Below are 144179 nucleotides of genomic sequence, written 5' to 3' on the forward strand. Positions count from 1 at the left end.
TTATAATAACAATCTGCTTAATATTCAGGTCACAACATGTAAATGGAGTATTGTTGGCACTTTTTGGAGGTTTTTTGGAGGGCTTTATGGCCGGAATAGTGTACTCCCGTCAGCTGAATTGTTAGCCACCTTGTACTTGCCGTATTTTATGACTTTGAATGCATTAAAGAAAGAAAACGTGTTCTTGTCTTACGTAAGGATTGTGAATGATAGGCAACATTTTTAAAAAAGTGCACTTCCCCTTTAAGTAAAATGGCAGCATTTGTTTGTAAAGCAGCTTGTCAAGTATAACACAACAAAGGCAGAAATGATATGGCAAGCCATGTTACCTGTCAATAAAAAGAATTATTTTATCCTCATCCTTCATTTCCTCCACGGCTTCTTTCAGAAGCCTCACTTTCTGACCTCCGCCGGGGGCGGACAAATAGTCGCCACCTTTCCATTTCTGCCCGCGACCAAGGACCTGCAAACACACAGCACAAAGCCTATACTGTGTATACTCTTTTACTATTTGATATTGCACTGGTACTGTATGTGACTACTGTACTTTTACTTGTACTGATACTTCTACCATAACTCCTGGGACTTTTTGTGCAACTTATTGTCTTTTAATTAATGTACATCAGAGCTATTCAAATGTTTTTATTTAGTGTATTAGATTCAGCAACTAGTGTTTGGATCCCACTGTACGCGATATCTGAAGTAAGGCTGAAACGACGCGTCGACGTAGTCGACGTCATCGGTTACGTAAATATGTCGACGTCGTTTTTATGCTTCGACGCGTCGCATATTTACGTCACACTGCCGTCATGGCGGAGCGCAAAGCAGATGATGCGAGCGGTGCGAGCGAGGGAAAAAAAGCACGCCAAAAGTCGTCAAAAGTGTGGGAGTATTTCAATAAACAAATGTATATAATTCGGCATTATTTCGGCCAGTCGGTTTATAAAATCAGGACCGATCAGTTTACGTTCGCGCGCAGGTATAACGCGGCGCGCTCCTGTCTCATCTGCTGGTGCGCGAGCCCGGTAATTAGACCGCTGTGTCAAATCAAGGAGTACAAAAGACGCCAGCGCAGAGTGGAAAAAGGTTTAGTTCATTACAGATAACCCAGAGTTGTGCCAAAAGTATGTAAGATTTAATATTTCTCTTCGTGGGTGTGGCGCACCTGTTGCGCTGGTGAGATGGGAGGGGGGGTTGTGTGCATGTAGCGTGCTTAGTCTGGAGGCTAAATACACACAGTGTGTTATGTAACTGTTGTTTAGTGTTGATATTCTTTGCTTAGTTTGATAAATGTTGGAGCAGTTTGCTTCATCAGGAGGGTGAAGTCGCTCAATTTAAAGTGTTGGATTTAACTGTGTTGGTGAGGGCGTAGAAAAAGGGGCATTTTTCTACCAGTAGACAGCGTTTAAGATTGAGTGTTTCACTGCTAAATTAATAATATATTTATATTGAATATGGATTTTAAATATGTATCTAAATAGGTGGTTAATTGGTTAGGTATTTATGTATTTGCATATTGGGTTTTCTGTTGCATTTATCTATTGTGTTTCTGGTGTTAAATGTATTTTATATGTATCTTGGTGCATTTATGTTGAGACAATTTATTTAAAATCTGTTTTAACTTAAAGGGAAAAGATGTGTCCATTTTCTTGCACTTGTTTAATGGTTAAGAGTTTGATAGCTAATTAATAGTTGTAAATTATGGGATTGATAATTGATTGATTTTTTACAGCATGTTAATCTTGTGGTGTTTTGTCCTTAAAGGTTTTTCACCTACTAAAGAAGCTAAAGGCTACTAAAGGCTACTAAAGGCTACTAAAGACAGCTAATGACAGCTAAAGAAACTAAAGTCTATTAACACTGCTAAAGACTGCTAAAAAGACTAAAGAAGAAAAAAGAAGCTGTTTCTTGGTTGGAAAAACTGTTGCAAACTAAAGGAAAATAAAAGGAAAAAGTAACTACGGTCTGGTCTTTTGAGTGAAATCCAGAAGCCACATTCAGCATTGATACATCCCTTCAAGTGTGGGATAAGCACAGCGAAAAAAGCAAAACACTTGACAGTTGTTGTATGCACACTGTGTCATAGCAGCACAACGGCTATGAAGGAACATTTGAAAAGAAAACACCCGACAGCGTTCTTGCCATCACCATCAACTAGTCAATCGTCCGCGTGAGTATACATTGTCATCATTACACAAAATCATGAATGTGTCATTTGTATCTGCGTTGTAAATTCATAAACTAAAACACTGTTTCGCTCTGAGAGGCGCGTTTGGCATGCCTGTTCAGTGTTTACAAAGACGCGCTCCTCTTTAACGCTAACGTTAATTAGTTGTGCAAATACCTTTTACAACATTAACAGTTACATATACTATGTACAAACCAACAATTAACTTTCACTTTAATCATACTATCATTGTTGTGTTATTAAGCAAAATAAGCAATACTTTTACTTTTGTTGAAATGTTTACACTGTTACAGAATATTTCGTTTTGCACTTTTTTGTATTGGATGTTTATCTTTATTTTTGCACATTTTAAAGCAAAATAAGCAATACTTTTACTTTAGAAATGCTTATACTATTGTAGAATATTAAGATTTGCACTGGATGTTTACTTTTATATTTGCACATTAAAAAGCAAATAAGCTACTTTTAATTTTGTTAAATGTTAAAAGTTTTAAATGTTTACATTGTTACAGAATATTTTGTCATGTTGTTGTCAATGTTGACTGAGTGGCCATACTTTTTTTTTTGTATATAAAAGTCATGCCTTTTGAAAAAACTGGCCAACATTTATTTATTCATCTTCATTTTAAATAAAAAAAATAATCGGTAAAAGGAAAAATAATCTATAGATTAATCGAAAAAAATAAACTATAGATTAACCGATTAATCGAAAAAATAATCTATAGATTAATCGATAGAAAAATAATCGTTAGCTGCAGCCTTAATCTGAAGAGCATGGAAAAAAGCATTTCACTGTGGTGTACTCTGCATGTGACCAATAAAACCCTTGAACCTTGAGGAGGTTTAACCCTGGGGCCGTATTTCAAAAGAAACATGTAAACAAATCTCTGTCAACATGCACTTATTTGTCTGGGGGGGCCCGGAAGCATATTTTCTTTACACAGGCATGTTTTCACACATCAGCCAAACAATATGATATAAAAAGAAGAAGAATACAGAAGGTGTTTGCTTCCCTACCTTGACTGTGTAATTAAAATGTTTCGCAGATCTCAAGAAACGCCTGAAGCCATCAGTTTCCTTGGTTGCAACTGTCACAACCAAAAGCTTGTCTGGAAGGAGAGGAATTTGTCAGCACATTTCAAATTGATTTACCGGTACACACTTTTATTGAATAGGCTTATTAGAATTAATATCAGGATTTATTATATATCACAAAACCTGCTTACGACCTTCTAAATATATTTTGTAGACATGAAATAACACCCATTACTAAGTCCCCTTTACGCTCCTTTAACCCAATAAAGTATGAAGGAAGGCAAGATTGTTTTATAAAAAATCTTTGCAATGCTTGCACGGATTGAGGTCATTTTTTGGGACTTATGCAGATCTCAAATACACAAAAAAAAGGTACCAATAGGTAATACAGGTTTTGCATAATAGGTCCCCTTTAAATGTGTTATTTTGCACCTAAAACACTTTCTTCCCCCATGGTTTCGTTTTAGCACAAAAACATGCAAGTTGAAAAGTATAAAAATTGTTTCACATTTTAAAAGAGTTGAAAAGAATGTAATTGGGCGGCTCAAGATATGAAAACAAATCTGCTTCAGCTCACAATTTAGCCAAGGGTGGCCCTGGCTAATAGAATAATAACAACAAAGGGTGCGCAAAAAATCGATTACCATCTGAATCTTGATTCAAAATGGGTTCATCATTTTCAAAAATCTATTTTTTTTTTGAAGAAGGATATTAGGTCATCATTATGCAACCAGAAGGAACTGTTCTAACCTGTAACCTGTCTTGAAAACCTTTTATTATAATTGGTATACCAAACAATACATTGTCTTGAATCAAGAATCGTGTTGAATCCAATCGTCTCCCCGGGAATCGGATTGAATGGTTAGGGTGCCCAAAGATCCACACCCCTCGTAATAACACAACAACACATGTAATTAGCCTTAATAACATGTTTAAAACATATACAGATATCCAAGTACATTCTTTTATTTGTTGCGGTATTTGGCTCTCCATGAATAAAATGTTTGGACACGCCTGATCTACATTCTAGAACAGCCATTCTCAAACTGTGGTATGCGCACCACTGGTGGTACTCGGGCTCTATCTAGTGGTACGCCGAAGATTTAATTCATTATTTAAGTATAGTGTAGTTGTTTTTTTACATTCAAACACAGTGTTACTGTTCAAACGGTGTGTAATGTTACAGTGGCCGCAAATATTAAAGATAGTACCTGCCTTGTTTTTAATGAATGCTTAGGCCTACTGCGCCACTGTGTTGTAATGTGGGTCATTATGGTGGTACTTAATGAATACTTAGGTCTACTACACTACTGTATTTAATGTTGTCATTATGGTGGTACTTAATGAATACTTAGGTCTACTACAATACTGTATTTAATGTTGTCATTATGGTGGTACTTAATGAATACTTAGGTCTACTACACTAATGTATTTAATGTCATTATGGTGGTACTTAATGAATACTTAGGTCTACTACACTACTGTATTTAATGTCATTATGGTGGTACTTAATGAATACTTAGGTCTACTATGCTACTGTGTTGTAATATGGGTCATTATGGTGGTACTTAATGAATACTTAGGTCTACTACACTACTGTATTTAATGTCATTATGGTGGTACTTAATGAATACTTAGGTCTACTACACTACTGTATTTAATGTTGTCATTATGGTGGTACTTAATGAATACTTAGGTCTACTACACTACTGTATTTAATGTTGTCATTATGGTGGTATTCAATGAATACTTAGGTCTACTACACTACTGTATTTTAATGTCAATATAATGGTACTTAATGAATACTTAGGTCTACTACACTACTGTATTTAATTTTGTCATTATGGTGGTACTTAATGAATACTTAGGTCTACTACACTACTGTATTTAATGTTGTCATTATGGTGGTACTTAATGAATACTTAGGTCTACTACACTACTGTATTTAATGTTGTCATTATGGTGGTACTTAATGAATACTTAGGTCTACTACACTACTGTATTTAATGTTGTCATTATGGTGGTACTTAATGAATACTTAGGTCTACTACACTACTGTATTTAATGTTGTCATTATGGTGGTACTTAATGAATACTTAGGTCTACTACACTACTGTATTTAATGTTGTCATTATGGTGGTACTTAATGAATACTTAGGTCTACTACACTACTGTATTTAATGTCATTATGGTGGTACTTAATGAATACTTAGGTCTACTACACTACTGTATTTAATATCATTATGGTGGTACTTGGAGAGCCAAGTGTTGGTACTAGGTGGGGAAAAAATAGTTCTAGAACATTCTGCAGCCTCAATGGAAGCCACACATAGGGACGACACAATATATGTCCCTGGCTGTAAATGTCCGTGGTAACTCAACAAACACTTTACTATTCAACATTAGAACCCTAAGGGAGAGAAAGTGTGGAGGAAACAAAGAGGAGTTTTAGTTTTGCTGTCCACGTCACCTAACTTGTTTCTTTCACGTGGGGGCAACAAATGTTTATTCGCTCATTTCCTCTCAACTCTTTGGTACAAACACAGCAACGCAAGATGAACAAAAACAAAACCATCTCGAGGAAGGAGCTAAAAGTTTGCTACATGTTTTCTGTAAAGTATAAAATGTCTTATCGCGCCTGTTTGGTGAACTTCTCTGTCATTAGCTTAAATGTGTGACGCCATAACTAGCTAACTAACTAACTAACTAACTAACTCACCTTACCTTCTTTCAGGTGCTGCTCGTCACAGTAGCTCGGTGAAAGGAGTGTGCAGAGAAGGAGGACGGGGAGTAACAGCAGGCAAAGTTTCATCTCGGCAACTTTTTTTATAATATCCGTTAAATAATGGATGGAGTGTGGAATCCTGATACTTTTCCCGCTGACTGGACTGTGCATGGAAAGCCCGAGTTCCCTTGAACGCGACTCTCTCTCTCTCTCTCTCTCTCTCTCTCTCTCTCTCTCTCTCTCTCTCTCTCTCTCTCTCTCTCTCTCTCTCTCTCTCTCTCTCTCTCTCTCTCTCTCTCTCTCTCTCTCTCTCTCTCTCTCTCTCTCTCTCTCTCTCTCTCCACCCTCTCTCAATTGCTTTTCAATATTTGCGAACAAACAGAAAGTGCAAACAACAATCCTTAGATTGAAAATCCGCGTCACGGACGACGGTAGAGATTCCACGCACACGTCAGACGAACAAGCAGTGATTTACACTGCGTGGGTAAATCTCGGGTGTTGAAAAAGATCCACAGCTGTTCTGTGAACGTGAGATCCTCCACGCAGTGGCGGTGGATGGATCGAGGCAAATGTCGACAGCACCGATACCAACGGGCGTATCAGTATCGAATTGTTATAAGCAGGCCCGGCCCTAACCAATCTGGCGCCCTAGGCAAGATTTTAGGTGGCGCCCCCCCACATCGGCAGTGAAGTGTATATACTCACAAGAAACCGAATAGCTTTGTCTTTGACCTTTTTTTTTTACTTACAACCAGAGGTGGGTAGTAACGCGCTACATTTACTCCGTTACATCTACTTGAGTAACTTTTGGGATAAATTGTACTTCTAAGAGTAGTTTTAATGCAACATACTTTTACTTTTACTTAAGTATATTTATAGAGAAGGAACGCTACTTTTACTCCGCTACTTTTATCTACATTCAGCTCGCTACTCGCTACTAATTTTTATCGATCTGTTAATGCACACTTTGTTTGTTTTGGTCTGTCAGACAGACCTTCATAGTGCCTGCGTTTCAACAAATACAGTCACTGGTGACGTTCACTCCGTTCCACCAATCAGATGCAGTCACTGGTGACGTTGGACCAATCAAACAGAGCCAGGCGGTCACATGACCTGACTTAAACAAGTGTGAAAAACTTATTGGGGTGTTACCATTTAGTGGTCAATTGTACGGAATATGTACTGTACTGTGCAATCTAATCATAAAAGTTCCAATCAATCAATCAAAAGTGTGAAGGAAAAAATATACTTTTTTTATTTCAACCGTACATCCCGTCAAAAGCCTCAAGACTGACCGCACATGAGGACGTTCCTGTCTTCACAATAAAAGTGCCGCTCCATCGCGCCTGCGCTTTCAAAACAAGAGTCTCCGAAAGCCAGCGCAAACAAGCTAGCAAGCTACGGAGTTTGACGCCAATATATTTCTTGTAAAGTGTATAAAAACGAATATGGAAGCTGGACAAATAAGATGCCAAAAACCAACCACTTTCATGTGGTATTAGACAGAAAGGAGGAACTTTTCTTCTCCTCCATTTGAAAACGTGGACGTTATCATCACTACTGTCTGATTACAATCAATGCAAGTCATCAGAATCAGGTAATACACCAACTTATATTCTAGTCTGCATGAAAGAAAGGAATCTATATGTTAAACATGCATGTATATTCATTAAAACACCTTTAACATGTAAACAAAAACAGCAAAATAAATACATATAAATTATATACTGTATATATCAATGTATATGTATGTATATATATATATATATATATATATATATATGTGTGTGTGTGTGTGTATGTTACTCATCAGTTACTCAGTACTTAAGTAGTTTTTTCACAACATACTTTTTACTTTTACTCAAGTAAATATTTGGGTGACTACTCCTTACTTTTACTTGAGTAATAAATCTCTAAAGTAACAGTACTCTTACTTGAGTACAATTTCTGGCTACTCTACCCACCTCTGCTTACAACTATACCTAATACCTGTATATAAAGGGGTGGAAAAGTGACTATTACCTGCAGGGCAAACATTAGCTAACCAGAAGGCAATAACAATGTAAACAAAAAACACCTGCTTAAAAGATCTAATACAAATGTCCCTGAGGAATGTAAGGTGGGAGTACTGTAATTACCTAACGTTACATTATTATTTTCCATAACAATTTAGCCCCCTCCACAATATTAACCCGACGTTAAAACAGTGATTAGCAATTGCCGAATCATGTAACATTAGCTTAATGCTAAAAAGCCAGGTTACTATCACATTCTGTAACAGACAAATAATTTCATGTAGGCTAACGTTACCTACCTGCTACCTCTTGTCTTTTTCTCGTTTCTCCTCCTCTTCTTTTCTCTTTTTTCTTCCCTGGGCACCTGACAGTTTTGGCCGTTTTGACATCTTGTGTTGATTTTTTGATGTGGTGACGTCCAAAAAGAGTCATGATACGGGAAGGGAGGGGGCGCACCGTGCTGGGGGAGGAGAGGGGGTGGGGGCGTAATGTTGTAACAAATAATATTTCTATTAAATAGGCTTTACTTTGCATTTTAATTAACGTGGGATTATTTTTTGTATTTAGAAATAATAGTACCAACTTTTTTTCTTTTTCTTTTTTTTTTCTCCAACATTTGTGGCACTGGCGTGGCGCCCCCTGATGGACGGCGCCCTTAGCATTTGCCTATACGGCCTATGCCACGGGCCGGCCCTGCACGCACACGTCAGACGAACAAGCAGTGATTTACACTGCGTGGGTAAATCTCGGGTGTTAAAAAAGACCCACAGCTGTTCTGTGAACGTGAGATCCTCCACGCAGTGGCGGTGGATGGATCGAGGCAAATGTCGACAGCACCGATACCAACGGGCGTATCAGTATCGAATTGTTATAAGTATAGTGTTGGTTTTGAAAATGAAAAATATCAAAAATGTCCCCCGTTTGCTTTCATTTTGCAGTGTGCGGCCCTCAGTGTTTCAGCCCTGCTTTATTTGTTGTGTTGGATAGCACAGTGTTTTTCTCACTTTTTTGGAGCCAAGGCACATTTTTTGCGTTGAAAAAATGCGGAGGCACACCACCAGAAGAAAACATTCAAAAACGAAACTCAGTCAACAGTAAAAAGTCGTTGTCGCAATTGTTGGATATGACCAGTGTTGGGTTAGTTACTGAAAACCAGTAACTAGTTAAAGTTACTAGTTACTTTATTTCAAAAGTAACTCAGTTACTAACTCAGTTACTTACACCAAAAAGTAATGCGTTACTGTGAAAAGTAACTATTTAGTTACTTCTTTTTTTCTTCTTTTTTTTTTAAAGCTCCCATTAATGCCCTTTTAGCCTTCATTTCAGTACTCTTATTGCACTGGAGAATAATACAATCTGTTGATCAACTTGACATGCATTTTTATTTTCCTTTTAACATAATTAATGAAAAAGTGCAACATAAAAAGGCATTCCTCCTTTCTTTAAACTTGGACCAATGACCATTAATAAAAAACAAGTTTAAGTGCAACATAAGAAGGCACATCATCTTCCTTGAAACATAGGTAGTGAAATAAAGGCTGACATCTGGAGTGATGCTGCTGTCTTCCACACTTGGAGCCATGGATTGTACAATCCTTGTTTTCAGTGGCAGGATCATTGACACAGATGGTGAAGTTTCAGTGCTCAGTGGAGATGTAACACTTTTGAGGGGTTTAAGCACCTGGAGGACCTCATCTGCCACTCTCACATCATCATCAGACAGGGTGACATTTGTCTTCAGGGTGTTGTGGGTCAATGCAGAGTATATAGCTGCCTGCTGCTCCAACATATCATAAGTGGAGTTCCACCTCGTTGGGACATCATGTATGAGTAGGCAGCTTTAGCATTTCTTGCTTTGTCTTAAGCACATGAGCAGCTGTTGTGCTTGGGTGGAAGTAGGAAACCTCCTTTCTGATCCTCCCAAAGAGGCGCTCCATCCTATTGACTGAGATGTGATGCCAAATTCACTACATGTGCAAAGCACCTATCTGTGGTCCCAGTCCTGCCTCATTCTCTGTCATTATTTGATTTTTGGCATTATCACGTGTGACTGGGATATATTTATCTTCCAGTCCTCCACTGCTTGTGTCAGTACCTGCGCAAGGTGACTCTCGTAGAGGGGGCGTGTCTTCTCATCTCCCAGTCTGCTGTGATGAAGTGAGCGCTTATAGTTCCCCTGGACGTCCACCCGTCTGTCATGAGCGCAACAGATGATGCTCGGGATAGTTTTTTCTTCTCCTGCTCATAAAGATCTGGCACAATCTTATTGCTGAAGTGGGTGCGCGACGGGATGTCGTAACGTGGCTCAAGCACGTTCAGCGTGTGTTTAAAACCCTCGTTTTGCACAACCGAGTCTGCACCTATAAACACACCGATTCAATGGCGGGGGCGTTCAAGCTCCTCCGTTACTCCGCTCGCCATGACCACGCTGCGTGTGGACTGAACGTGACAACAACTTTTTTTGTTTTGTTTCATATATCAAACCGCGGATCACGTGTGTTCCTCCCCTCCCCACACCCACACCCAGACACACACATAGACCGCGCCTCTTTTCTTCTCTCCGGCTTGTGACAGAGGAAGATTCAGAAGAACGACACCGCAGCGCTTCTGTTTCTAGCCGATACTACATCAAAAGTAACGTAAAATAACGCAGTAATGCATCATGTAGTAACGGTAACTAAATTACTGAATAAAAAAAAAATAACGCGTTAGATTACTAGTTACCGCCGAAACTAACGGCGTTACTTTGTAACGCGTTAGTCCCAACACTGGATATGACTTTAAAGCACGCATCAATATAGCTCTTGTCTCAAAGTAGGTGTACTGTCACCACCTGTCACATCACACCCTGACTTATTTTGGACTTTTTTGCTGTTTTCCTGTGTGTAGTGTTTTACTCCTATTTTGGTGGTTTTTTCTCTTTTTTTTGGTATTTCCCTGTAGCAGTTTCAAGTCTTCCTTTGAGCGATATTTCCCGCATCTGCTTTGTTTTAGCAATCAAGAATATTTCAGTTGTTTTTATCCTTCTTTGTGGGGACATTGTTGATTGTCATGTCATGTTCGGATGTACTTAGTCTTTGCTCCACAGTAAGTCTTTCTGTTTTTGTTTACTTTGTAGCCAGTTCAGTTTTAGTTTAGTTCTGCATAGCCTTCCCTAAGCTTCAATGCCTTTTCTTAGGGGCACTCACCTTTTGTTTATTTTTGGTTTAAGCATTTGACACCTTTTTTACCTGCACACTGCCTCCCGCTGTTCCCGACATCTACAAAGCAATTAGCTACCGGCTGCCACCTACTGATATGGAAGAGTATTACACGGTTACTACTGATATTGAAGAGTATAATATTGTTACTCTGCCCAGCTCTCGACAGCACCGACACTCAACAACAACACATCATTTGCAGACTATAATTACTGCTTTGCAAAAAATATTTTGAACCCAAATAGGTGAAATGAGATCATCTCCCACGACATCTCACTAGTGTGCTGCGGCACAGTGGTTGAAAAACACTGGGATAGCATACACCCAATAATTCATAGCTGAGCATGTCAAATAAAAGGCGTGTCGTTTTTCCTTCTTGAAAATAAAAGAGTTTGAGTCCATTCTTGAGATACCGGAGCTCTAGCAGACGCTCAAAAAGCCTGACAAGGAGCTGCTGAGTGGAGACATCAATCATCACCAAAGGATGTTTGTCTTCCTGATGGGGCGGAAAAATATTGAATGTCAGTGGAAAGCTATTTAATCTATTTCACATACAACAGTGGATTGAAAAAAAACACCATAGTAAAATAATGAAAACTTACATAAGTATATCTGAAGTTGATCAAGAGACTTGAAAGTGGGGTAACAGACTTCATTTTAACACGTTTATGAGTGAGGCCCTTTTGTAACGTTTTTTAAATGTAATTTCTCAAAAACTAAAAATCAATGGTGTTATGAATTATTGACCTATTTAAATCTCCAACTACTTATCAAATAATCCATTTAGAATTTTTTTGGGCGGGGAAATAATGCAAATGTGTTTTTGTTTTGACAAAAGGGCATTAAATATACTTTATATAGACAGACTGGAAATTAGTTGAGATTTAAGCATTTAATAATCCATCCATCCATCCATCCATTTTCTACCGCTTGTCCCTTTTTTGGGGTCGCGGAGAGTGCTGGAGCCTATCTCAGCTGCATTCGAGCGGAAGGCGGTGTACACCCTGGACAAGTCGCCACCTCATCGCAGGGCCAACACAGATAAACAGACAACATTCAGACACTAGGGACCATTTAGTGTGGCCAATCAACCTATCCCCAGGTGCATGTCTTTGGAGGTGGGAGGAGCCTATCCACAGGTGCATGTCTTTGGAGGTGGGAGGGGCCTATCCCCAGGTGCATGTCTTTGGAGGTGGGAGGAAGCCGGAGTAGAACCCACGCAGTCACGGGGAGAACATGCAAACTCCACACAGAAAGATCCCGAGCCCGGGATTGAACCCAGGACTACCCAGGACCTTCGTATTGTGAGGCACATACACTAACCCCTCTTCCACCGTGCTGCCGCATTTAATAATTACATGAAGAAAATCATATTTGACTAATTTTTAACATTTTAAAGACTGGGACCCTTCTGGGTCACCGGGACCAAACTTGATGGGAGCCTGAAGGTAAAAAAGAATATATCAAGATGGCCTCCGCATGCTTTCATTTTCCAGTGTGTGGCCCTCAGTGGAAAACTGCTTTTTATTTTGATTTTTTGATTTTCAAAACCTATATCTATAATATTCAACATTTACATACAATCAAATAAATAATAACAATCAAAACAAGTAGCAGCCTAAACTGACAGTTGACAGGTAGAAAACAAAGATGCTAAACCGACAGTTGACAGGTAGAAAACAAAGATGCTAAACTGACAGTTGACAGGTAGAAAACAAAGATGCTAAACTGACAGTTGACAGGTAGAAAACAAAGATGCTAAACTGACAGTTGACAGGTAGAAAACAAAGATGCTAAACTGACAGTTGACAGGTAGAAAACAAAGATGCTAAACTGACAGTTGACAGGTAGAAAACAAAGATGCTAAACCGACAGTTGACAGGCAGAAAACAAAGATGCTAAACTGACAGTTGACAGGTAGAAAACAAAGATGCTAAACTGACAGTTGACAGGTAGAAAACAAAGATGCTAAACCGACAGTTGACAGGCAGAAAACAAAGATGCTAAACCGACAGTTGACAGGCAGAAAACAAAGATGCTAAACTGACAGTTGACAGGTAGAAAACAAAGATGCTAAACTGACAGTTGACAGGTAGAAAACAAAGATGCTAAACTGACAGTTGACAGGTAGAAAACAAAGATGCTAAACCGACAGTTGACAGGTAGAAAACAAAGATGCTAAACTGACAGTTGACAGGTAGAAAACAAAGATGCTAAACCGACAGTTGACAGGTAGAAAACAAAGATGCTAAACTGACAGTTGACAGGTAGAAAACAAAGATGCTAAACCGACAGTTGACAGGTAGAAAACAAAGATGCTAAACTGACAGTTGACAGGTAGAAAACAAAGATGCTAAACTGACAGTTGACAGGTAGAAAACAAAGATGCTAAACTGACAGTTGACAGGTAGAAAACAAAGATGCTGAACTGACAGTTGACGGGTAGAAAACAAAGATGGTGTTCAGCGTTTTCCTGCTCAAATGAGCGGACTGTTGAAAATAGGAATCGGGGGATTACTTTTCACAAGTAAGATTTAACATTAGTGTACTATTGGTTGTATTTTGTGAAAAGAATATTAGCACAAAGTTGAGAAGGAGCAAAGATCTTCAATAGTACTGAAATGGTAGCCGCCAGCAAACAAGAGTATGACCATAATAGAATTGCTTGTCATTGAAATTAATTACATTTAAAAATGTCATACTTGAATAACATAATGTTGAAATAAATGATGAAGATAAAGATTGTAAAAGCCAACAGGGGTCAAAGTTAGGAGCACAGTCCAGATTGTGTAGGGGGGTAATATATGTTAGCTAACTAGACAATCAGATGGACAGTGGCTATACATCCATCCATCCATCTTCTTCCGCTTATCCGAGGTCGGGTCGCGGGGGCAGCAGCCTAAGCAGGGAAGCCCAGACTTCCCTCTCCCCAGCCACTTCGTCCAGCTCCTCCCGGGGGATCCCGAGGTGTTCCCAGGCCAGCCGGGAGAGATAGTCTTCCCAACAGTATTATACAAGTCTAAATTTAGTCTAGCTTTCCAACCCAATTTTGTGTAGCCAATCTTTGTGAAATGTGTGGGACAAAATATGTGATAAACCATTGTATATAAAAATCAGACAGAATAAACTCTCTGCTACTGCAGCAACAGAGATACAGTCTATAACAGTGGTTCTTAACCTGGGTTCGATGGAACACTAGGGGTTCGGTGAGTCGGCCTCAGGGGTTTGGCGGAGCCTCCACCACGGCGGTCAAGACACAACCGACTCATCGTGTAAATAAAAACTTCTCCCTATCGGCGTATTATGGATACCCCCAAACAATGTTCCCTCTAATTTTCCATCTGATTTGCAGGTGTGTTATTTGTTGTACCATACCATACCATACCAACTTTATTTATAAAGCCCTTTAAAAACAAGCACAGTTGAAAAACAAAGGGCTGTACACCACAAAGAAATAGAGGCAAAGGACAGACTAAAAAATAACATTTAAAACAGAAATAAAAATACACAATTAAAAAGCAAATATAAATTACCCTAAGAACAGTTTGTTAGATAAAAACAGTTTAAAAGTTAAAAACAGTTCAAAAAGTTAAAAGCTAAAAACAGTTCAAAGTCTCATGCTGGGTTAAAAGCCAGTGAATAAAAATGGGTTTTAAGAAGGGTCTTGAAAATAGCCAAAGAAGGGCCTGTCTCACATGGAGAGTTGTGAGTTCATGCACTGTGTTTGTGTTGTTCTTTGAACAAGGTGATGTTCATGCACAGTTCATTTTGTGCACCAGTAAAAAAAACCATATAACTTTGTCTTGAAATTGAAAAAAAAAACAATTTTATTTTTCACTAAAAAAGGGTTTGGTGAATGCGCATATGAAACTGGTGGGGTTCGGCACCTCCAACAAGGTTAAGAACCACTGGTATATAAGATATATAGATATCTAATGTATTCATACATTGTTTATGTAGCATGTATATACAGTGGGGCAAAAAAGTATTTAGTCAGCCACCAATTGTGCAAGTTCTCCCACTAAAAATGACAGAGGTCTGTAATTTTCATCATAGGTACACTTCAACTGTGAGAGTCAGAATGTGAAAAAAAATTCCAGAAATTCACATTGTAGGATTTTTAAAGAATTTATTTGTAAATTATGGTGGAAAATAAGTTTTTGGTCAATAACAAAAATTCAACTCAATACTTTGTAATATAACCTTTGTTGGCAATAACAGAGGTCAAACGATTACTATAGGTCTTTACCAGGTTTGCACACACAGTAGCTGGTATTTTGGCCCATTCCTCCATGCAGATCTCGAGAGCAGTGATGTTTTGGGGCTGTCGCCTCCACAGATTTTCTATGGGGTTGAGGTCTGGAGACTGGCTAGGCCACTCCAGGACTTTCAAATGCTTCTTACGGAGCCACTCCTTCGTTGCCCGGGCGGTGTGTTTGGGATCATTGTCATGCTGGAAGACCCAGCCACGTTTCATCTTCAAAGCTCTCACTGATGGAAGGAGGTTTTGGCTCAAAATCTCACGATACATGGCCCCATTCCTTCTTTCCTTAACACGGATCAGTCGGCCTGTCCCCTTAGCAGAAAAACAGCCCCAAAGCATGTTTCCACCCCCATGCTTCACAGTAGGTATGGTGTTCTTGGGATGCAACTCAGTATTCTTCTTCCTCCAAACACGACGAGTTGAGTTTATACCAAAAAGTTCTATTTTGGTTTCATCTGACCACATGACATTCTCCCAATCCTCTGCTGTATCATCCATGTGCTCTCTGGCAAACTTCAGACGGGCCTGGACATGCACTGGCTTAAGCAGGGGGACACGTCTGGCACTGCAGGATTTGATTCCCTGTCGGCGTAGTGTGTTACTGATGGTAACCTTTGTTACTTTGGTCCCAGCTCTCTGCAGGTCATTCACCAGGTCCCCCCGTGTGGTTCTGGGATTTTTGCTCACCGTTCTCATGATCATTTTAACCCCACGGGATGAGATATTGCGTGGAGCCCCAGATCGAGGGAGATTATCAGTGGTCTTGTATGTCTTCCATTTTCTGATAATTGCTCCCACAGATGATTTTTTCACACCAAGCTGCTTGCCTATTGTAGATTCCCTCTTCACAGTCTGGTGCAGGTCTACAATTATTTTCCTGGTGTCCTTCGACAGCTCTTTGGTCTTGGCCATAGTGGAGTTTGAAGTCTGACTGTTTGAGGCTGTGGACAGGTGTCTTTTATACAGATAAAGAGTTCAAACAGGTGCCATTAATACAGGTAACGAGTGGAGGACAGAAGAGCTTCTTAAAGAAGAAGTTACAGGTCTGTGAGAGCCAGAGATCTTCCTTGTTTGAAGTGACCAAATACTTATTTTCCACCATAATTTACAAATAAATTCTTTAAAAATCCTACAATGTGAATTCCTGAATTTTTTTTCACATTCTGTCTCTCACAGTTGAAGTGTACCTATGTTGAAAATTACAGGCCTCTGTCATCATTTTAAGTGGGAGAACTTGCACAATTGGTGGCTGACTAAATACTTTTTTGCCCCACTGTATAACCTAATCATATTGTTTCTTCAATTTAAAAAAAGATGACCCTTCTCTGGGATTATATTCCCAGTTTTGATCTGGGACGTCTGGTCACTTTAGCATATAAGAATATTCTATTACTGTTAAGCAAACTATGAATAATCAAACATGTGTCCTTTATCATAGCTGCACGTATGACAAAAAAGCGCGTGAAAATCAGTGGTATTCAGTGAGGTAAAATGAATTAAATGCGCTGACAGTTCATTGCTCCTGCCAAATGAATTGCACTGAGTGGAGCGGATCACCACTCCAAGATGGCGGCCCCGCGTCTCGTCAGCGCCAGTAGGCAGTAGCGCTCCATGCTGCGTACCCTTACAACATGCCGATGACGTTCACCTACGATAATTACGACCTTGCGGCTAACTTTACGACGCCTGGCTTTGCGACAGTTGCAAAAAGCGGAAGTGTCAGCGGCGACTAGCAGCAGTTGGTGAAGAATGATCAATGTGACGCGTGAGTGTTTAAAAGGACACAAAAAAAGCCTGTCATGTGACACAGCTGTGACTTTGTGGTGAAGATGGCAGCATGGACATAACGCAGCTTCCACTACGTCGCTAGCTTAGCCAATGTAGCATGTCGCTAGCTTAGCCACTTTAGCAAACATGCTAGCAGTCGGTGACTTTCTAGAACTGCTTCTATTTGTGACTTTCAAGTTGTATTTCCAACAATGACTTTCTAGAACTGCTTCTATTGGTGACTTTCAAGTTGTATTTCCAACAATGACTTTCTAGAACTGCTTCTATTTCTGACTTTCAAGTTGTATTTCCAACAATGACTTTCTAGAACTGCTTCCATTTGTGACTTTCAAGTTGTATTTCCAACAATGACTTTCTAGAACTGCTTCTATTTGTGACTTTCAAGTTGTATTTCCAACAATGACTTTCTATAACTGCATCTATTTGTGACTTTGAAGTGGTATGTCAACAATGTGGCTCCAGCAGCGACTGAAGGGTCTCCCCGGCTTGCTCTCGAGCAGCTGGGCTAGAAGAATGATCCTGGGACTGCTCATCTTCCTCATCTTCTACTGGTACCTGGGTGCCGAGCGCAAGTGGCGCTTCTTTAGCGGCTCGGCCATGCCGGGCGGGGCGGCGGGACTGTGTCTGGAGGCGGAGATCCACAGGTGGAAGTCCCTTGTGGAACGTGGGGAGGGTTTGTACAGCACATCCCAGGAACAAGTGGACACACCCTTTGTCACGGGCAACGGCCATATTCTTATTGACACTGACGCCAACAGACTGTGGGTGGCGTCCTCCTCACAGCCCGGGTCAGCCCCGGTCCACCAGGCGGATTATTCCCCCATCGCGAGCGTTCATCTGGAGGGAAAGCAGACTGAAGCACGGGCGACCATGATGTGGTTCCGGAAAGGATCCGTGCTATCGGTCCGCTGTGCCGCACGGGCGGCGGTGCAGTCCTCCCGGGGCTGCGTCACCATCAGAGAGGAGTTTATCGCCCACAGGAGCCGACACAACGTCTATCTTCAGAGAGTCCACATCAACAACCCCACTGACAAGCCGGCCACCTTCGAGGTGTCCTCCAAAACCACAGACTTTGACAGAAAGTTCTCCACCAGCGTGGACAAAGTGGAGAACAAGGAGATCGTCCTGGCGTCGGGGAGAGTGTCCCTGGAGAAGAACCGCATGGTGCTGGTGGTGGTGGTCACCAAGAAGCTGAGCGGCAGGATCCAGGTCTTTCCCAACTCCGAGTACACAGACAACATCGTGTCTGTGGTGAGGACTTCGCAGCCCATCGAGCCTTCGAAGCTGGACGAGACCTTTGTGAGCCTGAGGGATGAAGCCAAAAAAGAGCTCGTAGAGCTGCTGAAGGCAAATGTGGACGACCTGGTCATAGACCACCAACAGGCCTGGATGGACCTCTTCATTTCCGGTGAGTTACCGTCTCAAAACTGCACTTAATCATGTTAGTAACTCCAGCAAGGCTGTCCATAAATTCAACCATTTTCATATTTTTCACTTTCAAAAGCAATATACTTTTTTTTAACCCTTTAAAAACATTTTAACATTTGTTACAAATGTTAAAAATACAAACCCGTTTCCAAAAGAGTTGGGAAATTGTGTTAGATGTAAATATAAACGGAATACAATGATTTGCAAATCATTTTCAACCCATATTCAGTTGAATATGCTACAAAGACAACATATTTAAAGTTCAAACTGATAAACTTTTTTTGTGTGCAAATAATCATTAACTTTAGAATTTGATGCCAGCAACACGTGACAAAGAAGTTGGGAAAGGTGGCAATAAATACTGATAAAGTTGAGGAATGCTCATCAAACACTTATTTGGAACATCCCACAGGTGTGCAGGCTAATTGGGAACAGGTGGGTGCCATGATTGGGTATAAAAACAGCTTCCCCAAAAATGCTCAGTCTTTCACAAGAAAGGATGGGGCGAGGTACACCCCTTTGTCCACAACTGCGTGAGCAAATAGTCAAACAGTTTAAGAACAACGTTTCTCAAAGTGCAATTGCAAGAAATTTAGAGATTTCAACATCTACGCTCCATAATATCATCAAAAGGTTCAGAGAATGTGGAGAAATCACTCCACGTAAGCGGCATGGCCGGAAACCAACATTGAATGACCGTGACCTTCCATCCCTCAGACGGCACTGTATCAAAAACCCACATCAATCTCTAAAGGATATCACCACATGGGCTCAGGAACACTTCAGAAAACCACTGTCACTAAATACAGTTGGTCGCTACATCTGTAAGTGCAAGTTAAAGCTCTACTATGCAAAGCCAAAGCCATTTATCAACAACGCCCAGAAACGTCGCCGGCTTCTCTGGGCCCGAGATCATCTAAGATGGACTCATGCAAAGTGGAAAAGTGTTCTGTGGTCTGACGAGTCCACATTTCAAATTGTTTTTGGAAATATTCGACATCGTGTCATCCGGACCAAAGGGGAAGCGAACCATCCAGACTGTTATCGACGCAAAGTTCAAAAGCCAACATCTGTGATGGTATGGGGGTGTATTAGTGCCCAAGGCATGGGTAACTTACACATCTGTGAAGGCACCATTAATGCTGAAAGGTACATACAGGTTTTGGAACAACATATGCTGCCATCTAAGCGCTGTCTTTTTCATGGACGCCCCTGCTTATTTCAGCAAGACAATGCCAAGCCACATTCAGCACGTGTTACAACAGCGTGGCTTCGTAAAAAAAGAGTGTGGGTACTTTCCTGGCCCGCCTGCAGTCCAGACCTGTCTCCCCTCGAAAATGTGTGGCGCATTATGAAGCGTAAAATACGACAGCGGAGACCCCGGACTGTTGAACGACTGAAGCTCTACATAAAACAAGAATGGGAAAGAATTCCACTTTCAAAGCTTCAACAATTAGTTTCCTCAGTTCCCAATCGTTTATTGAGTGTTGTAAAAAGAAAAGGTGATGTAACACAGTGGTGAACATGCCCTTTCCCAACTACTTTGGCACGTGTTAATTATTATTTGCAAAAAAAAAAAAAGTTTATGAGTTTGAACATCAAATATGTTGTCTTTGTAGCATATTCAACTGAATATGGGTTGAAAATGATTTGCAAATCATTGCATTCTGTTTATATTTACATCTAACACAATTTCCCAACTCATATGGAAACGGGGTTTGTATGATTCATTTTGCACATTTTTTATTCAACACATAAATCTCTAGATCAGGGGTGTCAAAGTCATTTTAGGGGACGGCGTGGCGAAGTTGGGAGAGGGAGGGTTACTGGTTCAATCCCCACCTTGTACCATCCTTGTCACGTCCGTTGTGTCCTTGAGCAAGACACTTTACCCTTGCTCCTGATGGCCATGGTTAGCGCCTTGCATGGCAGCTCCCTCCATCAGTGTGTGAATGTAGAAATAGTGTCAAAGTGCTTTGAGTTCCTTAAAAAAGGCAGAAAAGCGCTATACAAGTATAACCCATTTACCATTTTATTTACCATTTAGCTCGGGGGCCACATGGAGTAAGTACCATTTATTTGTCTTGCACATTTCACAGACAAAAAAAGTGTTTCACAACACAGTTGAAATATCAGAAATGACATCTAATATAATATACAATATAAAAACACAGTGTGAATAAACAATATCAGTAACTTAAATATAAAGACAACTTCAGATAGTTTTCTTTGTTTAAAAACAGAATAGCACATTCTGACAATGTACAAATAATTTTTTTTCAAATGTTGCGGTTTATAATATTCTATCTTCATTTGTTGTCATTTATACTTTCTGAATAAATAATGTGATCATGTTCATCGGTCAAGTAGGTGGAATTAAGTCTTGACAGAGTTTTAAAATGCTCCCATTGGTGTTAACTTGTAATCTATCAGAAAATGAAATGAATAATAATATCAACATTTAACTCTTATTGTAATTGACTAATATTCCTAACATATGGTTTGTTCTGTACATCATCTGCAACTAAACTCATTTCATTCAACACACGTGAAGTCAGGAGGGGATCAATCTTATTTAGACCTAGAAATGTCACATTGCCAACATGTTTGACAATCAAGGCAAGAAGGTAACAATCCTCATGTTGTATATAATCACTAATAAGCACCGAGTGTCCAAACAGGAAGTGTTGCTACATAGCTCCACCCCCTCTGAAGTCATGCACACTAGGGCAGGGGATACAAAGAATGGCTCTTGCGACATCCAGTGGTCACATTTAGAACAGCAGCTTCTTTCATTCAAACATTTCAGCTCCTTTCTATACTTAGCAAACTCATCTGGTGAGTTCTTACTTGGACACCACAACTTCAGCTACACACTTTTCAACTTTTTATAGCTTTTCTCTTGTCAGCTAGCAATTAACACTCTACTTTGCAGCTATAATTATGTATATAATTAGCGTGCTCCTTGTCAGCTAGAGATTGGCGTGCTACTTGCCAGCTGGCGTCTTAGATGCCAGCTAGCGATTAACAGTCTAGTTGTCAGCTAGTGATTAACAGTCTAGTTGTCAGCTAGCGATTAACACTCTAGTTGTCAGCTTGCGATTAACACTCTAGTTGTCAGCTAGCGATTAACAGTCTAGTTGTCAGCTTGCGATTAACAGTCTAGTTGTCAGCTAGCGATTAACACTCTAGTTGTCAGCTAGCGATTAACAGTCTAGTTGTCAGCTAGTGATTAACAGTCTAGTTGTCAGCTAGTGATTAACAATCTAGTTTTCAGCTAGTGATTAACACTCTAGTTGTCAGCTAGCGATTAACAGTCTAGTTGTCAGCTAGTGATTAACAGTCTAGTTTTCAGCTAGTGATTAACAGTCTAGTTGTCAGCTAGCGATTAACAGTCTAGTTGTCAGCTAGCGATTAACAGTCTAGTTGTCAGCTAGTGATTAACAGTCTAGTTTTCAGCTAGTGATTAACACTCTAGTTGTCAGCTAGCGATTAACAGTCTAGTTGTCAGCTAGCGATTAACAGTCTAGTTGTCAGCTAGCGATTAACAGTCTAGTTGTCAGCTAGTGATTAACAGTCTAGTTGTCAGCTAGTGATTAACAGTCTAGTTGTCAGCTAGCGATTAACACTCTAGTTGTCAGTTAGCGATTAACAGTCTAGTTGTCAGCTAGCGATTAACACTCTAGTTGTCAGCTAGCGATTAAAACTCTAGTTGTCAGCCAGCGACTGTCTAGTTGTCAGCTAGCGACTAACAGTCTAGTTGTCAGCTAGCGACTAACAGTCTAGTTGTCAGCTAGTGATTAACAGTCTAGTTGTCAGTTAGTGATTAACAGTCTAGTTGTCAGCTAGCGATTAACAGTCTAGTTGTCAGCTAGTGATTAACAATCTAGTTGTCAGTTAGCGATTAACAGTCTAGTTGTCAGCTAGCGATTAACAGTCTAGTTGTCAGCTAGTGATTAACAATCTAGTTGTCAGTTAGCGATTAACAGTCTAGTTGTCAGCTAGCGATTAACAGTCTAGTTGTCAGCTAGCGACTAACAGTCTAGTTGTCAGCTAGTGATTAACAGTCTAGTTGTCAGTTAGTGATTAACAGTCTAGTTATCAGCCAGTGATTAACAGTCTAGTTGTCAGCTAGTGATTAACAGTCTAGTTGTCAGCTAGCAATTAACACTCTACTTTTCAGCTATAATTATGTATATAATTAGCGTGCTACTTGTCAGCTAGTGATTGGCGTGCTACTTGCCAGCTGGCGTCTTAGATGCCAGCTAGCGATTAACAGTCTAGTTGTCAGCTAGTGATTAACAGTCTAGTTGTCAGCTAGCGATTAACAGTCTAGTTGTCAGCTAGCGATTAACAGTCTAGTTGTCAGCTAGGGATTAACACTCTAGTTGTCAGCTAGCGATTAACAGTCTAGTTGTCAGCTAGTGATTAACAGTCTAGTTGTCAGCTAGCGATTAACACTCTAGTTGTCAGCTAGTGATTAAAACTCTAGTTGTCAGCTAGCGATTAACAGTCTTGTTGTCAGCTAGCGACTAACAGTCTTGTTGTCAGCTAGCGATTAACAGTCTAGTTGTCAGCTAGCGATTAACACTCTAGTTGTCAGCTAGCGATTAAAACTCTAGTTGTCAGCTAGCGATTAACAGTCTTGTTGTCAGCTAGCGACTAACAGTCTTGTTGTCAGCTAGTGATTAACAGTCTAGTTGTCAGCTAGTGATTAACAGTCTAGTTGTCAGCTAGCGATTAACAGTCTAGTTGTCAGCTAGCGATTAACACTCTAGTTGTCAGCTAGCAATTAACAGTCTAGTTGTCAGCTAGCGATTAACAGTCTAGTTGTCAGCTAGCGACTAACAGTCTTGTTGTCAGCTAGTGATTAACAGTCTAGTTATCAGCCAGCGATTAACAGTCTAGTTGTCAGCTAGCGATTAACAGTCTAGTTGTCAGCTAGTGATTAACAGTCTAGTTGTCAGCTAGTGATTAACAGTCTAGTTGTCAGCTATGGATTAACAGTCTAGTTGTCAGCTATGCATTAACAGTCTAGTTGTCAGCTAGGGATTAACACTCTAGTTGTCAGCTAGCGATTAACAGTCTAGTTGTCAGCTAGCGATTAACACTCTAGTTGTCAGCTAGCGATTAACAGTCTAGTTGTCAGCTAGTGATTAACAGTCTAGTTGTCAGCTAGCGATTAACAGTCTAGTTGTCAGTTAGTGATTAACAATCTAGTTGTCAGTTAGCGATTAACAGTCTAGTTGTCAGCTAGCGATTAACACTCTAGTTGTCAGCTAGCGATTAAAACTCTAGTTGTCAGCTAGCGATTAACAGTCTAGTTGTCAGCTAGCGACTAACAGTCTAGTTGTCAGCTAGCGACTAACAGTCTAGTTGTCAGCTAGTGATTAACAGTCTAGTTGTCAGCTAGTGATTAACAGTCTAGTTGTCAGTTAGTGATTAACAGTCTAGTTATCAGCCAGCGATTAACAGTCTAGTTTTCAGCTAGTGATTAACAATCTAGTTGTCAGCTAGTGATTAACAATCTAGTTGTCAGCTAGCGATTAACAGTCTAGTTGTCAGCTAGCGATTAACACTCTAGTTGTCAGCTAGCGATTAACAGTCTAGTTGTCAGCTAGTGATTAACAGTCTAGTTGTCAGTTAGTGATTAACAGTCTAGTTATCAGCCAGAGATTAACAGTCTAGTTGTCAGCTAGCGATTAACAGTCTAGTTGTCAGCCAGTGATTAACAGTCTAGTTGTCAGCTAGCGATTAACAGTCTAGTTGTCAGCCAGTGATTAACAGTCTAGTTGTCAGCTAGTGACTAACAGTGTCAGCTAGTGACTAACAGTCTAGTTGTCAGCTAGTGACTAACAGTGTAGTTGTCAGCTAGTGACTAACAGTGTAGTTGTCAGCTAGTGACTAACAGTGTCAGCTAGTGACTAACAGTCTAGTTGTCAGCTAGTGACTAACAGTCTAGTTGTCAGCTAGTGACTAACAGTGTCAGCTAGTGACTAACAGTCTAGTTGTCAGCTAGTGACTAACAGTGTCAGCTAGTGACTAACAGTCTAGTTGTCAGCTAGTGACTAACAGTCTAGTTGTCAGCTAGCGACAGCTAGTAATTCACACTGTAGTTGTCTGCTAGCAAATAGTGTGTTAGTTATAAACTAGGGATTAACACTGTCGTTGTCAGCTAATGATTAACACTCTCGTTTAGAGATGTCCAATAATGGCTTTTTTACCGATATCCGATATTCCGATATTGTCCAACTCTTAATTACCGATACCGATATCAAGCGATATCGATATATACAGTGGTGGAATGAACACATTATTATGCCTCATTTAGTTGTGATGCCCCGCTGAATGCATGAAACAATGTAACAAGGTTTTCCAAAATAAATCAACTCAAGTTATGGGAAAAAAATGGCAACATGGCACTGCCATATTTATTATTCAAGTCACAAAGTGCATTATGTTTTTTTTAACATGCCTCAAAACAATAACAGTGCAATACTTTTTCATAACATGGTCACTACTGCCTAGTTTCTCTTGTTATACTCTTATTTTACTGTTATATTTTTATACTCATTGTTGCTTTTTATTTTTATTCTTATTGTAATTTTTTTCTATTCTGTTTCCATTTATACCCCCATTATTTACTTTTTACTTTTTAAATTCGATCTCAATTCTGTATACTGCTGCTGGAATTTTAATTTTCCTGAGGGAACTCTCCTGAAGGAATCAATAAAGTACTATCTATCTATCTATCTATCTATCCAAACAGCAGCTTGGAATTTGGGACATGCTCTCCCTGAGAGAGACTATGAGGAGGTTGAGGTGGGGGTGTCGGGGTTAGCGGGGGCTTTATATTGTAGCGTCCCGGAAGAGTTAGTACTACAAGGGATTCTGGGTGTTTGTTCTGTTGTGTTTATGTTGTGTTACGGTGCGGAAGTTCTCCCGAAATGTGTTTGTCATTCTTAGTGTGGGTTCACAGTGTGGCGCATATTTGTAACAGTGTTAAACTTGTTTATACGGCCACCCTCAGTGTGACCTGTATGTCTTGCATCAATTCGTAATGAGTAAAGCCGGTAGATATTATGTGACTGGGATGGCATGCACGTAAAGGAAGTGCCATTAAGGTTTATTGTCTCTCTGTACTTCTCCCTTCGTCCGTGTACACAGCGGCCTTTTAAAAACGTCATACATTTTACTTTTAAAAACCGATACCGATAATAACGAAACCGATACCGATAATTTTAAAGCATTTATCGGCCGATAATATCGGCAGCCCTACTCTCGTTGTCCGCTAGCAATTAACACCTGTAGTTGTCAGCTAGCAAATAGTGTGTTGGTTATCAGCTAGCGATTGACCACCCCCTGGTTATCAGTAGGGCTGAAACGACGCGTCGACATAGTCGACGTCATCGGTTACGTAAATACGTCGAGGATGTTTTTGTTCGTCGACGCGTCGCATATTTACGTCACACTACCGTCATGGCGGAGCGCAAAGCAGACGATGCGAGCGGTGCGAGCGAGGGGAAAAAAGCACGCCAAAAGTCGTCAAAAGTGTGGGAGTATTTCAATAAACGGCCTAAGAAGAAACGCTACTTTTACTCCGCTACTTTTACTCCGCTACTTTTATCTACATTCAGCTCGCTACTCGCTACTAATTTTTATCGATCTGTTAATGCACGCTTTGTTTGTTTTGGTCTGTCAGACAGACCTTCAAAGTGCCTGCCTTGCTGGTGACGTTTCACTTCGTTCCACCAATCAGATGCAGTCACTGGTGACGTTGGACCAATCAAACAGAGCCAGGGGTCACATGACCTGACTGGCTCCGAGCTAACTTCGGGTGTTACCATTTAGTGGTCAATTGTACGGAATATGTACTGTACTGTGCAATCTACTAATAAAAGTTCCAATCAATCAATCAAAAGTGTGAAGGAAAAAAGACCCTTTTTTATTTCAACTGTAAAGACTGACTGCACAGTTCCTGTCTTCACAATAAAAGTCCCGCTCCATCGCGCCTGTGCTTTCAAAATAAGAGTCTCCGAAAGCCAGCGCAAACAAGCTAGCAAGCTACGGAGTTTGCCGCCAATGTATTTCTTGTAAAGGGTATAAAAACGAATATGGAAGGTGGACAAATAAGATGCCAAAAACCAACCACTTTCATGTGGTATTAGACAGAAAGGAGGAACTTTTTTTCTCCTCCATTTGAAAACGTGGACGTTATCATCACTACTGTCTGATTACAATCAATGCAAGTCATCAGAATCAGGTAATACACCAACTTATATTCTTGTCTTCATGAAAGAAAGGAATCTATATGTTAAACATGCATGTATATTCATTAAAACACCTTTAACATGTAAACAAAAACGGCAAAATAAATAAATATAAATTATATACTGTATATATCAATGTATGTATATATATATATATATATATATATATATATATATATATATGTGTGTGTGTGTGTAGGTGTGTGTGTGTGTGTGTGTGTATATATATATACATATATATATATATATATATATATATATATATATATGATATGTGTGTGTATGTTACTCAGTACTTGAGTAGTTTTTTCACAACATACTTTTTACTTTTACTCAAGTAAATATTTGGGTGAATACTCCTTACTTTTACTTGAGTAATAAATCTCTAAAGTAACAGTACTCTTACTTGAGTACAATTTCTGGCTACTCTACCCACCTCTGCTAATAATGTTGTTGTATGCACACTGTGTTGAGCGGAAATGGCCTATCATAGCAGCACAACGGCAGCGTTCTTGCCATCACCATCAACTAGTCAATCGTCCGCGTGAGTATACGTTGTCATCATTACACAAAAACATGAATGTGTCATTTGTATCTGTGTTGTAAATTCATAAACTAAAGCACCATTTCGCTCTGAGACAACATTAACAATTACGTATACTATGTACAAACGAACAATTAACTTTCACTTTAATCATACTATCATTGTTGTGTTATTAAGCAAAATAAGCAAAAGTTTTACTTTTGTTGAAATGTTTCCACTGTTGTTACAGAATATTTCCGTTTTGCACTTTTTTGAATTGGATGTTTATCTTTATTTTTGCACATTTTAAAGCAAAATAAGCAATACTTTTACTTTTGAAATGCTTATACTATTGCAGAATATTAAGATTTGCACTGGATGTTTACTTTTATATTTGCACATTAAAAGCAAATAAGCTACTTTTAATTTTGTTAAATGTTTACATTGTTACAGAATATTTTGTCATGTTGTTGTCAATGTTGACTGAGTGGCCATACTTTTTTTTTTGTAAATAAAAGCCATGCCTTTTGAAAAAACTGGCCTACATTTATTTTTTCATCTTCATTTTAAATAAAAAAAATAATCGGTAAAAGGAAAAATAATCTATAGATTAATCGGAAAAAAATAATCTATAGATTAATCGAAAAAAATAATCTATAGATTAACCGATTAATCGAAAAAATAATCTATAGATTAATCGATAGAAAAATAATCGTTAGCTGCAGCCTTAGTTATCAGCTAGCGATTAGCGCTGTAGTTGTCAGGTCAGTGCAGTGAATGAGTTGATTCTTCTTCCCCCGTGCAGGCGTGGAGATGAGGAAGATCACAGACTCGCACACGCCGTCGAGCCGCACGGTGAACGCCACGCTCTACTACATGCTGTCGTCCTGGGCGGCTCCCTTGCTGGAGCGGCGGCTGGGCAGCGAGGAGCGCGGCGCCCTGGAGTCCAGCCTCAACTACGCCGACCACTGCTTCAGCGGCCACGCCACCATGCACGCCGAGAACCTGTGGCCCGAGCGGGTGAGCAGCGCCGCCCAGATCCTGCAGCTGGTCACGCTCTGGACCCTGACGCTGCAGAAGCGCGGCTGCAAGGCGCTGGTGGCGGCCGGCGCCCACGGGGCCATGCAGGGCATGGCGCTCAGCTTCGGGGGTCTGCAGTTCACGGAGAACCACCTGCAGTTCCAGGCGGACCCGGACGTGCTGCACAACAGCTACGCCCTGAGGGGGATCCGCTACAACCGGGACCTCATCAACCTGGCGGTCCTGCTGGACGGCGAGGGCAAGCCCTTCCTCCACGTGTCCGTCAAGCCGCAGGAGAAGCCCGTCAAGCTGTACGCCTGCGAGGCCGGCTGCCTCAACGAGCCCGTGGAGCTCACCTCGGAGGTCAAGGGTCACACCTTCCCCGTCATGGTCACGCAGCCCATCACCCCGCTGCTCTACATCTCCCCCGACCTGCGCCACCTGCAGGACCTGCGCCACACGCTGCACCTGAAGGCCATCCTGGCCCACGAGGAGCACATGGCCAACAGGTACCCGGGCCTGCCCTTCCTCTTCTGGTTCAGCGTGGCCTCGCTCATCACGCTCTTCCACCTCTTCCTCTTCAAGCTCATTTACAACGAGTACTGTGGCCCCGGTGCCAAGCCCCTCTTCCGCAGCAAGGTATGACGGACCTGGACGCATATTGCAAACTGATTTTTTTTAATTGTGTGTGTGTGTGTGTGTGTGTGCGTGTGTGTGTGTGTGGTGGCAGCAGCAGCACAGATCTCTCTCTTCCCATCACAACATGCCTTTCTCCTCTACTCAATACCAATCCTAACCTACAAGTTGCAATCAGTATTTCACAGCACTAACTCTTTAAATCAGGGGTGTCCAAACTATCTAGTGGTCAACGTGAGTAATTCAGCTCAATGACCTTTAATGATGCTCTGCACAGCATTAACTTATATGACCCAATGCAAACAACCTTCCCAAGTCAAAGTGCAAAAAAAATAAGAATAAGAGCAAAATGTCAGCAGACATGGTCACACATAACACAACCTGCTCGCTGAATGTGTGTGTATATGTATATACACGTATGTGTGTATATATATATATATATATATATATATATATATATATATATACACACACGTGTATATATACAAACCCCGTTTCCATATGAGTTGGGAAATTGTGTTAGATGTAAATATAAACGGAATACAATGATTTGCAAATCCTTTTCAAGCCATATTCAATTGAATATGCTACAAAGACAACATATTTGATGTTCCAACTCATAAACTTTATTTTTTTTTGCAAATAATAATGAACTTAGAATTTCATGGCTGCAACACGTGCCAAAGTAGTTGGGAAAGGGCATGTTCACCACTGTGTTACATGGCTTTTCCTTTTAACAACACTCAATAAACGTTTGGGAACTGAGGAGACACATTTTTGAAGTGGAATTCTTTCCCATTCTTGCTTGATGTACAGCTTAAGTTGTTCAACAGTCCGGGGGTCTCCGTTGTGCTATTTTAGGCTTCATAATGCGTCACACATTTTCAATGGGAGACAGGTCTGGACTACAGGCAGGCCAGTCTAGTACCCTCACTCTTTTACCATGAATGATGGCATCGTCTTGCTGAAATAAGCAGGGGCGTCCATGATAACAACATATGTTGCTCCAAAAGCTGTATGTACCTTTCAGCATTAATGGTGCCTTCACAGATGTGTAAGTTACCCATGTCTTGGGCACTAATACACCCCCATACCATCACACATGCTGCCTTTTACACTTTGCGCCTAGAACAATCCGGATGGTTCTTTTCCTCTTTGGTCCGGAGGACACGACGTCCATAGTTTCCAAAAACAATTTGAAATGTGGACTCGTCAGACCACAGAACACTTTTCCACTTTGTATCAGTCCATCTTAGATGAGCTCAGGCCCAGCGAAGCCGACGGCGTTTCTGGGTGTTGTTGATAAACGGTTTTCGCCTTGCATAGGAGAGTTTTAACTTGCACTTACAGATGTAGCGACCAACTGTAGTTACTGACAGTGGTTTTCTGAAGTGTTCCTGAGCCCATGTGGTGATATCCTTTACACACTGATGTCGCTTGTTGGTGCAGTACAGCCTGAGGGATGGAAGGTCACGGGCTTAGCTGCTTACGTGCAGTGATTTCTCCACATTCTCCGAACCCTTTGATGATATTACGGAGCGTAGATGGTGAAATCCCTAAATTCCTTGCAATAGCTGCTTGAGAAAGGTTTTTCTTAAACTGTTCAACAATTTGCTCACGCATTTGTTGACAAAGTGGTGACCCTCGCCCCATCCTTGTTTGTGAATGACTGAGCATTTCACGGAATCTACTTTTATACCCAATCATGGCACCCACCTGTTCCCAATTAGCCTGCACACCTGTGGGATGTTCCAAATAAGTGTTTGATGAGCATTCCTCAACTTTATCAGTATTTATTGCCACCTTTCACAACTTCTTTGTCACGTGTTGCTGCCATCAAATTCTAAAGTTAATGATTATTTGCAAAAAAAAAAATGTTAATCAGTTTGAACATCAAATATGTTGTCTTTGTAGCATATTCAACTGAATATGGCTTGAAAAGGATTTGCAAATCATTGTATTCTGTTTATATTTACATCTAACACAATTTCCCAACTCATATGGAAACGGGGTTTGTATATATATATACACATATATATATATTTTTGTGTGTGTGTGTATATATATATATGTATGTATGTATGTATGTGTATATACATCTATTTTATATATATATATACCTGAATGTATGTAATAACATTTTTGAGCCCACCCCCAAGGGACAAGTTTGGACACCCCTGCTCTAAGTGATGTTGACGTGAAAGGAAACAAAAAAAAGGTTAATGTTTCTGTAAAAGACATGTTTCATTTGACTCTTCTATGTTTCATTTGACTCTTCTATGTTTCATTTGACTCTTCTATGTTTCATTTGACTCTTCTATGTTTCATTTGACTCTTCTATGAGCAACAATTTGACTTGTTGACTTTGAAGCTGTGAGGCTGATGAACTCAAGTACATTCAACAACTGTCTTCACATTCTTAAAGGGGAACTTTTTTGGAGGAATTTTGCCTATCATTCACAATCATTATTTAAGACAAAAACAAATGTTTTTTTTAATGCATTCTAAATCATAAAATACGGCAAGTAGGAGGTGGCTAACCATGTAGCTAATGCAAGTACCATTCTGCCCATAAAGCCCTCTAAAGAAACACCAACAGTGCTTCATTTACATGTTGTGACCTGAATATTAATATATTGTTACTATTTGCGCCAACACCGAGGAACTACTTTTCGCGGCGTCGTGATCACAGAGCCCTTGACCTGCTGCATGGCCTCTGAGTTGGTGAAAGTTAATCCGAGATGATAAATCCTGCATCTCACCTGGATAGTAGAAGGTTGTGGACATAAACCGAGAAGTTGGTCAACTTTGACATCCAACTTAGACCCGGAGATGGCGAGAAAGGCACAAAAAGACGCTTGTTTGCGGCACCTTTTTTTTAACACTTTGTAAGAATTATGATTAATTCTTCATCTAAACAGGAAGATATAAACATCCCGTCAGTCTTTATCCCAGGGATAGCAGACATTGTACAGTAAGTGATTGTTGTATTATACTGCTACATGATGCTTAGTGTTTGACTAAAGCTGCATCTGTTTAGCACATAGCTTCTAAAACTTGTAGGTCATCCTCCTTATATTCAGGTTCAAAAACATAAGGTTCTGGATCATCATTAGTCCTAAAGTAGTCTTTGTTGTCTCTCATCAAGTCCACCATGATTAGCAGTCCGGTTGTTGAAGGTAAAAGTGAACGTCTGTGAAATGATTACATAGTCAGCAGTTCTTAACCTTTTGGACCTCAGGGCCCAACTTCTCCAACACACTCAAATATTGGCACTGAATTAGTAATCTTACTCTTTAATCATATTTATCTACCTGTAATTGACTAAATAAACCTTGTCAAAAGATATGAAAGCATGTGGTAATCACAAAGATCAATATCAAGGCTCAGGTCAGGCTGATTACAAAAATAAATAGGGATCAAATATAAAAAATAAATAGGGATAAAAAATAAATAGGGATAAAATATACTGCATACGAAGGGACTCGAAAGAACTGATGAGAAATATTCTTACATTTTATATATTTTTTTAATGTACATACAATTACACAGCGCTAAAATAAATATATCATCCATCCATTTTTCTACCGCTTGTCCCACTTTCTAACGTAATTACAAATAAATAACATGGTTCTTAAATAAACCGTTAATCAAATCAAAGTGCAAATGAAAAGACCGCGTCACTACTTTAGTCATCATTTTTTGCACTTAAGAAACTTCTGTTTGATTGATGTTGTCATTACTGCCACAAGTGGTGGAAACATGTATTACAAGGGAGTACATGTTGTTACTATGTATACTTACACCATAAAGGGCCACTCCGATGTTGTTTATTTACAACAAATAAAAAGGTGTGTTCCTATATCAGGATTGTGAATGAGAGGCAAAATTCTCCCTTCAGTGTCATTTGGGAACAAGAAGTGTGTTCCATACATTCATCTCCATTCTTCCTTTTCAGTGATGACTAATCAACTTCTACGTCTAATTGATGAATACTATTACCGCACAGTGAAGGTGTACATGCAGGTGTGTACTTCTACATGCAGGTGTGTACTTCTACATGCAGGTGTGTACTTCTACATTCAGGTGTGTACTTCTACATGCAGGTGTGTACTTCTACATGCAGGTGTGTATTTGTACATGCAGGTGTGTATTTGTACATGCAGGTGTGTATTTGTACATGCAGGTGTGTAGTTGATCGTGACACAAGCCGCTGAGCACTTTGCTGCACGTCTCTTGGTTGATTTCTTCCGTGTGTGTTGATGTTTTCTAATGATTCACTCCATTAAATGAACAAGAAATCACCTGCTTGTCCTCCTCTTTTTTGGGGGGGGGGGGGGACAGTGTTTAATTTAGGCATTCTTGTTTTAAGCAGAAACCCAAAACTTCCTGCTTTTCAAAACTGATAACATATTTTTTAAATGTATTTTTAACTGGAGTTTGTCTTCCTCTGCACGATGAACGCCATGTTTGTTTACAACAGTAGAAGACAAACAGCACACATTAAGGCCCTGCATTACAATAATACTTTACAATAAAATATTACAATAATACTTTACAATAATACTTTACAATAATACTTTACAATAATACTTTACAATAATACATTACAATAATACTTTACAATAATACTTTACAATAATACATTACAATAATACTTTACAATAATACATTACAATAATACATTCCAATAATACCTTACAATAATTGAAATCTATCACCCTGGGCTACAGGCAGGAGAAGGCAAGGCTGGTGATGGAGCTAAGGGACTCCTCCGACAGGGCGGTGGCGGATGCAAAGGCCAGAGTTGAGAGGAGGAGGTCCAGAAGGCGATGGGGAGACTGCAACATCAAGAAGTCGTGGGCATGGTCCAGACAGGCTGGATGGAGTGATCCACCCATCCTATGGTCCAAGGCAGGCAGGAAAGAGAGGAAGGACCTTGTTGTTGCTGAGGTCACCAGGATTGAGCAGGAGGAGCTCAGAGTAAGGTCTGTGGCACAGGTGGACAACTTGGGAGGGTGTCTCGAACCGAGCAATCAGCTGGGCAGATTTCTGGAAACTGCCACAGGCTCGGCTCAGTTTCCTCAGGGCAACATATGACACCCTCTCGAGCCCAAAAAACCCTCCACCAATGGCTTGGCACAGAGCAATCCTGCGACCTCTGCGGGACCATCGATGCCTCACTCCAGCACGTTCTGTCAGGCTGCAAAATGGCGCTGACACAGGGTCGGCTCAGATGGTGCTGGAGAAAAGTCGGCAGGAGGCAAACAACCAGAGTCCGGCAGAAAGCCAATGCAGGATCCACTTCCTAAGGCAGGGGGAACCCGCGACACATTCCAGCAAGAGAACACCCGCCAAGCTATTAACACCAGGGACGGTGTGGAAGATGGAAGTGGACCTGGGTAGGCAGCTCCAGTTCCCACAGGAGATATGCAGCACCACCTTAAGACCAGATGTGGTGCTGTGGTCTGCAGCTGTGAAGTCAGAAGTACTGATTGAGCTGACAGTGCCATGGGAGGAGGGACTGGAAGCTGCCTACGAGAGAAAGAAGACCTGGTCGCGGAGTGCAGAGAAAGTGGATGGAGGGTGAGACTGTATCCGGTGGAGGTGGGAGCCAGAGGCTTTGTGGGCAGATCAACACCACGCCTGCTCAAGGACCTGGGACTACGTGGAGCCACCCTGAGCAGATCCACCAAGGAGCTCTCAGAAGTAGCAGAGGAAGCTACTGGCCACTGGCTCTGGCTCTGGCTTGGGGAGCAACATCCAAGTAGGTTTTGCTGCAGGGGGTGTCAGGGAGACGTCCCTGTTCACTGCCCCGCCACCAGGAGATGTTCTGGGCTAAGGGGCGAAACATCAATGAGAGGTGGTCCCCAGCTGAAGACCCTGCAGCAAAACCTTTTCTGGTATGCGGTCCGGTTTAGGCCTGCCTCAGGGAAGAGGACGTCCCTGCCATGCACAGTCCACCACAGGCGCCGGTGGAGGTGCGACAGGCCTAACGCCCAGCAGCAAGACCACCTTGCTGTAATTAAAATTACAATAATACTTTACAATAATACATTACAATAATACTTTACAATAATACATTATTAGAATACATTACAAGAATACATTACAATAATACATTTCAATAATACTTTACAAGAATACATTACAAGAATACATTACAATCATTCAAATCATTAACGAGGTTGAGCATTCACAATTTTATGTCAAAAAAGTTAAAAAGAAAGACAATACAAATGGATGGGCTCATCTAAAACAACTTGTATTCCTCCAATAAGGATAATAATTCAAGGGCTTTATTTTCTTTTTTTTTTACCAATGTGAAAATTTGGGTTTCAGTTTAAGAATTATAGATTTTTATTTATCGAAAATGTATCTTAATAATTTCTAGGTTGCTATCCTTTATAAATATACCAAGTGTAATCTCTTCTATCGTAAATAGGAATATTGTTTATTTGTTTATTATAATGAGCTCGGGGAAAGTTTAGACCTGATCAGTCCACGCATGCGCGAAGGCTCCGTCACTTCCTGTCAAATTGGTTTACGGAAGTTCTACTTCTTCATGGCTTTCTTTTTGTAATCTTTATTTGAACAACAATGTTGTATAAAAGATTGCATACACAACAAACGTGGTTTAAGAATATAGTATGTACTCTAAAAGTACAGAAACGAACTCAGCCGCCTTTCATTTTATTATTTTTTATTTTTTTACCAGTTCCTTGGCATTAAACACATCATTCACTGCACTGACAAATGAAAAGTCTACACTTTGTTAGGCTGTAGATATTAAATGTAAGTTAAGAGCCCCGTTTATACAAAAAAATCAACATTTAAAAAAGTCAGTAGCGCCCCCGTGCGTCAGACATTGCAAATGACAGGAGTGAAAGTGGCGGTAAAACTCCTTGATCTTTTAAATCTAGTCATTCTTCATTTTTATATTCTTCTTTTACTTCGAGGAAAGCTATTCGCATGAATAAAACGTTAAAAGGTGTGACGTCACAGAAGCCCCGTCTCAATAAATTGTTAGAAAGGGAGTGACGTAGACTTCGCGCATGCGCGGACCGATCGGATAAACTCCCTTCGAGGAGCTTCTTTCTTTTTTGTCGGATACAATTAATGTTATTGAATTCATTGGTATGATGCCACAGTTACTGATATCAGCCCGATAATTATCGTCTTAATAATCTTTCGCTCTGATATGTTAAAGAGTTCATTAAAGATACCTGCCTGATTCACCCAGCTGCCCGACCCCTTTGCGCATGCGTCAAAGGCAGTCACCTCCGTTCACTGCTTTCCGGCAGTTTTTCCTAAATATAAATATTTTTTTGATATAACTGGTTGGTGAAGATACAATAATATTTAGACAGTGGCAGTTTTGTCTAACATCACCAAAGATAACGTACTGAATACTTACAGTATGTACATGTCATCTTTTAGTTTTAAAACATTTGTAAATGGAAAAAAACAAAAAACACATTGTCATTATGGGGTATTGTGTGGAGAATTTTGAGGACAAAAGTTTTTACTCCAAGGCTGTAACATAACGTGGAAAAAGTTTGCACTAAACTCACTACTGCTCTCTAGCGTCTTGCAACTGTAACTGCAGCCGTATGTCAAAGTTGCAAATATCACATCTTTTTTTAAATGTTGCAATAAAAATGTGATTTTATTATAAAAAACAATGAACTTTTATTAGCACATCGTATGGGTTCAGAGGTGAACAGTGAGAAGTGCAAATATTTCCTTTCATTTTACAATATTTTCCACTGTACTTCAGTGCCTCGAATTATTACACTTCACACACGTAGCAAAAAATATTCTGTTTATTAAAAGGTATACAAAAACTTGAGGAGTTGAGGTCACACATTGCATCATCAAGGACATAACTTCCGCAACAAAACATGATTGGCAGCAATATTAGCACTGGCTATACCTATAAATGTGTCATATGGGGAACTGAAACTGAAAGTTGATGATTGAAAATGTAATTCAGTGTTTGGTCATCCTTGATAGGACGTGATGGATCAACTTTTCTATGGTTGGCAAACACGAGTCATGTTGACAACGAGGAGACGTGGTGTGGCAGATCAACTTTTCTATGGTTGGCAAACACGAGTCATGTTGACAACGAGGAGACGTGGTGTGGCAGATCAACTTTTCTATGGTTGGCAAACACGAGTCATGTTGACAACGAGGAGACGTGGTGTGGCAGATCAACTTTTCTATGGTTGGCAAACACGAGTCATGTTGACAACGAGGAGACGTGGTGTGGCAGATCAACTTTTCTATGGTTGGCAAACACGAGTCATGTTGACAACGAGGAGACGTGGTGTGGCAGATCAACTTTTCTATGGTTGGCAAACACGAGTCATGTTGACAACGAGGAGACGTGGTGTGGCAGATCAACTTTTCTATGGTTGGCAAACACGAGTCATGTTGACAACGAGGAGACGTGGTGTGGCAGATCAACTTTTCTATGGTTGGCAAACACGAGTCATGTTGACAACGAGGAGACGTCGTGTGGCAGATCAACTTTTCTATGGTTGGCAAACACGAGTCATGTTGACAACGAGGAGACGTGGTGTGGCAGATCAACTTTTCTATGGTTGGCAAACACGAGTCATGTTGACAACGAGGAGACGTGGTGTGGCAGATCAACTTTTCTATGGTTGGCAAACACGAGTCATGTTGACAACGAGGAGACGTGGTGTGGCAGATCAACTTTTCTATGGTTGGCAAACACGAGTCATGTTGACAACGAGGAGACGTGGTGTGGCAGATCAACTTTTCTATGGTTGGCAAACACGAGTCATGTTGACAACGAGGAGACGTGGTGTGGCAGATCAACTTTTCTATGGTTGGCAAACACGAGTCATGTTGACAACGAGGAGACGTGGTGTGGCAGATCAACTTTTCTATGGTTGGCAAACACGAGTCATGTTGACAACGAGGAGACGTGGTGTGGCAGATCAACTTTTCTATGGTTGGCAAACACGAGTCATGTTGACAACGAGGAGACGTCGTGTGGCAGATCAACTTTTCTATGGTTGGCAAACACGAGTCATGTTGACAACGAGGAGACGTCGTGTGGCAGATCAACTTTTCTATGGTTGGCAAACACTTGAGGAGTTGAGGTCACACATTGCATCATCAAGGACATAACTTCCGCAACAAAACATGATTGGCAGCAATATTAGCACTGGCTATACCTATAAATGTGTCATATGGGGATCTGAAACTGAAAGTTGATGATTGAAAATGTAATTCAGTGTTTGGTCATCCTTGATAGGACGTGATGGATCAACTTTTCTATGGTTGGCAAACACGAGTCATGTTGACAACGAGGAGACGTGGTGTGGCAGATCAACTTTTCTATGGTTGGCAAACACGAGTCATGTTGACAACGAGGAGACGTGGTGTGGCAGATCAACTTTTCTATGGTTGGCAAACACGAGTCATGTTGACAACGAGGAGACGTGGTGTGGCAGATCAACTTTTCTATGGTTGGCAAACACGAGTCATGTTGACAACGAGGAGACGTGGTGTGGCAGATCAACTTTTCTATGGTTGGCAAACACGAGTCATGTTGACAACGAGGAGACGTGGTGTGGCAGATCAACTTTTCTATGGTTGGCAAACACGAGTCATGTTGACAACGAGGAGACGTGGTGTGGCAGATCAACTTTTCTATGGTTGGCAAACACGAGTCATGTTGACAACGAGGAGACGTCGTGTGGCAGATCAACTTTTCTATGGTTGGCAAACACGAGTCATGTTGACAACGAGGAGACGTGGTGTGGCAGATCAACTTTTCTATGGTTGGCAAACACGAGTCATGTTGACAACGAGGAGACGTGGTGTGGCAGATCAACTTTTCTATGGTTGGCAAACACGAGTCATGTTGACAACGAGGAGACGTGGTGTGGCAGATCAACTTTTCTATGGTTGGCAAACACGAGTCATGTTGACAACGAGGAGACGTGGTGTGGCAGATCAACTTTTCTATGGTTGGCAAACACGAGTCATGTTGACAACGAGGAGACGTGGTGTGGCAGATCAACTTTTCTATGGTTGGCAAACACGAGTCATGTTGACAACGAGGAGACGTGGTGTGGCAGATCAACTTTTCTATGGTTGGCAAACACGAGTCATGTTGACAACGAGGAGACGTCGTGTGGCAGATCAACTTTTCTATGGTTGGCAAACACGAGTCATGTTGACAACGAGGAGACGTAGTGTGGCAGATCAACTTTTCTATGGTTGGCAAACACGAGTCATGTTGACAACGAGGAGACGTCGTGTGGCAGATCAACTTTTCTATGGTTGGCAAACACGAGTCATGTTGACAACGAGGAGACGTGGTGTGGCAGATCAACTTTTCTATGGTTGGCAAACACGAGTCATGTTGACAACGAGGAGACGTTGTGTGGCAGATCAACTTTTCTATGGTTGGCAAACACGAGTCATGTTGACAACGAGGAGACGTGGTGTGGCAGATCAACTTTTCTATGGTTGGCAAACACGAGTCATGTTGACAACGAGGAGACGTCGTGCGGCAGATCAACTTTTCTATGGTTGGCAAACACGAGTCATGTTGACAACGAGGAGACGTCGTACGGCAGATCAACTTTTCTATGGTTGGCAAACACGAGTCATGTTGACAACGAGGAGACGTGGTGTGGCAGATCAACTTTTCTATGGTTGGCAAACACGAGTCATGTTGACAACGAGGAGACGTCGTGCGGCAGATCAACTTTTCTATGGTTGGCAAACACGAGTCATGTTGACAACGAGGAGATGTCGTACGGCAGATCAACTTTTCTATGGTTGGCAAACACGAGTCATGTTGACAACGAGGAGACGTGGTGTGGCAGATCAACTTTTCTATGGTTGGCAAACACGAGTCATGTTGACAACGAGGAGACGTGGTGTGGCAGATCAACTTTTCTATGGTTGGCAAACACGAGTCATGTTGACAGCGAGGAGACGTGGTGTGGCAGATCAACTTTTCTATGGTTGGCAAACACGAGTCATGTTGACAATGAGGAGACGTCGTGCGGCAGATCAACTTTTCTATGGTTGGCAAACACGAGTCATGTTGACAACGAGGAGACGTGGTGCGGCAGATCAACTTTTCTATGGTTGGCAAACACGAGTCATGTTGACAACGAGGAGACGTGGTGCGGCAGATCAACTTTTCTATGGTTGGCAAACACGAGTCATGTTGACAACGAGGAGACGTGGTGTGGCAGATCAACTTTTCTATGGTTGGCAAACACGAGTCATGTTGACAATGAGGAGACGTGGTGCGGCAGATCAACTTTTCTATGGTTGGCAAACACGAGTCATGCAGCAGATCCACTGCTATGGTTGACTTCATTGCAGTAAAAGTCATTGAAATATTTGATGTCGGTAAAAAGCTGGCCAAGGCTTGAAGTTGTTTAAAAAAATGTATATTTGAGGACAGTTTGGAGCAGCAGTGACATCATGTTAATCTTGTGTTGAATTGATCAGCCATTCATTAGGAGTGTGTCAAATATGGAAGATCTCCTCAATTGTGCAGCAGTTTAATAAGTTGGAAGGCCAGGAAGTCTGAAGTATTGTCAGCCATTAAATAAAAACATTTTTTCCTCTGGATGTTACAGAAAGTATGAGAATGTGTGAGCAGCTGCCTCCTCTTCTTTACTTACATAATAGGTCTACTACCGTACTATAAGCCACTACCTTTTGACCTACACTTTGAACTCTGCGGCTAATAAGACGGTGCCACTAATTTTACGGTGCCAGGAGAGAAGGACAAAAACTGGATTCCCTGTCCAAAAGCAGACCAGCACTGGCAGGGAGATAAAGGGAGCAGATTTGTCCAAATAAAGGAGAATTATTATCAATGAATGAAATAAATAGAAAAGAGTCATTAAATATGGAAGCAGACGTGCCAAATATGGGCATGGATGAAGGCGCTAGAAGTCTTTGAGCAAACTGATCTGAGCGGCGATCTTGAGCGCGGGTCCCAGTTTGATGTTCATGGCGCCCAGCAGGTGGTCCTCCTGCAGCAGCAGCAGCGCCTGCCCGTCGATCTCCTGACCACGGAACTCTTCTGCGATCTCCAGGCAACCTGCGTGGCCACAAGAGAGGGTTAAACACCCACCTGTGTCTTGGCCCCGCCCCCATGCACCTGGCAGCGAGCAGATAAAACTGTGGACGTGGTCCACGTTCCAGTGGGCGGGGTCGCTCGGTAGGAAGTGGGGGTCGGACTTCTGCACACAAGAAGACATCACTTATCACCCACAACTAATATATTTAATACATGTTATTGTTCTCAGTCCACTTCAATATTAAACTAATATATTTAATAAATATTGTTGTTCTCAGTCCACTTCAATATTGCAATGCAGAAGGAATATTACATTCTGGCCATATTTATATCATGTGTATATATGTAAATAATTAGCCATTTATACACTTTCTTATATATATATATATATATATATATATATATATATATATGGGCAGCACGGTGGTAGAAGGGTTAGTGCGTCTGCCTCACAATACGAAGGTCCTGAGTAGTCGTGAGTTCAATCCCGGCCTCGGGATCTTTCTGTGTGGAGTTTGCATGTTCTTCCCGTGACTGCGTGGGTTCTACTCCGGCTTCCTCCCACCTCCAAAGACATGCACCTGGGGATAGGTTGATTGGCAACACTAAATGGTCCCTAGTGTGTGAATGTTGTCTGTCTATCTGTGTTGGCCCTGCCATGAGGTGGCGACTTGTCCAGGGTGTACACTGCCTTCTGCCCGATTGTAGCTGAGATAGGCTCCAGCACCCCCCGCGACCCCGAAGGGATTAAGCGGTAGAAAATGGATGGATGGATATATATATAAAGAAGTGTAATAATGGTACTATATATAGTGTATATATATATATATATAAATAAAGTGTAATAATGGTACTATATATAGTGTATATATATATATACACATCTATATTTATGAATAACCATTTTTACACTTTTTTAAATTATTGATTTTATAAATATATATATATATATATATATATATATAAATATATATATATATATATATATATATATATATATATATATATGCATATATATGATATAAATAAAGAAGTGTAATAATGGTACTATGTATACTGTATACATATATATTAATTTATGAATAACTATTTTTACACTTTTTAAAATGATTATACATATATAAATAAAGGAGTGTAATAATGGTACTACATATACTGTATATATATATATATATATATATATATATATATATATATATATATATATAAATGTATGAATAACCATTTTTACATCTTTAAATTATTGATTATATATATATATATATATATATATATATATATATATATATATATATATATATATAAAGAAGTGTAATAATGGTAGTACATATACTGTGTATATATTAGAGATGCGCGGTTTGCGGGCACAACCGCGGAGTCCGCGGATTATCCGCGGATCGGGCGGATGAAATTAAAAAAAATTAGATTTTATCCGCGGGTCGGATCGGGTCGGGCGATTGAAATAAAAAAAAATTAGATTTTAAATAGATTCAGGCGGGTGGCAGTTAAACCAATTGGTAAATATATATACATAGTTAAATGTTGTTACCCACATACGAAAAACGAGCAGGCACCTGCAGCATATGCCACAACAGAAGAAGAAAAAAAAAAGAGATGGACACTTTTACGGAGCGGATAAGGGACGCCTCGCCGGGGTCCGGGACCGGGGCCCCTTCCCCCGAGAGGGCCCCACCGGGAGCCGTAGCTGAGGCGATCCGCGAGAAGGGCCCGACGCACGTCCAGGGTCACCACCGCGCCCACCGCACCGACACCCCGCCTCGTCCGCCTTCGCCGCAGCAGGTAAGCAGCTTACCTGCCCGCCACCCCCGTGGCCGGGGGCTCGTAACAGGGGTCACTCCGTGCGCTCCGCCCGCGCAGCTTACCTGCCCGCCACCCCTGTTGCCGGGGGCGCGTAACAGGGGTCACTCCGCGCGCAGTGCGCTCACGAAAGGGGTGGGGCTCACCCTGGTTGATATAGACAGCAGGACGGTGGCCATGGAAGTCGGAACCCGCTAAGGAGTGTGTAACAACCCACCTGCCGAATCAACTAGCCCTGAAAATGGATGGCGCTGGAGCGTCGGGCTCATACCCGGCCGTCGCCGGCAGCGAGACGCGCTTGGAGGTGCGCTCAGCGCGGCTCCCATATGATTGCGCACTGGTGTGCGTCTGGGTCGTGACAGCGTGGCACGCGAATGTCTGTTCTGCATTGGATCAGTCTCCTTTCTTTAACAGGCAAAAGCTTTATAACCTCACCATACCTGCCAACTTTTGAAATCAGAAAAACCTAGTAGCCAGGGTCCAAGGGCCGCAGGCCCCGGTAGGTCCAGGACAAAGTCCTGGTGGAGGGTTCAGGGCTTCGCCCCCCCGACGCAAAATGATTATTAGCATTCAGACAGGTTAAAATGTTGCTAAAACCATCACTTTTCTATCAGTCACAGTGACTTTTCAAAACAAAAATATTACAGCAAAAATCATATGGGTTGATTGACATGTTTATTCTGTTAGCTAACTTCAATAGTTTGAAATTATTTTGACAGTCAATGCCAGTTATCCTGTCAACCTTTCACAAGACTTCAATTTGTTCATTGAAAGTATAAACACTTTTTACAGTAAACAAATGGTAAAACAGTACTAAACAATTCCATTTAAAAAAAAAATTGGTGTCATTATTAACTTTCTGTCCAAGCTTGTATAATCTACTGCCTTGTTTAATTGTAAAAAATATTCTGTGCCTAAAATTCACATTTCTATCACAATTATCATACTGTAAACATGGTAAGCTAACTTCATTAAAATTAATAGTCCTGTCAATAGCATGGAATTACAATTCAAATGTAGTTTTTTTGTAAGCCTTTCAAAAGAATTCAAAATATGAAAAATGAATGAAAATGAATTGAAGCCATCAGACACTTGAAAAGTGGCACATCACATCTCTAATGTAATCATTTGAACTTTTCAACAGAAATAGCACTGCAAAAATATTAAGGACATACTTCTGTATTTTGGTAGTTATGCTGTCAACATTTAACAAGATTTCTTCAACTTGGACTTGAAAGCATAAATAGTATAAACACTTTTAACAGTATGTCGTGCTGTGAAATACAGCCGACAGGATTGCGCACCAAACACGAAGCAAGGCCATGGTGCAGGAGAACAAAGGACTTATTTCATTTAAGGTTTGTGATAAACCATCAAACTCATTCGTTAAAAGGACTCTATAGTAATATAAAGTGATTTTTTCTGGACATTATCATGCAAGAAAAGTTTATTTTTGGGACCGCGATCACCGCGTAATGATTTTTAAAGGTTGCATTACAAACATTTAACTGTCCCATGTGATCAGCCAGTGCGATTGGAAGTCCATGCTCAATTATTGCCTCCGTAAATAAAACTTCGGCATTTATCACATCCAAAGAATCTGTTTGGGCGACGAAAAACGTTGAAAGTTTTCCACTTGTATCGCTAGCAACGGCATTAGACTTGTGTTTTTTTGTCCCAACGTGGTCTTTTACATCGCTAATTCCTCCGTGTCCGATCGAAAAATCTTGTCTGCACAAGGTGCAATTCGCGTAGTTTTCACCCTTTTTTTTTTTAAATAAATGAAAAACCGTATTTTTTATCACTGCAACCGTAACCCGGAATAGGTTGATGAAAACCGTACGAATTACGGGAAAACCGGAGTAGTTGGCAGGTATGCCTCACTAATGCCTTGCATCGTCTATATTAGATATATAACAACGGGCGGGTGCGGGCGGATGGCGGGCGGGTGCAGTTCTGAACAAACGTTACATCGGGTGGATGGCGGATGGTTGACAACTTTCTGATGCGGTTGCGGATGAAATAATTGCCTATCCGCGCATCTCTAATATATATATATATATATATATATATTTATGAACAAGTATATATGATAGTATATATCTGTATCATGAATCAATTTAAGTGGACCCCGACTTAAACAAGTGTAAAAACTTATTGGGGTGTTACCATTTAGTGGTCAATTGTAGGGAATATGTACTGTACTGTGCAATCTACTAATAAAAGTCTCAATCAATCAATCAATCAATCAATCAATGAAAGCCTTAAAGCCAGCGTCTTCAAATGAGTCATACTGAAGAAACATTACCTGCTTTTGACACTCCACAATGGCCTTGTTGTGCTTTTCATCCAGTGGTCTTTGTTTCTTGCTGTCCTCCAGCGGAGACTTGTCATTTAGGAAGAGAGACATTCTTTTTGTGCATCCTACGTTGTATCTGGGACAGGAAAATAAAGACATTTTTATCTCATGAAATGACTTTTTGCAACGCTAACTTTCCAAAGTGTTAATATTGTTTATAGTATCTTAAGAATGTTGACAAATTAGATGCAAGCCCCCCCCCCCCCTGATGAAGTGCTGGCTGTCCAGAGTCAGGACCCGGGGTGGACCGCTTGCCTGTGTATCGGTTGGGAACATCTCTGCACTGCTGACTCGTCTCCACTCGGGATGGTTTCCTGCTGGCCCCACTATGGACTGGACTCTTACTATTATGTTAGATCCACTATGGACTGGACTCTCACACTATTATGTTAGATCCACTATGGACTGGACTCTCACTATTATGTTAGATCCACTATGGACTGGACTCTCACACTATTATGTTAGATCCACTATGGACTGGACTCTCACACTATTATGTTAGATCCACTATGGACTGGACTCTCACACTATTATGTTAGATCCACTATGGACTGGACTCTCACTGTTATGTTAGATCCACTATGGACTGGACTCTCACTATTATGTTAGATCCACTATGGACTGGACTCTCACTATTATGTTAGATCCACTATGGACTGGACTCTCACACTATTATGTTAGATCCACTATGGACTGGACTCTCACACTATTATGTTAGATCCACTATGGACTGGACTCTCACTATTATGTTAGATCCACTATGGACTGGACTCTCACACTATTATGTTAGATCCACTATGGACTGGACTCTCACACTATTATGTTAGATCCACTATGGACTGGACTTTCACAATATTATTTTAGATCCACTATGGACTGGACTCTCACACTATTATGTTAGATCCACTATGGACTGGACTTCCACAATATTATGTCAGACCCACTCGACGTCCATTGCATCCGGTCTCCCCTAGAGGGGGGTGGTCACCCACATATGCAGTCCTCTCCAAGGTTTCTCATAGTCATTCACATCGACGTCCCACTGGGTTGTGAGTTTTTCCTTGCCCTTATGTGGGCTCTGTACCGAGGATGTTGTTGTGGCTTGAGACACTTGTGATTTAGGGCTATATAAATAAACATTGATTGATTGATGGATGAACTGTTAATATCTGCTTACTTTAACATGCTTCTGTCCACACTTCTCTTAAATGACCAAAACTATTTTGTTGTGGTGTCCTACTCTGTTCAGTGGTCCTTGAACGCACCTGCGTCTTGTATTCCTCTGAGGCTAGAAGGATCAGTCTGTTGTCAGAGCCATGGTGAATATCTTACATGCTCACACAGTTGTGTCTTTACAAACCTTTACATTGTCCTTTCTCAATGGGGAAAGACGCTAATGTCTCCTGTTTTCATGTTAGCTGAGCGATCAAAGTGCAGTTATCATGAATGTTGTTCATTGTTACATCTTTAATCAAATCTAATCTTAGCACAGAAGAATATTCCACTGCTGTTCCAAGAAGACGTTTGGGTTGGAGTTCATACCGTTTAGCACAGACTGTGGAACAGAACCTCTTGGACCTTCTGAAGACAAATGCAAAGTCCACCTTGCCACAGAGCTCACAGGTGAGCGCGGCCTCTTGCGGACACTTGGAGTCTGGGAAGAAAAAACACACAAAAATGCACCAGTTTTTCTTCTTCTTCTTCTTCAAACATCTGCAAAGGTTGTGGTTGTCTTGAAAAAGGCCACAAGTGGATGCGCCCCAAGGTTGAAGACCCTGGGAGCTGACTGGGACTAAGGCCAGAGTTCCAGGACTCACCGTTCATCCTTGGGTGTGAGGTGTGTTTCCTGAGGCAGTCCACTGAGAAGGTGGGATGTTCCACCTGCAGACGGAAAGAAAACGCTCCAATTGGAAACTGACACTATTCATAGATTTCACCAAAATAAAATAGACATTTATAAAAAAACATGAGTCGTACACACAAGAGTTGTACCTTCAAATGAAGCCTAGTGTATAGTTTATGCTGTGTTTTTGTCGCGCCCCAAAAAGTGTTAATGCTGTAAGTGTTGTACGTTGTTACACAGCAGCTGTTTGATTGTTAGTCGTAGTTCCCATCAACACATTTGGAGGTACACAAATTGCCATGTCAAATTGCGAGTGCTAATCAGCATGTCATTAGCAAAGCTAATGCATATTAGCATAAAGCTAACTTTTTGGGAAAACTGGAGCCTTACCGTATTTTCCGCACCATAAGCCGCCCTGGGTTATAAGCCGCGCCTTCAATGAACGGCATATTTCAAAACTTTGTCCACCTATAAGCCGCCCCGTGTTATAAGCCGCATCTAACTGCGCTAAAGGAATGTCAAAAAACAGTCAGATAGGTCAGTCAAACTTTAATAATATATTAAAAACCAGCGTTCTAACAACTCTGTTCACTCCCAAAATGTACGCAAATGTGCAATCACAAACATAGTAAAATTCAAAATAGTGCAGAGCAATAGCAACATAATGTTGCTCGAACGTTAATGTCACAACACACAAAATAAACATAACGCTCACTTTCTGAAGTTATTCTTCATTCATAAATCCCTCGAATTCTTCTCCTTCGGTGTCCGAATTAAAAAGTTGGGCGAATACGGGATCCAAAATGGCCGGCTCCGTCTCGTCGAAGTCATTGCCTTCCGGAAAGCTCGGACCACAGTTGTGACCGAAATATCCGCCCAGGCATTTACGATCCACTGGCAGATGTTGGCGTATGTCGTCCGGCGCTGTCTCCCTGTCTTAGTGAAGGTGTGTTCGCCTTCGGTCATCCATTGTTCCCACGCCGTTCGCAGTCGTGCTTTAAATGCCCTGTTGACACCAATATCCAGCGGTTGGAGTTCTTTGGTTAACCCACCCGGAATGACGGCGAGTGTTGTATTTGTGTGCTTCACTTGTTTTTTGACACCATCTGTGATGTGGGCGCGCATGGAGTCGTATATCAACATGGAACACACAAAGGAAATGAAACGTAATACCCGCGCGCTTCTTCTTCTTCTACGGGGGCGGGTGGTTGCTTACCGTAGAAGAAGAAGCGCTTCCTCTTCTACGGGGGCGGGTGCTTACCTTGGCAGTTGCATACCATAGAAGAAGAAGCGCTTCCTCTTCTACGGGGAAAAAAGATGGCGGCTGTTTACCGTAGTTGCGAGACCGAAACTTTATGAAAATAAATATTTATATTAATCCATATATAAGGCGCACCGGGTTATAAGCCGCACTGTCAGCTTTTGTGAAAAATTGTGGTTTTTAGGTGCGGCTTATAGTGCGGAAAATACGGTACTTTGAGAATTTTTTTTAGTCATTTTCTTTTTTGGCATGAAAACTCTGCAACATTGCCTAGAGGTCGTTTGGCTGAGTCTGCTCTCAGTGCTGCTGGAGTGATCGCCAATTGCCAAAGTACAAACCGGGCGTGACGTTACGCGCACGCCAGGTAGCGTAACAGGGAACCGCTGGGTTTACGTGAGTCAGCAGCGGGATTTGGTTGGTGCCAAAAGATGAGCGTGCTGGGCGGAAACTTCTCTCATCATTTATAAAGCAAATAATATCCTCATTACAGCTCAATATATTATCACCGTATACATGTCACACCATTTCTCTCATCATCCATCCATCCATTTTCTACCGCTTATTCCCTTCGGGGTCGCGGGGGGCGCTGGAGCCTATCTCAGCTACAATCGGGAGTAAGGCGGGGTACACCCTGGACAAGTCGCCACCTCATCACAGTTCTCTCATCATTTATAAAGCAAATAATATATATCCTCATTACAGCTCAATATATTATCACCATATCATACCTGCCAACTTTTGAAATCAGAAAAACCTAGTAGCCAGGGTCCAGGGGCTGCAGGCCCCGGTAGGTCCAGGACAAAGTCCTGGTGGGGGGTTCAGGCTTTGCCCCCCGACGCAAAATGATGGATTGCATTCAGACAGGTTAAAATGTTGCTAAAACCATCACTTTTCTATCAGTCACAGTGACTTTTCAAAACAAAAATATTACAGCAAAAATCATATGGGTTGATTGACATGTTTATTCTGTAAGCTAACTTCAATAGTTTGAAATTATTTTGACAGTTAATGCCAGTTATCCTGTCAACCTTTCACAAGACTTCAATTTGTTAATTGAAAGTATAAACACTTTTTACAGTAAACAAATGATAAAACAGTACTAAACAATTCCATTAAAAAAAAAAATTGGTGTCATTATTAACTTTCTGTCCAAGCTTGTATAATCTACTGCCTTGTTCAATTGTAAAACATATTCTGTGCCTAAAATTCACATTTCTATCACAATTATCATACTGTAAACATGGTAAGCCAACTTCATTAAAATTAATAGTCCTGTCAATAGCATGGAATTACAATTCAAATGTAGTTTTTTTGTAAGCCTTTCAAAAGAATTCAAAATATGAAAAATTCATGAAAATGAATTGAAGCCATCAGACACTTGAAAAGTGGCACATCACATCTCTAATGTAATCATTTGAACTTTTCAACAGAAATAGCACTGCAAAAATATTAAGGACATACTTCTGTATTTTGGTAGTTATGCTGTCAACATTTAACAAGATTTCTTCAACTTGGACTTGAAAGCATAAATAGTATAAACACTTTTAACAGTATGTCGTGCTGTGAAATACAGCCGACAGGATTGCGCACCAAACACGAAGCAAGGCCAAAGCGCATGCATGGTGCAGGAGAACAAAGGACTTCTTTCATTTAAGGTTTGTGATAAACCATCAAACTCATTCGTTAAAAGGACTCTATAGTAATATAAAGCAAATTTTGAACTTGAAAGCATAAATAGTATAAACACTTTTAACAGTATAACAGTACTAAACAATTCCAATAGATAACATTGGTGTCATTACCTTTTTGTGGCTAAAATCCAAATTTAGCAACGGCATTAGACTTGTGTTTTTTTGTCCCAACGTGGTCTTTTACATGGCTAATTCCTCCGTGTCCGATCGAAAAATCTTGTCTGCACAAGGTGCAATTCGCGTAGTTTTCACCCTTTTTGGAACGGATAATTATTCCCGGATAGGCTTTTGAATATTCTTCACGGAATGACTGCAGTTTTCTTTTCGGTTTAAGACTCGTTTGCGATTTTTCTCCGGCTGATTCCATGATCGTTCGCTCCTTTGGAAACAATGGCAACTGGTGCCTCGTGCTTGGCAGCGGTGCTATAAATAGCCTCGTGCATGGCATTGGGAATGGCTCGATAGGAAGTTACGGGAAGCAGTGTCGATTGTCATTGTTGTTACGCGATTTCGTGAATAAAACTTAAAAAATTTTTTTTTTTTTAATTAATGAAAAACCGTATTTTTTATCACTGCAACCGTAACCCGGAATAGGTTGATGAAAACCGTACTAATTACGGGAAAACCGGAGTAGTTGGCAGGTATGCCATATACATGTCACACCATTTCACCCAATCCTATTATAAGCTTATAAACCAGGGCTCTCCAAACTTTTTGACTAGGGGGGCCGCATTGGGCTTCAAAAATTTGTCCGAGGGCTGAAAGCAAAGTAATATATATATATATATCTCACATATATAAAACCTTTACATATACAGTATATGAGTGCATTATATCATAATGGATATATAATTATTGGATATTAAGTTGGCCTCCTACCTTGTGTTTACTTCCATGACAACCTCCTTAAGGCTTTTTAATCCATCAGAAATATCAAGCAGCTACAAACATGGATAAATGTGTGAGTGTGTTGCATTTTTCCCATCATGCCTTGTAATGGATTTTAAATTGGTGTAACTTAGATGTTTTTTTTTTATAATATCCACAAAGTTGAATGAGCAGGTGGTGTTATGTGTGACCATGTTTGTTACAGTTTGTGCTGCTTGATTATTTGTTTTTTTGCACCGTGACTAGGGGAGGTTGTTTGGATTGTATCTTTTAAGTCAATACTGTGCTGTGTTCTCTTAGGAGTATAAATAATAGTCGAGTCACCTTTGTCGGCTATGATGTCAATACACCGCTCTCGGCCATTTTGCTAACTGAACTTGTGCCGTCTAGCGAGTCAAATGGAAGACGTAGTTTGGACACACTTGTTATTATAAACTGTTTCTTTATTTGATCCAACTATGAAAATCCATCCATCCATCCATTTTCAACTGCTTATTCCCTTCGGGGTCGCTGGAGCCTATCTCAGCTACAATCGGGCGGAAGGCGGGGTACACCCTGGACAAGTCGCCACCTCATCGCAGGGCCAACACAGATAGACAGACAACATTCACACACTAGGGACAATTTAATATTGGATTTATTCAAAACAATCCTACTTTGCAGCAATTTGTATACCACAGTCATGTCATAAAGGAGGATGTATTTATAACATGGCGACTGTGTGTTGAGTTGGTGACGTGACGGAATACTCACCGGGAAAGGCTGGGCACCTTCCTGGATGACAAAGCCCTCTATGAAGTGTGTCAGGATGTGGGACTGGACTATGGCCTGGACTGCCTTGCTCCCTCCTCGCTGGTGGCTACTGTTTGTGTTGCCATTGCCAGGGGTCATGACTGCACCATCACCTGCCAGCACACACACAAATATACCAACTACATGTTGTAGGTACAGGTACTAGTATCTGTAGGTACAGGTACTACATGTTGTAGGTACTGTATGTGTGTACAGGTACTATTATCTACTACATGTTGTAAGTACTGATGTGATTTTAATGTACACGTTTGCTGTCCTTCTAAACCCATGGCCGGAGAGTTTTTGGACTTGATCGAAGGTTTTAATTGGGCTCAGCATGTTACTGGCCCACCGCATGTACACGGACACACTCTAGACCTTGTACTGTCTTATGGTTTTAATGTTGACAATGTCGTTGTTGGTGATGCTGTGTTTTCCGATCACTGTGCTGTTATGTTCAATTTAAGTTTGGACCCTGATGTAAAACCGCCTGCTAGAGATGCGCGGATAGGCAATTATTTCATCCGCAACCGCATCAGAAAGTCGTCAACCATCCGCCATCCACCCGATGTAACATTTGATCAGAACCGCACCCGCCCGCACCCGCCCGTTGTTATATATCTAATATAGACGATGCAAGGCATAAGTGAGGTTATAAAGCTTTTGCCTGTTAAAGAAAGGAGACTGATCCAATGCAGCACAGACATTCGCGTGCCACGCTGTCACGACCCAGACGCACACCAGTGCGCAATTATATGGGAGCCGCGCTGAGCGCACCTCCAAGCGCGTCTCGCTGCCGGCGACGGCCGGGTATGGGCCCGACGCTCCAGCGCCATCCATTTTCAGGGCTAGTTGATTCGGCAGGTGGGTTGTTACACACTCCTTAGCGGGTTCCGACTTCCATGGCCACCGTCCTGCTGTCTATATCAACCAGGGTGAGCCCCACCCCTTTCGTGAGCGCACTGCGCGCGGAGTGACCCCTGTTACGCGCCCCCGGCAACAGGGGTGGCGGGCAGGTAAGCTGCGCGGGCGGAGCGCGCGGAGTGACCCCTGTTACGAACCCCCGGCCACGGGGGTGGCGGGCAGGTAAGCTGCTTATCTGCTGCGCGTGACGCCGGCCGCGGCGAAGGCGGACGAGGCGGGGTGTCGGTGCGGTGGGCGCAGTGGTGACCCTGGACGTGCGTCGGGCCCTTCTCGCGGATCGCCTCAGCTACGGCTCCCGGTGGGGCCCTCTCGGGGGAAGGGGCCTCGGTCCCGGACCCCGGCGAGGCGTCGGGGGCCTTCTCCGCTCCGTAAAAGTGTCCATCTCTTTTTCTTTTTTTCTTCTGTTGTGGCATATGCTGCAGGTGCCTGCTCGTTTTTCGTATGTGGGTAACAACATTTAACTATGTATATATATTTCCCAATTGGTTTAACTGCCACCCGCCTGAATCTATTTAAAATCTAATTTTTTTAAATTTCAATCGCCCGACCCGACCCGACCCGACCCGCTGATAAAATCTAATTTTTTAAAATTTCATCCGCCCGATTCGCGGATAATCCGCGGACTCCGCAATTGTGCCCGCAAACCGCGCATCTCTAACGCACACCCTTACCTGGCATCTTTCTCTCCAACGTCCGCTCACTTGCCAACAAGATGGACGAGCTAGCGTTGCTGATGAGAAGAAACAAGGACTTTTCCTCATCTTGTGTTTTGTGCTTCACGGAGACATGGCTGAGCGCGAGTGTCCCGGACAGCACGGTTCAACTGGAGGGCTTTCAACTTCTCCGCGAGGACCGAGACGCGGGGCTCTCCGGCAAAAAAAGAGGCGGCGGAGTTTGCTTCTTCATCAACAACAGCTGGTGTACAGACGTGACGATGATATCCAAACACTGCTCTCCTTCTCTAATCCATTTTCATTCACTGTAAGCCCTTTTACTCACCGCGTGAGATCATTTCATTCATACTGGTGGCTGTTTACATCCCACCCGGCGCGGACGTGCGTGACTCTCAGCGCACGCTTGCAGGCCAGATCTTACATGTGGAACGTTCTTTTCCGGACTCTCTTGTTATCGTGCTTGGTGACTTTAACAAGGGAAATTTGAGCCATGAATTACCCAAGTATAGGCAGTTTATTAAATGCCCGACCAGAGAGGAGAACACTTTGGATCACTGCTACACTACAATAAGCAAGGCCTTTCATGCAGTCCGGCTCGCTGCTCTTGGACTATCAGATCACGTGATGGTGCACTTAATCCCTTCATACAGACAGAGACTGAAACTGGCTAAACCTGTTATGAGGACCATTAAGTGTTTCACTGCCGAGGCTGTGGAAGAGCTGCGTGTATGTTGGTGTCATGATCCGTGGTCCGGATCATGTTTGTTTAGTTATTTTCTGTTAGTTTTGGACTGCTTTAGTTCTTGGTTGTGCTCCTGAGAGTTTGTTTTGGTTGTCATGGTCACTCATTGTGTTCACCTGTCTCTGATTAGTGCTCGACCGCTCACCTGCTTCCCGAGCGCTAATCAGAGGCATTATTTAAGTTGCCTTTGCCAGTCACTCGTTCTGCCTTCGTTGTGTTTGCTCCATGCAATTGTCACGTGAGTTTTTGAGTTCCCTGTCTTTTGTCTATGCTAAGAAGTAGTACCTTAGCTTCCCGTGCGCTCGGCACGCATCCCTGTTGTTTTGTTCATTGGATGATTTATGAGAAATAAATCACTTCCTACCTTTACGCTGTCGTCCGGAGCCGTTTTTGCGTTGGAAGAACAACCCCGCAGCAAGCTGCGACCCCCACGTGACAGAACGAAGGCAGCAAACGTTCTTCCGCAGACGGGCCACGAGGAGATGGAGACGCGCTGGCGAAGACGAAAGCCAGTCAGAAAGGCTTCTTTTCGCAGTCATGACGCGCCTCTCCCCCAAACTCCTCCTCCGGACAGCAAGATTCCTCAATCAGACCAGTATTCCTCGCCGCCGAACTTTGGTAATCCAATTCATCACTTTGCCAAACAGTTCACTACATGGGCGGTCGAAAGAATGCACTCTTGCTCTGATGACGTCACTGAACCGGCGCTTGGCGATGACATCATTCCGCCGGCGTCATCAAAGGAAGTCACGGATCAGGATTTTTTTTTTTTTGCCTTCTGTCACCCGTTGTCAGCCACCTCTTACTGACTTTATTCCAAGAATAAAGTATTATCAGGACATTTTGTTGAAAGCTAGATTTAGTCAACCTCAGTCACCTCCGCCCCCAGTGACTCTGACTCCGCCTCTATGGACCATAGCCCCGCCCACGTCACAGACTTTGTCTTCCCTGTCTCCTCGTCACTCTCCTATTGGAAGGAGAGATGAACATTTTGGACAATTTAAAGGGGAGGATTCTACCCCCCTCCTGACCTCCCGCCACCCACCCGTAAAGACTGTTCCGGAGCGCGTCTGGTATCCACCAGTCCGTCGGCATGCCAAGTCGCATGCCAAGTCGCAAACCCCAGCTAGACCACCTCCGCCATGCTCATGGCTAACCTCAGCCCAGGTGGGCCTGCGGACGCCACCATCATCTCTGGTGGGCTTGCAGACGCCACCATCATCTCCGGTGGGCTTGCAGACGCCACCATCATCTCCGGTGGGCTTGCAGACGCCACCATCATCTCCGGTGGGCTTGCAGACGCCACCATCATCTCCGGTGGGCTTGCAGAGGCCACCATCATCTCCGATGGGCTTGCAGACGCCACCATCATCTCCGGTGGGCTTGCAGACGTCACCATCATCTCCGGTGGGCTTGCAGACGCCACCATCATCTCCGGTGGGCTTGCAGACGCCACCATCATCTCCGGTGGGCTTGCAGACGCCACCATCATCTCCGGTGGGCTTGCAGACGCCACCATCATCTCCGGTGGGCTTGCAGACGCCACCATCATCTCTGGTGGGCTTGCAGAGGCCACCATCATCTCCGATGGGTTTGCAGACGCCACCATCATCTCCGGTGGGCTTGCAGACGTCACCATCATCTCCGGTGGGCTTGCAGACGCCACCATCATCTCCGGTGGGCTTGCAGACGCCACCATCATCTCCGGTGGGCTTGCAGACGCCACCATCATCTCCGGTGGGCTTGCAGACGCCACCATCATCTCCGGTGGGCTTGCAGAGGCCACCATCATCTCCGGTGGGCTTGCAGATGCCACCATCATCTCCGGTGGGCTTGCAGACGCCACCATCATCTCCGGTGGGCTTGCAGACGCCACCAGCTCTAGTTCCTGCTCCTCGGCTAGCTCCAGTTCCTGTTCCTCGGCTAGCACCTGCTCCAGTTTGTTTAGGTTTTGATTTCCCCAGTTCCTGTTTTGAGCACCCCTAGGTTTGTGTTTTAGTTGCCATGACTGCAGATCAATCAATCAATCAATCAATCAATCAATGTTTATTTATATAGCCCTAAATCACAAGTGTCTCAAAGGGCTGCACAAGCCACAATGACTTCCTCGGTACAGAGTCCACATAAGGGCAAGGAAAAACTCACCCCAGTGGGACGTCCATGTGAATGACTATGAGAAACCTTGGAGAGAACCGCATATGTGGGTGACCCGCCCCTCTAGATTGTTTTCACCTGCCTCTGATTAGTGTTCGGGATGCTCACCTGCTCCTGGGCACTAATCAGAGAACTACTTATTCCCTGCTTTTCGCCACACTCAGTCTGGCTTTCTTATTTGCTTCCACGCAACAGTTAGGGCTACTAATTTGATTCCTGAGCTAAACTTCGTCTTTTTGTTTGCCTGTTTACATGCTAAGCTTTTCTTGTTGGCTATTCCGCTATCGGTACGCTGGTGCTCTTTTGTTTGTGTCCTGCATGATTTATGGACAATAAATCATTTCCTTACCTGCACTTTGCCTCCACGCATACACGGCAATTCTTGTAAAAAAAATGTCACTCATATCTTGCTTTTGAGTATATTACAATGGAATGAAAATCATTTTGATCAGTAGTTGGGAAGGAGCAGGACAAACCAGCAGTCAAATTGATCATTTTTAACCAACTATTGGGTCAAGGAGCGCTAAATTGCGCAACCCAATAGTTGGGTTTGGAATAACCCAACACTGGAGTGAGCATAACTCAGCTTTTGTATGAAATAAATTCAACCCAATAGTTGGGTTATGAATCAACCAACATTGAGTTAGCATAACTAAACTTTTGGGTTAAGTGATAGTTACCAACCAATAGTTTGGTTGGTAATAACCCAACATGAAGTTACCATAACTCAACTTTTTGGTTAAATGATTGGTTGACAAAATTAACCCAAAATATTGAGTTAATATAACTGAAATAAGGGGTTTGTTCTTTTCTGAACCAGCAGTTGGGTTGAAATTGGGTTATTTTTGAAGCCAGCATGTATTAGTGCAGTGTTTTTCAACCTTTTTTCAGCCAAGGCACATTTTTTGCGTTGAAAAAATGCGGAGGCACACCACCAGCAGAAATCATTCAAAAACGAAACTCAGTCGACAGTAAAAAGTTGTCGTCGCAATTGTTGGATATGACTTTAAAGCAGGGGTGCTCACACTTTTTCTGCAGGCGAGCTACTTTTCAATTGATCAAGTCGTGGGGATCTACCTCATTCATATATATCATTTATATTTACTTATTTATGAAATATATGTTTTTGTTAACAAGTTAAAGGTGTTTAATGATAATGCAAGCATGTTTAACACATATAGTTAATATTGTTAACAAGTTAAAGGTGTTTAATGATAATACAAGCATGTTTAACACATAGTTAATATTGTTAAAAAATTAAAGGTGTTTAATGATAATACAAGAATGTTTAATACATATAGTTAATATTGTTAACAAGTTAAAGGTGTTTAAAGATAATACAAGCATGTTTAACACATATAGTTAATATTGTTAATAAGTTAAAGGTGTTTAAAGATAATACAAGCATGTTTAACACATATAGTTATTATTGTTAACAAGTTAAAGGTGTTTAAAGATAATACAAGCATGTTTAACACATATAGTTAATATTGTTAATAGGTTAAAGGTGTTTAAAGATAATACAAGCATGTTTAACACATATAGTTAATATTGTTAATAAGTTAAAGGTGTTTAATGATAATACAAGCATGTTTAACACATATAGATTCCTTTCTTTCATGAAGACAAGAATATAAGTTGGTGTATTACCTGATTGTGATGACTTGCATTGATAGGAATCAGACAGTGGTGCTGATAAGGTTTGCATTTTCGAATGGAGGAGAAAAAAAGTCCTCCTTTCTGTCCAATACCACATGAAAGTGGTTGGTTTTTGGCATCTTATTTGTCCAGCTTCCGTACTCCTTTGTATACACTTTACAAGAAATACATTGTCGGCAAACTCCGTAGCTTGCTAGCCTGTGCACGCCAGCTTTCTGAGACTCTTATTTTGTTAGCGCAACTGTGCAACTGTGCAGTCGGTCTTTGGAGTTTTGACGACAGGTACGGCGCCAGAGTCTGTTGAAATAAAGTGTTTCTCGCCTTCCAGTCGGTAATTTTAATGAGCTGGCAGCAGCCGGCGTCATCTCAGAAGACCCTCGGGTGCCGTGAATGTCAATCAAGTGACGTCATAGTGAAGATTTATGATCGCTCATTTTTAGGACTATTTTTTTAATGCCTGGCTGGTGATCGACTGACACACCCTCCGAAATCGACCGGTAGCTCGCGATCGACGTAATGAGCACCCCTGCTTTAAAGCATAACAAGCATGCATCAATATAGCTCTTGTCTCAAAGTAGGTGTACTGTCACCACCAGTCACATCACACCCTGACTTATTTGGACTTTTTTGCTGTTTTCCTGTGTGTAGTGTTTTACTCCTATTTTGGTGGCTTTTTCTCTTTTTTTGGTATTTTCCTGTAGCAGTTTCATGTCTTCCTTTGAGCGATATTTCCCGCATCTGCTTTGTTTTAGCAATCAAGAATATTTCTGTTACGGCTCAGGCTCCTGCCAACGCCGCTCATCCGTCTGTGCGCACCTCGGGACACGCCCACGGGTGCGCACATCCAGGGACGCGCCGCGCGCGTCCCCGCCCTGCAGCAGCCACCAGCTGCAATCACTCACCGGCAATCTACACTCCTGGGTCTGATGAGGGCAAGCTCAATAAAGGACCAGTGGACCCAAGGATCAGCGCGGGAACATAGCTTTCTCATGGTGTACCGTAAGCAACAAGCTTTATGCTATATTCGTGTTTCCTCTCCGTGCCTTGATTTGTCCCTTGTCTTCTCCCGTGTCCCCGCAGTACCCTCCGTCGCCTGGAAAGTGAGCTGTGCGTCTCATTTTCCCCTGGATCTCCCTCTGGACTCTGACTGCTTCCTTCGTTCCTCGACCTCTTGCTCGCCCCTGGATTCCGACGCCTCTCTCTTGCCCCGGATAACCTGCCTGCCCCATGGACTTCCTCGTATCTCGTTCAACACGTTGGTAACACTCACTTCAGTTAACTACACACATAGTCTTACACCACACACTCTTGTATTCTAGTTCACACTCCATTTCCTTAGTTTAGTAGTATTGTTTGTTATTATTTATATATATATATATATATATATATATATATATATATATATATATAATAAATAATTGTATATACCGTATTTTCCGCACTATAAGGCGCACCTAAAAACCACAAACTTTCTCAAAAGCTGACAGTGCGCCTTATAACCCGGTGCGCTTTATATATGGATAAATATTAAGATTCATTTTCATAAAGTTTAGGTCTCGCAACTACGGTAAACAGCCGCCATCTTTTTTCCCCGTAGAAGAAGCGCGCGGTGCATGCTGGGATATGTGACGTTTCATTTCCATTTGTGTGTTTATGTAAAGACCCCAAAATGGCTCCTATTAAGTGTGTTGTCTGTCTAATTATAAATAATGCAGACGAGGCGTGTTAACTGAGTTCTCAACGTTTTCTCACAGCGTGCTCATAACCACATTCTAACTGCCAGCATACAACATCGCTTATCAGGGCTACCGCGCATGCTCGTAACTATCGTTGCATGCTGGGTAGTGTAGTTGTTATATTTGCTAGCTCATAACAGCACATTGAGAGACACGCTTACGCGCTTAATTCAATACTCGCCGTCATTCCGGGTGGATTGACAAAAGACCTCCAGCCGCTAGATATTGGTGTCAACAGGGCATTCGAAGCTAGACTGCTAACTGCGTGGGAACTTCTCAGGGCTACCGCGCATGCTCGTAACTATCGTTGCATGCTGGGTAGTGTAGTTGTTATATTTGCTAGCTCATAACAGCACATTGAGAGACACGCTTACACGCTTAATTCAATACTCGCCGTCATTCCGGGTGGATTGACAAAAGACCTCCAGCCGCTAGATATTGGTGTCAACAGGGCATTCGAAGCTAGACTGCTAACTGCGTGGGAACAATGGAAGACAGAAGGCGAACACACCTTCACTAAGACGAGGAGGCAGCGCCAGACGACGCCAACATCTGCCAGTGGATCGTAAATTTGCCCAACTTTTCACTTCGGACACCGAAGACGAAGGATTTACGAATGAAGAATAACTTCAGAAAGTGAGCGCTATGTTTATTTTGTGTGTTGTGACATTAACGTTCGAGCAACATTATGTTGCTATTGCTCTGCACTATTTTGAATTTTACTATGTTTGTGATTGCACATTTGCGTACATTTTGGGAGTGAACAGAGTTGTTAGAACGCTGGTTTTTAATATATTATTAAAGTTTGACTGACCTATCTGACTGTTTTTTTGACATTCCCTTTAGCGCAGCGTAGGCGCGGCTTGTAGTCCGGGGCGGCTTATTGGTGGACAAAGTTATGAAATATGTAATTCATTGAAGGTGCGGCTAATAATCCGGTGCGCCTTATAGTGCGGAAAATACGGTACTGCCCCCTGGTGTCTGTTTGCCGTCACCTCCTCTCAGTAAACACAACAATTTCACTTGTTTTCATCCTCCTTTGTGGGGACATTGTTGATTGTCATGTCATGTTCGGATGTACATTGTCTTTGCTCCACAGTAAGTCTTTGCTGTCGTCCAGCATTCTGTTTTTGTTTACTTTGTAGCCAGTTCAGTTTTAGTTTGGTTCTGCATAGCCTTCCCTAAGCTTCAATGCCTTTTCTTAGGGGCACTCACCTTTTGTTTATTTTTGGTTTAAGTATTTGACACCTTTTTTTTTACCTGCACACTGCCTCCCGCTGTTTCCCACATCTACAAAGCAATTAGCCACCTGCTGCCACCTACTGATATGGAAGAGTATTACACGGTTACTCTGCCGAGCGCTCGACAGCACAGACACTCAACAACGACACATCATTTGCAGACGATAATTACTGCTTTGCAAAAAATATTTTGAACCCAAATAGGTGAAATGAGATCATCTCCCATCGCACTAGTGTGCCGCGACACAGTGGTTGAAAAAGACTGTATTAGTGTGCGGTGTGATAGAAGTGGTAAATGCAGTCATCCTGGCAACGTTACACACATGTTAACTAACTTGTAACTTCTCTTCCATCCGTCGGTGTTTATTCGGAGTGAAGACACGCGGGAATGAAAAGAATGAATGAAGTGTATTAGCTAGCCTAGCTTAGCAGCACTTTTACGAGCTCGGCTTGGTTTAGCTTCATAAGAGCGCCACGGTATTACAAGTCGACTTTTCTAGGGCGGTGTGAGGAAAGAGGACATTTAAAGAGGCTTTTGCTCACCTTGTGGACCACCCGGACTCAGACGGACAACAATGGAGACTGAACAGCCTTTCTTTCTTTCTTTCTTTCTTTCTTTCTTTGTTCGTTGGACGCTTCACTTCATCTCTCAATCCCGCCAACACATCACTTCACGCTACTTCTAAAGTACACCATCTTTAAAAGTACTATTTGAAAAACACAAGACTTCTTCTGGCGTCAGGCGGCGTGCGCGATGAGAGCTGGCTGGATCGAGCCCAATAACGATATCACCGATACTGTAGTGGTATCGGTTTCAGGTCGATACTGGCTGAAGAGCTCGACTTTTTTTTTTTTTTTTTTTGGTTTTATTTTTACAATTATCTGTTTTTTTTTTGGGTAGTGGTGTTGAAATATGTCGTTTTAATCAATCAAACTTTACTTCATGTACAGGAAAATAGCAAATCTGAAAAATAGTACAAAACATATTTTGAAATAAATGTAAATATAAATAGTACATGGATAAATTAATAAAACATGACACTGAGCGAACAATAGTAGCAATAATAGCAATGAGTGAAATCGATTGCTTGATTGGTTGCGTTGTTCAAATATACACTTTAGGAATGAACGATATGAAAATGTGCTCAAAAAGTACTCTTAAAAGCAAGTTTTGTTTTTCAATACATGAATAAACGACACAAAATACTTTACTAGGCAGAAAAAACATTACATTTGTTTCCTTATAGAGCCATATGAAGTGTTTATTGTGTCTTGTATTCATGCTAGCATGTTGCTCAATTGACAGTATCGCCTCAAAATGTGATTTTACAATTATTTTGACGCTTATTAAAAATTGGAATCAGTACTAACCGTCTGGGATTTTACCGCGGTTTATCGATAATACTGATAATTGCTAATATTGTTGACAAACTCCCGTAATTGTTTTTGTTGTGGTTTTAGTTAGTTTGCACTATTTTGTTCGAACAATTAAAAAAAAAAAAAAAGCATATTATTTCGACAGCGTTATTATTTCAAATGATGGTAATTCCCAACAAACAAGTTAAATAAAAAAAAGAATGAAATATTTATTTGGTGTTTATTTTGTGTAAAATATTCGTCTTGTAACACTAGTAAGGCCAAAAATGACAAAATTATTTAAGCATCTTGAACATATTGGCAATACTTGTCTAGTGTTTAATATCGAATTGATCCTAAAATGTTCACTATCGCCCAATTCATGTAAGCACAACTTCCGGCATTCAAAATTGAAGCTTAAAAACATACGAGAAAATGTTTTGAAATTGTAAAATGTAACTTAATTCATTTCTTAGCAGCATGTTTTTCTCTGTTTTATATGATGACAATCTGCTATATTCTTTAAAAAAAATGTTTTATAACTGATCACATACACCTTGGTCACAAGTAAATGACTACTCTTTTATAATCAGATTATAAGACACGTGTATTGTATTTTATTTGCAAGTTGTACTTTTAAAACAGGTTTGGAGTAAGTCAAAATCAGTAATTAACGCTTTTATTTTGAAGCACAGAAGCGGAAACGACCACCGCGCTATGGCTGTCTTTATGCTTTTTTCAGCAGGGCGAGCGATCCATCCTGTGCGATGTGAGAAGTCATCTTTGCAGCACGTTTGTCTCATGTCGACTCTGGAATTGATGAAAAGGGAGTGCTTTGCCTCAGGGGCCTCGGGGGCCTTAGGGGCCTTGTCCTCGGCTTCTTTGAAGAGAAGATTGATCAGGAGGAGGAGAGTCGCTCCAAGGGCCAACTCTCAGGATGTGACCGCCGACTGTCAGCCGTGCAGGTGAGTGTGAGCCAGGGGCCAAATGGCCCCTTTTTCTTCCTACCAAGTTGTCAAACAAGTGAACAAATGTGAGGACTAAAAAGACAAAGACTACAAAGTGTGTTATATTACAATCTGACCACAACTCAACATTCAATTGGAATTGTTGGGGTGAAGAATGGATTCTCAATTCTCGCCATGTATTATTTGGAATATAAATTATGAACGTTAACATAAAAACTACATTTGTGCTGCAAATGTTCTTTTTCTATTATAGTTTGTATGTTATTAACAATGAATAGTTATGTTACTAACGTGTTATTGTTCATCAGGCCCGGCCCTAACCAATCTGGCGCCCTAGGCAAGATTTTAGGTGGCGCCCCCCCCACATCGGCAGTGAAGTGTATATACGCACAAGAAACCGAATAGCTTTGTCTTTGACCTTTTTTTTTTACTTAAAGAAAGCAAATTAACAATCAGAATAGTTAACAAGATAAAAAAAATATGAATAAATAAATGAATGCAAAAAATAAAAAATGAATATATGAAATACAATATTTTTTACATACATATTGCTTAATTTACATTAATGATGTGCACTTTAACAACTAGGCTTACAACTATACCTAATATATAAAGGGGTGGAAAAGTGACTATTACCTGCAGGGCAAACATTAGCTAACCAGAAGGCAATAACAATGTAAACAAAAAACACCTGCTTAAAAGATCTAATACAAATGTCCCTGAGGAATGTAAGGTGGGAGTACTGTAATTACCTAACGTTACATTATTATTTTCCATAACAATTTAGCCCCCTCCACAATATTAACCCGACGTTAAAACAGAACTAGCTATTTATTGATTAGCAATTGCCGAATCATGTAACATTAGCTTAATGCTAAAAAGCCAGGTTACTATCACATTCTGTAACAGACAAATCATTTCATGTAGGCTAACGTTACCTACCTGCTACCTCTTGTCTTTTTCTCGTTTCTCCTCCTCTTCTTTTCTCTTTTTTCTTCCCTGGGCACCTGACAGTTTTGGCCGTTTTGACATCTTGTGTTGATTTTTTGATGTGGTGACGTCCAAAAAGAGTCATGATACGGGAAGGGAGGGGGCGCACCGTGCGTTTTAACGTTTTATTATTCATAACCAGCCCCACAACATCAAAACTATAATTATTAGACAATCTTTTTTTTTTGCAGGTTTGAACAAGTTTGAGGAGATTTTGACCAGGTGGGGGGGCTGTTATGAATAATAACACGTTAATAACATAAAAACTGTAATACCATCCATCCATTTTCCTTCACTTATCCGAGGTGAGGTCGCGGGTGCAGCAGCCTAAGCGGAGAAGCCCAGACTTCTCTCTCCCCAGCCAAAACCACACTGTTCATCCTGAATCCGAGGTTGGACTATCCGGCGTAGCCTCCTCTCCAGTACACCTGAATAGACCTTACCGGGAAGGCTGAGGAGTGTGATCCCACGATAGTTAGAACACACCCTCCGGTTCTCCTTCTTAAAGAGAGGAACCACCACCCCGGTCTGCCAATCCTGAGGTACCGTCCCCGATGTCCACGCGATGTTGCAGAGTCTTGTCAACCAAGACAGCCCCTCAGCATCCAGAGCCTTAAAGAACTCCGGGCGGATCTCATCCACCCCCGGGGCCTTGCCACCGAGGAGCTTTTTAACTACCTCAGCAACCTCAGCCCCAGAAATAGGAGAGCCCACCACAGATTCCCCAGGCACTGCTTCCTCATAGGAAGACGTGTTGGTGGGATTGAAGAGGTCTTCGAAGTATTCCTTCCACCGATCCACAACATCCGCAGTCGAGGTCAGCAGAACACCATCCTCACCATACACGGTGTTGACAGTGCACTGCTTCCCCTTCCTGAGGCGGCGGATGGTGATCCAGAATCGCTTCAAAGCCATCCGGAAGTGATTTTCCATGGCTTCCCCGAACTCCTCCCATGTCCGAGTTTTTGCCTCCGCGACCGCTGAAGCCGCACACCGCTTGGCCTGTCGGTACCTGTCAGCTGCCTCTGGAGTCCCATGAGACTAAAGGACCTGATTGGACTCTTTCTTCAGCTTGACGGCATCCCTCGCCGCTGGTGCAGCGGGTTCTAGGATTACCGCCACGACAGGCACCAACTACCTTGTGGCCACAGCTCCAATCAGCCGCCTCGACAATAGAGGTGCGGAACATGGTCCACTCGGACTCAATGTCCAGCATCTCCTTCGTGACATGTTCAAAGTTCTTCCGGAGGTGGGAATTGAAACTCTCTCTGACAGGAGACTCTGCCAGACGTTCTCAGCAGACCCTCACAATGCGTTTGGGCTTGCCAGGTCTGTCCGGCATCCTCCCCTACCATCGCAGCCAACTCACCACCAGGTGGTGATCGGTAGAAAGCTCCGCCCCTCTCCTCACCCGAGTGTCCAAACATGAGACCGCAAATCCGATGACACAACTACAAAGTCCATCATGGAACTGCGGCCGAGGGTGTCCTGGTGCCAAGTGCACATATGGACACCCTTATGTTTGAACAGGGTGTTGGTTATGGACGATTTGTGACGAGCACAAAAGTCCAATAACAAAACACCACTCAGGTTCAGATCCGGGCGGCCATTCTTCCCAATCACGCCTCTCCAGGTTTCACTGTCGTTGCCAACATGAGCGTTGAAGTCCCCCTGCAGAACAAGGGAATCACCTGAGGGAGCACTCTCCAGTACTCCCTCGAGTGAATCCAAAAAGGGTGGGTATTCGAGCTGCTGTTTGGTGCGTAAGCACAAACAACTGTCAGGACCCGTCTCCCCCACCCGAAGGTGGAGGAAAGCTACCCTCTTGTTCACTGGGTTGAACTTGCAGGCTTTGAGCCGGGGGACAACAAGAATTGCCACCCCAGACCGTCGCCTCTCACTGCGTGCAACGCCAGAGTGGAAGAGAGTCCAGCCCCTCTCGAGAGAACTGGTTCCAGAGCCCTTGCTGTGCATTGAAGTGAGTCCGACTATATCAAACCGGAACTTCTCCACCTTGCGCACCAGCTCAGGCTCCTTCCCCCCCGAGCGAGGTGACGTTCCACGTCCCAAGAGCTAGCTTATGTAGTCGAGGACCAGACCACCAAGTGCCCTGCCTTTGGCTGCCGCCCAGCTCACACTGCACCCGACCTCTATGGCCCCTCCCATGAGTGGTGAGCCCGTTGGAGGGGGGACCCACGTTGCCTTTTCAGGCTGTACTGACAGGCCCGGCCACCAGGCGCTCGCCATCGTGCTCCAACTATGGGCCTGGCTCCAGAGGGGAGCCCCGGTGACCCGGGCGAGGGAAATCTGAGTCTTTTGTTTTTCTTTTTCATCGAGGTCTTCGAGCTGCCCTTTGTCTGATCCCTCACCTCGGACCTGTTTGTCTTGGGAGACCCTACCAGGGGGCATAGAACCCTCCGGACAGCATAGCTCCTAGGATCATTGGGACACGCAAACTCCTCTACCACGATAAGGTGGCAGCTCAGAGAGGAGAAAAAAAACAAACTATAATAATTATACAACAAATGTTTGTAGCACAAACGAATGAGATTCATTTGGGGAGATTTTGGGGGTATGGATGAGGTCACTAGTCATAAAATGTATTTTAGAACAAGTTCAAAACCAAGAAACAAATGGCGGTGTTGCAATGATTATGGCAGGTATCATGTGATCAACAAGTCAAAGTTGAAGGTCTTCCTTGCAGGTGTTCCATATTGTCCGACTCCGGCAGCGGGCGAACTGTTCGACGGGTTCTGACGGCCTGCCTGCTGTCCTTCCTGGCCCTGCTGGGCTCCGTGTCCATGGACCTGGGCTCCAACTTCCACCTGCTCCACTCCACGCAGGCCGCTCACGGCGAGCTCACGTCTTGCAGAACGGCGGCCATCTTGCGCCTGCTCGGTAAGCTTCAAGCCGCGCGCCGCCTGCTCGGGAAAGACCACGCCAACGTCTCGGCATGGGACCTCTGCAGTGATGCCGCGACTGGTGGCGACGGCTACGGGCTCCCGTGCGACGACGAGACAGGCGCACTTTGCCAGGAGATGGCGAGGACCGTCGGCAGGTTACTTGGAACAGGTGACAACCACACCTGCGACCTATCTGCGCTCATCGGAGGACTTCTTGATATGTGGGGAACGGTAGAAGATACTTTGACCAGAGCCAGACGCGACTCCAACTGGAGGGATGTTCTCGCTGCCAGACTCCTGCTCACATTCAAAGAACTCAACCAGCAGCTGATGGACGTCCCCCACGTGCTGGATCTACCAGACTTCCAGGACAGGTGGGGTTTTTTGTTGAAGCACTTGAGCTTTGCGGCGCTCATGACGGAACAACTCAACGACTGCTGGTTGGAGAACATCGACCAGAAATTCAACTCCAGCCGGCGTTTCAAACACCTTCTGGACACCGACCTGTGGGAGCTCTCTCCGGGGAAAGACCTACCCGGGTCAGGCCTTGGACTCCGAGCTCTGACGGACACGGAGCACTGCCTGTTTGCTCGCTCGGCGCCGGCACTCAGGAAGGCGTCTCGGTCCTTGGCGTCGCGCCTCAGCATGAAGATCAGCCTGCTGGCCATCGCCTGCCTCAGCTACCCGCTGGTCATGTTCTCCTTCAAGCAGATGACCGAGTGGATACACGACTACGCCCGCAGACTGAAGGACAAGACCGAGGACTTGAGGCGTCAGAGGCAACTGGCCGAGGACCTGCTGCACCAAATGCTGCCCAAGACCGTAGCCAGACAACTCCGCCGCCATAAACACGTGGAGGCCGAGAGCTACGAGAAGGTTTGTGACCATAATATTCATGATATCGTATTTATGTTTCTTAAAAAAACATTTGACTGCAAATGAAAATACAATTTCACCACTTTAGTCATCATTTTTGCGCTTTAAAAACTTCTTCTGTTTGTTTGATATTGTCATTACTGCCACAAGTGGTGGAAAAGTGTAGTACACCTGAGTAACATCACTGGCCACAGCAGGGAAATAGAGCTGGTGGCCCGGCCTTATGGTTACCAAATACTGTACTAGGGCCCGGCCTTATGGTTACCTAATACTGTACTAGGAGAGCCCTGATCCGGTATTGACATAGATCCGATATCAATTAAATTTTAAAAAAGTATGCATGTAAAATGTTTGATACAAGCAGTCCTGCAGCGTGTTTACTTGTGTGTGATATCATGTGCGATACATGCAGTCCTGCAGCGTGTTTACTTGTGTGTGATATCATGTGCGATACATGCAGTCCTGCAGCGTGTTTACTTGTGTGTGATATCATGTGCGATACATGTAGTTCTGCAGCGTGTTTACTTGTGTGTGATATCGTGTGATACATGCAGTCCTGCAGCGTGTTTACTTGTGTGTGATATCATGTGCGATACATGCAGCGTGTTTACTTGTGTGTGATATCGTGCGATACTTGCAGTTCTGCAGCGTGTTTACTTGTGTGTGATATCATGTGCGATACATGCAGCCCTGCAGCGTGTTTACTTGTGTGTGATATCATGTTCGATACAAGCAGTCATGCAGCGTGTTTACTTGTGTGTGATATCATGTGCGATACATGCAGTCCTGCAGCGTGTTTACTTGTGTGTGATATCGTGCGATACAAGCAGTCCTGCAGCATGTTTACTTGTGTGTGATTTAATGTGCGATACAAGCAGTCCTGCAGCGTGTTTACTTGTGTGTGATATCCTGTGCGATACATGCAGTCCTGCAGCGTGTTTACTTGTGTGTGATATCATGTGCGATACAAGCAGTCCTGCAGCATGTTTACTTGTGTGCGATATCATGTGCGATACATGCAGTCCTGCAGCATGTTTACTTGTGTGTGATATCATGTGCGATACAAGCAGTCCTGCAGCGTGTTTACTTGTGTGTGATATTATGTGCGATACATGCAGTCCTGCAGCGTGTTTACTTGTGTGTGATATCATGTGCGATACATGCAGTCCTGCAGCATGTTTACTTGTGTGTGATATCATGTGCGATACATGCAGTCCTGCAACGTGTTTACTTGTGTGTGATATCATGTGTGATACAAGCAGTCCTGCAGCGTGTTTACTTGTGTGTGATATCATGCGATACATGCAGTCCTGCAGCGTGTTTACTTGTGTGTGATTTCATGTGCGATACAAGCAGTCCTGCAGCGTGTTTACTTGTGTGCGATATCATGTGCGATACATGCAGTCCTGCAGCGTGTTTACTTGTGTGTGATATCATGTGCGATACATGCAGTCCTGCAGCGTGTTTACTTGTGTGTGATATCATGTGCGATACATAAAGTCCTGCAGCGTGTTTACTTGTGTGTGATATCATGTGCGATACATGCAGTCCTGCAGTGTGTTTACTTGTGTGTGATATCATGTGCGATACAAGCAGTCCTGCAGCGTGTTTACATGTGTGTGATATAATGTGCGATACATGCAGTCCTGCAGTGTGTTTACTTGTGTGTGATACCATGTGCGATACATGTAGTTCTGCAGCGTGTTTACTTGTGTGTGATATCCTGTGATACATGCAGTTCTGCAGCGTGTTTACATGTGTGTGATATCATGTGCGATACATGCAGTCCTGCAGTGTGTTTACTTGTGTGTGATACCATGTGCGATACATGTAGTTCTGCAGCGTGTTTACTTGTGTGTGATATCATGTGCGATACATGCAGTTCTGCAGCGTGTTTACTTGTGTGTGATATCATGTGTGATACATGCAGTTCTGCAGCGTGTTTACTTGTGTGTGATATCATGTGCGATACATGCAGTCCTGCAGCGTGTTTACTTGTGTGTGATATCGTGCGATACATTCAGTTCTGCAGCGTGTTTACTTGTGTGTGATATCATGTGCGATACATGCAGTCCTGCAGCGTGTTTACTTGTGTGTGATATCATGTGCGATACATGCAGTCCTGCAGCGTGTTTACTTGTGTGTGATATCATGTGCGATACAAGCAGTCCTGCAGCGTGTTTACTTGTGTGTGATATCATGTGCGATACAAGCAGTCCTGCAGCGTGTTTACTTGTGTGCGATATCATGTGCGATACATGCAGTCCTGCAGCGTGTTTACTTGTGTGTGATATCATGTGCGATACATGCAGTCCTGCAGCGTGTTTACTTGTGTGTGATATCGTGTGCGATACATGCAGTACTGCAGCGTGTTTACTTGTGTGTGATATCATGTGCGATACATGCAGTCCTGCAGCGTGTTTACTTGTGTGTGATATCATGTGCGATACATGCAGTACTGCAGCGTGTTTACTTGTGTGTGATATCATGTGCGATACATGCAGTCCTGCAGCGTGTTTACTTGTGTGTGATATCATGTGCGATACATGCAGTCCTGCAGCGTGTTTACTTGTGTGTGATATCGTGCGATACAAGCAATCCTGCAGCGTGTTTACTTGTGTGTGATATCCTGTGCGATACATGCAGTCCTGCAGCGTGTTTACTTGTGTGTGATATCATGTGCGATACAAGCAGTCCTGCAGCATGTTTACTTGTGTGCGATATCATGTGCGATACATGCAGTCCTGCAGCATGTTTACTTGTGTGTGATATCATGTGCGATACATGCAGTCCTGCAGCGTGTTTACTTGTGTGTGATATCATGTGCGATACATGCAGTCCTGCAGCGTGTTTACTTGTGTGTGATATCATGTGCGATACATGCAGTCCTGCAGCGTGTTTACTTGTGTGTGATATCATGTGCGATACATGCAGTCCTGCAGCGTGTTTACTTGTGTGTGATATCGTGCGATACAAGCAGTCCTGCAGCGTGTTTACTTGTGTGTGATATCCTGTGCGATACATGCAGTCCTGCAGCGTGTTTACTTGTGTGTGATATCATGTGCGATACAAGCAGTCCTGCAGCATGTTTACTTGTGTGCGATATCATGTGCGATACATGCAGTCCTGCAGCATGTTTACTTGTGTGTGATATCATGTGCGATACAAGCAGTCCTGCAGCGTGTTTACTTGTGTGTGATATTATGTGCGATACATGCAGTCCTGCAGCGTGTTTACTTGTGTGTGATATCATGTGCGATACATGCAGTCCTGCAGCATGTTTACTTGTGTGTGATATCATGTGCGATACATGCAGTCCTGCAACGTGTTTACTTGTGTGTGATATCATGTGTGATACAAGCAGTCCTGCAGCGTGTTTACTTGTGTGTGATATCGTGCGATACATGCAGTCCTGCAGCGTGTTTACTTGTGTGTGATTTCATGTGCGATACAAGCAGTCCTGCAGCGTGTTTACTTGTGTGCGATATCATGTGCGATACATGCAGTCCTGCAGCGTGTTTACTTGTGTGTGATATCATGTGCGATACATGCAGTCCTGCAGCGTGTTTACTTGTGTGTGATATCATGTGCGATACATGCAGTCCTGCAGCGTGTTTACTTGTGTGTGATATCATGTGCGATACATGCAGTCCTGCAGTGTGTTTACTTGTGTGTGATATCATGTGCGATACAAGCAGTCCTGCAGCGTGTTTACATGTGTGTGATATAATGTGCGATACATGCAGTCCTGCAGTGTGTTTACTTGTGTGTGATACCATGTGCGATACATGTAGTTCTGCAGCGTGTTTACTTGTGTGTGATATCCTGTGATACATGCAGTTCTGCAGCGTGTTTACATGTGTGTGATATCATGTGCGATACATGCAGTCCTGCAGTGTGTTTACTTGTGTGTGATACCATGTGCGATACATGTAGTTCTGCAGCGTGTTTACTTGTGTGTGATATCATGTGCGATACATGCAGTTCTGCAGCGTGTTTACTTGTGTGTGATATCATGTGTGATACATGCAGTTCTGCAGCGTGTTTACTTGTGTGTGATATCATGTGCGATACATGCAGTCCTGCAGCGTGTTTACTTGTGTGTGATATCATGTGCGATACATGCAGTCCTGCAGCGTGTTTACTTGTGTGTGATTTCATGTGCGATACATGTAGTCCTGCAGCGTGTTTACTTGTGTGTGATATCATGTGCGATACAAGCAGTCCTGCAGCGTGTTTACTTGTGTGCGATATCATGTGCGATACAAGCAGTCCTGCAGCGTGTTTACTTTTGTGATATCATGTGCGATACAAGCAGTCCTGCAGCGTGTTTACTTGTGTGCGATATCATGTGCGATACATGTAGTCCTGCAGCGTGTTTACTTGTGTGTGATATCGTGCGATACATGCAGTTCTGCAGCGTGTTTACTTGTGTGTGATATCATGTGCGATACATGCAGTTCTGCAGCATGTTTACTTGTGTGTGATATCATGTGCGATACATGCAGTTCTACAGCGTGTTTACTTGTGTGTGATATCATGTGCGATACATGCAGTTCTGCAGCGTGTTTACTTGTGTGTGATATCGTGTGATACATGCAGTTCTGCAGCGTGTTTACTTGTGTGCGATATCATGTGCGATACATGTAGTCCTGCAGCGTGTTTACTTGTGTGTGATATCGTGTGATACATGCAGTTCTGCAGCGTGTTTACTTGTGTGTGATATCATGTGCGATACATGCAGTTCTGCAGCGTGTTTACTTGTGTGTGACATCATGTGCGATACATGCAGTTCTGCAGCGTGTTTACTTGTGTGTGATTTCATGTGTGATACAAGCAGTTCTGCAGCGTGTTTACTTGTGTGCGATATCATGTGCGATACATGCAGTCCTGCAGCGTGTTTACTTGTGTGTGATATCATGTGCGATACAAGCAGTCCTGCAGCGTGTTTACTTGTGTGTGATATCGTGCGATACATGCAGTTCTGCAGCGTGTTTACTTGTGTGTGATATCATGTGCGATACAAGCAGTCCTGCAGCGTGTTTACTTGTGTGTGATATCATGTATGATACATGCAGTTCTGCAGCGTGTTTACTTGTGTGTGATATCATGTGTGATACATGCAGTTCTGCAGCGTGTTTACTTGTGTGTGATATCATGTGTGATACATGCAGTTCTGCAGCGTGTTTACTTGTGTGTGATATCATGTGTGATACATGCAGTTCTGCAGCGTGTTTACTTGTGTGTGATATCATGTGCGATACATGTAGTCCTGCAGCGTGTTTACTTGTGTGTGATATCATGTGCGATACATGCAGTTCTGCAGCGTGTGATATCATGTGCAATACATGCAGTTCTGCAGCGTGTGATATCATGTGCAATACATGCAGTTCTGCAGCGTGTTTACTTGTGTGTGATATCATGTGCGATACATGCAGTTCTGCAGCGTGTGATATCATGTGCGATACATGCAGTTCTGCAGCGTGTGATATCATGTGCGATACATGCAGTCCTGCAGTGTGTTTACTTGTGTGTGATATCATGTGCGATACAAGCAGTCCTGCAGCGTGTTTACTTGTGTGCGATATCATGTGCGATACATGCTGTCCTGCAGCGTGTTTACTTGTGTGTGATATCATGTGCGATACATGCAGTTCTGCAGCGTGTTTACTTGTGTGCGATATCATGTGCGATACATGCAGTCCTGCAGCGTGTTACTTGTGTGTGATATCGTGCAATACATGCAGTCCTGCAGCGTGTTTACTTGTGTGTGATATTATGTGCGATACAAGCGGTCCTGCAGCGTGTTTACTTGTGTGTGATATCATGTGAGATACATGCAGTCCTGCAGCGTGTTTACTTGTGTGTGATTTCATGTGCGATACAAGCAGTCCTGCAGCGTGTTTACTTGTGTGCGATATCATGTGCGATACAAGCAGTCCTGCAGCGTGTTTACTTGTGTGCGATATCATGTGCGATACAAGCAGTCCTGCAGCGTGTTTACTTGTGTGCGATATCATGTGCGATACAAGCAGTCCTGCAGCGTGTTTACTTGTGTGTGATATCATGTGCGATACATGCAGTCCTGCAGCGTGTTTACTTGTGTGTGATATCATGTGCGATACATGCAGTCCTGCAGCGTGTTACTTGTGTGTGATATCGTGCAATACATGCAGTCCTGCAGCGTGTTTACTTGTGTGTGATATTATGTGCGATACAAGCGGTCCTGCAGCGTGTTTACTTGTGTGCGATATCATGTGCGATACATGCAGTCCTGCAGCGTGTTTACTTGTGTGTGATTTCATGTGCGATACAAGCAGTCCTGCAGCGTGTTTACTTGTGTGCGATATCATGTGCGATACATGCAGTCCTGCAGCGTGTTTACTTCTGTGCGATATCATGTGCGATACAAGCAGTCCTGCAGCGTGTTTACTTGTGTGCGATATCATGTGCGATACAAGCAGTCCTGCAGCGTGTTTACTTGTGTGTGATATCATGTGCGATACATGCAGTCCTGCAGCGTGTTTACTTGTGTGTGACATCATGTGCGATACATGCAGTCCTGCAGCGTGTTACTTGTGTGTGATATCGTGCAATACATGCAGTCCTGCAGCGTGTTTACTTGTGTGTGATATTATGTGCGATACAAGCGGTCCTGCAGCGTGTTTACTTGTGTGCGATATCATGTGCGATACATGCAGTCCTGCAGCGTGTTTACTTGTGTGTGATTTCATGTGCGATACAAGCAGTCCTGCAGCGTGTTTACTTGTGTGTGATATCGTGTGATACATGCAGTTCTGCAGCGTGTTTACTTGTGTGTGATATCATGTGCGATACAAGCAGTCCTGCAGCGTGTTTACTTGTGTGTGATATCATGTGCGATACATGCAGTCCTGCAGCGTGTTTACTTGTGTGTGATATCATGTGTGATACATGCAGTCCTGCAGCGTGTTTACTTGTGTGTGATATCATGTGCGATACATGCAGTCCTGCAGCATGTTTACCTGTGTGTGATATCATGTGCGATACATGCAGTCCTGCAGCGTGTTTACTTGTGTGTGATATCATGTGCGATACAAGCAGTCCTGCAGCGTGTTTACTTGTGTGTGATATCATGTGCGATACATGCAGTCCTGCAGCGTGTTTACTTGTGTGTGATATCATGTGCGATACATGCAGTCCTGCAGCGTGTTTACTTGTGTGTGATATCATGTGCGATACATGCAGTCCTGCAGCGTGTTTACTTGTGTGCGATATCATGTGCGATACATGCAGTCCTGCAGCGTGTTTACTTGTGTGCGATATCATGTGCGATACATGCAGTCCTGCAGCGTGTTTACTTGTGTGTGATATCATGTGCGATACATGCAGTTCTGCAGCGTGTTTACTTGTGTGTGATATCATGTGCGATACATGCAGTCCTGCAGCGTGTTTACTTGTGTGTGATATCATGTGCGATACATGCAGTTCTGCAGCGTGTTTACTTGTGTGCGATATCCTGTGCGATACATGCAGTCCTGCAGCGTGTTTACTTGTGTGTGATATCATGTGCGATACAAGCAGTCCTGCAGCGTGTTTACTTGTGTGCGATATCATGTGCGATACATGCAGTTCTGCAGCGTGTGATATCATGTGCGATACATGCAGTCCTGCAGCGTGTTTACTTGTGTGTGATATCATGTGCGATACATGCAGTCCTGCAGCGTGTTTACTTGTGTGTGATATCATGTGCGATACATGCAGTTCTGCAGCGTGTGATATCATGTGCGATACATGCAGTCCTGCAGCGTGTTTACTTGTGTGTGATATCATGTGCGATACATGCAGTCCTGCAGCGTGTTTACTTGTGTGTGATATCATGTGCGATACATGCAGTCCTGCAGCGTGTTTACTTGTGTGTGATATCATGTGTGATACATGCAGTCCTGCAGCGTGTTTACTTGTGTGTGATATCATGTGCGATACATGCAGTCCTGCAGCATGTTTACCTGTGTGTGATATCATGTGCGATACATGCAGTCCTGCAGCGTGTTTACTTGTGTGTGATATCATGTGCGATACAAGCAGTCCTGCAGCGTGTTTACTTGTGTGCGATATCATGTGCGATACATGCAGTTCTGCAGCGTGTGATATCATGTGCGATACATGCAGTCCTGCAGCGTGTTTACTTGTGTGTGATATCATGTGCGATACATGCAGTCCTGCAGCGTGTTTACTTGTGTGTGATATCATGTGCGATACATGCAGTTCTGCAGCGTGTGATATCATGTGCGATACATGCAGTCCTGCAGCGTGTTTACTTGTGTGTGATATCATGTGCGATACATGCAGTCCTGCAGCGTGTTTACTTGTGTGTGATATCATGTGCGATACATGCAGTTCTGCAGTGTGTGATATCATGTGCGATACATGCAGTCCTGCAGCGTGTTTACTTGTGTGCGATATCATGTGCGATACAAGCAGTCCTGCAGTGTGTTTACGTGTGTGTGATATCATGTGCGATACAAGCAGTCCTGCAGCGTGTTTACATGTGTGTGATATCATGTGCGATACATGCAGTCCTGCAGCGTGTTTACTTGTGTGTGATATCATGTGCGATACATGTAGTCCTGCAGCGTGTTTACTTGTGTGTGATATCATGCGCGATACATGCAGTCCTGCAGCGTGTTTACTTGTGTGTGATATCATGTGCGATACATGCAGTCCTGCAGCGTGTTTACATGTGTGTGATATCATGTGCGATACATGCAGTCCTGCAGCGTGTTTACATGTGTGTGATATCATGTGCGATACATGCAGTCCTGCAGCGTGTTTACATGTGTGTGATATCATGTGCGATACATGCAGTCCTGCAGCGTGTTTACTTGTGTGTGATATCATGTGCGATACATGTAGTCCTGCAGCGTGTTTACTTGTGTGTGATATCATGTGCGATACATGCAGTCCTGCAGCGTGTTTACTTGTGTGTGATATCATGTGCGATACAAGCAGTCCTGCAGCGTGTTTACTTGTGTGTGATATCATGTGTGATACAAGCAGTCCTGCAGCGTGTATACTTGTGTGTGATATCATGTGTGATACATGCAGTTCTGCAGCGTGTTTACTTGTGTGTGATATCATGTGCGATACATGCAGTCCTGCAGCGTCTTTACTTGTGTGTGATATCATGTGTGATACATGCAGTCCTGCAGCGTGTTTACTTGTGTGTGATATCATGTGCGATACATGCAGTTCTGCAGCGTGTTTACTTGAGCAAAGCTGGACAGACAGTAAGCAAAAATAGTCCAAAAGACGAGCCAAAAATAAATGTGTTGATGCCCATATTGCAGTTTTCGCAGTGCACTAAAAGGTAAGACAGATACAAATATTCATATTGCAGTTTTCACAGTGCACTAAAAGGTAAGACAGATACAAATATTCATATTGCAGTTTTCACAGTGCACTAAAAGGTAAGACAGATACAAATATTCATATTGCAGTTTTCACAGTGCACTAAAAGGTAAGACAGATACAAATATTCATATTGCAGTTTTCGCAGTGCACTAAAAGGTAAGACAGATACAAATATTCATATTGCAGTTTTCACAGTGCACTAAAAGGTAAGACAGATACAAATATTCTAATTCATTGTATCATTTACACACCACATTGGTCTGACTATGGTCCGTATCGCAAAAAATGCCAAACTGTCCAGGTGACTTTTCGTCTTTTCTTCATGTTGACTTCCTCTTCTCACTCCATGCAAAGAATGATAGTTGATACTGTCACCTGATTGGCTGTCAGCATGCCCCTCCCACCGATCACTGATCACTTCCTGTGTTACCAGAGAGACTTTGTTCATGCAACCAACCTTGCTTCCATACTTCCAGTCAGCTGATTACTTTGCATTCATTTCAGTTTGCGTAGTCAGGAAGTAGTCTTTGCCATTAAGGTGGATGTCTTGTCTTTTGTTGCGCCCTACAAAGTGTCCACACTGTAAGTTAATACACACCAGCTGTTTGATTGTAACATGCATCTTAGTTGGAGTTTTCATTAACACACTTGCAGCTGATAAAATTGCCATGTAAAATCGCTAATGCTAATCAGTAGCATTTTTATATCTGGCTCAGGAAGCCCTTTTTTTTTTTTTTGCAGATCCAGCATTTTTTATTGTGAGTTGTGTCCTTGAGTAATAATCCAGTGTCAGTATTTTGGTACTTGTACCGGTACCAGAATGTATTTCGGTACTTTTCTAAATAAAGGGGACCACAAAAAATGTCATTATTGTCTTTATTGTAACAAAAAGTCTTAGAGTACATGAAACATATGTTTATTATTGTCATTTAGTCCTTCAATAAAATAGACAACTTGTCTTTTAGTAGTAAGTAAACAAACAAAGACTCCTAATTAGTCGTATGCAGTAACATATTGTGTCATTTATACACCTATTATTTTATACACATTATGAGGGACAAACTGTAAAAAATGATTATTAATCTACTTGTTCATTTACTGTTAATATCTGCTTATTTTCTCTTTTAACATGTTCTATCTACACTTCTGTTCAAATGTAATAATCACTTATTCTTCTCTTCTTTGATACTTGACATTAGTTTTGGATGATACCACACATTTAGGTATGGATGTGATACCAAGTAGTTACAGGATCATACATTGGTCATATTCAAAGTCCTCATGTGTCCAGGGACATATTTACTCACTTTATAAACATAGTATACATTTACAAAAAAGGAAAAAAGATCATATAAATATCGATGTAATCATAGTAGTATCGACTAGATACACTCTTGTACTTGGTATCATTACAGTGGATGTCAGGTGTAGATCCACCCATGGCATTTGTTTACATTGTGACGGTGGTGAGCTATTGTATCCTCCTACGGTGTGTAGTGAAGCATGTTTAGATATTCCTCGTCCTCCAGTGATAATGATACTTGTGAGAAGCTTATTTTATTTGTCGCCATGGAGGCCAGGATTAGTGATTTAGAAGTAGCTAAAACACTGTGGATGGATGTTAGCCATGTCATAAAGCATCTCTTCCTGAGGGTGTTTCAGTGTTATAACTTCACCTTTATCTTGACTTTTTACACCAAAATGCGTCCATTCTCCCTTTTCTGTCTACACACTGTGTCTGCTTGTAAGTACTCTGTGTGTGTGCGCTGCCCAACATGCTCCTCTGCTCCTAAAAGCAGCAATGTCAGCACGTGACGACGCCTTGTCACGCCCGTTAAAAAGAAAATAGAAACAAATATGGGGAAGCGGTACTTTTCAAACAGAGTATTTTTTTATTAAATAGTAGTGCGATACTACACATAGATCATAATATATCATTGTGAAGCCGTACAGCAGCTTTTAACGCATGCTTTTTGTTTGTTTGTCTCCCTGAAATGGAGGAGAAACAAACACGCTGAGCACGCTCTCTGCAGAATGGACGCTGCCTTTGTAGCTATTGTGGACATAATTGCCTGTAATTGCCCTGCTTCATATTCATCAGAAGATAAAAGGTGTGATGGCTGAACGTTGCCTTTGGCTTATTGAAGAGGTTTGATAAAGCTGGGGCCAAAACACTCCTCAGGGAGGATGGGGGGAGGGGCCTCCGTTTCAAACTCATGTGGAATTCTGAAAATTCGCATTCACTCCAAAATTCTTACAACAAATTATTAGGGAGCTCACTTGCGATAGTGCACTATCAACACCGTGTATGGTGAGGATGGTGTTCTGCTGACCTCGACTGCGGATGTTGTGGATCGGTGGAGGGAATACTTCGAAGACCTCCTCAATCCCACCAACACGTCTTCCTATGAGGAAGCAGTGCCTGGGGAATCTGTGGTGGGCTCTCCTATTTCTGGGGCTGAGGTTGCTGAGGTAGTTAAAAAGCTCCTCGGTGGCAAGGCCCCGGGGGTGGATGAGATCCGCCCGGAGTTCTTTAAGGCTCTGGATGCTGTGGGGCTATCTTGGTTGACAAGACTCTGCAGCATCGCGTGGACATCGGGGGCGGTACCTCTGGATTGGCAGACCGGGGTGGTGGTTCCTCTCTTTAAGAAGGGGAACCGGAGGGTGTGTTCTAACTATCGTGGGATCACACTCCTCAGCCTTCCCGGTAAGGTCTATTCAGGTGTACTGGAGAGGAGGCTACGCCGGATAGTCGAAACTCGGATTCAGGAGGAACAGTGTGGTTTTCGTCCTGGTCGTGGAACTGTGGACCAGCTCTATACTCTGGGCAGGGTCCTTGAGGGTGCATGGGAGTTTGCCCAACCAGTCTACATGTGTTTTGTGGACTTGGAGAAGGCATTCGACCGTGTCCCTCGGGAAGTCCTGTGGGGAGTGCTCAGAGAGTATGGGGTATCGGACTGTCTGATTGTGGCGGTCCGCTCCCTGTATGATCAGTGCCAGAGCTTGGTCCGCATTGCCGGCAGTAAGTCGGACACGTTTCCAGTGAGGGTTGGACTCCGCCAAGGCTGCCCTTTGTCACCCATTCTGTTCATAACCTTTATGGACAGAATTTCTAGGCGCAGTCAAGGCGTTGAGGGGATCTGGTTTGGTGGCTGCAGGATTAGGTCTCTGCTTTTTGCAGATGATGTGGTCCTGATGGCTTCATCTGGCCAGGATCTTCAGCTCTCACTGGATCGGTTCGCAGCCGAGTGTGAAGCGACTGGGATGAGAATCAGCACCTCCAAGTCCCAGTCCATGGTTCTCGCCCGGAAAAGGGTGGAGTGCCATCTCCGGGTTGGGGAGGAGATCTTGCCCCAAGTGGAGGAGTTCAAGTACCTCGGAGTCTTGTTCACGAGTGATGGAAGAGTGGATCGTGAGATCGACAGGCGGATCGGTGCGGCGTCTTCAGTAATGCGGACGCTGTATCGATCCGTTGTGGTGAAGAAGGAGCTGAGCCGGAAGGCAAAGCTCTCAATTTACCGGTCGATCTACGTTCCCATCCTCACCTATGGTCATGAGCTTTGGGTTATGACCGAAAGGACAAGATCACGGGTACAAGCGGCCCAAATGAGTTTCCTCCGCCGGGTGGCGGGGCTCTCCCTTAGAGATAGGGTGAGAAGCTCTGTCATCCGGGGGGAGCTCAAAGTAAAGCCGCTGCTCCTCCACATGGAGAGGAGCCAGATGAGGTGGTTCGGGCATCTGGTCAGGATGCCACCCGAACGCCTCCCTAGGGAGGTGTTTAGGGCACGTCCCACCGGTAGGAGGCCGCGGGGAAGACCCAGGACACGTTGGGAAGACTATGTCTCCCGGCTGGCCTGGGAACGCCTCGGGGTCCCACAGGAAGAGCTGGACGAAGTGGCTGGGGAGAGGGAAGTCTGGGCTTCCCTGCTTAGGCTGCTGCCCCCGCGACCCGACCTCGGATAAGCGGAAGAAGACGGATGGATGGATGGATGGACTTGCGATATCGGAGCTTTGAACATACCAATATGGATCTGATACGATATCGGCAGGAATCATTCACACTTGTATCATTTATATACAAACCCCGTTTCCATATGAGTTGGGAAATTGTGTTAGATGTAAATATAAACGGAATACAATGATTTGCAAATCCTTTTCAAGCCATATTCAGTTGAATATGCTACAAAGACAACATATTTGATGTTCTTGTGCAAATAATCATTAACTTTAGAATTTGATGGCAGCAACACGTGACAAAGAAGTTGGGAAAGGTGGCAATAAATACTGATAAAGTTGAGGAATGCTCATCAAACACTTATTTGGAACATCCCACAGGTGTGCAGGCTATTTGGGAACAGGTGGGTGCCATGATTGGGTATAAAAACAGCTTCCCCAAAAAATGCTCAGTCTTTCACAAGAAAGGATGGGGCGAGGTACACCCCTTTGTCCACAACTGCGTGAGCAAATAGTCAAACAGTTTAAGAACAACGTTTCTCAAAGTGCAATTGCAAGAAATTGAGGGATTTCAACATCTACGCTCCATAATATCATCAAAAGGTTCAGAGAATGTGGAGAAATCACTCCACGTAAGCGGCATGGCCGGAAACCAACATTGAATGACCGTGACCTTCCATCCCTCAGACGGCACTGTATCAAAAACCGACATCAATCTCTAAAGGATATCACCACATGGGCTCAGGAACACTTCAGAAAACCACTGTCACTAAATACAGTTGGTCGCTACATCTGTAAGTGCAAGTTAAAGCTCTACTATGCAAAGCCAAAGCCATTTATCAACAACACCCAGAAACGCCGCCGGCTTCTCTGGGCCCGAGATCATCTAAGATGGACTCATGCAAAGTGGAAAAGTGTTCTGTGGTCTGACGAGTCCACATTTCAAATTGTTTTTGGAAATATTCCACATCGTGTCATTCGGACTAAAGGGGAAGCGAACCATCCAGACTGTTATCAACGCAAAGTGTAAAAGGCAGCATGTGTGATGGTATGGGGGTGCATTAGTGGCCAAGGCATGGGTAACTTACACATCTGTGAAGGCACCATTAATGCTGAAAGGTACATACAGGTTTTGGAACAACATATGCTGCCATCTAAGCGCCATCTTTTTCATGGACGCCCCTGCTTATTTCAGCAAGACAATGCCAAGCCACATTCAGCACGTGTTACAACAGCGTGGCTTCGTAAAAAAAAAAGAGTGCGGGTACTTTCCTGGACCGCCTGCAGTCCAGACCTGTCTCCCATGGAAAATGTGTGGCGCATTATGAAGCGTAAAATACGACAGCGGAGACCCCGGACTGTTGAACGACTGAAGCTCTACATAAAACAAGAATGGGAAAGAATTCCACTTTCAAAGCTTCAACAATTAGTTTCCTCAGATCCCAATCGTTTATTGAGTGTTGTTAAAAGGAAAGGTGATGTAACACAGTGGTGAACATGCCCTTTCCCAACTACTTTGGCACGTGTTGCAGCCATGAAATTCTAAGCATAAAAAAAATAAAGTTTATGAGTTTGAACATCAAATATGTTGTCTTTGTAGCATATTCAACTGAATATGGCTTGAAAAGGATTTGCAAATCATTGTATTCCGTTTATATTTACATCTAACTCAATTTCCCAACTCATATGGAAACAGGGTTTGTATTATTTATATATTATACTTAGTCGTGTGGAATGTTAGAAAATGTTTGATGAAGTGAAATGAGCCAAACAGAGAACAACAGTAAGCATACAAAAACACTAACCTATTCATTATTTATCTTCTGGAATGGACCTATACTGTCTTTAAGTTGAAGTGGAGTGCTAATTGTTTTTGGCGACACCTAGTGGCCACAGTACCTCATTAAATGAAGCTCATGACGAGGATTGGAAACCAGTACTTTTTTTGTGTGCTGTTTTACACTGCAATATTGTTCTATTACGCTCACGTATGTCTAGCTTGTGTGCTATTGTGTGCTTGGCTGCGGTGTAGCTGCTAGCTCCTAGTCGCCTGTAGCTTAGCATGTTCACCTTTTGTAAATGACTAAAATACAAGAACTAATGTGCTTCTTGGAGGACATTTAGGTGTTTTGTTGCTTTTGGACCAATATCCGATATTATTATGGCATCAGGTTGTCTTTTTCATCTCATTTTTGGTTACAAACAAAAGCTACGATAACCGACTCAAATTGAAGTGAGTGTTAAGAAAAAGTCCTCTCTTCTATTCCAGGTGACCATTTTCTTCTCGGACATTGTTGGCTTCACGTCCATCTCAGCCTCCTGCACTCCTCTGCAGGTGGTGGGCATGCTCAACAACCTCTACCTCTGCTTTGACACACGCATCGACTCTTACGACGTCTACAAGGTGACACCACACAACTGCACATGTTCTTACCACGTCTACAAGGTGACACCACACAACTGCACATGTTCTTACCACGTCTACAAGGTGACACCACACAACTGCACATGTTCTTACCACGTCTACAAGGTGACACCACACAACTGCACATGTTCTTACCACGTCTACAAGGTGACACCACACAACTGCACATGTTCTTACCACGTCTACAAGGTGACACCACACAAGTTCTTACCACGTCTACAAGGTGACACCACGCAACTGCACATGTTCTTAACACGTCTACAAGGTGACACCACACTCTGGACATGTTCTTACCACGTCTACAAGGTGACACCACACAACTGCACATGTTCTTACTACGTCTACAAGGTGACACCACACAACTGCACATGTTCTTACTACGTCTACAAGGTGACACCACACAACTGCACATGTTCTTACCACGTCTACAAGGTGACACCACACAACTGCACATGTTCTTACCACGTCTACAAGGTGACACCACACAAGTTCTTACCACGTCTACAAGGTGACACCACGCAACTGCACATGTTCTTAACACGTCTACAAGGTGACACCACACTCTGGACATGTTCTTACCACGTCTACAAGGTGACACCACACAACTGCACATGTTCTTACTACGTCTACAAGGTGACACCACACAACTGCACATGTTCTTAACACGTCTACAAGGTGACACCACGCAACTGCCCATGTTCTTACCACATCTACAAGGTGACACCACACAACTGCACATGTTCTTAACACGTCTACAAGGTGACACCACACAACTGCCCATGTTCTTACCACGTCTACAAGGTGACACCACACAACTGAACATGTTCTTACCACGTCTACAAGGTGACACCACACAACTGCACATGGTCTTAACACGTCTACAAGGTGACACCACGCAACTGCACATGTTCTTAACACGTCTACAAGGTGACACCACACTCTGGACATGTTCTTACGACGTGTACAAGGTGACACCACACAACTGCACATGTTCTTACCACATCTACAAGGTGACACCACACAACTGCACATGTTCTTACCACGTCTACAAGGTGACACCACACAACTGCACATGTTCTTACCACGTCTACAAGGTGACACCACACAACTGCACATGTTCTTACCACGTCTACAAGGTGACACCACACAACTGCACATGTTCTTAACACGTCTACAAGGTGACACCACACAACTGCACATGTTCTTACCATGTCTACAAGGTGACACCACACAACTGCACATGTTCTTACCACGTCTACAAGGTGACACCACACTCTGGACATGTTCTTACCACGTGTACAAGGTGACACCACACAACTGCACATGTTCTTACCACGTCTACAAGGTGACACCACACAACTGCACATGTTCTTACCACGTCTACAAGGTGACACCACACAACTGCACATGTTCTTACCACGTCTACAAGGTGACACCACACAATTGCACATGTTCTTACGACGTGTACAAGGTGACACCACACTCTGGACATGTTCTTACCACGTCTACAAGGTGACACCACACAACTGCACATGTTCTTACCACGTCTACAAGGTGACACCACACAACTGCACATGTTCTTACCACGTCTACAAGGTGACACCACACAACTGCACATGTTCTTACGACGTGTACAAGGTGACACCACACTCTGGACATGTTCTTACCACGTCTACAAGGTGACACCACACAACTGCACATGTTCTTACCACGTCTACAAGGTGACACCACACAACTGCACATGTTCTTACCACGTCTACAAGGTGACACCACACAACTGCACATGTTCTTACGACGTGTACAAGGTGACACCACACTCTGGACATGTTCTTACCACGTCTACAAGGTGACACCACACAACTGCACATGTTCTTACCACGTCTACAAGGTGACACCACACAACTGCACATGTTCTTACCACGTCTACAAGGTGACACCACACTCTGGACATGCTCTTACGACATGTACAAGGTGACACCACACTCTGGACATGTTCTTACCACGTCTACAAGGTGACACCACACAACTGCACATGTTCTTACCACGTCTACAAGGTGACACCACACTCTGGACATGTTCTTACGACGTGTACAAGGTGACACCACACAACTGCACATGTTCTTACGACGTCTACAAGGTGACACCACACAACTGCACATGTTCTTACCACGTCTACAAGGTGACACCACACTCTGCACATGTTCTTACGACGTGTACAAGGTGACACCACACAACTGCACATGTTCTTACGACGTCTACAAGGTGACACAACACAACTGCACATGTTCTTACAACGTCGACAAGGTGACACCACACAACTGCACATGTTCTTACGACATCTACAAGGTGACACCACACAACTGCACATGTTCTTACCACGTCTACAAGGTGACACCACACAACTGCACATGTTCTTACCACGTCTACAAGGTGACACCACACTCTGGACATGTTCTTAGGACGTGTACAAGGTGACACCACACAACTGCACATGTTCTTAGGACGTGTACAAGGTGACACCACACAACTGCACATGTTCTTACGACGTGTACAAGGTGACACCACACAACTGCACATGTTCTTAGGACGTGTACAAGGTGACACCACATAACTGCACATGCAGGTCATATTAATACTTGTTTACTCATGTCTTCCTGATGGACCGCTAGCTGGCGATGGACGTCTTGGCATAGCGATGTCATACGTTGTGTGGTATCCCTTTCCAACTAGGTTGAAACCATCGGTGATGCGTACATGGTGGCCAGCGGTCTTCCCGAGAGGAACGGAGACAGACACGCCGATGAGATCGCCAAGATGGCGCTGGATCTGGTGGCGGCCGTCAGACAAGTGTCCATCCCTCACATGCCCGACCAGAGGCTGCAGCTGCGAGCCGGAATCCACACAGGTGGGAGCTTTCCTCAACTATTCTTACACTTTTATTGATGATGGTGGTGTCATGTTGGCAGGTCCGTGCGTGGCAGGAATAGTGGGCTCCAAGATGCCAAGATACTGTCTGTTTGGGGACACGGTCAACACCGCCTCCAGGATGGAGTCCACCAGCCTGCGTACGCTTTCACTTCCTTTCACACATTTACCGCCTCACACGTCACACAAGGAGTAGGAAGAACTCCAAGCAGGGCTTATTTAATCCTATTCCTTTTTACATTGCACTGCAACAACTAACAATAACTACAGTATATCTTCATCATCTTTCTTTACTATTACATTGTATTTTATTCGCTGATGACACCAACATGCTTAGTTGTAGTCAAACATTAAAGGGGAACTGCACTTTTTATTGGTTTTTATTCCTTCACAATTATTATGAAAGACATGACCACGGATGGATTGAAAAAATATGCATTTTAAATATTAAATAAATATAATGTAGCCTATGGGAGCCACTCTATTCATCCTATAAAGCCCTTAAAAACATCCAAACACCTCAATTAAGGTTTTATATACATGATGTAAGTATATATGTCATGTAGTAACATTCATAATAACATGTAATATATACATGATGTAAGTATATATGTCATGTAGTAACATTCATAATAACATGTAATATATACATGATGTAAGTATATATGTCATGTAGTAACATTCATAATAACATGTAATATATACATGATGTAAGTATATATGTCATGTAGTAACATTCATAATAACATGTAATATATACATGATGTAAGTATATATGTCATGTAGTAACATTCATAATAACATGTAATATATACATGATGTAAGTATATATGTCATGTAGTAACATTCATAATAACATGTGATATATACATGATGTAAGTATATATGTCATGTAGTAACATTCATAATAACATGTAATATATACATGATGTAAGTATATATGTCATGTAGTAACATTCATAATAACATGTAATATATACATGATGTAAGTATATATGTCATGTAGTAACATTCATAATAACATGTCATATATACATGATGTAAGTATATATGTAGTATCTAGTAACATTCATAATAACATGTAATATATACATGATGTAAATATATATGTCATGTAGTAACATTCTAGTAACTCTTGTGTTCAAAAGGTTCGAAAAAATAAAAATAAAGTAATGCAGAGTAGTCCTGAGGAAAAGGTGTTTGACTCACTAAATTCCTTAATATATATATATATATATATATATATATATATATATATATATATATATATATATATATATATATATATATATATATATATATATATATAAAAGAGTTGAATAAAGAAAAGGAGAACTTGAACACCCTTGTTTACTTTTGCTGTTCAATGTGAAACAAGACGAGATAGTATTGTTTAGGACAATTATTAGTATGGTTGAAGACAAGTATTGGTATGGTTGAAGACAAGTATTGGTATGGTTGAAGACAAGTATTGGCATGGTTGAAGACAAGTATTGGTATGGTTGAAGACAAGTATTGGTATGGTTGAAGACAAGTATTGGTATGGTTGAAGACAAGTATTGGTATGGTTGAAGACAAGTATTGGTATGGTTGAAGACAAGTATTGGTATGGTTGAAGACAAGTATTGGTATGGTTGAAGACAAGTATTGGTATGGTTGAAGACAAGTATTGGTATGGTTGAAGACAAGTATTGGTATGGTTGAAGACAAGTAGTGGTATGGTTGAAGACAAGTATTGGTATGGTTGAAGACAAGTATTGGTATTGTTGTGCCACAGCTCAGAAGATCCACGCCAGCTCCGAGAGCTACTTGGCGCTGGCCAAAGACAACGCCTACGAGCTGCAGCTGCGTGGAGAGATTGAAGTGAAGGTGAGTGCAGCAAGAAGTGTGGTAATTGCATGTCAGTGTTTGTGTTGCTGCTCCTGCTCCTGCAGGGCAAAGGCAAGATGAAGACGTACTGGCTGCTGGGCCACAAGAACTACAGTGTCCAGAACGACAGTCTGGTCTGCCACTGGAACCCAAACAAGGCCAGGAAAAAGAAGCTTGTGGCAAGCAGTGACGTCTCTGTGGGCAACGTGAGGAGCACACCTTCCATCTTCTCTACACCACTCTTTAACTACCATGTCCTACCATCTTCTCTACACCACTCTTTAACTACCATGTCCTACCATCTTCTCTACACCACTCTTTAACTACCATGTCCTACCATCTTCTCTACACCACTCTTTAACTACCATGTCCTACCATCTTCTCTACACCACTCTTTAACTACCATGTCCTACCATCTTCTCTACACCACTCTTTAACTACCATGTCCTACCATCTTCTCTACACCACTCTTTAACTACCATGTCCTACCATCTTCTCTACACCACTCTTTGAACTACCATGTCCTACCATCTTCTCTACACCACTCTTTAACTACCATGTCCTACCATCTTCTCTACACCACTCTTTAACTACCATGTCCTACCATCTTCTCTACACCACTCTTTAACTACCATGTCCTACCATCTTCTCTACACCACTCTTTAACTACCATGTCCTACCATCTTCTCTACACCACTCTTTAAACTACCATGTCCTACCATCTTCTCTACACCACTCTTTAACTACCATGTCCTACCATCTTCTGTACACCACTCTTTAACTACCATGTGACTTACAACTAGCACATTTGTCAACATAAACAAGTCAATATAGTAGCATATGACTTACATATAGCACATTTGTCAACATAAACAAGTCAATATAGTAGCATATGACTTACATATAGCACATTTGTCAACATAAACAAGTCAATATAGTAGCATATTATTTACAACTAGCACATCTGTCAACATAAACAAGTCAATATAGTAGCATATGACTTACAACTAGCACATCTGTCAACATAAACAAGTCAATATAGTAGCATATGACTTACAACTAGCACATCTGTCAACATAAACAAGTCAATATAGTAGCATATGACTTACAACTAGCACATCTGTCAACATAAACAAGTCAATATAGTAGCATATGACTTACAACTAGCACATTTGTCAACATAAACAAGTCAATATAGTAGCATATGACTTACAACTAGCACATTTGTCAACATAAACAAGTCAATATAATAGCATATGACTTACAACTAGCACATCTGTCAACATAAACAAGTCAATATAGTAGCATATGACTTACAACTAGCACATCTGTCAACATAAACAAGTCAATATAGTAGCATATGACTTACAACTAGCACATTTGTCAACATAAACAAGTCAATATAATAGCATATGACTTACAACTAGCACATTTGTCAACATAAACAAGTCAATATAGTAGCATATGACTTACAACTAGCACATTTGTCAACATAAACAAGTCAATATAATAGCATATGACTTACAACTAGCACATTTGTCAACATAAACAAGTCAATATAGTAGCATATGACTTACAACTAGCACATCTGTCAACATAAACAAGTCAATATAGTAGCATATGACTTACAACTAGCACATCTGTCAACATAAACAAGTCAATATAGTAGCATATGACTTACAACTAGCACATTTGTCAACATAAACAAGTCAATATAGTAGCATATGACTTACAACTAGCACATCTGTCAACATAAACAAGTCAATATAGTAGCATATGACTTACAACTAAGGCTGCAGCTAACGATTATTTTTCTATCGATTAATCTATAGATTATTTTTTCGATTAATCGGTTAATCTATAGATTATTTTTTTCGATTAATCTATAGATTATTTTTCCTTTTACCGATTATTTTTTTTTATTTAAAATGAAGATGAAAAAATAAATGTTGGCCAGTTTTTTCAAAAGGCATGACTTTTATTTACAAAAAAAAAGTATGGCCACTCAGTCAACATTGACAACAACATGACAAAATATTCTGTAACAATGTAAACATTTAAAACTTTAACATTTAACAAAATTAAAAGTAGCTTATTTGCTTTTTAATGTGCAAATATAAATGTAAACATCCAGTGCAAATCTTAATATTCTGCAATAGTATAAGCATTTCTAAAGTAAAAGTATTGCTTATTTTGCTTTAAAATGTGCAAAAATAAAGATAAACATCCAATTCAAAAAAGTGCAAAACGGAAATATTCTGTAACAACAGTGTAAACATTTCAACAAAAGTAAAAGTATTGCTTATTTGCTAAAATGTGCAAAAATAAAGATAAACATCCAATACAAAAAAGTGCAAAACTAAATATTCTGTAACAACAGTGTAAACGTTTCAACAAAAGTAAAACTTTTGCTTATTTTGCTTAATAACACAACAATGATAGTATGATTAAAGTGAAAGTTAATTGTTGGTTTGTACATAGTATATGTAACTGTTAATGTTGTAAAAGGTATTTGCACAACTAATTAACGTTAGCGTTAAAGAGGAGCGCGTCTTTGTAAACACTGAACAGGCACGCCAAACGCTCCTCTCAGAGCGAAACGGTGCTTTAGTTTATGAATTTACAACGCAGATACAAATGACACATTCATGTTTTTGTGTAATGATGACAACGTATACGCACGCGGACGATTGACTAGTTGATGGTGATGGCAAGAACGCTGTCGGGTGTTTTCTTTTCAAATGTTCGTTTATAGCCGTTGTGCATACAACAACATTATTAGCAGAGGTGGGTAGAGTAGCCAGAAATTGTACTCAAGTAAGAGTACTGTTACTTGCGTGAGCTGAATGCACCATTGATGATACAACTTTGGTAGTGGATCAATATCAGTATTGACCAATGCTTGTGTGTGTGTGTGTGTGTGTGTGTGTGTGTGTGTGTGTGTGTGTGTGTGTGTGTGTGTGTGTGTGTGTTCAGTCGTCAGTGACAGTGCAGAGCGTGAGTGAGAAGGTCTCCCTTCCCTCCAATCCAAGTCCTTCACAGCCGGGGTGTGACCAGGCAGGTGTGAGTGTTGGGTGTGAGCAGGCAGGTGTGAGTGTTGGGTGTGACCAGGCAGGTGTGAGTGTGACGGGCCCCTCAGGCACCATGACCATGACCGGGGGCCTGCAGGGAAGGGAGGAGTCCTCCCAGTCCTCCCAGTCCAGAAGCAGAGCTGGCGAGGAGAACCACAACAAGCTGGACCTGACGTAGCACAACAAGTCAGTCCTAAAAACTTTGCTTCTTCATTGTCCATTCTGCGTTGTCATGGCAACACGCGGGGGCGTGGCTTTAGTACAGGGCTGTCTAAAGCTGATGGCTAACGGCCTGTGACACATTCTAAATGTACTAGAAGTATAAAACATGTAACATTCTAAATGTACTAGAAGTAAAACACATGTAACATTCTAAATGTACTAGAAGTATAAAACATGTAACATTCTAAATGTACTAGAAGTAAAAAACATGTAACATTCTAAATGTACTAGAAGTAAAACACATGTAACATTCTAAATGTACTAGAAGTAAAAACATGTAACATTCTAAATGTACTAGAAGTAAAACACATGTAACATTCTAAATGTACTAGAAGTAAAAACATGTAACATTCTAAATGTACTAGAAGTAAAAAACATGTAACATTCTAAATGTACTAGAAGTAAAACACGTCTACATGTGACATGGAACAAGAAAAGTAGTTTTTTTCTTGAAAAGTGTCAGCAAATAATAATGAATGAATGATAATAATAATAATAATAATAAATAATAATGAATGAATGATAATAATAATAAATAATAATGAATGAATTATAATAATAATAATAAATAATAATGAATGAATGATAATAATAATAATAATAAATAATAATCAATGAATGATAATAATAATAATAATAAATAATAATCAATGAATGATAATAATAATAATAATAAATAATAATGAATGAATGATGATAATAATAATAATAAATAATAATCAATGAATGATAATAATAATAATAATAAATAATAATCAATGAATGATAATAATAATAATAATAAATAATAATCAATGAATGATAATAATAATAATAATAAATAATAATCAATGAATGAAAATAATAATAATAATAAATAATAATCAATGAATGATAATAATAATAATAATAAATAATAATCAATCAATGATAATAATAATAATAATAAATAATAATCAATGAATGATAATAATAATAATAATAAATAATAATCAATGAATGATAATAATAATAATAATAAACAATAATCAATGAATGATTGACCTATTGAAGGTTCCAATGACTTCACATCAAATATTTCTCTTTCAAACATTTTTGGGAGAAAATATTGCACATTTTGTGTGTTTGCCTCAAAAAAGTAAATGTTCTATGACAAGAAGGAGATAAAACAAACAAACATTAAAAAAGCAAACTAAAAATAGACGGACAGATGTGAAGAAGATCTCCACTTTTAAGCACTGGAAGAAAAAAAAAAAACAACAACAATAAATAATTTTTAACACTTTTATGAGTTGGGCCCTTTTGGATCCCTAAGAATTTTAGTGTGATTTATTAAATAGATCTGAAGTTGATATCATGACTTAAATAGATCTGAAGTTGATATCATGACTTAAATAGATCTGAAGTTGATATCAGGACTTAAATAGATCTGAAGTTGATATCATGACTTAAATAGATCTGAAGTTGATATCAGGACTTAAATAGATCTGAAGTTGATATCATGACTTAAATAGATCTGAAGTTGATATCATGACTTAAATAGATCTGAAGTTGATATCGGGACTTAAATAGATCTGAAGTTGATATAGGGACTTAAATAGATCTGAAGTTGATATAGGGACTTAAATAGATCTGAAGTTGATATAGGGACTTAAATAGATCTGAAGTTGATATCGGGACTTAAATAGATCTGAAGTTGATATCATGACTTAAATAGATCTGAAGTTGATATCGGGACTTAAATAGATCTGAAGTTGATATCATGACTTAAATAGATCTGAAGTTGATATAGGGACTTAAATAGATCTGAAGTTGATATCATGACTTAAATAGATCTGAAGTTGATATCATGACTTAAATAGATCTGAAGTTGATATCGGGACTTAAATAGATCTGAAGTTGATATCATGACTTAAATAGATCTGAAGTTGATATCATGACTTAAATAGATGTGAAGTTGATATCATGACTTAAATAGATGTGAAGTTGATATCATGACTTAAATGGATCTGAAGTTGATATCATGACTTAAATAGATCTGAAGTTGATATCAGGACTTAAATAGATCTGAAGTTGATATCATGACTTAAATAGATCTGAAGTTGATATCATGACTTAAATAGATCTGAAGTTGATATCATGACTTAAATAGATCTGAAGTTGATATCATGACTTAAATAGATCTGAAGTTGATATCATGACTTAAATAGATCTGAAGTTGATATCGGGACTTAAATAGATCTGAAGTTGATATCATGACTTAAATAGATCTGAAGTTGATATCATGACTTAAATAGATCTGAAGTTGATATCATGACTTAAATAGAGCTGAAGTTGATATAGGGACTTAAATAGATCTGAAGTTGATATAGGGACTTAAATAGATCTGAAGTTGATATCGGGACTTAAATAGATCTGAAGTTGATATCATGACTTAAATAGATCTGAAGTTGATATCAGGACTTAAATAGATCTGAAGTTGATATCAGGACTTAAATAGATCTGAAGTTGATATCATGACTTAAATAGATCTGAAGTTGATATCATGACTTAAATAGAGCTGAAGTTGATATCATGACTTAAATAGATCTGAAGTTGATATAGGGACTTAAATAGATCTGAAGTTGATATAGGGACTTAAATAGATCTGAAGTTGATATTGGGACTTAAATAGATCTGAAGTTGATATAGGGACTTAAATAGATCTGAAGTTGATATCATGACTTAAATAGATCTGAAGTTGATATCATGACTTAAATAGATCTGAAGTTGATATCATGACTTAAATAGAGCTGAAGTTGATATAGGGACTTAAATAGATCTGAAGTTGATATAGGGACTTAAATAGATCTGAAGTTGATATAGGGACTTAAATAGATCTGAAGTTGATATAGGGACTTAAATAGATCTGAAGTTGATATCGGGACTTAAATAGATCTGAAGTTGATATAGGGACTTAAATAGATCTGAAGTTGATATCATGACTTAAATAGATCTGAAGTTGATATCGGGACTTAAATAGATCTGAAGTTGATATCGGGACTTAAATAGATCTGAAGTTGATATCGGGACTTAAATAGATCTGAAGTTGATATCGGGACTTAAATAGATCTGAAGTTGATATAGGGACTTAAATAGATCTGAAGTTGATATCATGACTTAAATAGATCTGAAGTTGATATCATGACTTAAATAGATCTGAAGTTGATATAGGGACTTAAATAGATCTGAAGTTGATATAGGGACTTAAATAGATCTGAAGTTGATATCAGGACTTAAATAGATCTGAAGTTGATATATGGACTTAAATAGATCTGAAGTTGATATAGGGACTTAAATAGATCTGAAGTTGATATCATGACTTAAATAGATCTGAAGTTGATATCAGGACTTAAATAGATCTGAAGTTGATATCATGACTTAAATAGATCTGAAGTTGATATCATGACTTAAATAGATCTGAAGTTGATATCGGGACTTAAATAGATCTGAAGTTGATATCATGACTTAAATAGATCTGAAGTTGATATCATGACTTAAATAGATCTGAAGTTGATATCAGGACTTAAATAGATCTGAAGTTGATATCGGGACTTAAATAGATCTGAAGTTGATATCATGACTTAAATAGATCTGAAGTTGATATCATGACTTAAATAGATCTGAAGTTGATATCATGACTTAAATAGATCTGAAGTTGATATCATGACTTAAATAGATCTGAAGTTGATATCATGACTTAAATAGATCTGAAGTTGATATCATGACTTAAATAGATCTGAAGTTGATATCGGGACTTAAATAGATCTGAAGTTGATATAGGGACTTAAATAGATCTGAAGTTGATATCATGACTTAAATAGATCTGAAGTTGATATCATGACTTAAATAGAGCTGAAGTTGATATAGGGACTTAAATAGATCTGAAGTTGATATAGGGACTTAAATAGATCTGAAGTTGATATCGGGACTTAAATAGATCTGAAGTTGATATCATGACTTAAATAGATCTGAAGTTGATATCAGGACTTAAATAGATCTGAAGTTGATATCAGGACTTAAATAGATCTGAAGTTGATATCATGACTTAAATAGATCTGAAGTTGATATCATGACTTAAATAGATCTGAAGTTGATATCATGACTTAAATAGAGCTGAAGTTGATATAGGGACTTAAATAGATCTGAAGTTGATATCATGACTTAAATAGATCTGAAGTTGATATAGGGACTTAAATAGATCTGAAGTTGATATAGGGACTTAAATAGATCTGAAGTTGATATCGGGACTTAAATAGATCTGAAGTTGATATAGGGACTTAAATAGATCTGAAGTTGATATCATGACTTAAATAGATCTGAAGTTGATATAGGGACTTAAATAGATCTGAAGTTGATATCGGGACTTAAATAGATCTGAAGTTGATATAGGGACTTAAATAGATCTGAAGTTGATATCATGACTTAAATAGATCTGAAGTTGATATCAGGACTTAAATAGATCTGAAGTTGATATCATGACTTAAATAGAGCTGAAGTTGATATAGGGACTTAAATAGATCTGAAGTTGATATAGGGACTTAAATAGATCTGAAGTTGATATCGGGACTTAAATAGATCTGAAGTTGATATAGGGACTTAAATAGATCTGAAGTTGATATCATGACTTAAATAGATCTGAAGTTGATATCGGGACTTAAATAGATCTGAAGTTGATATCGGGACTTAAATAGATCTGAAGTTGATATCGGGACTTAAATAGATCTGAAGTTGATATCGGGACTTAAATAGATCTGAAGTTGATATCATGACTTAAATAGATCTGAAGTTGATATCATGACTTAAATAGATCTGAAGTTGATATCGGGACTTAAATAGATCTGAAGTTGATATCGGGACTTAAATAGATCTGAAGTTGATATAGGGACTTAAATAGATCTGAAGTTGATATCGGGACTTAAATAGATCTGAAGTTGATATAGGGACTTAAATAGATCTGAAGTTGATATCATGACTTAAATAGATCTGAAGTTGATATCATGACTTAAATAGATCTGAAGTTGATATCATGACTTAAATAGATCTGAAGTTGATATCATGACTTAAATAGATCTGAAGTTGATATAGGGACTTAAATAGATCTGAAGTTGATATCATGACTTAAATAGATCTGAAGTTGATATCAGGACTTAAATAGATCTGAAGTTGATATCATGACTTAAATAGATCTGAAGTTGATATCATGACTTAAATAGAGCTGAAGTTGATATCATGACTTAAATAGATCTGAAGTTGATATCATGACTTAAATAGATCTGAAGTTGATATAGGGACTTAAATAGATCTGAAGTTGATATCGGGACTTAAATAGATCTGAAGTTGATATAGGGACTTAAATAGATCTGAAGTTGATATCATGACTTAAATAGATCTGAAGTTGATATCGGGACTTAAATAGATCTGAAGTTGATATCGGGACTTAAATAGATCTGAAGTTGATATCGGGACTTAAATAGATCTGAAGTTGATATCGGGACTTAAATAGATCTGAAGTTGATATCATGACTTAAATAGATCTGAAGTTGATATCATGACTTAAATAGATCTGAAGTTGATATCGGGACTTAAATAGATCTGAAGTTGATATCGGGACTTAAATAGATCTGAAGTTGATATCAGGACTTAAATAGATCTGAAGTTGATATCGGGACTTAAATAGATCTGAAGTTGATATCGGGACTTAAATAGATCTGAAGTTGATATCGGGACTTAAATAGATCTGAAGTTGATATCGGGACTTAAATAGATCTGAAGTTGATATCATGACTTAAATAGATCTGAAGTTGATATCATGACTTAAATAGATCTGAAGTTGATATCGGGACTTAAATAGATCTGAAGTTGATATCGGGACTTAAATAGATCTGAAGTTGATATAGGGACTTAAATAGAGCTGAAGTTGATATAGGGACTTAAATAGATCTGAAGTTGATATAGGGACTTAAATAGATCTGAAGTTGATATCGGGACTTAAATAGATCTGAAGTTGATATAGGGACTTAAATAGATCTGAAGTTGATATAGGGACTTAAATAGATCTGAAGTTGATATCGGGACTTAAATAGATCTGAAGTTGATATCATGACTTAAATAGATCTGAAGTTGATATCATGACTTAAATAGATCTGAAGTTGATATCATGACTTAAATAGATCTGAAGTTGATATCATGACTTAAATAGATCTGAAGTTGATATCAGGACTTAAATAGATCTGAAGTTGATATCATGACTTAAATAGATCTGAAGTTGATATCATGACTTAAATAGAGCTGAAGTTGATATAGGGACTTAAATAGATCTGAAGTTGATATAGGGACTTAAATAGATCTGAAGTTGATATCGGGACTTAAATAGATCTGAAGTTGATATCGGGACTTAAATAGATCTGAAGTTGATATCATGACTTAAATAGATCTGAAGTTGATATCATGACTTAAATAGATCTGAAGTTGATATCGGGACTTAAATAGATCTGAAGTTGATATCGGGACTTAAATAGATCTGAAGTTGATATCGGGACTTAAATAGATCTGAAGTTGATATCATGACTTAAATAGATCTGAAGTTGATATCAGGACTTAAATAGATCTGAAGTTGATATCATGACTTAAATAGATCTGAAGTTGATATCATGACTTAAATAGAGCTGAAGTTGATATAGGGACTTAAATAGATCTGAAGTTGATATAGGGACTTAAATAGATCTGAAGTTGATATCGGGACTTAAATAGATCTGAAGTTGATATCGGGACTTAAATAGATCTGAAGTTGATATCATGACTTAAATAGATCTGAAGTTGATATCATGACTTAAATAGATCTGAAGTTGATATCGGGACTTAAATAGATCTGAAGTTGATATCGGGACTTAAATAGATCTGAAGTTGATATCGGGACTTAAATAGATCTGAAGTTGATATCGGGACTTAAATAGATCTGAAGTTGATATCATGACTTAAATAGATCTGAAGTTGATATCATGACTTAAATAGATCTGAAGTTGATATCGGGACTTAAATAGATCTGAAGTTGATATCAGGACTTAAAGATCCAAGTGTTAAAAGTAAAAAATATGTATGACTTAATATATAATTGGGGGATCCATTCCTAGGACAAAATGGGCAAAAAACCGTTTGGTTTATAATGGAAAGATAGATAGATAGATAGATAGATAGATAGATAGATAGATAGATAGATAGATAGATAGATAGATAGATAGATAGATAGATAGATAGATAGATAGATAGATAGATAGATAGATAGATAGATAGATAGATAGATAGATAGATAGATAGATAGATAGATCCGAAGTTGATCCAGAGACTTAAGTGTTGAAAATGAAAATATAAAGAAAATAAGTCACTTTTGTGAGTGGGATTTAAAAAAGAAATAAAATGTCACTGCTCAAAAAAAAAAAAGATGAATAAAAAGCAATGTTGTATTTAAAATAACTATGATTTTTAACACCCCTTTTGGGAGCCCTATAGTTTCTTTAAAAAAAAACTTTCGGTACTTTGCGTTGGTTTTGCAAATGAAAAATGTCAAAATAGTGCGAAGATGTTTTGACTTTTCAGTGAAAAAAAGACCTTTGGACGACGTCTTCCTCCAACAGTGTTGCACTCTGGCCGGCCAGCAGGGGGCGCCCGACGTCTGCACAATGAACCCTCTCAGCGCTGACGTCATCGAGGGCCAACTTTCACTTGCTTGTCGTGTCGCCTGAAATCAACAAAGTCCTGATTAATGCCAGTAAGCAACGTGATTGCATGCAAATAATGATTGACTCACATGACCATGATCATCACTACGTACAGTACCACCTGATGTACAGTACCACCTGACGTACAGTATCACCTGATGTACAGTACCACCTGATGTACAGTATCACCTGATGTACAGTATCACCTGACGTACAGTACCACCTGATGTACAGTATCACCTAATGTACAGTATCACCTAATGTACAGTACCACTTGATGTAACCATGGTTTCATATTCCTTCTTCTGACAAACTTCCAGATGTGATCAATCAGCAAATGTTCCTTTTGTGAAAAATGTCATTTTGGTTGATCTTTTTGTGCATGTGCTCAATTATTACACAAAGTACAACAGCAGTCAAGTTGTGTAAATGGTCAATAAAAAGAGAAAACAACAAATCCTTTTCAACTTATATTCAATTGAATAGACTGCAAAGACAAGATATTTCATGTTCACACTGACAAACTTTGCTATTTTTTGCAGCAACACATTGCAAAAAAGTTGTCAGAGGGGCATTTTTACCAGTGTGTTACATGGCCTTTCCTTTTAACAACACTCAGTAAATGTTTGGGAACTGAGGAGACACATTTTTGAAGTGGAATTCTTTCCCATTCTTGCTTGATGTACAGCTTAAGTTGTTCAACAGTCTCCCTTCTCATATTTTAGCCTTCACACATCTCCAATGTCTGGACTACAGGCAGGCCAGTCTAGTACCCGCACTCTTTTACTATGAAGCCACGCTGTTGTAACACCTGGCTTGGCATTGTCTTGCTGAAATAAGCAGGGGCGTCCATGATAACAACATGTGTTGCTCCAAAAGCTGTATGTACCTTTCATGCATTAATGGTGCCTTCACAGATGTGTAAGTTACCCATGTCTTGGCCACTAATACACCCCCATACCATCACACATGCTGCCTTTTACACTTTCACCCTAGAACAGTCCCCATGCTTCTTTTCCTCTTTGCTCCACAGTTTCCAAAAACAATTTGAAATGTGGACAGTGTCAGGACTTGGACTTTGGCTTGGTTTGTTCTCCCGTGGTGCAAATGAACTGGACTGGTCAAGGCTTGAAGGTGGGTACATGATTTATTTTAAACTATCAAAAAAGGAATAAACAAAAAGCGCGCACAGTGGCGGAGAATAAAACTAGACTTTAAACACAAAACTTGCACATTGGCAGAGACTATGAACAATTAAACAAAACACTAACTGTGGCTTAACGAACAAAAACTTACTTGGCATGGAACCGGCATGAAAAAAAGAGTAGCAAGGGTCATCAGGGTGTGGAGAGTGTGCAGGAGCATAAATGTGGTGATGTCGTCAGAACGAACAACAGAAAATGAATGAACTTAAATACTATGGACATGATTAGTGAAAGCAGGTGCGTGACTCGAAACGTGAAACAGGTGCGTGACGTGACAGGGGAAAACTAATGGTTGCTATGGTGACAAGAGTGCACAATGAGTCCAAACGTGGAACAGGTGCGTGACGTGACAGGTGAAACTAATGGTTGCTATGGTGACAAAACAAAACAAAAGTGCACAAAAAGTCCAAAATTTAAACCGAACATTACTAAAACAAAACATGATCACACAGACATGACAGACAGAACACTTTTCTACTTTGCATCAGTCCATCTTAGATGAGCTCGGGCCCAGCGAAGCGTTTCTGGGTGTTGTTGATAAATGTATTTTGCTTTGCATAGTAGAGTTTTAACTTGCACTTACAGATGTAGCGACCAACTGTAGTTACTGACAGTGGTTTTCTGAAGTGTTCCTGAGCCCATGTGGTGATATCCTTTAGAGATTGATGTCGGTTTTTGATACAGTGCCGTCTGAGGGATCCAAGGTGTGTAATATCATGGCTTACGTGCAGTGATTTCTCCACATTCTCTGAACCTTTTGATGATATTACGGAGCGTAGATGGTGAAATCCCTCAATTCCTTGTTGAGAAATGTTGTTCTTAAACAATTAGCTCAGGCATTTGTTGACAAAGTGGTGACCCTCGCACCGTCCTTGTTTGTGAATGAGTGAATGTCAGCGTTCAATTTGACTTCAATAATGGTGCATGTCTTTGGAGGTGGGAGGAAGCCGGAGTAGTGACGGGGAGAACATGCAAACTCCACACAGAAAGATCCCGAGCCCAGGATTGAACCCAGGACCTTGGTATTGTGAGGCACATGCACTAATCCAGGGGTCGGCAACCCAAAATGTTGAAAGAGCCATATTGGACCCAAAAATACAAAAACAAATCTGTCTGGAGCCGCAACACATTAAAAGCCATATTACATACAGATAGTGTGTCATGAGATATAAATTGAATTAAGAGGACTTAAAAGGAAACTAAATGAGCTCAAATATAGCTACAAATGAGGCATAATGATGCAATATGTACATATAGCTAGCCTAAATAGCATGTTAGCATCGATTAGCTTGCAGTGACCAAATATGTCTGATTAGCACTCCACACAAGTCAATAACATCAACAAAACTCACCTTTGTGCCTTCATACACAACGTTAAAAGTGTGGTGGACAAAATGAGACATAAAAAGAAGTGGCATAAAACACGTCCTAGAAAGTTATACATGTAAACAAACTACGGTGAGTTCAAGGACCGCCAAAATTAGTAGGACAAAACGGCGCTCGCCAAATACTCGAATCAGTGAAGCATGTTTAATATAAACAGTGTGCTTCATAACAATTAGGGAGGTTTGTGTCATGTTTGTCCTATTACAGAAACCATATTAAAACAAAAAATATATTTTTTTCCCCTCATCTTTTTCCATTTTTCATACATTTTTGAAAAAGCTCCAGAGAGTCACTAGTGCGGCGCTAAAGAGCCGCACGTGGCTCTAGAGCCGCGGGTTGCCGACCCCTGCACTAACCCCTCTTCCACCGTGCTGCCCATCCTTCCTTATCCTATTTTGAACAATTTTTTTTAAGTTGAATGAAAAGCTGTTAAGTGTTTGAATTGTATTGCTAACTGAGAGACAAACTATGATTATAGAAGCACCTGCTGGAGGTCAATAAAATCACATCTAATCTTATTTATTATCAGGAATTGAAGTTTAAAAATACTTTTTCTTAAGATGGTCTCCGCACTTATTGGCTGCACAAATACGTCAGCTAGCAAGAGGAACTACTATGAGCTAATTCAACCAAATGTTCTTCTTTTCTGTGCTGTCAAGTTCAAATTTGAATGACAATAAAAAGTCTTTTAGAAGCTCTAACATGTTTGATTAGCATTTAGCAGACATGTGAATATCACAATAGCTCAGAGTTCAATTGGATTCTCATTCTTGGGGGTGACGATTCCATTCAGAAGTGATTCTCGAATCAAACCGATTTTGTCAGGATATCATTTGGTTTATAAATGACAACAAAACTATCTTGACATGGCCAAGAAGTCTTTTTCAAATCCATTCTTTAACATTCTGGATCACCATTTGGATGTGCATCCATTTTTTTTACACCACATAATGGGGAAATCAGTTTTAATCGAGACCCGATTCTGGATCGAATTTCCACCCCAAATGAAATTAAACCTTGAGTTCACATCCCTAATAAATATGCAACGTTATAGTACATTTCATTTCCTGGGAATGGCACTGATTTAATGGTCAAGGTCAAGGTCAAGGTCAAGGTTCAACTTTATTGTCCCCGCGGGGAAATTTGTCTTGGGCACAGTGCATCATTGCTTTCTTAACATACACAAAAACACAAGCACAGACACAACCACAACCATACAACTAACATTTAAACATCAGAACATGGAGCTTGATAGACACTTTGATGTAGGCATAACATCTACAGTATGGAGATAAAGATAAAGTACCAATGTGCATTGCACTAGAGCTCATGGATAAAGTGCTGTGTGCTAAAGTGCTTAGTTCTAAAGTGCTATGTGCTAAAGTGCTATGTGCTAAAAAAGTGCTAACCTATGTATTAAAATTCTATTGCACATTGTTGGTCAGCTTAATGGAGGCTGGGACAAATGATAATTTAAGGCGGTTAGATTTGCATAGTGGGACCCGGAGTCTTCTCCCTGATGGCAGGGTTCCATATTCAGGGAAGAGTGGGTGTTGTGAGTTGGAAATAATTTTCTTAGCTTTTTTCCTAACTGCCTGCTCATAGATGCTCTGTATAGGCTCATATTCTTTCCTCCCTACGATTTTCATTGCCGTTTTATGCATGGAATAGACCTGGGATTCTCAAACTGTGTACCATCTAGTGGTACGCCAAACAATCACTTGATTAAAGTACAGTGTTTTATTTTCCTCTATTCAAACAGTGTTACTGTTCAAACTGTGTCTAATATTAAATATACCACCTGCCTTGTTTTTAATGACTACTTAGGCCTACCACGCTACTGTATGTTATTGATAGTCATTATGCTGGCACTTGGGTAGCCAACTTTTTCTGAGGTGGCACTTGTTGACACAACTTTGAGAACCACTGGAATAAACAATAAATAGTAGGGGTGTAACAGTACGTGTATTTGTATTGAACCGTTTCGGTACGGGGGTTTCGGTTCGGTTCGAAGGTGTACCGAACCAGTTTCCACACGAACATATTAAGTAGCCGCCTAAGCTAAAGTCTTAACAAGCTTCTCCGCTTCGTTCTGTTTCTGTCTGTGTCAGTCCTCTACACACACCCAGCATTGTCCCACCCACACAACCATCTGATTGGTTACAAACAGAGCAGTAACAGCCAATCAGCAGTGCGTATTCAGAGCGCATGTAGTCAGTGCTTAGCGTTTAGCAGGTAAGCATCAGACAGCGGACTCTCCCCAAATGATAATAAACACCTCCCAGTCAACTACTAGTAACATCACTATGAGCCCGTTGACCTTCTAGAAATATAAACTGCAGCTCAGCTCGCTCGCAGTCCTGACTTGAGGTGAAGGCTAATTAGCTTTTAGCGTAACGTTAGCTCATTTTGCAGTGTGTGTGTGTGTGTGTGTGTGTGTGTGTGTGTGTGTGTGTGTTACGGACAGCAAAGCCCTGTCTGTCTGTTATTTCACTTTACCTTTTTCTGTGTTGATTGAGCTGTGTTGAAGCAGCAAAAAATGACATTATGTTAAATGAAGAGTTTCTGTCTCTAATAGTTGATATAATAATGTAAGTGCATCATTAAGCCTACATGAACTCCATGGTGTTCAGGGATGAATAGTCTCTCCTATTGCTATTGTAACATTTTTTCAGCTATAGTTACATTAATCATTAGTAATGGAGCAGCCTAGTTTTGAATGGCAGGGTCCCTGCTAGCACATGTTGATAAAAATATAACATTTACCGTATTTTCCGCACTACAAGGCGCACCTAAAAACCACAAATTTTCTCAAAAGCTGACAGTGCGCCTTATAACCCGGTGCGCTTTATATATGGATAAATATTAAGATTCATTTTCATAAAGTTTCGGTCTCGCAACTTCGGTAAACAGCCGCCATCTTTTTTCCCGGTAGAACAGGAAGCGCTTCTTCTTCTACGCAAGCAACCGCCAAGGTAAGCACCCGCCCCCATAGAACAGGAAGCGCTTCTTCTTCTACTGTAAGCAACCACCCGCCCGCGTAGAAGAAGAAAAAGCGCGCGGATATCACCGTACGTTTCATTTCCTTTGTGTGTTTACATCTGTAAAGACCACAAAATGGCTCCTACTAAGCGTCAGGGATCCGGTTCATGAAAAGACGCAATCTCTCCATCCGCACACGGATTACTATTTCACAGCAACTGATATTCCTGTGAACCGCACTGTGGATACAACGGGAGCACGTACGGTGAATATTCGCACCACAGGGAATGAGAAGTCATCCTTCACTGTGGTTCTAGCTTGCCATGCTAATGGCCAGAAACTTCCACCCATGGTGATATTCAAAAGGAAGACCTTGCCAAAAGAGACCTTTCCAGCCGGCGTCATCATAAAAGCTAACTCGAAGGGATGGATGAAGAAAAGATGAGCGAGTGGTTAAGGTAAGTTTAAGTTTACGCGAAGAGGCCGGGTGGCTTTTTTCACGCAGCTCTGTCCATGTTGATATACGTATGTTTGTGATTGCACATTTGCGTACATTTTGGGAGTGAACAGAGTTGTTAGAACGCTGGTTTTTAATATATTATTAAAGTTTGACTGACCTATCTGACTGTTTTTTTGACATTCCCTTTAGCGCAGTTAGATGCGGCTTACAACACGGGGCGACTTATAGGTGGACAAAGTTTTGAAATATGCCGTTCATTGAAGGCGCGGCTTATAACCCAGGGCGCCTTATGGTGCGGTGTCATGTCTGTATAATCATGTTTTGTATTAAGTCATGTTTTGTTTAGTTTCTGGCTTTTCACTCCCTTGTCTTGTTTACATGATTACCCATTAGTTTCACCTGTTCCACGTTTGGACTCATTGTACACTCTTGTTTGTCACCATAGCAACCATTAGTTTTCACCTGTCACGTCACGCACCTGTTTCACGTTTTGAGTCACGCACCTGTTTTCGTTAATCATGTCTGTGTTATTTAAGCTTTTCATTTTCTGTTGTTCGTCCTGACGACCTCACCACATTTATGCCCCCTGTCACACTCTGTCCACCTCTGCGCACTTCATGCCCATGCCAAGTAAGTTTGTTTATTATTGCCACAGTTAGTGTTTTTTTGTTGTTCCTAGTTTTTTTCCCCCGTGCAAGTCTTTTGTTTTCATTAGTCAAGTTCTACATCCGCCTTGAGCGCGCCTTTTGTTCTTTTGAGTGTTATTATTAAAAATGTATCTACCTTCACGCCATGACCAGTCCAATTCACTTGCACCTCGGGAGAACAAACCACGCCATAGTCCCTGTCGTGACATGCGGAAAATACGGTACATAATAAATCAACTACAGGCTTCCCAAATGCTGTAATAAATGAAGCATGATGAGTTGACTTGAAACTGTTTAATGTTGCACTTTTTATATGTAGAAGAAAAGTTTTGTCATTCTATTTAATCTGAGCAACAACTTGAGGCAGTTTAATGTTGATTAAAGTGGGCAGAATTATTATAGTGTTCCCAATGTTAAAAGGATAAAGCTATTGTTTACAAATTTGGTGAATAAATAACCAAAAAATGTATATTTTGTTGTTTTCTTACTGTACCGAAAATGAACCGAACCGTGACCTCTAAACTGAAGTACGTACCGAGCCGAAATGTTTGTGTACCGTTACACCCCTAATAAATACATTTTGTGTTTTCTTGCATCAATTGTCAAAATCTGTGCGTATCTAAACAACCAAAACATGTTTGATTTTTACAATAAAAAGCTTCGATGAAATATGTCATCACAAATGTCCTTCGTTTCACTTCAGAGCGCAGAAGAAAGTTTGAGAAAGCCATTAGTTTGCTTTTAATAGACAAAGTGCTGACAACCTTGGATAATGAGCTATGTTTTCCATCGCTAATTGTTATATTTTCACTGCACGAGCTGTCATGGAGGCATTCAGGCCATTAAAGAGCTAATTATGCAAATAAGGTTTTGCTGAGAGGACATGAACTGAAGATTTTGAGACTTCATCCATTATAAAGTCATTCTAATAGAATGCCATTAAAAAGTATATATATATATATATATATATATATATATATATATATATATATATATATATATATATATATATATATATATATATATATATATATACATATACACATATACATATATATATATATATATATACATATACATATATACATATATATATATATATATATATATATATATATACATACATACACATACACATATATGTATATATATAATTACATATATAATTATATATGTGTGTGTATGTACATATTATAATAATATATTTGATATATAATTAATAATTATTAGAATTGAATAAGAATATGTGAAAGTTGGACTCCTGCTTTGTTTACTTCCGTGACAACCTTCTTAAAGTTTTGTAATCAATCAGAAATATCAAGCAGCTAAAATGCACCAAACATGAATAAGTGTTCATTTTCCCATCATGCCTTGCAATGGATGTCAATTGGTGTCATTTTGAATTTGTAATGGTGATTGGCTTTTTTTTTTGTAAATAATATCCACAAAGTTCAGTGAACAGGTTGTGTGGCATGTCAGTTGACTTTTTGTCAATATTTGTTTTCCTTGTGACATGACTAGGGAAGGTTGTTTGGATTGGGTTGTACAAGTGAATGCTGTGCATGTAGGCTCTTGAAAGCACACTCCATGGTCACTGGCCTAAATCACTCACATTGTCCACAAGGTGGCGACAAATAAGCACCTATCAAGAAATGTAAACACCCTGCTCGGCCAAATTGGACATTTAAAAAAAAAAAAAGTTAAAAATGATTTATGAACAAATTTGAACACACAAAAGCACATCAAATTGCTCCCAGTATGGATTCCCAGGTGCTGGTGATTGATTGGTGATCAATTGTGAAAGCTCCCTAATTGTAAGTGTTCACAGCAGGACTACAAGGAGAAAATAGTGCAAAATGCAAATAAGCGGCGTGACGGCCTGCTTGCTCCGTGGGTTTATTTGGGCGAGACGTGTTAAAAATAGCATGAGCTAACGCTAAATATATGCGACAACATCCCTGCTGTGTGAGAATAGCCTTATCTGTTTAAAGGTGCCATTGGAAGGGTCACATGGGTCTTTCCAGTGGCCAAAGGGGAAGCATGATGTCATGGCCTGGCTGGGAGCATGGGACTACAACAGATAAGATGATGAATGACATAGAAATGCTTCATTTCATTCCCTTGGCCACCAACATCAAGCACAATACTATTTGTAACACGTACCACCCTCATAATATGACAATCTTTCATGTGCTACAATCCCAGTCATAAATACTATTTACACAATACTATTTGTAACACCACCCTCATAATATGACAATCTTTCATGTGCTACAATCCCAGTCATAAATAGCACGTGCAAACTCAAAGAAAATTGGAGGATCTATCAGTGGTCATGTTGGGGTCATCTATTATTCCTCTTTAAATGAGGTTTGTGTGTGTGTGTGTGTGTGTGTGTGTGTGTGTGTGTGTGTGTGTGTGTGTGTGTGTGTTCACATGTCTTAGTCGTTGTTAGATAGAGTGGTGGTGAAAAGTGTACGTAGACGTGTAAAGAACATGATGTCATGGCTGTCTTGACTTTACAATCATTTCTATGTTTTAGTGATGTAGTGATTGGAGCACATACTTGTTGGTCACAAAAAACATTCATGAAGTTTGCTTCTTTTATGAATTTATTATGGCTCTACTGAAAATGTGAGCAAATCTGCTATACTTTTAGTGTGGGGACAATACTGTCCACACCTGTCTCCATCTAAACACAGCAGTGGGCTCTTAAACGCACACTGGGAAGTGAGAGAAAGTGACGTTGAAGCAAGCGCTTGGCCCCGTTTACTCCGAGGGGAAATCTCCGGAGCAAAGTCTGTGTAGTTAGTCGTAGTACTTGTTGGTCACAAAAAACATTCATGAAGTTTGCTTCTTTGATGAATTTATTATGGCTCTACTGAAAATGTGAGGATCAAAAGTATACATACAGCAATGTTATTATTTGCTTACATGTCCCTTGGCAAGTTTACCTGCAATAAGGCACTTTTGGTAGCCATCCACAAGCTTCTGCTTGACCACTTGACCACTAAATGGCTGCACTTCAGCTAAATGTGTTGACATGGACTTGTTTCTTCAGCATTGTCCACAGGACTTTGGGAAGGCCATTCTAAAACCTTCATTCTAGCCTGATTTAGCCATTCCTTTACCACTTTTGAGGTGTGTTTGCCCAACTACCGCCTGAGGGATGGAAGGTGTGTAATATCATGGCTTACGTGCAGTGATTTCTCCACATTCTCTCAACCTTTTGATGATATTACGGAGCGTAGATGGTGAAATCCCTAAATTCCTTGTTGAGAAATGTTGTTCTTAAACAATTTGCTCAGGCATTTGTTGACAAAGTGGTGACCCTCGCCCCCGTCCTTGTTTGTGAATGACTGAGCATTTCATGGAAGCTGCTTTTATAGCCAATCATGGCACCCACCTGTTCCCAATTAGCCTGTTCACCTGTGGGATGTTCCAAATAAGTCTTTGATGAGCATTCCTCAACTTTCTCACTCCTTTTTGCCACTCGTGCCAGCTTTTTTGAAACATGTTGCAGGCATCAAATTCCAAATGAGCTAATATTTGCAAGAAATAATAAAGTTTGTCAGTGTGAACATGAAATATCTTGTCTTTGCAGTCTATTCAATTGAATATAAGTTGAAAAGGATTTGTTGGATTCTCTTTTTATTTACCATTTACACAACTTCACTGCTTTTGGTCTTTGTATTTCAAATGTATTTTGTCACACCGCGGTGAGGGAAGTCCTGTCTTGGTTTTTTCTGTCTTGTGATTTACATGTTTTATTTTGAAAAGCAACTCCTCTTGTTTCAGATCACGGGTCCTTCCTCTTGTGTCACCAGTCTGAGGTCATTCCTGACCCTTGATTGTTTCCACCTGTTTCCCATTACCCTCATGTTCTTTATAAGCACATGCCTCCCCTTGTTCTGTGCCAGATTGTCTCGAACTTTCGTGCCTGTCTTGCGTTTCATGTTCATGTCCATGCCTTGCCTTGTCCCACGTCCACGTCCTTGCTTCCAGAATATCCCACGCTGTAATTTTGAATTGACTTTTTTCCTCCCTCAGAGCGACTTTTGTTATTCTACCTTTTTCTACCGCAGTGGTGAGTTATAATTTTTCCTTAAAGATTTTTTCCTCAAAGTTTTTTGAGTGATTTTTTTGTTTACATTGATTAGAGTAGTTAAGTTTTAGAGTCTTTATTTTCTTCCTCCTGTTGGAGCGTTTTTTTTGTTAAAGTTTTTTGATAACAGATACGGTGCTAATTATAATTGTCCTTATTTTGGTATTTCCTCCTTTTGGAGTGATTTTCGTTTTTTCCCTTTTGGAACATTTTGTCGATAGCTATTTTTGTCATTTCATAGTATTTGAATTTACTCGGCTCTGGAGGCTTAAAGAGTTTTTCAAAATAAAAGCTTTATTTGGAATCACATCTCTGCATCTGAGTCCCTTCCTTCGTCCAAGCCTGACATATTTTGCATATTTATGAAGATATAAGTGAAGTGCAGTAGCTATTTTGTGCATTTAAGCTTGGTAGATCAGTGTTGTGTTATTATTATTATTCACACACCAGCAAACATTATTGTGCAAAAGTTAGTTCTATCTGAACTGAGACCCCAACCACAATTGCCAACAATCATGTCAATTAGTGCAACTCTTGAGTCCATGGTGACAAGAAGTCTCACTCAGCGTTTATTTGCAGCCAGCTATGTTTAGCCAGCTATGTTTAGCCAGGATTGCCAGGAAGTGGAGATGACATCACAGTTGAAGTGAGCCTCGTGTGTGTGTGTGTGTGTGTGTGTGTGTGTGTGTGTGTGTGTGTGTGTGTGTGTGTGTGTGTGTGTGTGTGTGTGTGTGTGGGTGTGTGCCATCTTGCTAAAACACTGCTGGTCCTGAATGGACACTAGTTGTATTTATGTGCTGAAGTGAAGGATTGATTGATTGATTGATTGAGACTTTTATTAGTAGATTGCACAGTGAAGTACATATTCCGTACAATTGACCACTAAATGGTAACACCCCAATAAGTTTTTCAACTTGTTTAAGACGGGCTCCACTTAAATTGATTCATGATACAGATATATACTATCAGATATATACTATCATCATAATACAGTCATCACACAAGATAATCATCAGAGTATATACATTCCATTATTTACATTATTTACAATCCGGGGAGGTGGGATGTGGAAGGGAGGGTGTTAGTTTAGGGTTGTAGTTGCCTGGAGGTGTTCTTTTAGTGCGCTTTTGAAGGAGGATAGAGATGCCCTTTCTTTTATACCTGTTGGGAGTGCATTCCAAATTGATGTGGCATAGAAAGAGAATGAGTTAAGACCTTAACACAAGTTCTATTTATGTGCTGACAATCAAGTGAAGGATGAGATGAGCAGCAACATTCTACTTCCATTAACATCAACCTTTATGACCACACACCTCAAACTCAAGGCCAAATCTGGCCAGCCACTTCATTTCATCATTTAATGTGGTCCGCCACATCATTTAACGTGGTCCACCACATCATTTAATGTGGTCCACCACATCATTTAACGTGGTCCACCACATCATTTAATGTGGTCCACCACATCATTTAACGTGGTCCGCCACATCATTTAATGTGGTCCACCACATCATTTAACGTGGTCCATCACATCATTTAATGTGGTCCACCACATCATGTAATGTGGTCCGCCACATCATTTAATGTGGTCCACCACGTCATTTAATGTGGTTTGCCACATCATTTAAAGTGGTTTGCCACGTCATTTAATGTGGTCCGCCATATCATTTACCGTGGTCCACCACATCATTTAATGTGGTCCACCACATCATTTAATGTGGTCCGCCATATCATTTACCGTGGTCCACCACATCATTTAATGTGGTCCACCACATCATTTAACGTGGTCCACCACGTCATTTAATGTGGTCCGCCATATCATTTACCGTGGTCCGCCACATCATTTAACGTGGTCCGCCACATCATTTAACGTGGTCCGCCACATCATTTAACGTGGTCCGCCACATCATTTAACGTGGTCCGCCACATCATTTAAATGGTCCGCCACATCATTTAATGTGGTCCGCCACATCATTTAATGTGGCCCACCACATCATTTAATGTGGTCCACCACATCATTTAATGTGGTCCACCACATCATTTAATGTGGTCCACCACATCATTTAATGTGGTCCACCACATCATTTAAGTGGCCCGCCACATCATTTAAGTGGTCCGCCACATCATTTAATGTGGTCCGCCACATCATTTAATGTGGTCTGCCACATCATTTAATGTGGTCCGCCACATCATTTAATGTGGTCCACCACATCATTTAATGTGGTCCACCACATCATTTAATGTGGTCCACCACATCATTTAACGTGGTCCGCCACATCATTTAATGTGGTCCACCACCTCATTTAACGTGGTCCATCACATCATTTAATGTGGTCCACCACATCATGTAATGTGGTCCGCCACGTCATTTAATGTGGTTTGCCACATCATTTAAAGTGGTTTGTCACGTCATTTAATGTGATCCGCCATATCATTTACCGTGGTCCCCAAATCATTTAATGTGGTCTGCCACATCATTTAATGTGGTCCACCACATCATTTAATGTGACCCGCCACATCATTTAATGTGACCCGCCACGTCATTTAATGTGGTCCGCCACATCATTTAACGTGGTCCACCACATCATGTAATGTGGTCCGCCACGTCATTTAAAGTGGTTTGCCACATCATTTAAAGTCGTTTGCCACATCATTTAATGTGGTCCGCCATATCATTTACCATGGTCCACCACATCATTTAATGTGGTCCACCACATCATTTAATGTGGTCCACCGCATCATTTAATGTGGTCCACCACATCATTTAACGTGGTCCACCACATCATTTAATGTGGTCCGCCACATCATTTAACGTGGTCCGCCACATCATTTAATGTGGTCCACCACATAATTTAATGTGGCCCACCACATAATTTAATGTGGCCCACCACATCATTTAATGTGGCCCACCACATCATTTAATGTGGCCCACCACTTCATTTAATGTGGTCCGCCACATCATTTAATGTGGTCCCCAAATCATTTAATGTGGTCCGCCACATCATTTAATGTGGTCCGCCATATCATTTACCATGGTCCACCACATCATTTAATGTGGTCCGCCACATCATTTAATGTGGCCCACCACCTCATTTAATGTGGCCCACCACATCATTTAATGTGGTCCACCATATCATTTAATGTGGTCCGCCACATCATTTAATGTGGTCCGCCACATCATTTAATGTGGCCCGCCACATCATTTAATGTGGCCCACCACATCATTTAATGTGGTCCGCCACATCATTTAATGTGGTCCACCACATAATTTAATGTGGTCCGCCACATCATTTAATGTGGTCCGCCACATCATTTAACGTGGTCCCCAAATCATTTAATGTGGTCGCCACATCATTTAATGTGGTCGCCACATCATTTAATGTGGTCCACCACATCATTTAATGTGGTCTGCCACGTCATTTAATGTGGTCCACCACATCATTTAATGTGGTCCGCCACATCATTTAATGTGGTCCACCACATATTTAATGTGGTTTGCCACGTCATTTAATGTGGTCCTCCATATCATTTACCGTGGTCCACTACATCATTTAATGTGGTCGCCACATCATTTAATGTGGTCCACCACATCATTTAATGTGGTCGCCACATCATTTAATGTGGTCGCCACATCATTTAATGTGGTCCACCACATCATTTAATGTGGTCGCCACAACATTTAATGTGGTCTGCCACGTCATTTAATGTGGTCCACCACATCATTTAATGTGGTCTGCCACGTCATTTAATGTGGTCCACCACATCATTTAATGTGGTCCACCACATCATTTAATGTGGTCCACCACATCATTTAATGTGGTCTGCCACGTCATTTAATGTGGTCCACCACATCATTTAATGTGGTCCGCCACATCATTTAATGTGGTCCACCACATAATTTAATGTGGTCCGCCACATCATTTAATGTGGTCCGCCATATCATTTACCATGGTCCACCACATCATTTAATGTGGTCCGCCACATCATTTAATGTGGCCCACCACCTCATTTAATGTGGCCCACCACATCATTTAATGTGGTCCACCATATCATTTAATGTGGTCCGCCACATCATTTAATGTGGTCCGCCACATCATTTAATGTGGCCCGCCACATCATTTAATGTGGCCCACCACATCATTTAATGTGGTCCGCCACATCATTTAATGTGGTCCACCACATAATTTAATGTGGTCCGCCACATCATTTAATGTGGTCCGCCACATCATTTAACGTGGTCCCCAAATCATTTAATGTGGTCGCCACATCATTTAATGTGGTCGCCACATCATTTAATGTGGTCCACCACATCATTTAATGTGGTCTGCCACGTCATTTAATGTGGTCCACCACATCATTTAATGTGGTCCGCCACATCATTTAATGTGGTCCACCACATATTTAATGTGGTTTGCCACGTCATTTAATGTGGTCCTCCATATCATTTACCGTGGTCCACTACATCATTTAATGTGGTCGCCACATCATTTAATGTGGTCCACCACATCATTTAATGTGGTCGCCACATCATTTAATGTGGTCGCCACATCATTTAATGTGGTCCACCACATCATTTAATGTGGTCGCCACAACATTTAATGTGGTCTGCCACGTCATTTAATGTGGTCCACCACATCATTTAATGTGGTCTGCCACGTCATTTAATGTGGTCCACCACATCATTTAATGTGGTCCACCACATCATTTAATGTGGTCCGCCACATCATTTAATGTGGTCCACCACATATTTAATGTGGTTTGCCACATCATTTAATGTGGTCCTCCATATCATTTAATGTGGTCCACCACATATTTAATGTGGTTTGCCACATCATTTAATGTGGTCCTCCATATCATTTAATGTGGTCCACCACATCATTTAATGTAGTCCGCCACATCATTTAACGTGGTCCGCCACATCATTTAATGTGGTCCGCCACATCATTTAATGTGGTCCACCACATTAATTTAATTTGGCCCACCACATCATTTAATGTGGTCCACCACATCATTTAATGTGGCCCGCCACATCATTTAATGTGGTCCACCACATCATTTAATTTGGCCGGCCACATCATTTAATGTGGTCCACCACATCATTTAATTTGGCCCACCACATCATTTAATTTGGCCTGCCACATCATTTAATGTGGTCCACCACATCATTTAATTTGGCCCACCACATCATTTAACGTGGTCCACCACATCATGTAATGTGGTCCGCCACATCATGTAATGTGGTCCGCCACGTCATTTAATGTGGTCCGCCACATCATTTAACGTGGTCCGCCACATCATTTAACGTGGTCCCCAAATCATTGAATGTGGTCCACCACATCATTTAATGTGGTCCGCCACATCATTTAATGTGGTCCGCCACATCATTTAATGTGGTCCGCCACATCATTTAATGTGGTCCGCCACGTCATTTAATGTGGTCCGCCACATCATTTAACGTGGTCCCCAAATCATTGAATGTGGTCCACCACATCATTTAATGTGGTCCGCCACATCATTTAATGTGGTCCGCCACATCATTTAATGTGGATTGCCTCATCATTTAACGTGGTCCGCCACATCATTTAATGTGGTTTGCCTCATCATTTAATATGGTACACCACATCATTTAATGTGGTCCACCACATCATGTAATGTGGTCCGCCACATCATGTAATGTGGTCCGCCACGTCATTTAATGTGGTCCGCCACATCATTTAACGTGGTCCGCCACATCATTTAAAGTGGTCCACCACATCATTTAATGTGGTTTGCCTCATCATTTAATATGGTACACCACATCATTTAATGTGGTCCACCACATCATGTAATGTGGTCCGCCACATCATGTAATGTGGTCCGCCACGTCATTTAATGTGGTCCGCCACGTCATTTAATGTGGTCCGCCACATCATTTAATGTGGTCCGCCACATCATTTAACGTGGTCCCCAAATCATTGAATGTGGTCCACCACATCATTTAATGTGGTCCGCCACATCATTTAACGTGGTCCGCCACATCATTTAATGTGGTCCGCCACATCATTTAATGTGGTCCGCCACATCATTTAATGTGGTTTGCCTCATCATTTAACGTGGTTTGCCACATCATTTAATGTGGTCCGCCATGTCATTTACCATGGTCCACCACATCATTTAATGTGGTCCACCACATCATTTAAGGTGGTCCGCCACAACATTTAATGTGGTCCGCCACAACATTTAAGGTGGTCCACCACATCATTTAATGTGGTCCACCACATCATTTAACGTGGTCCACCACATCATTTAATGTGGTTTGCCACGTCATTTAATGTGGTCCGCCACATAATTTAACGTGGTCCACCATATCATTTAATGTGGTTTGCCACATCATTTAACGTGGTCCACCACATCATTTAGTGTGGTCCGCCACATCAATTATTGTGGTTTGCCACGTCTTTAATGTGGTCCGCCACATCAATTATTGTTGTTTGCCACGTCTTTAATGTGGTCCGCCACATCATTTAATGTGGTCCGCCATGTCATTTAAGGTGGCTGGCCACATTTCATTGTGGACCGCCCTATCATTTTATCGTGGCACTCCATATAATTTTAATTGGGTCGGCTCCATAATTTTAATGTGGCCTGCCACCACATCATTTTATCTGGTCCGCCATATCATTTAACGTGGCAGCCAGAGTATTTTGACATGGTATTTAGTGGTGATGAAAAATAAATAGTTCCATATGTGCTTGTCAAAGCAAGTTGTCCATAAGAAGGAAATATGATGATGATAAAGAGTTAGAGTATATTTACGGTGGCCCAGGATAAAGTGTCGTGCACACAGGTGATGACAGCAGACATGGTTTATCATGTGTGACATTCTCCACATGCAGCAGCAAATATGTCACCGTCAGCTGCAGCCATCTCCTAGTATTCATCCATTCATCCAACATTCAAACGCAGTGTTACTCTTCAAACTGTGGCCATCTCCTAGTATTCATCCATTCATTCAATATTCAAACGCAGTGTTACTCTTCAAACTGTGGCCATCTCCTAGTATTCATCCATTCATTCAACATTCAAACGCAGTGTTACTCTTCAAACTGTGGCCATCTCCTAGTATTCATCCATTCATCCAATATTCAAACACAGTGTTACTCTTCAAACTGTGGCCATCTCCTAGTATTCATCCATTCATTCAACATTCAAACGCAGTGTTACTCTTCAAACTGTGGCCATCTCCTAGTATTCATCCATTCATTCAACATTCAAACGCAGTGTTACTCTTCAAACTGTGGCCATCTCCTAGTATTCATCCATTCATCCAATATTCAAACACAGTGTTACTCTTCAAACTGTGGCCATCTCCTAGTATTCATCCATTCATTCAACATTCAAACACAGTGTTACTCTTCAAACTGTGGCCATCTCCTAGTATTCATCCATTCATTCAACATTCAAACACAGTGTTACTCTTCAAACTGTGGCCATCTCCTAGTATTCATCCATTCATTCAACATTCAAACGCAGTGTTACTCTTCAAACTGTGGCCATCTCCTAGTATTCATCCATTCATCCAATATTCAAACACAGTGTTACTCTTCAAACTGTGGCCATCTCCTAGTATTCATCCATTCATTCAACATTCAAACGCAGTGTTACTCTTCAAACTGTGGCCATCTCCTAGTATTCATCCATTCATTCAACATTCAAACGCAGTGTTACTCTTCAAACTGTGGCCATCTCCTAGTATTCATCCATTCATCCAATATTCAAACACAGTGTTACTCTTCAAACTGTGGCCATCTCCTAGTATTCATCCATTCATTCAATATTCAAACGCAGTGTTACTCTTCAAACTGTGGCCATCTCCTAGTATTCATCCATTCATTCAACATTCAAACGCAGTGTTACTCTTCAAACTGTGGCCATCTCCTAGTATTCATCCATTCATTCAACATTCAAACGCAGTGTTACTCTTCAAACTGTGGCCATCTCCTAGTATTCATCCATTCATCCAATATTCAAACACAGTGTTACTCTTCAAACTGTGGCCATCTCCTAGTATTCATCCATTCATCCAACATTCAAACGCAGTGTTACTCTTCAAACTGTGGCCATCTCCTAGTATTCATCCATTCATTCAATATTCAAACGCAGTGTTACTCTTCAAACTGTGGCCATCTCCTAGTATTCATCCATTCATTCAACATTCAAACGCAGTGTTACTCTTCAAACTGTGGCCATCTCCTAGTATTCATCCATTCATCCAATATTCAAACACAGTGTTACTCTTCAAACTGTGGCCATCTCCTAGTATTCATCCATTCATTCAATATTCAAACACAGTGTTACTCTTCAAACTGTGGCCATCTCCTAGTATTCATCCATTCATTCAACATTCAAACACAGTGTTACTCTTCAAACTGTGGCCATCTCCTAGTATTCATCCATTCATTCAACATTCAAACACAGTGTTACTCTTCAAACTGTGGCCATCTCCTAGTATTCATCCATTCATTCAATATTCAAACACAGTGTTACTCTTCAAACTGTGGCCATCTCCTAGTATTCATCCATTCATTCAACATTCAAACACAGTGTTACTCTTCAAACTGTGGCCATCTCCTAGTATTCATCCATTCATTCAATATTCAAACACAGTGTTACTCTTCAAACTGTGGCCATCTCCTAGTATTCATCCATTCATCCAATATTCAAACACAGTGTTACTCTTCAAACTGTGGCCATCTCCTAGTATTCATCCATTCATTCAACATTCAAACACAGTGTTACTCTTCAAACTGTGGCCATCTCCTAGTATTCATCCATTCATTCAACATTCAAACACAGTGTTACTCTTCAAACTGTGGCCATCTCCTAGTATTCATCCATTCATTCAACATTCAAACGCAGTGTTACTCTTCAAACTGTGGCCATCTCCTAGTATTCATCCATTCATCCAATATTCAAACGCAGTGTTACTCTTCAAACTGTGGCCATCTCCTAGTATTCATCCATTCATTCAATATTCAAACACAGTGTTACTCTTCAAACTGTGGCCATCTCCTAGTATTCATCCATTCATTCAACATTCAAACACAGTGTTACTCTTCAAACTGTGGCCATCTCCTAGTATTCATCCATTCATTCAATATTCAAACGCAGTGTTACTCTTCAAACTGTGGCCATCTCCTAGTATTCATCCATTCATCCAACATTCAAACACAGTGTTACTCTTCAAACTGTGGCCATCTCCTAGTATTCATCCATTCATCCAATATTCAAACACAGTGTTACTCTTCAAACTGTGGCCATCTCCTAGTATTCATCCATTCATTCAATATTCAAACACAGTGTTACTCTTCAAACTGTGGCCATCTCCTAGTATTCATCCATACATTCAATATTCAAACACAGTGTTACTCTTCAAACTGTGGCCATCTCCTAGTATTCATCCATTCATTCAATATTCAAACACAGTGTTACTCTTCAAACTGCAGCCATCTCTTAGTATTCATCCATTCATTCAATATTCAAACACAGTGTTACTCTTCAAACTGTGACCATCTCCTAGTATTCATCCATTCATTCAACATTCAAACACAGTGTTACTCTTCAAACTGTGGCCATCTCCTAGTATTCATCCATTCATTCAATATTCAAACACAGTGTTACTCTTCAAACTGTGGCCATCTCCTAGTATTCATCCATTCATTCAATATTCAAACGCAGTGTTACTCTTCAAACTGTGGCCATCTCCTAGTATTCATCCATTCATCCAATATTCAAACACAGTGTTACTCTTCAAACTGTGGCCATCTCCTAGTATTCATCCATTCATCCAATATTCAAACGCAGTGTTACTCTTCAAACTGTGGCCATCTCCTAGTATTCATCCATTCATCCAATATTCAAACGCAGTGTTACTCTTCAAACTGTGGCCATCTCCTAGTATTCATCCATTCATCCAACATTCAAACACAGTGTTACTCTTCAAACTGTGGCCATCTCCTAGTATTCATCCATTCATCCAATATTCAAACGCAGTGTTACTCTTCAAACTGTGGCCATCTCCTAGTATTCATCCATTCATTCAACATTCAAACACAGTGTTACTCTTCAAACTGTGGCCATCTCCTAGTATTCATCCATTCATTCAACATTCAAACGCAGTGTTACTCTTCAAACTGTGGCCATCTCCTAGTATTCATCCATTCATTCAACATTCAAACACAGTGTTACTCTTCAAACTGTGACCATCTCCTAGTATTCATCCATTCATTCAATATTCAAACACAGTGTTACTCTTCAAACTGTGGCCATCTCCTAGTATTCATCCATTCATTCAACATTCAAACACAGTGTTACTCTTCAAACTGTGTGTCGTGTTACAGTGGGCAACAAAACCTCTGCAAGGTTTTTAATAGGGATGTCCCATAATGGCTTTTTGCCGATATCCGATATTCCGATATTGTCCAACTCTGTAATTACCGATACTGATATCAACCGATACCGATATCAACCGATACCGATATCAACCGATATACACAGTGGTGGAATTAACACATTATTATGCCTAATTTGGACAACCAGGTATGGTGAAGATAAGGTACTTTAAAAAAATTAATAAAATAAAATAAGATAAATAAATTAAAAACATTTTCTTGAATAAATAGAAAGTAAAACAATATAAAAACAGTTACTAGTAATGATTGAAAATGAGTCAAATGAAGTGTTAAAGGTTAGTACTATTAGTGGACCAGCAGCACGCACAATCATGTGTGCTTACGGACTGTATCCCTGCAGACTGTATTGATATATATTGATATATTGTTATTATTAACTGTATCCCTGCAGACTGTATTGATATATATTGATATATTGTTATTATTAACTGTATCCCTGCAGACTGTATTGATATATATTGATATATTGTTATTATTAACTGTATCCCTGCAGACTGTATTGATATATATTGATATATTGTTATTATTAACTGTATCCCTGCAGACTGTATTGATATATATTGATATATTGTTATTATTAACTGTATCCCTGCAGACTGTATTGATATATATTGATATATAATGTAGGAACCTACCAGAATATTAATAACAGAAAAAAACAACAATGAGGGGGAGGGAGGTTTTTTGGCTTGGTGCACTAATTGTAAGTGTATCTTGTGTTTTTATGTTGATTTAATAAAAATAAATAAATAAATAAATAACTGATACTGATAATAAAAAAAACGACACCGATAATTTCCGATATTACATTTTAACGCATTTATCGGCCGATATTATCGGCCATCTCTAGTTTTTAATGAACACTCTGGTCTTGGAGAGCCAGGTCTTTTCCCGAGGTGATACTCGGTGAGAAATAGTTGTAGAACTTAGCAGTATCAGTCTGGCTAAGTTGGAACTTATCAAAGTCTTGGGGGGGGGGGGGGAATCATGCATCCCTACAATTTATAGTCCATTAGTATTGCATCCATAGGACTATGAGGAGAACTATATTTTTTAGGGGTTTAACTTTTTACTGATATCGGAGTCTTGAGTATTGGCTGATACGGATATTAATCCCATATGATATCAGCACAATTCCCAGTACATGCTTGTATTGTCTTGTAGTGTGGAATGTTGGACAAGGTTTGATCAATGGAATATTTTTTTTTTAAATTTTTTATTAAATCAACATAAAAAACACAAGATACACTTACAATTAGTGCACCAAGCCAAAAAACCTCCCTCCCCCATTTACACTCATTCACTCATTCACTCATTTACACTCATTTACTCATTTACACTCATTCACACTCATTTACACTCATTTACTCATTTACACTCATTTACACTCATTCACTCATTTACACTCATTCACACTCATTTACACTCATTTACACTCATTTACACTCATTCACACTCATTTACACTCATTCACTCATTTACACTCATTCACTCATTTACACTCATTCACACTCATTTACACTCATTTACTCATTTACCCTCATTCACACTCATTTACACTCATTCACACTCATTTACACTCATTTACTCATTTACACTCATTCACACTCATTTACACTCATTTACTCATTTACACTCATTCACACTCATTTACACTCATTCACACTCATTTACACTCATTTACTCATTTACACTCATTCACACTCATTCACACTCATTTACACTCATTCACACTCATTTACACTCATTTACTCATTTACACTCATTCACACTCATTTACACTCATTTACACTCATTTACACTCATTCACACTCATTTACACTCATTTACACTCATTTACACTCATTTACACTCATTTACTCATTTACACTCATTCACACTCATTCACACTCATTTACACTCATTTACTCATTTACACTCATTTACACTCATTTACTCATTTACACTCATTCACTCATTTACACTCATTTACACTCATTTACACTCATTCACTCATTTACACTCATTTACACTCATGTACACTCATTCACACTCATTTACACTCATTTACACTCATTCACTCATTTACACTCATTTACACTCATTTACACTCATTCACTCATTTACACTCATTCACACTCATTTACACTCATTTTCACTCATTCACTCATTTACACTCATTCACACTCATTTACACTCATTTACTCATTTACACTCATTCACACTCATTTACACTCATTTACTCATTTACACTCATTTACTCATTTACACTCATTCACTCATTTACACTCATTCACACTCATTTACACTCATTTACACTCATTCACTCATTTACACTCATTTACTCATTTACACTCATTCACTCATTTACACTCATTCACACTCATTTACACTCATTCACTCATTTACACTCATTTACACTCATTTACTCATTTACACTCATTCACTCATTTACACTCATTCACACTCATTTACACTCATTTTCACTCATTCACTCATTCACACTCATTCACACTCATTCACACTCATTCACTCATTTACACTCATTCACACTCATTGACAGTCATTTACACTCATTTACACTCATTCACACTCATTGACAGTCATTTACACTCATTTACACTCATTTACACTCATTTACACTCATTCACTCATTTACGCTCATTCACTCATTCACACTCATTCACTCATTTACACTCATTTACTCATTTACACTCATTCACACTCATTCACACTCATTTACACTCATTCACACTCATTTACACTCATTTACTCATTTACACTCATTCACACTCATTTACACTCATTTACACTCATTTACACTCATTCACACTCATTTACACTCATTTACACTCATTTAAACTCATTTACACTCATTTACTCATTTACACTCATTCACACTCATTCACACTCATTTACACTCATTTACTCATTTACACTCATTTACTCATTTACACTCATTCACTCATTTACACTCATTTACACTCATTTACACTCATTCACTCATTTACACTCATTTACACTCATGTACACTCATTCACACTCATTTACACTCATTTACACTCATTCACTCATTTACACTCATTTACACTCATTTACACTCATTCACTCATTTACACTCATTCACACTCATTTACACTCATTTTCACTCATTCACTCATTTACACTCATTCACACTCATTTACACTCATTTACTCATTTACACTCATTCACACTCATTTACACTCATTTACTCATTTACACTCATTTACTCATTTACACTCATTCACTCATTTACACTCATTCACACTCATTTACACTCATTTACACTCATTCACTCATTTACACTCATTTACTCATTTACACTCATTCACTCATTTACACTCATTCACACTCATTTACACTCATTCACTCATTTACACTCATTTACACTCATTTACTCATTTACACTCATTCACTCATTTACACTCATTCACACTCATTTACACTCATTTTCACTCATTCACTCATTCACACTCATTCACACTCATTCACACTCATTCACTCATTTACACTCATTCACACTCATTGACAGTCATTTACACTCATTTACACTCATTCACACTCATTGACAGTCATTTACACTCATTTACACTCATTTACACTCATTTACACTCATTCACTCATTTACGCTCATTCACACTCATTGACAGTCATTGACACAAAAGGGTATATTGTTTGTGGTTCGTCCATGAAATATCAATCCAGCTGGGTGCTCTTTGTCTGTCTATCATGTTGAAGGAGTGAGGAGTCAAACAGTTGATTTAGCGCTAAATAAGTTATTTTGATGATGTTGAAGTCAACCACAGAGAATATATTTTGTTTGTGAAAATAAATTCAGATCATTTTGAATGTAGAAATATCTCCACGAGTGCTTCTGAAGGAATTTAGTGAGTCATAAACCTCCTCGTCAGGACTACTCTGCATTACTTTAGTTTTAGTTTTTCAAACTTTTTAGTAGCCGTAACAGAGCGCTAAATGTTAAGTCTAAACCTAAACGTTAAATCTAAACCTAAATGTTAAATCTAAACTTAAACGTTAAATCTAAACCTAAATGTTAAATCTAAAATTAAACGTTAAATCTAAATCTAAATGTTAAATCTAAAATTAAACATTAAATCTAAACCTAAATGTTGAATCTAAACTTAAACGTTAAATCTAAACCTAAATGTTAAATCTAAAATTAAACGTTAAATCTAAACCTAAATGTTAAATCTAAACTTAAACGTTAAATCTAAACCTAAATGTTAAATCTAAAATTAAACGTTAAATCTAAACCTAAATGTTAAATCTAAACTTAAACGTTAAATCTAAACCTAAATGTTAAATCTAAAATTAAACGTTAAATCTAAATCTAAATGTTAAATCTAAACTTAAACGTTAAATCTAAACCTAAATGTTAAATCTAAAATTAAACGTTAAATCTAAATCTAAATGTTAAATCTAAACTTAAACGTTAAATCTAAACCTAAATGTTAAATCTAAAATTAAACGTTAAATCTAAACCTAAATGTTAAATCTAAACTTAAACGTTAAATCTAAATCTAAATGTTAAATCTAAACTTAAACGTTAAATCTAAACCTAAATGTTAAATCTAAAATTAAACGTTAAATCTAAACCTAAATGTTAAATCTAAACTCAAACGTTAAATCTAAACCTAAACGTTAAATCTAAACCTAAATGTTAAATCTAAACTTAAACGTTAAATCTAAACCTAAATGTTAAATCTAAAATTAAACGTTAAATCTAAACCTAAATGTTAAATCTAAACTTAAACGTTAAATCTAAATCTAAATGTTAAATCTAAACTTAAACGTTAAATCTAAACCTAAATGTTAAATCTAAAATTAAACGTTAAATCTAAACCTAAATGTTAAATCTAAACTCAAACGTTAAATCTAAACCTAAACGTTAAATCTAAACCTAAATGTTAAATCTAAAATTAAACGTTAAATCTAAATCTAAATGTTAAATCTAAACTTAAACGTTAAATCTAAACCTAAATGTTAAATCTAAACTTAAACGTTAAATCTAAACCTAAATGTTAAATCTAAACTTAAACGTTAAATCTAAATCTAAATGTTAAATCTAAACTTAAACGTTAAATCTAAACCTAAATGTTAAATCTAAAATTAAACGTTAAATCTAAACCTAAATGTTAAATCTAAACTCAAACGTTAAATCTAAACCTAAACGTTAAATCTAAACCTAAATGTTAAATCTAAAATTAAACGTTAAATCTAAATCTAAATGTTAAATCTAAACTTAAACGTTAAATCTAAACCTAAATGTTAAATCTAAACTTAAACGTTAAATCTAAACCTAAATGTTAAATCTAAACTTAAACGTTAAATCTAAACCTAAACGTTAAATCTAAACCTAAATGTTAAATCTAAAATTAAATGATAAATATAATTGTAAATGTTAAATCTAAACCTAATTGTTGAATCTAAACTTAAACGTTAAATCTAAACCTAAATGTGAGCGCTAAATGTTATATCTAAACCTAAATGTTACATCTAAATCTTAGATCTAAACCTAAATCTGAAATCGAAACCTAAATTTTAAATCTAAACTTAAATGTTAAATCTAAACTTAAATGTTAAATCTAAACTTAAATGTTAAATCTAAACCTAAATGTGAGCGCTAAATGTTATATCTAAACCTAAATGTTACGTCTAAATCTTAGATCTAAACCTAAATCTGAAATCGAAACCTAAATTTTGAATCTAAACTTAAATGTTAAATCTAAACTTAAATGTTAAATCTAGATCTAAATGAACGCTAAATGTTAATTGTGAGTGCTAAACATTAAATCCAAACTTCATCTTAAATCCAAACCTAAATTTTAAATCTAAATGTGAGCGCTAAATTTTAAATCTAAACCTAAATCTTAAATCTAAAATGAAATGATAAATATAATTCTAAATGTTAAATCTAAACCTAAATGCTACATCTGAATCTTAGATCTAAACCTAAATCTGAAATCGAAACCTAAATGTTAAACCTAAACTTAAATGTTAAATCTAAATATAAATCTAAATGAACGCTAAATGTTAATTGAGAGTGCTAAAAATTAAATCCAAACTTAAATCTTAAATCTAAATGTGAGCGCTAAATTTTAAATCTAAATCTAAATCTTAAATCTAAACTTAAATCTTAAATCTAAATCTAAGTGTCAGCGGTAAATATTCAATCTAAACCTACATTTTAAATCTAAACCTAAATGTTAAATCTAAACCTAAATGTTAAATCTAAAATTAAACGTTAAATCTAAATCTAAATGTTAAATCTAAACTTAAATGATAAATATAATTGTAAATGTTAAATCTAAACCTAAATGTTAAATCTAAACTTAAACTTTAAATCTAAACCTAAATGTTAAATCTAAAATTAAATGATAAATATAATTGAAAATGTTAAATCTAAACCTAATTGTTGAATCTAAACTTAAACGTTAAATCTAAACCTAAATGTGAGCGCTAAATGTTATATCTAAACCTAAATGTTAAATCTAAATCTTAGATCTAAACCTAAATCTGAAATCGAAACCTAAATTTTAAATCTAAACTTAAATGTTAAATCTAAACTTAAATGTTAAATCTAAATCTAAATGAACGCTAAATGTTAATTGTGAGTGCTAAACATTAACTCCAAACTTAATCTTAAATCCAAACCTAAATCTTAAATCTAAATGTGAGCGCTAAATTTTAAATCTAAACCTAAATCTTAAATCTAAAATGAAATGATAAATATAATTCTAAATGTTAAATCTAAACCTAAATGCTACATCTGAAATTTAGATCTAAACCTAAATCTGAAATCGAAACCTAAATGTTAAACCTAAACTTAAATGTTAAATCTAAATCTAAATCTAAATGAACGCTAAATGTTAATTGTGAGTGCTAAAAATTGAATCCAAACCTAAATCTTGAATCTAAATGTGAGCGCTAAATTTTAAATCTAAACCTAAATCTTAAATCTAAACTTAAATCTTAAATCTAAATCTAAGTGTGAGCGGTAAATATTCAATCTAAACCCATCCATCCATCCATCCATCTTCTTCCGCTTTTCCGAGGTCGGGTCGCGGGGGCAGCAGCCTAAGCAGGGAAGCCCAGACTTCCCTCTCCCCAGCCACTTCGTCCAGCTCCTCCCGGGGGATCCCGAGGCGTTCCCAGGCCAGCCGGGAGACATAGTCTTCCCAACGTGTCCTGGGTCTTCCCCGTGGCCTCCTACCGGTCGGACGTGCCCTAAACAACTCCCTAGGGAGGCGCTCGGGTGGCATCCTGACCAGATGCCCGAACCACCTCATCTGGCTCCTCTCCATGTGGAGGAGCAGCGGCTTTACTTTGAGCTCCTCCCGGATGACAGAGCTTCTCACCCTATCTCTAAGGGAGAGCCCCGCCACCCGGCGGAGGAAACTCATTGCGGCCGCTTGTACCCGTGATCTTGTCCTTTTGGTCATAACCCAAAGCTCATGACCATAGGTGAGGATGGGAACGTAGATCGACCGGTAAATTGAGAGCTTTGCCTTCCGGCTCAGCTCCTTCTTCACCACAACGGATCGATACAGCGTCCGCATTACTGAAGACGCCGCACCGATCCACCTGTCGATCTCACGATCCACTCTTCCCTCACTCGTGAACAAGACTCCGAGGTACTTGAACTCCTCCACTTGGGGCAAGATCTCCTCCCCAACCCGGAGATGGCACTCCACCCTTTTCCGGGCAAGAACCATGGACTCGGACTTGGAGGTGCTGATTCTCATCCCAGTCGCTTCACACTCGGCTGCGAACCGATCCAGTGAGAGCTGAAGATCCTGGCCAGATGAAGCCATCAGGACCACATCATCTGCAAAAAGCAGAGACCTAATCCTGCAGCCACCAAACCGAATCCCCTCAACGCCTTGACTGCGCCTAGAAATTCTGTCCATAAAGGTTATGAACAGAATCGGTGACAAAGGGCAGCCTTGGCGGAGTCCAACCCTCACCGGAAACGTGTCCGACTTACTGCCGGCAATGCGAACCAAGCTCTGACACTGATCATACAGGGAGCGGACCGCCACAATCAGACAGTCCGAAACCCCATATTCTCTGAGCACTCCCCACAGTCGAATGCCTTCTCCAAGTCCACAAAGCACATGTAGACTGGTTGGGCAAACTCCCATGCACCCTCAAGGACCCTGCCGAGAGTATAGAGCTGGTCCACAGTTCCACCACCAGGACGAAAACCACACTGTTCCTCCTGAATCCAAGGTTCGACTATCCGGCGTAGCCTCCTCTCCAGTACACCTGAATAGACCTTACCGGGAAGGCTGAGGAGTGTGATCCCACGATAGTTAGAACACACCCTCCGGTTCCCCTTCTTAAAGAGAGGAACCACCACCCCGGTCTGCCAATCCAAAGGTACTGCCCCCGATGTCCCCGCGATGCTGCAGAGTCTTGTCAACCAAGACAGCCCCACAGCATCCAGAGCCTTAAGGAACTCCGGGCGGATCTCATCCACCGCCGGGGCCTTGCCACCGAGGAGCTTTTTAACTACCTCAGCAACCTCAGCCCCAGAAATAGGAGAGCCCACCACAGATTCCCCAGGCACTGCTTCCTCATAGGAAGACGTGTCGGTGGGATTGAGGAGGTCTTCGAAGTATTCCCTCCACCGATCCACAACTAATCTAAACCTACATTTTAAATCTAAACCTAAATGTTAAATCTAAACCTAAATGTTAAATTTAAATCTGAGAAAAGTGAGTTCAATCTGAGAACAATCTCTGCCAGAAAAGTGTGAGGGAGAGGTGAGTTTGCGTGGAAGTAAGTGAAATATCCACAGCTTCAGAGGAAACCCTCCAAGTGGTTTATGAACCTGGATCAACGTCCATTACAGTTGACGCCTGGGGGAGCCCAGGAGGGGGAGCCCAGGAGAGGGAGCCCAGGAGAGGAGACCAGGAGAGGGAGCCCAGGAGAGGGAGCCCAGGAGAGGGAGCCCAGGAGAGGGAGACCAGGAGAGGTGGCCGTGACATTTCACTTCCTGAATCTCCCTCCTTTCAGACTTCATCAAGCTCTTGTTTAATTGAGCAGGTGCTAAAGCTGTAATGAAGGCCTTTAACGGCGTGAGGGACAATGGTGCATACTTCATCCCACTGACAGTTAGGAGGTTTAAATGTCAGTCAGTCCAAGGAACAAGTCACAGGCACAGAACTGAATGTCAGTCAGTCCAAGGGACAAGTCACAGGCACAGAACTGAATGGCACTCGGGCCAACAAGATTGGCAACTGGTGAAAAGAAAAGGTCGGCTATTAGTTTATTCAACAAAACAATATTTTGTTATTCATGAACCATCCAAGTGTATCTTTGTGTGAGTCAAGAACACACGCGTGGTTTTCCTTTTCTGTGTGTTCTAAATAGTACAAACGCACTAGTAAGAGGCAGAGGTGTGGACTCGAGTCACATGACTTGGACTCGAGTCAGACTCGAGTCATGAATTTGATGACTTTAGACTGGACTTGACAAAATGTAAAAAGACTTGCAACTGGACTTAGACTTTAACATCAATGACTTGTGACTTCACTTGGACTTGAGCCTTTTGAATTGACATGACTTGACATGACTTGCTACTTTCCCCAAAACCCAAAGATGAAAAAGTTATTCGGGAGCGCTCCGTATTTTTCATTGTGTACTTGTCTATCAGCGTTGCGTGTGTCAGCTGGTGTGCTCTCAGTACAACAGCCAATCAAATTAGATCTACTTTGTTTTCATCACACAGCATTCATCCAATCAAATTGCAGGACAACCAACGAAGAAGACATGTCCAAACCACACGCCAGTGAACAAAAAATGATACCTAAAATAATTTTGTTTGGGTATAAAAATTACGAGGTGGTCAACACAAAACGGTTTGCAGTATGCAACACATGCGGTTCCAAAATGACTGATGGAGAGGCAACAACTTCCAACTTCGTCCGACATTTGAAGTTGCACAAAGAAGGGTAAGTTTTGAATGTAAGATAACGTTTATTGGCTAAGTAACGTGACTTTTATTTGCTGTGTAGTTAAATCAGTGAGGCTGTAAACTCACTGCTAACGTTATAACGTTATTGCAAACACGGGAATCTGTTGCAGTTCACTACCTTATTCATACTTTTTGTTCAGTGATTTTTTTTAAGCAGGGTTACGTTAGTCAATATATCACACGTAACGTTAGACGGCGGTCAGCAGCACCGCGTATTTTAGCCACCTAAAAAAAGACAAAAATAGTCAAATAAAGGTCAGTTAAAATGTATACTATATTATGAATATGTGTACCGTTTTAGCTAGCTTTCTGACATACTGTTGGTTGTTTACCTCGGTGGTCCCCAACCACCGGGCCGCGGCCCGGTACTGGTCCGTGGATCGATTGGTATCGGGCCGCACAAGAAATTTTTTTTATTATTATTTTTTTTTATTAAATCAACATAAAAAACACAAGATACACTTACAAGTAGTGCACCAACCCAAAACAACTCTCTCCCCCCTTTTGTTCTGGGCATTGAACATGAAGACTCTTCCTTCACTGTTCCGAGTGGCCATGAGAGTCTTGGCAGTGCCTGCCTCCAGTGCTCCAGTGGAGCGAGTTTTCAGCCATGGTGGCATCATACTACGCCCCCATCGTGCACAAATGACTGACAGACTCTTGGCTAATTTGGTCTTTTGCAAATGCAATGCAGCATAGGGCCCTGACATATAAAAAGTACAACTTTTTTGTTATGTTCACGTATATGTCATGTTTTTTCAATGTTAACACTTTTGTACAAATAAGTACATTTGCACTTTATTTTTCAATGTGTTTGTTCTGTAAAGGAATGAGTTCATGTTTAAAATGACTGGTTAATAGTGCTATTATAAAGTGCAATGTCAGCACAATTTTCTTTCCTGCAATTTAAAATGCACTTGTTTTAATAAATAAATACAGCGTTTGAAAAGCATACACAATCTGTGTTAATATATTAGTCTGTGGTTAAAAGGACTTGAAAGGACTCGAAACTCAAAATGCAGGACTTAGGACTTGACTTGAGACTTTCCAGTCTTGACTTTGGACTTGACTCGGGGCTTGCCTGTCTTGACTCGGGACTTGACTCGGACTTGAGGGCAAAGACTTGAGACTTACTTGTGACTTGCAAAACAATGACTTGGTCCCACCTCTAGTAAGAGGTGGCTAACAATATTTATTCCTCCTATAAAGCTGAAACTGTATTAGCATGTAAGTGTTTTATATCGGTCAAAATAATCAATAACAACGGATCTTTTTTATGACCTCGCAAAAATAAAGAGCTGGAGAAAAATATAATAAATGTCAACATTTGTATTTGAAATGTAAGCTTCCTGTGATTATAAGATATCAAGGCAGAAAGTAAATGTCAGAATAATTGTATCTAAGTTATCACAAAACTTTGTGTTTCCATGAGTTCCCCCGGCGAGGAGACAAAAGCTGTCTTTGAGGCTTGTAAAACTCCACTGAGTAGGATGGGAAGCGACATGAAGGTGTCTGTTTCTTTGATCTATTGTGATCCACAGGAAGATCTTGTCTTGACCCGAGATCTACAAAGCGGGGAGGAAGCAGGACCTGACGCAAGCTCCAGGCATCTTTCCTTTGAACTGTTTTGTGACCGAGGGCAACGGCTGTTTACCACCCCCTCTCCCCTTAGAAACAGCTGTTGCCATGTAATCAGGGAAACTCCAAATAAAAGAGGAGGTGTGCAATCCTTTGGTCAGAGCGTGGTGGAAGATGTACAAGACTACAGCCCAGGAGTCTCTCCTCATGAGCTGTCTCTGTTTAATTCCTTGCTTCTTGTCTGTTTAATAGACACACACACACACACAGACAGACACACAGAGACATACACACACAGACACACACAAACATACACACAGACAGACACACACAGACAGACACACACACACACACACAGACAGACACACAGACACACACACACACACAGACAGACACACACACAGAGACACACACACACATACAGACACACAGACACACACACACACACAGACACACACATAGAGAGACACACACACACACACACCCACAAACACACAGACAGACACACAGAGACATACACACACAGACACACACAAACATACACACAGACAGACACACAGACACACACAGACAGACACACACACACACACACAGACAGACACACAGACACACACACACAGACACACACACACACAGACAGACACACACACACACTGACACACACACACACACACACACACACACACACACACACACACACACACACACACACACACAGAGAGACACAGACACACACAGAGACACAGACACACACACACACACACACACACAGACAGACACACACACAGAGACACAGACACACACACACACACAGAGACACAGACAGACACACACACACACACACACACAGACACACACAGACACACACACACACAGAGACTAAATGATGAGCGATTAGCCCCGTGACTTGCGTAGGTGGCTGTCTGCTAATGTCCCTCCACTGGAGGGCCATCATGCTAAATGATGGCAGCAATTAATGAACGGGGGGGGGCCTGATGGCAGCAATTAATGCTTGACATGTTTTTGTCACTTCTAGTTGTGTCACTTTCATATCCAAGCGTCCGCCTGATGCGTCCTCGCTGAGCTCATGCAACACCTTGGTCCACAAATACCCACGGGGTGAGAGTTTAGTGCCACAGTTAAAAGTTTGTGGTCGGTGGAAAAGGAAAGGACATTAGTGATGGACGACTTGATCCAAATATCCATCATGTTGATACCACCACTTGCTATGGAATATACTAATGCAGGCTGAGGTGTCCTAACCTTTTGACTTGGAGGCAGCATTGGGCTAAAAAACATAAAATACAAAAATATTATATATATATATATATATATATATATATATATATATATATATATATATATATATATATACCGGTATATATATATATATATATATATATATATATATATATATATATATATATATATATATATATATATATATATGTATATATATACACACATACATACATACATAAATACACACAGCCATATATATATATATATATATATATATATATATATATATATATATATATATATATATATATATATATATATATATATATAAATACAAACCCCATTTCCATATGAGTTGGGAAATTGTGTTAGATGTAAATATAAACGGAATACAATGATTTGCAATTCATTTTCAAGCCATATTCAGTTGAATATGCTACAAAGACAACATATTTGATGTTCAAACTCAAACTTTTTTTTTTTTTTTTTGCAAATAATCATTAACTTAGAATTTCATGGCTGCAACACGTGCCAAAGTAGTTGGGAAAGGGCATGTTCACCACTGTGTTACATGGCCTTTCCTTTTAACAACACTCAGTAAAGGTTTGGGAACTGAGGAGACACATTTTTGAAGCTTCTCAGGTGGAATTCTTTCCCATTCTTGCTTGATGTACAGCTTAAGTTGTTCAACAGTCCGGGGGTCTCCCTTCTGCTATTTTAGGCTTCATAATGCGCCACACATTTTCAATGGGGGACAGGTCTGGACTACAGGCAGGCCAGTCTAGTACCCGCACTCTTTTACTATGAAGCCACGTTGATGTAACACGTGGCTTGGCATTGTCTTGCTGAAATAAGCAGGGGCGTCCATGGTAACGTTGCTTGGATGGCAACATATGTTGCTCCAAAACCTGTATGTACCTTTCAGCATTAATGGTGCCTTCACAGATGTGTAAGTTACCCATGTCTTGGCCACTAATACACCCCCATACCATCACACATGCTGCCTTTTACACTTTGCGCCTATAACACTCCGGATGGTTCTTTTCCTCTTTGGTCCAGAGGACACGACGTCCACAGTTTCTAAAAACAATTTGAAATGTGGACTCGTCAGACCACAGAACACTTTTCCACTTTGTATCAGTCCATCTTAGATGAGCTCAGGCCCAGCGAAGCTGACGGCGTTTCTGGGTGTTGTTGATAAACGGTTTTCGCCTTGCATAGGAGAGTTTTAACTTGCACTTACAGATGTAGCGACCAACTGTAGTTACTGACAGTGGGTTTCTGAAGTGTTCCTGAGCCCATGTGGTGATATCCTTTACACACTGATGTCGCTTGTTGATGCAGTACAGCCTGAGGGATGGAAGGTCACGGGCTTAGCTGCTTACGTGCAGTGATTTCTCCAGATTCTCTGAACCCTTTGATGATATTACGGAGCGTAGATGGTGAAATCCCTAAATTCCTTGCAATAGCTGCTTGAGAAAGGTTGTTCTTAAACTGTTCAACAATTTGCTCACGCATTTGTTGACAAAGTGGTGACCCTCGCCCCATCCTTGTTTGTGAATGACTGAGCATTTCATGGAATCTACTTTTATACCCAATCATGGCACCCACCCCACATTACGCCAAACAGCACAGAGACAAGCCTCAAGTTTTGAGGCTTGTCTCTGTGCTGTTTGGCGTAATGTAAGCGGGATACTTTGTGACATTTGCGCAGAAATGGCTTTCTTCTGGCCACTCGACCATGCAGCCCATTTTTCTTCAAACTATTTTTCTGGCACACCACCAGCAGAAATCATTCAAAAACAAAACTCAGTAGACAGTAAAAAGTAGTCGCAATTGTTGGATATGACTTTAAAGCACAACCAAGCATGCATCAATATAGGTCTTGTCTCAAAGTAGGTGTACTGTATCAATATAGGTCTTGTCTCAAAGTAGATGTACTGTATCAATATAGGTCTTGTCTCAAAGTAGATGTACTGTATCAATATAGGTCTTGTCTCAAAGTAGGTGTACTGTATCAATATAGGTCTAGTCTCAAAGTAGGTGTACTGTATCAATATAGGTCTTGTCTCAAAGTAGATGTACTGTATCAATATAGGTCTTGTCTCAAAGTAGGTGTACTGTATCAATATAGGTCTTGTCTCAAAGTAGATGTACTGTATCAATATAGGTCTTGTCTCGAAGTAGGTGTACTGTATCAATATAGGTCTTGTCTCAAAGTAGATGTACTGTATCAATATAGGTCTTGTCTCAAAGTAGATGCACTGTATCAATATAGGTCTTGTCTCAAAGTAGGTGTACTGTATCAATATAGGTCTTGTCTCAAAGTAGGTGTACTGTATCAATATAGCTCTTGTCTCAAAGTAGGTGTACTGTCACCACCTGTCACATCACACCCTGACTTATTTGGACTTTTTTGCTGTTTTCCTGTGCGTAGTGTTTTACTTCTTGTCTTGCGCTCCTATTTTGGTGGCTTTTTCTCTTTTTTTTGGTATTTTCCTGTAGCAGTTTCATGTCTTCCTTTGAGCGATATTCACCGCACCTGCTTTGTTTTGGCAATCAAGAATATTTCAGTTGTTTTTATCCTTCTTTGTGGGGACATTGTTGATTGTCATGTCATGTTCGGATGTGCTTTGTCTTTGCTCCACAGTAAGTCTTTGCTGTCGTCCAGCATTCTGTTTTTGTTTACTTTGTAGCCAGTTCAGTTTTAGTTTGGTTCTGCGTAGCCTTCCCTAAGCTTCAATGCATTTTCTTAGGGGCACTCACCTTTTGTTTACTTTTGGTTTAAGCATCAGACACCTTTTTACCTTCACTCTGCCTCCCGCTGTTTCCCACATCTACAAAGCAATTAGCTACCTGCTGCCACCTACTGATATGGAAGAGTATTACATGGTTACTCTGCCCAGCTCTAGACAGCACCGACACTCAACAACAACAACACATCATTTGCTGACTATAATTACTTCTTTGCAAAAAATATTTTGAACCCAAATAGGTGAAATGATATCATCTCCCACGGCACACCAGACTGTATCTCACGGCACACTAATGTGCTGCAGCACAGTGGTTGAAAAACACTGCCATAGGTCATGAAAATATAATAAATATAAAGAACTTTCAGTTTTCGCCCAGCTCCACGACTATCGTTACCTTCCTTGTTGGCTGACTTTTGCTAGCATTTATTTAGGAGTTAGAATGCCTAAAAAGGTGCGCTTGTCTCACACAAGCAGTTCCCCTTTAAGCTCTAAAGTGGAGGTACTTGGCCTTCATTGACCTGAACCTGGACTGTAAAACCCAGGTTCAGGTCGTAGGTCAGACAGTTCTTCCTCCACACTGGATGTCCTCCTAATGAGAAGACGCCTCAGCCCTCAGTTTCCCACGCGAGGACATTAGTCTCGCCAGGCTAACTTTCCAGGCCGGTGACGTGGTCAGGTCTCACTATAAAGGCTCCACCTGGCCATGCTGACAAGCACAAGGAGAAGAAGATGAAGCTGACTCTGTCTCTCTGCTGCTTCCATCTGCTTCTGCTCCTCAATTATGTCCGAGGAAAACCCCTCTCCGACTTACGGGGGACTTCTTCCTCCTCATTTGGACCACTCTTTTCTTTCCCCCCGCAGAGCTTGAAGCAGATTTTGGAAGAGATGAAGGGCTTACCTCATGGCTCCTCGGAGGAGACGCTGGACGGAGAGAAGTCGGAGCGTGGAGATCCAGACTGGCGTCCCGGAGACTTCTCGGACCCCGGCAACTCGGCACTGGAGGCTAAGACCCACGTCTTCTCCCGTCTCTTCAAAGACCTGTTCCGCACCTCCAAGGGCTCCTGGGGCCGCTACAAGAAAGGCGGGCTGAGGAGCTGCTTTGGCGTCCGATTGGACCGGATCGGATCTTTCAGCGGGCTGGGATGCTGAGGGTGAGGAGAGAGAAAGGTAAACCGTTTGGGGATAAGCAATCATTTCAAAACAAAGTACGATTTATATGTCATGTCTGGATCGAGCAGGCTTGTCAGGATAGCACAACTTCAGGACCCGTACCTATGAATCACCACCATTCTCCATACTTATTCCATACCTATGAATCACCACCATTCTCCATACTTATACCATACCTATGAATCACCATCATTCTCCATACTTATTCCATACCTATGAATCACCACCATTCTCCATACTTATTCCATACCTATGAATTACCATCATTCTCCATACTTATTCCATACCTATGAATTACCATCATTCTCCATACTTATTCCATACCTATGAATTACCACCATTCTCCATACTTATTCCATATCTATGAATCACCACCATTCTCCATACTTATTCCATACCTATGAATCACCACCATTCTCCATACTTATTCCATACTTATGAATCACCACCATTCTCCATACTTATTCCATACCAACACCTTTTATAGTCACTACTTAGTTGAAAAGTCTTTCCAAGTGTCAAGTATTTCCCATCAGGCACAAGACATTGAAACAACATTGACAACTTGTTGAATTAGGTCCTGATGTTGATCAACTCATAAATAATGTTGAAATAACATCCTTTTTGACAACGTTTATTCAATGTCAGGTTCTGACAATTTGACCGTTGAATTTTGGTCATTTCCCAACCAATATTCTACAACTCAAACCTAATGTTGAAACAACATGCTTTTTGACAACATTTAATCAATGTTGGGTTGTGATGTTGATTTGATTATTGACTCTTGGTCAATTTCAACTAATATTCTACAACACAAATACAACGTTGAAATAACATACTTTTTGACAACGTTTATACAATGTCAGGTTGTGACTATTTGACAGTTGAATTTTGGTCATTTCCCAACCAATATTCTACAACACAAATACAACGTTGAAACAACATGCTTTTTGATGACGTTTAATCAATGTCAGGTTGTGACGTTGATTTAACATTGAATTTTGGTCATTTCCCAACCAACAACGCGGATCCAACGTTCGACATCAACGTTTGTCTCAATTACAAAGCAGTATTTTGCAACGTTGTTTCACAGTCACTTTTTGTCACACCGCGGTGAGGGAAGTCTTGTCTTGGTTTTTTCTGTCTTGTGATTTACATGTTTTATTTTGAAAAGCAACTCCTCTTGGTTCAGATCACGGGTCCTTCCTCTTGTGTCACCAGTCTGACGTCATTCCTGACCCTTGATTGTTTCCACCTGTTTCCCATTACCCTCATGTTCTTTATAAGCCCATGCCTCCCCTTGTTCTGTGCCAGATTGTCTCGAGCTTTCGTGCCTGTCTTGCGTTCCATGTCCCTGTTCATGTCCATGCCTTGCCTTGTCTCACGTCTACGTCCTTGCTCCCAGAATATCCCACGCTGTAATTTTGAATTGACTTTTTTCCTCCCTCAGAGCGACTTTTGTTATTCTACCTTTTTCTACCGCAGTGGTGAGTTATTATTTTTCCTTAAAGATTTTTTCCTCAAAGTTTGTTGAGTGATTTTTTTGTTTACATTGATTAGAGTAGTTAAGTTTTAGAGTCTTTATTTTCTTCCTCCTGTTTGGAGCGTTTTTTGTTAAAGTTTTTGATAACAGATACGGTGCTAATTATATCGTCCTTATTTTTGTATTCCTCCTTTTTTTTGGAGTGATTTTCGGTTTTTCCCTTTTGGGACATTTTGTCAATAGTATTTTTGTAATTCATAGTAATTGAAATTACTCGGCTCTGGAGGTTTAAAGAGTATTTCAAAATAAAAGCTTTATTTGGAATCACCTCTCTGCATCTGAGTCCCTTCCTCCGTCCAAGCCTGACACTTTTAAAGGATGTGTACGTATAATCAACGTTGTTTCAATGTGGTGTGCCTGCTGGGTTAAGAGCAGTGTGCAAGAAAAGAATTGAATGATCAGTATCAGCTGCGTGCAGATAACTACGGCTGAAACTCCTAAAATATGATATTGGGTAAATGTCCATTCATGTCAGGTATTTCAACTTAAATGTAAAAACTAATACGTGACATTAACTCATTACATACTAAGTATGTCAAGCTACTATTTGTTATAATTCTGATGATCATGGTTTAGTTTTTGAACATTTTCAACTCAAGGTTTTCATAAGCTGCAAGCCATCCATCCATCCATCCATCCATCCATCCATCCATCCATCCATCCATTTTCTACCACTTAATCCCTTCAGGGTTGCCATAATCATCAAAATCCTATGAAAAGAAGGTTATAAATATCTTGAAGTGCATGTTATGACCTTATGACATATACTGTACTACTTCCACCTTGTACATGTAATTGCTGCTATAAACAAACCTTACGATATTCCATGTTCACATTTTTTGAGTTTCACCTGTATACATTTTTTTTTTCAAAACAGTAGAATATATAACCTCCGAGAACATCACTAACAATACTGTGCTTATAAATATGTTAATAAGTAACAACAGTCAACTAGTTTACATTCTAAAAAGACTAAAACATATATTTGAAGACAAATATTTGTGGTTTTATTCATTAAAGTATCAACCTGTCAGCCTTTTATTATTACGTTAATAAGAGACATTTTAGCTTTTATATTTTATAAGATATATATTTTGTAAGAACCACAATTAATAAATATATTTCAGTGAATCACTAATTGTTCAAATCTGTATATAAATATGTACATAAAATGTAATTATATTCCAACTCCGCGTTCTTCTTGGTCATCGCCGCTGCCGCCGCCACCCCCCGCCCCCTGACCACACCACCACAAATAGATGCCTGTCCTGTGGGAAACACTGTGTATATATATATATATATATATATATATATATATATATATATATACATATATATATATATATATATATATATATATATATATATATATATATATATATATGTATATATATATATATATTTTAAGTGGACAAACATTTAACAGCCTAATGAGCAGCTTAGTTACAGTTCAAATAAATATTTCTGAATTAAGTAGTCATTTTAATGTTTTTTACCGCATGCCTAAAAATATCTCATTTGAATGTTGATGGAGAAAAAATATTTTAAATGTAAACAATTTTGTTTAAATGTAACCTTCCTCTGATTATAATGTCTCAGCTATCAAGGCAGAAAGTAAATGTCAACACAAGCATGGAAAACAATGTCAACAAAATAGTCAAATCACATTAAAACACTCAACAATAAGATCTTAAAATAAAGGTGCAAAAATCATGAATATGTAAGAAATGCTTGATAAAGTGTAAGAAAATAGTGCAGAGTGTGGAAATGTCAACATAGAAACCTGAGAAGAACTATTCCAAGGAAAAATGGGTGATGAAGAGGTAGATCTAGCCATCAATGAGGGGAATTTTGTCGATACATTTTGTAGCTAATTCAAACTAATATTATATCCTAGAGCAGGGGTCGGCAACACAAAATGTTAAAAGAGCCATATTGGACTCAAAAATACAAAAACAAATCTGTCTGGAGCCGCAACAAATGAAAAGCCATATAACATACAGATAGTGTGTCATGAGATATAAATTGAATTAAGAGGACTTAAAGGAAACTAAATGAGCTCAAATATAGCTACAAATGAGGCATAATGATGCAATATGTACATATAGCTAGCCTAAATAGCATGTTAGCATCGATTAGCTTGCAGTGACCAAATATGTCTGATTAGCACTCCACACAAGTCAATAACATCAACAAAACTCACCTTTGTGCATTCATGCACAACGTTAAAAGTTTGGTGGACAAAATGAGACAGAAAAAGAAGTGACATAAAACACGTCCTAGAAAGTTATACATGTAAACAAACTAAGGTGAGTTCAAGGACCGCCAAAATTAGTAGGACAAAACGGCGCTCGCCAAATACTCGAATCAGTGAAGCATGTTTAATATAAACAGTGTGCTTTATAACAATTAGGGAGGTTTGTGTCATGTTTGTCCTCCTACACAAACCATATTAAAACAAAAAATGTATTTTTTTCCCCTCATCTTTTTCCATTTTCCATACATTTTTGAAAAAGCTACAGAGAGCCACTAGGGCGGCGCTAGAGCCACGGGTTGCCGACCCCTGCCCTAATCAAATAATATTATGATCTGAGGCCAGTTCTTCCTTTTCAAGATTTCAAGCCTTCTACTAGTGATGTGTCCGGCAACACCGATGCATCGGCGCATGCGTCGAGCTCATAGAGCAAAACCCTGTGTCGGTGCGTCACGTGACCGATCATGAGCTGTTTTGGTCACGTGACCGATACGCGAACTGTGTCGCACTGACGCCTCCTCTGTGCCCTGTGAGCGTGTCTTTTCTACAGCCGGTGAAATAATAACTAAGAAGAAAAATCGTCTAAAATGTAATACGTCGGAAAAACTTTATTTTTTATTTTTATTTTTTTATAAAAATGTGTAAAAAATTAAATTAAAACAATTCCCAGTCCACAATCATCCACAACACGTTCTCTTAGATTCCCATGTTATGATACATGTTCACATTATTTATTGACTGTATCTAAAAAAGATAAAAATATATTTTTATTTAAATGAAGATATGAAATAATCCTAAATGAAATATTTATATTATTGTATATACTAGGGCAGGGGTCACCAACGCGGTGCCCGCGGTCACCAGGTAGCCCGTAAGGACCAGATCAGTCGCCCGCTGGCCTGTTCTAAAAATAGCTCAAAGAGCAGCACTTACCAGTGAGCTGCCTCTATTTTTTTTTAAATTGTATTTATTTACTAGCAAGCTGGTCTCGCTTTGCTCGACATTTTTAATTCTAAAAGAGACAAAACTCAAATAGAATTTGAAAATCCAAGAAAATATTTTAAAGACTTGGTCTTCACTTGGAATAAGCGGTAGAAAATGGATGGATGGATGGGTCTTCACTTGTTTAAATAAATTCATTTATTTTTTTACTTTGCTTCTTATTACTTTTAGAAATACAATTTTAGAGAAAAAATACAACCTTAAAAATGATTTTAGGATTTTTAAACAAATATACCTTTTTACCTTTTAAATTTCTTCCTCTTCTTTCCTGACAATTTAAATCAATGTTCAAGTAAATTTATTTTTTATTGTAAAGAATAATAAATATTTTAGCTTCTGTTTTTTCGACGAAGAATATTTGTGAAATATTTCTTCAAACTTACTGTGATTAAAATTCAAAAAAATTATTCTGGCAAATGTAGAAAATCTGTAGAATCAAATTTAAATCTTATTTCAAAGTATTTTGAATTTCTTTTAAAATTTTTGTTCTGGAAAATCTAGAAGAAATACTGATTTGTCTTTGTTAGAAATATAGCTTGGTCCAATTTGTTAAATATTCTAACAAAGTGCAGATTGGATTTTAACCAATTTAAAACATGTCATCAAAATTCTAAAATGTATCTTAATCAGGAAAAATGACTAATGATGTTCCATAAATTCTTTTTTTAATTTTTTCAAAAAGATTCAAATTAGCTAGTTTTTCTCTTCTTTTTGTCGGTTGAATTTTGAATTTTAAAGAGTCGAAATTGAAGATAAACTATGTTTCAAAATTTTATTTGAATTTTTTTTCGTGTTTTCTCCTCTTTTAAACCGTTCAATTAAGTGTTTTTTTCATCATTTATTCTCTACAAAAAACCTTCCGTAAAAGGAAAAAAAAAATGTACGACGGAATGACAGATAGAAATACCCTTTTTTTTTTTATATATATACATTTATTTATTTAGCTATTCTTGTTTAAATCACACTTACGTGCAACTTACAAATGACAATATATTTATTTATTTAAGTGTGTATCAAACTGGTAGCCCTTGGCATTAATCAGTACCCAAGAAGTAGTTTTTGCTTTCAAAAAGGTTGGTGACCCCTGTACTAGGGCATCAAATCAGTGTCAGTTGAGTCGGTCCATAGGTTGCCTGTAGGGATTTTTAATGTCCAGCAGATGTCAGTATTTAGTGACACAGTATCGACACAGTATCAATACAGTTTTGCAATGTGTCGAAACGCTTCATGACGCCTCATCAACCCATCACTACCTTCTACCATTGTTGAAGACAGCTTGAACTTGAGCGAACATTTGGGGACCTTATTCTTTACGAGTGCTTAGACCTACCAAAATGTTAGCTTCTGTTGGCCTGGAACCCAGGATGCAGAGACGGCAGGCGTAGCGCAGGTAAACATGAGGTTAATGTCACAAGGAAATACTGCAAGTGAAAAGAGGAAAGTGTGCAGGGTAGGCTGCTTTATAAAGAAGTCTGATTGGCAACCTGGAACAGGTGTGCTCAGATTGCCTATCAGGGACAGGTGTGGGAGACAAAGTAATGAATATATATGTGGAGGTTAAAGTGTGTCATTGTTATGAAAGCTTTTTTGATTCTGCATTTACGTCACTGAATTGTTGCCGTTTGAATTTTGTGAACTGAATTTCAAATGATGCTGACAATTTTATTGAAGAAAAATGTGTTAGCGTTCCTGAATGATGTTAGCATTCAAGGTATTAAAAACTCCGGGAATAATTTAGT

The 144179-nt window shown here is 40.5% G+C and overlaps 5 protein-coding genes and 1 long non-coding RNA gene across 7 annotated transcripts in view; 4 read left to right on the forward strand and 2 right to left on the reverse strand.

Annotated features, from left to right (window-relative positions):
- plod1a (procollagen-lysine, 2-oxoglutarate 5-dioxygenase 1a) overlaps positions 1–6189 on the reverse strand; it is a 40192-nt gene extending 34003 nt beyond the window's left edge. For both annotated transcript variants that reach the window (XM_061973202.2, XM_061973212.2), the window contains exons 1-3: positions 5948–6189; positions 3206–3297; positions 330–463 (exon numbers count right to left, since the gene is read on the reverse strand). In XM_061973202.2, coding sequence (XP_061829186.2) covers positions 330–463; positions 3206–3297; positions 5948–6119 — 398 coding nt within the window. In that variant the 5' untranslated portion in view covers positions 6120–6189. The remainder of the gene's footprint in view (positions 1–329; positions 464–3205; positions 3298–5947) is intronic.
- Positions 6190–17133: 10944 nt separating this feature from the next.
- Positions 17134–34034, forward strand: kiaa2013 (KIAA2013 ortholog). The gene is made up of 3 exons (XM_061973232.2): positions 17134–18623; positions 28242–29095; positions 33826–34034. The coding sequence occupies exons 1-3, from the start codon at positions 17657–17659 to the stop codon at positions 33901–33903; spliced, it is 1899 nt and encodes a 632-aa protein (XP_061829216.1). The 5' UTR covers positions 17134–17656; the 3' UTR covers positions 33904–34034.
- Positions 31226–33396, forward strand: LOC140679424 (uncharacterized). The gene is made up of 2 exons (XR_012050833.1): positions 31226–33218; positions 33259–33396. It is a non-coding gene; the product is annotated as an uncharacterized lncRNA (long non-coding RNA).
- Positions 34035–40192: 6158 nt separating the features above from the next.
- On the reverse strand, positions 40193–61768 carry LOC133612588 (polyhomeotic-like protein 2). The gene is made up of 7 exons (XM_061970151.2): positions 61515–61768; positions 51803–51954; positions 47184–47247; positions 46909–47020; positions 45316–45442; positions 41271–41352; positions 40193–41210 (listed from the first exon to the last, which is right to left on the reverse strand). The coding sequence occupies exons 2-7, from the start codon at positions 51938–51940 to the stop codon at positions 41056–41058; spliced, it is 678 nt and encodes a 225-aa protein (XP_061826135.2). The 5' UTR covers positions 51941–51954; positions 61515–61768; the 3' UTR covers positions 40193–41055.
- Positions 53478–91723, forward strand: LOC133614767 (uncharacterized; the record flags this gene model as incomplete). Its single annotated transcript, XM_072912824.1, has 12 exons — positions 53478–53685; positions 54056–54165; positions 54649–54799; positions 55721–55772; positions 63172–63292; positions 66946–68064; positions 83681–83815; positions 86567–86741; positions 86803–86901; positions 88539–88630; positions 88696–88836; positions 91607–91723. Coding segments are annotated over exons 1-12 (2520 nt in total), but the record flags the coding sequence as incomplete, so codon positions are not given.
- Positions 91724–137200: 45477 nt separating this feature from the next.
- nppal (natriuretic peptide A-like) overlaps positions 137201–144179 on the forward strand; it is a 12289-nt gene continuing 5310 nt past the window's right edge. Inside the window, exon 1 of the mRNA XM_061970162.2 lies at positions 137201–137638. Coding sequence (XP_061826146.1) covers positions 137201–137620 — 420 coding nt within the window. The 3' untranslated portion in view covers positions 137621–137638. The remainder of the gene's footprint in view (positions 137639–144179) is intronic.

The sequence above is a fragment of the Nerophis lumbriciformis genome, linkage group LG01, assembly GCF_033978685.3.
Source record: "Nerophis lumbriciformis linkage group LG01, RoL_Nlum_v2.1, whole genome shotgun sequence".
Taxonomy (NCBI): Eukaryota; Metazoa; Chordata; class Actinopteri; order Syngnathiformes; family Syngnathidae; genus Nerophis; species Nerophis lumbriciformis.

Coding starts and splice junctions, on each gene's coding strand:
- LOC133612588 (XM_061970151.2), bottom strand. CDS start 51,940: ATGACCCCTGGCAATGGCAACACAAACAGTAGCCACCAGCGAGGAGGG. Junction 45,443..46,908: donor TCCACAGTCTGTGCTAAACG/GTATGAACTCCA, acceptor TTCCTGTCCCAG/ATACAACGTAGGATGCACAA. Junction 41,353..45,315: donor TTGTGGAGTGTCAAAAGCAG/GTAATGTTTCTT, acceptor TCTTGTGTGCAG/AAGTCCGACCCCCACTTCCT.
- kiaa2013 (XM_061973232.2), top strand. CDS start 17,657: ATGTCAACAATGTGGCTCCAGCAGCGACTGAAGGGTCTCCCCGGCTTG. Junction 18,624..28,241: donor GATGGACCTCTTCATTTCCG/GTGAGTTACCGT, acceptor TCCCCCGTGCAG/GCGTGGAGATGAGGAAGATC. Junction 29,096..33,825: donor AGCCCCTCTTCCGCAGCAAG/GTATGACGGACC, acceptor CCTGGGCTACAG/GCAGGAGAAGGCAAGGCTGG.